This window comes from Quercus robur, chromosome 2 (assembly GCF_932294415.1).
Source record: "Quercus robur chromosome 2, dhQueRobu3.1, whole genome shotgun sequence".
NCBI classification, from domain to species: Eukaryota; Viridiplantae; Streptophyta; class Magnoliopsida; order Fagales; family Fagaceae; genus Quercus; species Quercus robur.
Window position 1 is genome coordinate 36,059,145 of NC_065535.1, and position 144,179 is coordinate 36,203,323.

Below are 144,179 nucleotides of genomic sequence, written 5' to 3' on the forward strand. Positions count from 1 at the left end.
AAGGACGCCGAAGCCTATGTCAGGACCTGCGACAAATGCCAACGGTTCAGCAATATCATCAGACAACCAACCGAAGAGCTGACCCCAATGACAGCCCCATGGCCATTCGCACAATGGGGATTAGACATTATGGGACCATTCCCTACAGCTATACGGCAGCTGAAATTCCTGGTTGTAGGCATCGACTATTTCACGAAATGGGTGGAAGCTGAAGCTTTAGCCACGATTACGGAGAAAAACGTTCGGAGCTTCGTCTGGAGATGCATCGTATGCCGGTTTGGCATTCCTAGAGTCTTTGTCTCGGATAACGGGAGACAGTTCGACAACGACCATTTCCGGGATTTTTGTTCACAATTGGGAATAAAAAACCACTACTCCTCCCCCGCCCACCCTCAAGCTAATGGACAGGTCGAAGTCACAAACCGATCCTTGCTCAAGATCATCAAGACTCGGCTCGAGGGGGCAAAGGGTATATGGCCCGAAGAATTTCCAAGTGTACTATGGGCATACAGGACGACGGCAAGAACACCCACAGGAGAGACACCGTTTCGCCTGACGTACGGAAGCGAAGCAGTCATCCCGGCCGAAGTTGGACTCGCAAGCTACAGGGTACACAACCACGATGAGGGCAGGAACGATGAGGCTATACGACTGCAGCTTGACCTAGTGGACGAGATCAGGGCGGCAGCAGAACAGAGGCTCGCTAGGTACCAGGATCGCATGGCCAAATGCTACAACTCTCGGGTCCGACACAGAGACTTCCAAGTCGGAGACCTTGTTCTTAGAAAGGTCATGGGCGCCGCTAGGGACCCTACCCAAGGGAAACTCGGCCCCAATTGGGAAGGTCCTTACCGAGTTTTGTCGTGGCAGAGAAAAGGTACTTACCACCTTGAAACATTGGAGGGACAGAAACTACCACATCCATGGAACACCGAGCACCTACGGAAGTACTACCAATAGGAGCAGCAGCATGAAGACCAACCCCTTTTATATTTTTTCAGCAAATTATAGTTTAACTCCTCAGATTTATCGTTTATTTTAGTTTTTTCGCAACAACTTTTTTAGCCCAAGGGGCAGGATTTGGTTTTAATTACTTTTATGCATGGCAATAAGAGGAGTTTTATTCAGAAATTGCTGAAGTGTATTTTCCTTCCGACGGTCCACTGAGTTTGCAGCCCAAAAAACGACTAAGTCCATTACACACGGACTAAAGAAAAAGCCGACGGTCCAATAAGATGGAGTAACCATCACGGGGCCCAGGCCTTAATAGTTGACGGACTAATGAAAGATGTCAAGGCATCAAGGCTAAAAAAGCCAAGAAAACAGTGGTCCGAAAAGGCTAAAAAGCCGACGGATCGACAAAGATGTCAAAAGACATCAACACCTAAAAAGCCGACGGACTAATGAAAGATGTCAAGGCATCAAGGCTAAAAAAGCCAAGAAAACAGTGATCCGAAAAGGCTAAAAAGCCGGCGGATCGAAAAAGATGTCAAAAGACATCAACACCTAAAAAGCCGACGGATCAAAAAAGATGTCAAAAGACATCAACACCTAAAAAGCTGACGGGCTAAAACGATGTCAAATGACGTCAGGGCCAAGGCCAAGAAGGTGACGGCCCAAAAAGACTAACAGCCTAAGGGCTGACGGTCCAATAAGGTGGAATAACCATCTTAGAGGCAAGGTCCTCAAAACTGACGGACCAACAAAGATGTCAAAAGACAACTTGTAAACCAACGGTCGCAAAGCTGACGGGATATTCAAACAGTTTAAAAAGCCGATGTATTAAAAACGGACGGGAATTTCCAACGTTTGTCTGAGAGATAAAAGCGACGGAAATGAAATACGTGCAACTATGCATAAACGTCAAGGGCACTTAAACATTACAATTGTTTAAAACTACAATTGTTTAAAACTGTTTAAAACTAAAACTGTCTAAAAATTACAACTGTTTTCCAGAAGAGATGAAAAAAGAAAAAAGAAGCAAACTACAAAGCCATAATTAGGCAGCAGGAACGTCAGCAGGATTGCCGTCAGCAAGACGGTCTTCAACGTCCACTATAACAGCAGGAGAATCGGAAGCCGTAGGATTAGCGGCAGGCTGAGCCAGGACGACGCTGCCGTCATGCTCCGGTGTGGGTTCGGGCTGAAGAGAGACGTCATCTCCATCATCCATTGTAATCCCAGACAAGTCCAGATCCGGGAAGGCCGACGCAACCTGACGAAGGCAATCATCAAACCCAGTGCCATAATACTGGCCACATGAGTCGATGAAAGACTGCGACGTTTTGAAGTCCCTGATCGCGTCAGCCCCCGCCGTCTGTAGCCTCCCCTCCAGAGCCGTCACCTCTCCTTGGAGCTTGACGTTCTCGCCATTGGCCGCCGTCAGTTTAGTATTAACATCCTGCAGCTCCTGGTTCAGGATACGGACGGCTTCCTTATACTGAGCCTGCTGATTCAGCAAGTTCTTGTTATGGCTGCGGACTCGACTGACGACCCCCTCCTTCGCCACGCAACGGTCACGGAGGGCTTTGACACGAACCAAGGCCTGAAAGAGCATATCCGTCAGATAAAAAGTACGCCCAGACAAGATACGGCATGTTCAACCCAAAAAATGTGAGAAACTTACCCTGGAGAGATCAAAGAGGGCCGACGCCCCTAAATCCTCCGTCCCTACTTGATCACAGGGCTCCATGTCCGTTGGTTTTATCAGGGACTCAACCTCCCCGACGGCATATTCTTTGTGGGTTAGGAGACGGCACGGACCCTCAGTGACGGGACCAGCGGAAGTCATCACCCCCTTTCCCGCACCATGGCCAGACGTCGGAGGGGACTTTTCCTTCAATGGTTCGACTGACGGAGTAACGGCAGGCTTTTTTGAGGGTCGGCCGTCACTCCCGTCAGGTTTCCTCTTCGCCACTTTGGCGACGGCCGTGGGGGTTGACGAGGCTTCCCCCCCTGCTTCCTTGGCCTTCCTCTCCTCCTTCTGACGAGCTGCGGCAGCCCGTATCCTTTGCTTCGCAGAATCCATCTCTACAACACAAAGAAAACACTTTAGGAAAAGTGACGGAAATAATGAAACTGACGGAAAAATAAAAGTCTACTTACGACGTCGCGCAAACTCCTCCAACCTGCGAGCTTCCGCTGACGGATTTGGGCCCCCACAGTATAGATGGAGGGTGTCAAGGGTAATCAAATCCCTGCACTTACGGTCCTCCAAAGGAATTTCTAGAACCCGATGGATGAACTCCTCCTGCTCGTCAGTTATATGCGGACGGGTATAAGCTGAAAAAAATAATAATAATAATAACAAGTGTTAGCACCGTCACTTCAAAAAAACGCACGAGCCTCGTGGGTGACGGGATTAACCTGAATCCTTGACAAAGGCCCAGGTATTGTCAAAGTAACCACTGGGCATCGTCACCCACTCCTCCTGACGGCACACCCAGTCTGTCCCTTCAACGAAAAAATACCTACTCTTCCAGTTCCTATTTGAGTCAGGCATATCTGACACTAACCGTAGCCCTTTCTCTCGGGCATTAAAATGATAAGTCCCCTTAGACGAGGCAATGTGATGAGGCCTATAACAATAAAAAAATTCTCCAAGTGTAAGCTGACGGTGCCCTCCACTAAAGCTGCCCCACAGGATTTCAGCTCCTATAAAGGTCCTCCAGGCGTTTGGGGCAATCTGGGTGACGGATATTCCTAGGAAATCAGCTAGCTGACGGTGCAGAGCCGTCAATGGTAACCTCAGGCCCGCAGCAAACATGGCGTCATACATACCGACGTCAGCTGTCCGCCCGGAGTAACACCTCTCACCCTCTCTAGGGAGACGGATGGGAATGTGGTCTGGGATCTGATAGCGAACCCGTAACTCCCTAAAGACCTTACCACTCATCCCGGGCAAAAATTTGTTGACGGCCCAATCCTCAGGAAGAATGAAGGGACGGTTATCTCCGGAACCCTCCGAACTCCCTTCACTGGACCTCTCAGCCCCGTCACTATCATCCCCGTCAACATTTATACCATCCCCGTCAACATTTAGGCCATCCCCGTCAACATCCAATCCAACCCCATCATTTTCATCCCCTCTTCTCTCATCCCCCTCTCCCTCAGCAAAACTCTCTTCACTGTCAGGAGATTGGGCTGACGACTCTCTCTCTGACGGGAGGGAGAACTCTGACTCATTTCCAGAACCAAAGGCCTCGTCGTAGCCCGCTCCCTCGCGGACTGACGACTCGTCACAAGACGCGTCACTCGACATCTGACTACCTACAAGTGACGGGTTCAAACTAAGTACCTAGGATGACGACCTCACTTATGAGCCAGAAGATAAAAAGAAAAAGGAGAAAGGATGAAAACTCACCGGTATGGAAGCCTTCTGGATGGCTCTAGAGACAGCAACGGTAAAGTGACGGTGGTGAAGCTGACGAAAGATGAGCGACGGTCTGTCTCTCCACAAATTCAGCAGGGTTGAAATAGTGAAAAATGACTGAAAACGCTGTTTATATACATGGAAAAAATGGCGCGGAAGACGAAGCGACATCTCGTCAGGAGTGAGGCCAATGGGAACGAGCCACCTGTCCAGGGCATTAAATGCTCAGATCTACGCGATGTTTCTGCCTCTTTTGAAAACAAACTCCATAACCCGTCAGTGCAGAGGGTGACGGAGATATGGAGTAGGGGGCAAATGATGAGGATAAAAACACTGGCAAGGGTGACGGCACGTGCCTGACAAGGGTGACGGCACGTACCTGACAAAGGCGACGGTGCAGACCTGGTAAGTGAAGATGCCGACTTAACAAGGATGACGAGATGGTCTTGCCGTCAGCATGCCTTCTAGGCTGACGGTGATTTAAGGCAGAAGAACTCCACATAGGGCCGAACTTCCTGAAGCTTACGGAGTGAGCATAGACTGACGGGATAACATAAACTGACGGTGTCAGTCTATGAAGTTTCCATCTTGCACGTATAAGTAAATAACTTGCTCCCCACGTTTCATGGAACCTAAAGATTCCTATATGGAAAGAATCCCGTAAAATACGCCCAAGGAGACTCCTACAAGGAAAAGACTTCTACTCCAAGGAAAAGAGGGTCAGCCATCTCTACTATAAAAACCCAAGCACACTCACAAACCGAGGTACGCGTAATTTACCCTCTCTAGCACTCTAGAGCAGTGAGAATAATTCTAATTTGACCTTCGGAGGGTACTTGGCCGGTACCACACCGGTACTCCCCGCTAGGTTATTCTTTTTCATTGTGCAGGTGCCATTAGTAATCGTACGAGGAACGTGTGACTCATTGGTGGTATTGTTTTCGGTATCATCAATATACAAGAATATTCTCCTTAGACTTAGCCGAGAAAGGATTTCCATGCTTTAAACCTGTCTTCTTTGCTTTCTTAATATCTTTGATCTATTGTGTGCGTGGCCTGATCCATTGAGGCCTAGTTTTTAAGCACACTCTCTACAAATTTATTGTGTTGGGCTCTTTGGGCCTGAATGCTTCTATCCTTTGGGCTCAGGAACTAAAAGCACGCCCTTACAATTGGCGCTGCCTGTGGGAAAGCTTGAGCTTTAGTGAGTTCAACGTCCAGCCATGGTAGGATCAGGGTAAGAACGAGAGGAGTCTATCGGTTCCTAATGTTAGGATCAGTTCCTCAACCTTAAGCGAAGGAGGGACCATGAGGTTAGTATGCACACCACGCATACTAGCAAGAGCCAGTCTCGAGGAAGGAGTCACATCTCTCACAAGGAGAATACCAGGAGCTTGCAGTTGGAGATTAACCGTCTTCGCCGAAGGCTATGTTGCAAGCAGCGAAGAAGGACTCCCTCGGACTCTGACCCTTTCTCTGATGATGAGGGAGATGGATGTTACAGGCCCAGGTCTAGGACTCCTCCCAATGAGTCTTTTTCATATGATGAAGACCATCATTACAAACAGAGGAGTAAGAGTCCACCCCGCAAAAGTCTGGGCAATGATGCTATGAGTAAGGCTTTTAGCCAGATCTCTAAATCACCGCTTACGCGTAGAATTGAAGGGGGAAAGCTTCCCTGGCGTTTTACTCAGCCAACGTTCACCATGTACAATGGAAAAATGGATCCCGTGGAGCATGTAAGCTACTTCAACCAAAGAATGGCTATACATTCCAAGAGCGAAACCCTGATGTGCAAGGTGTTTCCATCCAGCTTGGGGGCCTGTGATGATGAGGTGGTTTGACGGCCTGAAAGAAGGCTCTATCAACTCCTTTAAGGAGCTTACTCGGGCGTTTGGGGCCCGTTTTGTGGCTTGCAGTAAGGTTCCTCAACCTTTGGACTCTTTGCTATCCATGGCAATGCAGGAGGGGGAGACCTTGAAAATGTACTTCAACAGGTATTGGGAGATGTTCAATGAGATAGATGGAGATTTTGATGACGTAGCTATAAGGACCTTCAAGGTCGGCTTGCCCGCCGAGCACAACCTGAGAAAATCTTTGACCAGGTAACCAGTTAGGAGTATGCATTGGCTCATGGACCGCATTGATGAGTATAAGTAGGCTGAGGAGGACCAGTAACAAGGAAAGGGGAAAGCTAAGGTGGTCCCTCAGGATAAAAGGGATTTCAGGCCGGATAGGTACAATAACAACCGATCTCAGAGAGATTATGAGGGGCATTCAGGATTTACTACTACTCAAGTTGTCAGTACTATGTTTCGAAAGCCTGTGCACCAAATCTTGGAGAAAATTATGCACGAGCCATACTTTCAATGACCAAATAAGATGGGAGGAAACCCCACGAAGTGCAACCAAAGTCTCCATTGCCAATACCACTAAGTGCGGAGGCACACTACTGAAGATTACAGGACGTTGTGAAGTCAATTGGAGTAGTTGGTCAAAATTGGAAAGTTGAAGCAATTCTTGTATCAACCTAGTGGGCAGGGTGGTCAAGTGGGGTTGGGAGATCAGAGAAACACTTCTACGAGACCGCCTTTAGGTATAATTAATGTCATTCTTGTTTCTTTAGGAAGGACTGGTTCTCGGCCATCTAGGGTGCTGTCTATAACTCAACCATTTATCGAAGACTCACCCTCTGATTCAAAAAGGAGTAGAGCGGGGGTCCAACCAACTTTGAGCTTTTCCGATGAGGACAAAGTTAGGACCTTGCAGCCACATGATGATGCCCTACCATGATTCCCCTCTAATAGGGTTTGACGACAAGATTGTCTTTCCAAAAGGTCAAATCCGACTACCCGTTTAGATAGGGATAGAGGTCGTGCAAGTGAACTTCATTGTGGTAGATGCCTACTCCCCCTACACTACTATTATGGCAAGGCCTTGGCTTCACGCCATAGGGGTCATACCTTCCACCCTACACCTGAAGGTGAAGTATCCGTCTAGGGGTCGAGTTAAGGAACTGGTAGGGAGCCAGTCAATGGCTAGGTAGTGCTTGGTGGTTACAATTAGATATCAGGCTGGGGGTGAATCCTCGGCTTCTATTGAGCAGGACTTATAGCAATCAAAGGTGCCAGTGTTGTTTACAGAGGCAGTGGCAGAAGGGGCTAAGTGCAAGCAACTGGAAAGAATTGTCATTGGTGACGATGAGGAGAAATTCTTCCAAGTCGGAGTACTGCTGCCTCCTCGAGAGAAGGAAGAGCTAATAAATTTCCTCAAAAAAAATATCGATGTATTTGCATGGAGCGCCTACGAGGCCCTTAGGGTGGATCCGAAATTCATTTGTCACCATTTAAACGTCAATCCATTTGTCATCCCCAAAAGGCAACCACCTCGGCACTCCTCTAAGGAACATTTCGACGTTGTCAAGGATGAAGTACTCAAACTTAAGCACGCTAGTGCCATAAAAGAGGTGTTTTATCACGAGTGGTTGGCCAATACAGTGGTGGTGAAGAAGAAAAGTGGGAAATGGCGGGTATGTGTGGACTTCACGGAATTAAACAAGGCTTGCCCAAAGGATCATTTTCCCCTACCTCGGATAGATTAGTTGGTGGATGCAACCGTGGGCCACCCTTGGATGAGCTTGTTGGATGCTTTCTAGGGATATCACTAGATACCATTGGCTCTGGGTGATCAGGAGAAGACTTCTTTCGTTACGCCCACAGGGAATTATCATTACAAAATGATGACCTTTAGGCCGAAGAATGCAAGGTCTACTTATCAGAGAATGATGGCCAGGATGTTCGAACCACAACTGGGCAAAAATATTGAGGTTTACGTAGATGATATGGTGGTAAAAAGTAAGGTGGAGTCCAAGCACATAAATGATCTCGAAGACATTTTCGAGATACCGAGGAGATACAAACTGCGCCTCAAAGCTGCTAAGTGTTCTTTTGAGGTAGGCTCTGGCAAGTTTTTAGGTTATATGGTTATCCACCACGGAATTGAATTCGACCCAGATCAGATTAGAGCAATCAATGACCTGCAACCTCCTTGGAATCCCAAAGAGGTCCAGAAGTTGACATGAATGACTGCCGCTTTGAATCGATTCATTTCTCGGTCATGAGATAGGTGTAGGCCCTTCTTCCAATTGTTGCATAAGTGGAAGGGATTTGAATGGATGAAGGAGTGTGCCTCGGCTTTCCAACAGCTGAAGGAATATCTCTCTCGGCCACCTATTATGTCCAAACCCGAGAAGGATGAGGTTTTGTTCGCTTACATTGCTGTAGCCTCACATACGGTGAGTCTGGTACTGGTACGAGATGATAATGGCGTGCAGAGACCAGTATATTATGTGAGTAAATCATTGCAAGTGGCAGAGGTTCGCTACTTACCACTAGAGAGGGCCATCCTGGTAGTAGTGCATGCTACGTGGAAGCTCCCACATTATTTCCAAGCTCATACTGTTGTGGTTCTAACTTAACTCCCTCTTCGATCACTACTTCAGAAAGCTGATTACACAAGGAGGGTTGCAAAATGGGTAATGATCCTAGAAGTTTTCGATATTAAATTCATACACATTGCACCTTTATAAAGGGCCAGGTCCTCGCCAATTTAGTGGCTGAGTTTGCTGAGCCTTCGTTTGAAGAAAACGATGGAAGGTCCAGCATGGATGGAAAATCAATTAGGATAGTCTCCTCGTAAGAGCCTCTATCTTGGAAGGTGTATGTTGATGGGGCAGCAAACCAAAGAGGATCAGGAGTGGGGCTGGTTGTAGTATCTCCTGAAAGGATCATCATTGAGAACTCCTTAAGGTTGGGCTTCTTGGCTACAAACAATGAAACTGAGTATGAGGCTTTGCTGGTGTGAATGGCTATGGTTTAGAAAATGTGAGGAAGAGCAGTGGAGATGTTTACAGATTCAAGGTTGGTTGTAGGCCAAATAAAGGGAGAATTGGAAGCTAGGGATGTGAGAATGCAAGAGTACCTGAACCAGGCTAGGTGCTTGCAATCAAGATTTGACACTTTTTCCTTACACCAATTCCTAATACGCATGCTAATTCCCGTGCCACTCTTGCAACCTCCTCGGCACAGAGTCTACCTCGGGTCATCCTGGTCGAGGATCTATGCAACCCTATTGGGATGGAGAGGGAGAAGGTCCAGATTCATCAACTTAGGGTGGGACCTAGTTGGATGGATCATATTGTCCTATTCCTTAGGGATGACATCTTGCCTAAGGAGAAGGGGGAGGCTAACAAAGTGCGAAGAAAGGCTCCTCAATTTTAGTTGTCCGAGAACCAAAAGTTATACAAGTGCTCTTTTTCGGGGCCATATTTGTTGTGCATCCATCCCGAAGTAGTGGAGCTACTCTTAGAAGAGCTGCACAAAGGGATTTGTGGGAGCCATACAAGAGGTAGGTCCTTATCTCACTGGGCCCTTACTCAGGAATATTGGTGGCCTAATATGCAAAGAGAAGCACAAGAATATGCGAAGAAATGTGACCAATGTCAGAGATTTGCTCCTAACATTCATCAGCCAAGAGGCGTTCTTAATTCTCTATCTAGCTTATGGCCTTTTGCTCAGTAAGGGTTGGACATTGTGGGGCCCTTCCCCAAAGCAACAGGAAACAGGAGATGGTTATTGGTCGGTATTGATTACTTTACCAAATGGGTTGAAGTTGAGCCACTGGCAAACATTAAAGATATAAATGCCAAAAGGTTTGTGTGGAAGAACATTGCCACTCGGTTTGGGATCCCTCATACCCTCATCTTGGACAGCCGATAGCAAGGATTTCAGAAGGTACTATTGTGAACTGGGTATCAAGAATAGGTATTCCACTCCAGTTTACCCCCAGGGGAATAGGCAGGCCGAGGCTATCAATAAGGTTATAGTGAATGGACTCAAGATAAGGTTGGATGATGCAAAGGGCAAATGGATGGATGAGCTTCCACATGTTCTGTGGACATATCAGACTACCTCTCATAGGTCGACGAGGGAGACCCCTTTTTCAATGACATACGGGGTCGAGGCTGTGATCCCTCTGGAGATCGGATTCCCAAAGCTAAGGACTAGCTTGTTTGCTCCAGACAACAACGACCACCTATTAGAAAAGAGCCTAGATCTAATCGAGAAGCGGAGAGAAAATGACATGATTCAATTAGCATACTATTAGTAGAGGCTTAAACAAGGGTATGATTCAAATGTAAAATTAAGACTATTGGCCCCTGGGGACTTGGTATTAAGAAAAATTGTGGGTACAGCATAAAACCCAGCATAAGGGAAGTCAAGGCCCAATTGGGAAGGGCTATACCGTATCACCTCGGTAGTAGGCATAGGAGCATACTTCCTAGAAGATCTAGACGAAAAAGTTGTACCGCAACCTCGGAATATAAATAACCTGCGAATGTACTATTATTAATGAAAGGCAACTCTGCCATGTTTTTATTTAGGACATTATGTGTTGCGTTAATTACTTGTGCGAATATTACAGAACCATGGTTATGCTTGGCTTTTAGGACCACATACCTTGGGTAAATTAATATTTTTGGTTATTTGCTTAAGTGTTAAACAGAACCTTGGTTATGCTTGACTCCTCAGACCACATGCCTTGGGTAAATTAATACTCTCTATTACTTGTGTGAGTATTAAACAGAACATTGGTTATGCCTGGCTCCTCAGACCACATACCTTGGGTAAATTAATACTCTTGGTAATTTGCTTAAGTGTTAAATAGAACCTTAGTTATGCTTGACTCCTCAGACCACATGCCTTAGGTAAATTAACACTCTCTATTACTCGTGTGAATATTAAACAAAGCCTTGATTATGCCTGGCTCCTTGGACCACATACCTTGGATAAATTAATATTCTTGGTTATTTGCTTAAGTATTAAATAGAACATTGGCTATGCTTGACTCCTCAAACAACATGTCTTGGGTGAATTAACACTCTCTATTACTTGTGTGAATATTAAATAGAACCTTAGTTATGCTTGACTTCTCGGATCACATACCTTAGGCAAATTAATATTCTTGGTTATTTGCTTAAGTGTTAAACAGAACATAGGTTATGCCTATCTCCTCGGATCACATGCCTTGGGTAAATTAACACTCTCTATTACTTATGTGAATATTAAACAGAACATTGGTTATGCCTGGCTCCTTGAACCAAATACCTTGGGTAAATTAATATTCTTAGTTATTTGTTTAAGTGTTGAGTAGAACCGAGGCTATGTCTAGTTCCTCAGATCACACGCCTTGGATGAATTAACACTTGTTTATCCGTTTTCTTATTAAGTGTTTTGTTTATCTCTAAAGACTTAGACCTCCCTGTTGATTACACAGTTTTCAGTACAAACACATAGTCATTTTTTCTCACCGTTTACATAGATCTTATTTATTTAAGCTAACAACATATTATTACTACTCGCTTTTGTTAAAGCGTAGGTGTTCACCCTTGGAAGTACCCTTAATCTAAAAGTCTCAGCAAAGGGAAAAACAATGATTATAGCCAACTAGAGACAAACATTGCAAGAAAAACAAAGGTCCACAAAGGCAAAAAGTAATATCTTTTCATTCAACAAAAGGAAAGGTACATCATGGATTGGGGCAAATTGCCCTAACCAAAGGAAAAAAGCACAAAGAAAGAAAGAAAGATCCTAAGCTTAAAGTACAAAGAAAGAAAGAAAAATCCAAAGATAAGCCTTCGCCGGGGGAGGGTCTTCTTTACTGACCAGCAAAGGAACGGGAGGATCAGCGGCCTCTCCTAGGCCATAGCCTGAGGCTTGGCCGGCTCAGACTCCTTCGCCTTGAGAGTGGCTTCCTTGCCTTTGCCTTTGTCCTCTGTCCAGGCTTTGCTCTGGCCAGCCTCCTTACCCTTGGCCACCTCCACCCCCCTACCTTGGTTGCCAGCCTTGCCAGGCTCTTTGGTGGCCTCGAGAGGGGGAAGAAAGGCCTAGGTGTGAGGAGGCTGCTCAGCTGCAGTTAGAGCAAGGATGACTTCCTCGGGGGCTCTCTCAAGGGCTTCTAGGAGGTCCTTGAGATAGTAGACGTTCTCGACTTTCCTCAACTTTAAGTCCACAGGAGCTCCAGCCACATTCAGGGCTTCAGTCCAAACCTTGAGACAGTACTCCCTACAGACCCTAGCCAACTCTTCAGTCAACCGGGCCTCGGTTTCCTGCAATCTGAGGTCATAAAACTTTTGCCCTGTAGTGTCAGCAGCTACCTGGGCCACCTGGGCAGCCTCCTTGGCCTTGGATAGCTTCGCTTTCAGCTCCAACACCTGCTGCTTAGCCATGGCCAGCTCTATCTTGATGTAGTGGAGCCTTTAGCGCTACTCCTCCATTTGCACCTCGGCATTCCTAAGGCTATCCTCCACGCTCCTTCGGTCCCTATCCACGGTGGTCTGATTCAAAGCCAGCTCCTTGTTCCTACCCTCGGTGATGTTGAGGGACTCCCTAGCCTCCGCGAGGAGGTTATCCGCCAACCTCGCCTTGTCACGAGTGTCCTTCACCCCTCCTCAGCGGTGAAAACCTCCTGGATAGCTTGCGCAAAGGCAACAAAAACACTCAGTGAGAGAAGTAAACAAAAAGACTAGCACATGATCAATGGGACCAAGTTGAGAAGCTCACCAAGGCTAAGTCCCTCTTCTGGGACATAAAGAGATCATGTTACCTCATGTTCTTCAAGGCGTCCATATCCTTGGGCAGTAGGCGAGGCCGCTTTAGAGCCTCAACCATGTGATGGGTGTGACCTCTCTGGAACTCCTTGATGGAAGAGCTCCAGGGTACCATTGCGCCATCCAACCCCAATTGGGGGTTTCAAGTTAGGTGGTGCACGTCAGTAAAGTGTTCGGCCTCCTTACTTTCAATTGAGGAGGCCCTCCCCTGGCCCTTGGCCATCTTCTGCTGCTTGGGCTCCTTTTGGGGGACCAACTCCCCTTCCTCGGGCATCTCCTTCTCCTTCCTTTTCTTCTTCAGGTTGGCCACAGCGAACGGGTTAACCGCTGAAGGAGGGGGGAGGGGAGAGCAGGAAGGGGCTGGGACCCTGGGGTGTCCTTGGATGCCAACCCTTATTCCTTTCTGCAAGGAGCTCCTTTAGGACTTTCTTCCTGTTCAAATCCATTCCTTCTTCCTCCTCTGAACTGTTGTCCACCCGGGCAACAATGAACTAGGGGGAATGAACGACGGAGGGCCTATCAAGCTCACCCTCTGAGTCTGAGACCTAAATCACATGCTCTTCTTACTTCTCTCCTTCTTCCTCGAGACAAAATTGGTCTATCTTCGCCATAAGTGACAACTGTAATGAAGCTATCTTTTCTCTTAAAACTGCCTTTTCATGAGGAGAGTGATGGGGGGTAACTCAACTAGCAAGATATCTTCTCTAACTAAAAAAACCGAGCACCGAGATGTCTATCTGGGCTAGCCGAGGATTGCCTGCTCTTATCGCGTGGCCCACATCCTGAAACTTGTCGGACAAGGGCTAGAAATCGAGGATGAGATGGACAGCTCTCAACCGTCTGTCCTTGCTCACAAACACCTTGGACCTTAGAACTTTGTTGAGGTCTGCGAGGTTGACGAAGTTGATGTTGGGGCCACGTATCTTCTATATGCAAAGATAGCTTGGAAACAAAACCACAGTCAGAACAGTGAAGCCCTCCATCAAAAGGAAAGGAAATACTAAAGAAAGGGAAAGAGCAGCAAAACTAAGGAACTAGTGCCCAGGTTAAAAGACCTAAACCTAGGGTACCCCACCTAGCTCTCCCTCTCGGGTTAGGTAGTGAAGACCGTCGTGCCATTCACTAAAGGCGATCAGGTAGTCATCCTTCATGCTCTTGTTGGACTTGGGAAGACATGAGACTAGCCTAACCACTGAAGACCTAGACTTAAGATAATAGTTGGTATCAATAAAATAAATAAAGTTTCATTTTAATTTTTATTCTAATTATTCTAATTATATATTTTTATTATAATTACCCATCTATGAAAAAAAAATTGAAAATTGAAATTATTTGTTTGTTTATGCAATTATGCCATATACTTAAAGGATTAACAATATTATCTTCTTTTTTTTAACTCATGGAATATGTTTGAAAATTATTTAAATTTTAGTGACTACTTTTGTAATCAAGGTTACTAAATTTTTGCAAATTTATTCCTTCATTTTTGTATTTAGTTGATAATAAACTCTTTTTTTTTTTTTTTTTTGCTGAATAATATTAAACTTGATTTCACCACAAAACTTTGAATATATCTATTTTACTGTTCTTCAAACGAGCTATTTTTTAATAACCCTTCTTGCGATTATCATTTACAACAAATAGAGTTATCTTAAATCATATAAGAATATAAAACTAACTCAACTTTTCTTTTCCCTCTTAAACTTCAAAGACAGAAATCACTATCTATACAGGAAATCCAATAAAAATTATAAGAAGAAAAAGAAAAAAAAGAATGAACTACTTAAAGAACTTTTGAAAGTTCATGGACTAAAAGTGAACTTTTACGATAATTTAGGGACAAAAATAATATTTTACCCAACAAACTTTGCATAGTACATATATAGCCTATAACCTCTTATTTAAGCAGTATTTAGCTAAAAGACTGCAAATTTGTTTGTGAATTTTCAATTTTTAGTTTTTTCAACAGAGACATGTTCCAAGTTTGAATCCCCTCCAAATTAAAATCTTGGATTTAAAAATTAATTATTTAAAGAATTAAAAAAGGAAGTTCAAGGTTTTGAGGTCAATGTTCAACTAAAAGTCATGATGTCATATATAATTTAATAACTAATTGAAATATAAATAAATGGATTAAAACTATAAAAAAAAAAAACTAGAGAAATTGACTAAATTAATATCTTAAAAAATAAATAACTTTCAAATGTATTTTTGCAACTTTTGTAAGACAAATAAAAAATCTTAAAGTATAAATAAATGATTTTTTTTTTCTGTTGCAAAATAAATTATTTATTAATCCTTCAAGTATAAAAGTTTTTTTTTTTTTTTAAGAGAGTTTCAACCTCTAACGTCCATTCCTAATGATTGTTTTTTATTATCATACAAAGAAACCAAAATAAAACCCTTTGCCATATAAGTATTTCTGTTTATTTGGATGGAAGTGTTAAATAAGACATGAAAATGCCAATGATTAAGGGGTGGTAGGAAGTGGGATAAGGTTTCTCTCTGTAAGGTTGAATTTAATCAAACATTTTATTAGCTTTATTCCGTGCCAAATTTGCTTGTATTTCAGCATTTAGTAACCTTGTATTTAGGTGGGTTTGTTGTAAGGGTAGTGAGTGAGATAGAGTGTTGATTGCTCAAGAGTGTGCAAGAAAACAGAGACTCGCGGCTTGTTCTCGCGGATGGCTCGCAGCTTCAAGCCGCCAGACGCAGCACAAGTGCCAAGCGTGCCAGAAGGTGAACAGTCATGCTAGCTGGAGCACTACAGGACAAAACAGGACAACTGGCCATACGGTTATCTCGCGACTGGATCTCGCGACTCAGTCAAGTCGCGAGGTCAAGCCGCGAGCCACCCCTGTTTTGTAAATCCTGACGTTTCACATTCCTCTCTCTCTCCAGTATAAATACCCCTTATACCCACAAATGTAAGAGAGCTTCCAGAGAGAATTTTGAGAGGGAAACCCTAAAGAAAAACAAGATTGATTCACCCACAATCTATACATTAGAGTCTCTTCAAATTCCTCAACTCTCTTCCTCTCCATTGTCAAATCCATGAGAGGCATTTTACCAAACCTTGTTCTCACCATATTCATCACTGTGAGAGGGCTGTTTGGATTTCTGGGAAGCAGTTAGGAAGGAATCAATCTACATTGGTTAATGCTACGGTCTAGTAGCAAAATCCGGGAAGCTAGAAAAGAAAAAGGTTCGGCACAACTTCGTTGGAGTAAGAAGCTTGGAGGGCTTAGGTGCACTGGGTAGATTAGGCTTGGAGGGTCTATTGCTGTCCATGTATCCCAACTACATTTTCTAGTGGATTGTTTACCGCTTGGAGGGAGGCGGAGAGGTTTTTCGCCGAAGGCTTCGGTTTCCTCTTCGATAACACATCGCGTGTTGTCTTTGTGTTTGCATCTTCCTTCCCTTTTATCTTTGTCTTTTATTATCTGCTGTGGGTTGTGATTTTAATTTGTCTTAGATAGTTTTTCCAATTCTATATTATAGCTTATGTTAATTTTCCGCACATTAGTTGTTTGACATAATGCTTGAATTGGTTAAGTTGTAAATTGGGGGTCTAAACGTTCAAGGGTATTTATACACACATTTGAACTTTCAATTGGTATCAGAGCAGGTACACTTCTAGTGGTTTCATTACCATTGTGTGATCCTTGACTCCCTTTTGAGATGGATCGGTCTTAATCCCTAAATGCACCTCCATATTTTGATGGTAGTAATTATGCGTTTTGGAAGGTTCACATGAGAGCTTTTCTGTGTTCTATTGATGAATCTGTTTGGGATACTGTTGAGATAGGTTGGACCAGGCCTGAGGAAGCTAAATCTACATGGGATAAGGCAGCACTTGCTGCATCTAATGCTAACAGTAAAGCACTCAATGCTATTTTCTGTGGTGTGTCTCCAGATGAATTTCACAGGATTTCTCACATTACCGTTGCTAAAGAGGCATGGGAGATATTAGAGACCACTTACGAAGGCACGAAGAAGGTAAAAGACACCAAGCTACAGATGCTAACCACTCGATTTGAGGAATTAAAAATGAGTGAGGATGAGTCCTTTGACTCTTTCTATAGCAAGCTGAATAAGGTGATTGTCAGCAAGTTCAATTTGGGAGAGAAAACGGAGGACTCAAAAATTGTAAGGAAGATCCTTCGATCTTTGCCGGAAATTTTTCGTGCTAAAGTGACAGCGATTGAAGAGAGCAAGGACCTTGATGACATCAAAGTCCAGGAGCTAGTTGGTTCTCTTCAGACTTATGAGATGTCGCTGCCCAATCAACGGAAGAGTAAATCTCTTGTCTTAAGACCATTAATGAGAAGGTGGAAGATCATGACTCATCGGGAGAAGATGTGGTTGACAAAGATGTTGCATACCTTGTTAAAAATTTCAGAAAATTCTTGAAATTCAAAAATAGTGGCAAATTTGGTGATAAAGGAAAATTCCAAAGTTCAGGAAGGGAGAAAAGGGAGTTTAAAAAGAAAGATGGAAAAGAATCCCAACCTACACAAGGTGTCACTTGTTTCGAATGTAACGGGCATGGACACTTTAAGAAAGAATGTCCGAATTATTTGAAATCGAAAGGCAAAGTGTATGCCATAACATTGAGTGACTCGGATTCATCCGACTCAGAATCTGAAGAAAGCTGTGATGGAGAGGGGAACTACTTAGCTTTTATGACTATTGCTCATGTTGAGTCTTCAAACGAGTTGAATCTGCTTGTACGAGACCTTAGAGAACATAGTGATGAAGAATCACTGGGAATTGTTGAAGAATCAGATGCTGAAGAAGATGAAAGCACAACCAATCTTCAAGAGAATTGTACGGCACCGAGCTCCCAAAGCTCATACTGGCCTTGGGCCCAGACCCATCTAGGCCCCGGGCCCAAGCCCATACCGGCCTTGGGCGCAGGCCCAGCAGAAAGTTCCAGTTACCTTATGCCCTTCTTGAAACTGCCTTAGAGCCAAAAACAAGTTTTGGGTATTAAGTTCCCGGGGTTGACCGGTTAATATTTCCCGGTAGAGCGCATGAGTCAATACCCGGGAAGGTCATGATATGCACGGGAACGTGAGTTGCCGAACACAATCGGTGAAAATGGAGCCAAGTTCCAAGATCATAAATGCTGCACCGCCCTTTCACCTAAACAACCACTTTAACCAGATAATACTGGACCTTCAATAGCACTAACGGTGAATGTAATCATGATCTCCCCACTAACCTTGGCTATAAATAGAGGAAAGTTGGGAGAAGAAGGGGTTCAGAAAAATTGAGAGAAAATAGTCAAGGAGAGAGTATTTCAACTGAGTGTTGCTTTGAGTCTCTCTGCCGAGAACGACCCATTGTAGGAAATCCTTAAACCCACTACAAATAAATTGTGAGCCCAAGGGATCTAAGGCCCAGAATTCTTGTACTTGGTTCTTACAATTGGCGCCCACTGTGGGGCCATCCTACGAAGCTGTGGTTCGAGTGAGACTCAAGCAAAGAAGATGTCTGAGGAGCGTTCAAGAGGGCACGTTCCGAGCAATTCCGCAGGATCTTCTCGGGGATCGACGTGGAGGGAGAGAAGGCAGAAGCGGCTGGAGGATAGGGAGCATTCAAGAGGAGAGGAAAGGTCCGGATTGGGAGAAGGATCGGCCCAACCGCACCGGACGATTTCAAACGTCTCAGCACATCGGCAACATGATGATAGAGACCGGGAGCTGGAGCGGTTGCGCAGATTGGTAATGGACTTGGAGCTGGAGGCAAGGGGTCGGCGCCACGAAAGGAACCACAACCCCCAACCCAGGAGGAACCGTGGCGAGGAAGGTTCCAGCCGATCTGTTACACAACAACACCGAGACCGATCCCATTCTCAAGAGTCATGTCGTCACTCCCGGGATATTCGTCGTAGACGGGACCGTTCCCGGTCTCATGGATATGATAACCAAGGGTCAGAGTCGCCAGAGGAGCGGCAGCACCACAACGCCGCGATGGACGCCATGAGCAGGGCCTTGCGGATGGCGGCCCGGTCTCCATTCTCTGATGAGATTGAACGGGCACCCATGTCGAGCAGATTCACGCGTCCACCATTCAATTCCTATGAGGGGAGGACAGACCCCGTGGAGCATGTTAGTCATTACATCCACATGATGTCGTTGCATGCGCACAACGATGCATTGATGTGTAAAGTATTCCCCTCTAGTCTCGGCTCTACCGCACTGAGATGGTTCAATGGGTTGCGGAAAGGTTCTATACACAGCTTCGCCGAGCTGATTCAGGAGTTCGGCAGCAGGTTCGTAACATGCAGCCGAGTGCAACAACCGGTCGACGCGTTGCTTTCCATGAAAATGAGGGTCGGGGAAACCCTTCGGAGTTATGCCAGCCGATACTGGGAACTCTACAATGAGATTGGTGGGGGAAACGAGAAAATTGCGGCTAGCACCTTCAGGATGGGGCTCCCCGAGGATTCTGAACTACGGGAGTCGCTGACAAGAAGACCCCCGCAGGACATGAGGCAACTGATGAGACGCATAGAGGAGTACAAACGCCTGGAGGATGACCGGCTGCAAAGCAGGGGGAAAGCCCTTTTTACGGGGAGATCTCGGCAAAGCATCTTGCCGCCAAAGCCGAAAAGGGACTTCAGAATGCAGAAACCAGAGGTACAGATCGAAGGGGTTAATGTGTTGTTTAAAGAGCCCGTGCACAAGATACTGGAACGGATAAGGAACGAACCATTCTTCAGATGGCCGAACAAAATGGGGGGCGACCCATCTCGGAGGAACCAAAGCCTATACTGCACTTATCACAGAGACAAGGGGCACACCACCGAGCAGTGTAGGGTATTGAAAGATCATCTCGGGCAGTTAGTGAAGGCAGGGCACCTGAAAGAGTTTGTAGCAGATTCCACTGACCGGGAGACTGAGCAGGGCGCCCCACAGAGAAGGAATCCCCTTCCACCACCCCGGGGGGTAATCAACGTCATTCATGCCGCACCGAGAGGGGCAGCAGCGGCAAGGATGGTAATGACAGTGGCTTGCGCGGAGGGAGAATCATCCAAGAAGCAAAAGAGAGTTGGACGGCTAGACATCTCGTTCGGAGAAGATGATTTCGAAGGAACCATCCAACCTCACGACGACGCTTTGGTGGTGACCGCCCGGATAGGCGGATTCCTGGTGAAGAGGGTGATGATTGATCAGGGTAGCGGGGCTGACGTCATGTACCCGAACCTCTTCGAAGGGCTCGGGTTAAAAACTCAGGATTTGGCGAAGTATAACACGCCATTGGTCTCGTTTGACGGGAGAATTGTGATTCCCGAGGGGCAAATCTCACTCCCAGTGGACATGGAGGGCAAGGAAGTTGTAGTTACGTTCATAGTAGTCCGATCGTTCGCACCTTACACCGCAATCCTGGGGAGGCCGTGGATTCACGCCATGGGGGCTGTTCCGTCCACCCTTCACGTGAAAGTAAAATTTCCTACTGAGTACGGAGTTGTAGAGGTAAGGGGGAATCAGCAGGTGGCGAAGCAATGCCTCGTAGCTGCGGTCCAGTGGGAAAAGGAACAGCTCGGCCAAGCTGAGCACGCCGAGAAAGAGACTGCATAGCAATTACAGATACCCCAAGAAAAGGGGGCGGACGTTGCCGAGGAGGTGCTGAAGGTAAGAATTCTCCCAGATAGTGACAAATACTTCCAGATAGGTACCAGCATGAATGACCGGGAAAGGGTAGAGATGTTGTTGTTCCTGTTGCAGAACATAGATGTCTTCGCGTGGAACCCGTATGAAGTGCCCGGCGTAGACCCCGAGTTCATTGTTCACAAACTCAATGTGAACCCATCATTTCCTCTGAAAAAGCAGAAGCCGAGAAGAGCATCAAAGGAGCACGTCGATGCAGTAAACCTGGAGGTCCAGCGACTGAAGGAAGCCGGGGTCATAAAAGAAATATTCTTCCCGAGATGGCTAGCAAACACTGTCGTAGTAAAGAAGAAGAGCGGTAAAAGGAGAGTTTGCGTGGACTTCACCGATTTAAACAGAGCGTGTCCCAAGGATCCGTTCCCGATGCCCAAGATTGATCAGTTGGTGGATGCCACGTACGGGCACCCGAGAATGAGTTTCCTGGACGCCTTCCAAGGCTACCACCAGATTGCCTTAGCACCCGAGGACCGAGAGAAGACAGCATTTATATCCCCGAACGCAAACTATCACTACGAGGTCATGCCGTTTGGATTGAAGAATGCCGGGGCCACCTACCAGCGCATGATGACAAGGATGTTCCGGGAGAAAATTGGTTGCACGGTTGAAGTTTATATCGACGACATGGTAGTAAAGAGCAGAAAAGAGTCGCTGCATACTGAAGACCTTCGGGGAGTATTCGAGATACTACGACGACACAGGCTGCGCCTCAATGCCGAAAAGTGCACTTTCGGAGTGGGGGCTGGCAAGTTCCTAGGTTATCTGATCTCCACTCGGGGAATAGAGGCTAACCCCGACCAAATAGAGGCAATCAATCGCCTAAAACCACCGAGCAACCCTAAGGAGGTGCAGGTGCTCACCGGGATGTTGGCCGCCCTGAACCGATTCATCTCCAAGTTTGCCGATCGCTGCCGGCCATTCTATCAACTTCTGAAGAAGTGGAAGGGGTTCCAGTGGGACGAGAGCTGCGATGAAGCTTTTCGAGAACTAAAGGAGTATTTGGCAAAGGCGCCGAGGTTGACGGCCCCGGAGCCCGGGGAGGATCTGTTTATGTACCTTGCAGTCACCAATCATGCCGTAAGTGCTATATTACTAAGGGACAGGGGAGTGCAAATACCGGTGTATTACATAAGCAAGACCTTGGTCGATGCCGAGACAAGGTACCTGCCTCTTGAAAAGTTGGTTTTGGCCTTGGTACACGCCACGAGGAAGTTACCACACTACTTCCAGGCACACACAGTGTTCGTCCTCACCGAGTATCCATTGCAATCACTGTTGAAGAGATCCGATTTCACAGGACGGATTGCTAAATGGGGGACTCGGTTGGGATCGTTTGACATAAGATACCGACCTAGAAGCTCGGTGAAAGGGCAGATTCTCGCTGATTTCATCGCGGAATTTACACCTAAGAATGAAGGCCAGGTAATCTGTAGTGCGGAGATTCGCCCGTGGAGGTTATTTGTGGATGGCGCATCAAACGCTATGGGGGCCGGGGCTGGTATTGTCATAATCACCCCTGAAGGTATGCGACTGGAACATTCCTTCAGATTGGGGTTCAAAGCCTCGAACAACGAAGCCGAATATGAGGCCCTGTTGGCCGGACTAAGGGCAGTATTGCATCTGGGCGCCAGGGACGTGGAAATCTACTCAGACTCTCGGCTGGTTATTTATCAGATCACTGGGGACTTCGAGGCTCGGGATCCCCGAATGAAAGCTTATCTGAGTACGGCAAAGCAGATTATCGGTCAGTTTGGAACGGTAAAGATATCCCAGGTAGCCCGGTCGCAAAACAAGCATGCTGACTCTCTTGCCACGTTAGCCTCATCGGCTACCGAGGACACCCCGAGGCTTATCATGATTGAACTTGTAAGGGAACCAAGCATCTGTGTGAAGACTGCCCTCGACCGGGCCGGAGTAGAGGTTGCGCAGGTGGCGGTGGCCGGACCATGCTGGATGAACCCGATCATAGACTTTCTTTCCGAAGATAAAGTTCCAGAGGATGAGGCCGAGGCCAATAAGATTCGACGAATGGCTCCCAGGTACTGGTTGTCTTCGGACCGAAAGTTGTACAGAAGGTCCTTCGCTGGCCCTTACCTCTTGTGCCTGCATCCTGAAAAAGTCAAGGAGCTTCTAACCGAGCTGCATGAAGGAGTATGCGGCGGGCATGCCGGGGGGCGATCTTTAGTACACAGAGCAATGACGCAAGGGTTTTGGTGGCCACAGATGCAGAAGGACGCCGCCGAATACGTTCGGAGTTGCGAACAATGTCAAAGGCACGCCCCAATGATCCATCAGCCGGCCGGACATCTAAACCCTGTCAGCAGCCCGTGGCCATTTGCACAATGCGGGCTCGACATCCTCGGGCCATTCCCCCGAGCAACGGGGAACCGCCGTTTTGTACTGGTGGCCGTGGATTACTTCACAAAGTGGGCTGAAGCTGAAGCCTTGGCCAATATCCGGGATACCGACGTGAAAAAGTTTGTGTGGAAAAACATAGTTACAAGGTTTGGGGTGCCGAATTCACTAGTGACAGACAACGGGCTACAGTTCGACAGCAACGCTTTTCGGACCTTTTGCAGCGAGCTCGGCATCAAGAACAAGTATTCAACCCCGGCATACCCCCAGAGCAACGGCCAAGCTGAAGCAGTAAACAAGACTATTTTGAACGGGCTCAAGAGAAGGTTGGATGGAGCGAAAGGAAGGTGGGCAGAAGAACTACCCAGTGTTTTGTGGGCCTACCGCACGACCCCCAGGAGATCCACGAGGGAAACCCCATTTTCTCTGGCATACGGAGCAGAAGCAGTGATACCAACCGAGGTGAGCTTATGCAGTGCGCGGGTCATCGGGTTTGACCCCGTATAGAACGCCGACCTTATGATGGAGCAGTTGGATTGGCTAGAAGAATGCAGGGAGGCCGCGACCGTACGTCTTGCCGAGTATCAGCAGAAGCTGGCGCAAAGGTACAACCGAAATGTAAGGACCAGGGAATTCAGTGCCGGGGAATTGGTGTTAAGAAGGGTAGTGGGGAACATGCGGGACGTGGCTGCAGGGAAGCTTGCTCAGAGTTGGGAGGGACCATACAGAGTCACAGCCGTCGCAGGGGCAGGGGCTTACTACTTGGAGGACCTGGACGAGAGGCCGCTCCCCCGACCATGGAACGCCAACAACCTGAAGAAATTCTACGCGTAACCATCGATGTAAGCCGAAACTTGTATTCTATGAAGATTAAGAGTATGATGAACTTTTTTGTCTTTGTTGTTTTTGACCCTGTAGCCGCGCACCAAGAGAATCGCCAGCAGAACCTAAGGACAGAAACCTGACTCTCGGCTCGATCAATATCGCCGAGCAGGTGAAAACCTCACGAATAAATCCTAAGGACAGAAACCTGACTCTCGGCTCAATCAATATCGCCGAGCAGGTGAAAACCTTACAAACAAAATCCTAAGGACGGAAACCTGACTCTCGGCTCGATCAATATCGCCGAGCAGGTGAAAACCTTACAAACAAAATCCTAAGGACAGAAACCTGACTCTCGGCTCGATCAATATCGCCGAGCAGGTGAAAACCTTACAAAATCCTAAGGATAGAAACCTGACCCTCGGCTCGATCAATATCGCCGAGCAGGTGAAAACCTTACAAACAAAATCCTAAGTTCAGAAACCTGACTCTCGACTCGATCAATATCGCCGAGCAGGTGAAAACCTGACGAATAAATCTTAAGGGCAGGAACCTGACCCTCGGCTCGGTCAAAATCACCGAGCATGTGTGAACCTTGCAATTAAATCTATGAAGACAAAAACTTGATTCTCGGTTAAAATCGAATATCCGGACAAACGGAAACTTTGCAAACAAATGCTCGAAGGACGGAAACTCAATTCTCGGTCAAACCAAAACCTGATAAAAACCTAACCCTTTTTACAAAAACTAAGTCCAAATAGCGCTCTCAAAACTACCCACAGCTCCGCACAACAGGTTCTCGGGGGTACCATTCTATTAAGCGGCCATAGCACTGGTATAATTCAAGCAAAGCACAAACGGATATAATTTCATTCAACAAATTGAAACAGGAAAAGAAAACGGACTACCAATTAAACAAGTAAAAGCAATTGTTCAATCACCACATCCCGGTGACATGGGCAAATAAAACCAATAAATTAAAACAACGGTTCAATCACCACATCCCGGTGACATAGGCAAATAAAGATGAAATAAAAATAAGCTAAAATAAAATCAACTAGGAGGTTGAGTCGGTGGTGGCACTTCCTGTTGGACGATCAGGGAGAAAGGCTGGGCCTCGTCAAGAAGTTCCTGCACAGTAGGTATGCTCGTGGCCTCCAGTTCCTCGAGCTCGGCATGAGAGTCGATTTGCTCAACCAACTCCCTCATGCTGGCCGTCTCCTCCTCGTCTAGAGCAGCCGGGGCGTTCTGGACGGCAGGTACAGGGTTCGGAAATGGAATCTGGCCGGGGTCTCTCAGCGACGAGTCTTCAGGAACTCCCATTGCCTGAAGAGCAGCAAACCACCCGGCCTCGAAACCCATATGCCGAGCCCGAGCCACCACCGGCTCTGCGGAGTTCTCGGCATCGGCGAAGCCTACGTCGTACCACTTTTGATCCGCGGCCGCCAAGCCTGCCCTGAGATCAGCTATCTCTTCGGCATGAGAAGTGTTGAGGCTGAGGGCTTCGGCCAGTTTGAGTTCCGTCTCATTTTGCCTGGCCAGGAGGTCAGTACACCTCTGTTCGGCCGATGCTCAGAACTTCTCCGCGGCAGCAGCCTTCTTCTCGGCAGCCTCAGCAATCTTGGCCTTTTCCTTAGCCGTTTTTACTGCTGCCTCCCGCGCCCCCTTCTCGCGCTCATTTTCCTCATCAAGCTCCCGTGCCCGGGCAGCCACAATGTGAGCTAGTTGAGCGGCCTAGCAAGCGCGAAGGTTAGCAAAGTGACAAAAGGAAATCTACAGGTGATAAAAGGAAATCTACATGGAGCAAATAGACAAAAGAATTACCGCAATGGCGTGCCACTCTAACCGGCGCCCCACGGACTCCTCGGACCCATCATCAAAGGCGTGCACGTCCTCGGGAAGTTGGAGAGCTCCGGCCAAGGTTTGGGCAATACGGCCACCCTCGCCCTTATCCCACATCCGAACAGAGGCCGTCGATGGCAATGGCTTGCCGTCCAGAAGGAACTTTGGCTCCCATGCTGGAGCCACTTGGGAGGAGGACGCGCCCCCCGTGCCGGCTTCGGTCGGCGGCTCGCGGATGACAATCCCCCCTGTTGGTCGGGGAGGAGTCTTGGCAGCGGCGTCCCCCGGGGCCGTGGAATGTTGCTCGGTTACTTTCTGTTTCTTCCGGGCACGTCCGGACTACGAGGGGGGAGGAGGTTGAGAAGCTGGACCCCGACCCTGAGTAGGCGGGGGCTGGTTGGTCGGCCGGGCACCAGGCACGAACCTGTCAAAGGTCATTACTCTCCTTGCCACCATTCTTGCACCGGGCTGGATCGCTTTAGCTAGCAGGTTAGCCGCGTCTGTCACTTGGTGTTGATGCTCGGCGGGTGGATCCTCGGGATGGGGTTGCTCTTGGGCTTGGTCCCCTTGTTGTATAGCTTCGTGAGCTCTCTCTCTCTAAGGCGCCGGGATACCTGTTCCGCGGAATCGTCTCGAAGGGGAATTAGTTCTTCCGCGGCAGTGAACTGCCGACCAAATTCCCTCGCTTCCCCGGTTGTAAGCTTCGGCGGCAAGAAATTCACGTACCGGACGTCTATGTACGAGAGCAGGGGGCTGTCAACTATCAACGCCTGCTTGAAAGGTTGCCAAGTAGAGTAAACCGGTTCCACGCCGAGGATCAGGTGTGAGGCCCGGAGTTGCCCGTCCCAATGCACGTAGATCTCGGAACGAAGGACGAAGTTTAGGTCCCTGACGTGGACAGCTCTGAGGTCCTGAGCAAACACTTTGCCGTCTGCAAAAGAACAGATAACGCGTTAGCTTTTAACAATAAAAGATTTTCTTTTACTCAAACAACTATAAGAAGGGGAGGGTACGAACCCACTTCACGCCGTGTGAGGGGGCAAGGGATCTCCCCGGCAAACCAATTGCCGCGCACCCTGACAAACTCCCTGGCGGAGTTCCTGTTCGAATCGGGTAGGCACGATATCAGCCGTACCCGAGCATCCCTTGTCTTTAAGTAGTAATTTGTGGATTTGCTCCCACAGAGGCTGTACATTTGGTTAATATCATGGTGGTCTAGTTGTAAGTTAAAGGTATGGTTCAACTGGCCGACACAACTAACTACCCGGTAAAAATTGGGGGGAAGCTGGTCGGGGCACAGCCCATAGTAGGTGAGTGTGCTTATCAGGAGGGGATCTACCAGGAACCTAACCCCACCTTCTAAGATGGACATCAAAGGAAAGAAGGCTGTACCCTGCCCTCGGTGGAGTTCCATATCACTCTCATGGCAGTAAGCCACGTCCACGTCACTGGGGATACTAAATTTACTCCTAAAGGTGGCCAAAGCAGCCGGGGTATCTAGAAGGTAAGAATAACCCATCTATAAAGCCTAAAACTACAAGAATAAACTCAAAGAAACAAAGCTGAAGGAACAGGAAGGGGAAGAAAGACTTACTTTGGGTTCTAAAGAGGAAAAGAACGCTGAGCAAGCAAGCACACAGAAATGTGGTCGGCAGAGAGTAGGCACTAAAGATCAGAGGCGAAGGAAAAATGGAGTGACGTTTGGAGAAGAACTATTTATAGAGCCAGAAGAAATGGGGAAAGAAGAAACGCTTGATCAAGCAATAAATGGGCACAGCGAACGAGCGACCCAGCAAATGCCAAGCGTAACCGATTTGCGCGCCGCTTCGGTTCACGAACCGTCAGGCAATAATGACGACTACGCCTGGCGCCGCAAAACGGCGCGTCTTTTGAGATGACTATTAATGAGAAATGACAGCCAGAAGTCCCAGACTAAAAGATTCCCGAGATCAAAAGGCCCAGGCAGCTCCTTGATTCTCCTCGGCGACCGAGTATGAATCAAGGGGGGGCTATTGTACGGCACCGAGCTCCCAAAGCTCATACTGGCCTTGGGCCCAGACCCATCTAAGCCCCGGGCCCAAGCCCATACCGGCCTTGGGCGCAGGCCCAGCAGAAAGTTCCAGTTACCTTATGCCCTTCTTGAAACTGCCTTAGAGCCAAAAACAAGTTTTGGGTATTAAGTTCCCGGGGTTGACCGGTTAATATTTCCCGGTAGAGCGCATGAGTCAATACCCGGGAAGGTCATGATATGCACGGGAACGTGAGTTGCCGAACACAATCGGTGAAAATGGAGCCAAGTTCCAAGATCATAAATGCTGCACCGCCCTTTCACCTAAACAACCACTTTAACCAGATAATACTGGACCTTCAATAGCACTAACGGTGAATGTAATCATGATCTCCCCACTAACCTTGGCTATAAATAGAGGAAAGTTGGGAGAAGAAGGGGTTCAGAAAAATTGAGAGAAAATAGTCAAGGAGAGAGTATTTCAACTGAGTGTTGCTTTAAGTCTCTCTGCCGAGAACGACCCATTGTAGGAAATCCTTAAACCCACTACAAATAAATTGTGAGCCCAAGGGATCTAAGGCCCAGAATTCTTGTACTTGGTTCTTACAAGAATCATAACTCACTCCTAGAGAAGTCGGGTGAGTACACAAGGGTGGCCAAGGCTGTTGTGAGAAAAATGAAGAAGGTAGAGGAGGACTATAAAAGTCTCCTAATCTGATATAGGGAGGCCAAATGTGAGATAGAGACACTAAATGGTGAGCTGTCAGAAACTTACACAAAAGTGAGATTTCTTGAGCAAGAGGTTGTGCAAGCAAATGCTAAAATAGAGAGGGTCACCACCAAGAAGCTAGATGATGTTATTTCATCTCAAAAGAGTTTTTCAGACAAATCCGGATTGGGATATACCGGAGGAAGTAGCTCATCTGGAAATGTCACTAAAAAAGTGAAGTTTATAAAGGCCAAAGAATCAGCTGATGTTGGTCCTACTACTGAGAAGCCCAAGATTGAGGAGAAGAGAAATGTGGGGAACGAACGGTTGTTGAATTCCAGTAATCAATCTGTGGACAGGTCTGAATCTCGTGCCAAGTCTCGTCCACGACCACAAAGAGGTCCTAGATCAACTTATGTGTGTCATCATTGCGGACTTCAAGGGTATACTCGACCAAATTGCCAAAAGCTGAGAGCAAAGAATAGTACAACTTCTCAAAGGTCACGAGGACCTAGAAATGATAGAAGAAATTGGGCAGGTGAACAATCTAGAGATCAAAATGGTGATCCCGGAATGATGAACGTGATGAAGATGATTGGTGCATTCACCAACTGCTTGGAAAGCTTCTCACGAAGGTTTGAAAGCCCTAACTCCCGTACCCAATCCTATAAGGAAATCACCCCAAACGCAAGTGACGTGTGGGTGAAAATGGGTACTCATGCATAAGCATTACAACATGTCCATGCATTAATACTTCCTATGCTTTGCGACGATGTTTGTTTGTTTGCTTGTTGTTTTTGCTGATGGTTGTTTGCTTGTCTACTTGTGCATACTTTTGATTTTGTTTTTGTTTTTTATTAATCTTTTTCTTCTAGTGTCAAAAATCCAAAAATCACATAAAAATTAGAAAATCAAAAAGTTTAATTGACATTGTTGAGCTTTTGTCTCAAAACCTGTTTTGCCTTGTACCTTTGTGCTAATGACTTTGTGCATTTTCGAGCATTACTTGTTTCTTTGCACTCATATCATTGTGGGAGAAATCTTGAAATCTATGTGATTGTTGTAAATAGATCTTCAAACTTGTCATGAATGATTAGTGAATGGTTATGATGATCTTGAGACATGCATAGACTTGTGTCTATATATCTTCTCACTCTTTATTTTTGTTTTTGCTAAAAAGAGCTCACCAAATGTAAATCTCCAAATGAAAAGAGATATTGAGCTGCAAAATCCTGTCGCACATTCTAGTATTCGACTAGGAAAAAGGGTAAGCGACCTTATATTAAAGTGAATGTTTATTCAAAAAGCAAAAGGCTAGTTCTTTAAAGTGAAATATCAAATATCACTCTCACAATGAGAGGTAATTGTCTCAAAGGATCAAAAAGATCAAATGTTATGATTAAAAGTGGAGTCAAATGTAAAGCTCCAAGATATGTTATCAAGTTTTGTGGGAGGTCATATATACATATTTCTATAATTGAGATAGTTCACATGATCTAGTGCTAATTGTGTATGCCTTGGTTGAATTGATCATCGAAATTTCATATTAGACTAAGGACTATCTCATTGTTGATATCCACACACAACACACAAGTTTATGTTCAATAAATGCCATAATCATTTGTATAATTGTACTTGATGAAATGTGTTTTCACATACTCAATCTTTGTTAATTCAAACACAAAATGATTTTTGAGTGTTTTAGGTGTTTTTGGAAAGTATTTTGTTTAAAAAATCTGAAAAATTTCAAAAATCCATTTTTGCCCTGTTTTGGCGACTCAGTCGCGGGTAAGTCAAGTCGCGAGCCTCAGTCGCTTGCTCGCGGGTCTTTTTTGGCGACTTGTTCGTGAGTGGAAGGTCCAGTTGTGAGGGTTACTTAGAGATTTTCGCGACTCAGCTCGCGACTCTCTCGCGGGTAGACCTTTCAATCGCGAAAAACACTTAGAAAATTTTTTCAAACTTTTGTCTTTGAGTGTTTTGGCGGCTTGAACTGGCGACTTGGTGGCGACTCACTTCAGTCGTGAAAAACGCGTGTTTGGCAAAAATAGGGGCAGTTTTTAAATCTTTTTCAGTTTTTCCCTCGAACTTTTGTGACTATTCATCTTCTTTCTCAACTGTCTCCTTCCCAAACACTCCGTGCTCCCATTTCCAAACTCCATTGTTGCGTATTTTCTGCTTAAAATTTTCAAGTAACAAGTATGGGTTTTCATTCTTGAACTCCTTTCTACTTGATTTTCTGTTTTTCCCCCTTGATTATTCGCATTTGTTTATGTTTTTGAGATGGGTTTGTGTTTCGGCTATTGCTCTATGTTCATGCTTAGCTTGTGGATGCTGTTGCTTGAGTTTGAAATTATTTTAGTTGTTGTTTTTTGGTCTTCATCATGTGCTTAGCTAAGTTTTTTTTTGGTTACTCATTTTATCTGAACTTGTGCTAATGAGTTGATTTAAAATGTTCCTATTGTGGTTGTGAAGTTTACTGTGCTGAATGTGCATGTTCTATTGTGTGAATCTATTGGGAGCATCTGTGAGTTTTACTATGCTGATTATGAGTCATGTCATTCTCATCACATTGTATGTCTCATTGACATATATTTGTCTTTAGGATGTTTTCTATCTCTGCTGCTTTAATACTCCCCTGCATTCTCCCTGTTGTTCTTGTGTTTTCTCTTTTAGGCTTGTTCATCCATGTGGCTGATTTAAGTAGCATAAGGTTTAAGTGTTTAAGTTCATCTGTGTGGTTCCTTTTTTTTTTTTTGTTAATGACATAGTACTGATTAGTTCTGCACATGTATTGCTCTATGTTGTTGTGGCCTCTTCTGATTGTTCACAGATGGCACCTTCATCCCCAAAGAAGAAAACACCTGCAAAGAATGCAGATAAGAGAATGAAAATGGACCCCAATTTGTTCAAATCTGTTTCTCACTTTGAGAGATACAAGGACTTCTTCTTGAAAGCAGGAATTATTCAAGAAAGATTTGTGGATTTGGAGGATTTAAGGAACACTTTTATCCCCAGCTGTTTTGAAGGGAGAGGATGGGAAAAGCTTCTGAGTGATCTCCCTGTAGTGTGTGAACCCCTGATTAGGGAGTTTTATTCAAATGCTGTGATAAGAGAGAATGATCTAAGCTGCTGGGTTAGAGGTAAAGAGTTCACTTTGGATGCACATGACATTGATGATGTGCTAGGTCTTGAAGGATTAGAAGATCAGGAGTTTGTCAATTACAAAGATAGGATTGTGTCTATTGAAACTGTTCAACAGAGGATAGGTGGACAGAGGGAAGGGAAATGTCTGAATACCATAGCTTTTCCAGTAGACATGAGGTGTCTCAAAATAATCATGATGTTTAACCTCTATCCTATAAGGAAGTTGGCTACAATCAACTGTGCAAGAGCAATTTTTCTGATGGATCTCAAAGAAAAGACATTCATTGACATCAGTTCCCACATATATGACACCATTGTAGATGAGACTAGAACCACTTCTAGGCCAAAACTGATCTTTCCTAGTCTGCTCATGAGGATTTTCAAAAAGAAGGGTGTTCCAATCCCTAGAGACATCAGTTCCATGTCCACACCTTTTACAATTAACAAACTGACCTTCAAAAGGATAAGTGTTCGGCTTCCAGGTGAAGAAGATGAAGGTGATGAAGGAGAAGGTGTCCCTATGGAGACTGAGGCCGAGGCAGCAGGGCATGCATCAACCTCAACACCCAGGAGGACTAGCAAAAGGACTAGAGTATCAACTTCTTCAGATACACCTCCAGATGCATTTCAAGTCATTCTAGAACGACTTGATGGGATCAGAGGAGTCCAGACCGAGCACTCTGAGAGGATGAGAGCTATGCAGGACCAGATTGATATTTTGTCTGCAAAACTTGACAGCTTCACCACCCAGCATGGACAGTGACCCTTTGGCCATTCCTGTCAAAAAGGGGGAGATATTATTTTTGTTGTTGATGAGATTGTTGATGAGAAGCAGATAAGCAGCTCGAAAGGGAGAGTAATGTGTTGAGGGGGAGTTGTCAAAATCAGACTTTGTTTATATGTGTTTATGTTTTGGGTATTTAGTGTTTTCATGGGTTTGATACACTATGGTTTTTGGTGTATTTTTGTTTCTAACTCTTATCTCATATACTTGGTTTAATCTTTTATATATATTTTTGATGCTATATTGTGATTTGTACCTATGTGCTTATGTAAGATTTTAGGGTTAATGTTTTTATGCATATTCTGTAGGCTTTATTGTTTGTACCTTGCTTAATGCAGCCTTTTATGCTATGTTGAAATCAGTACTTCTATCTAAATGTCTTGCATTTTGATTTATGTACTGTCACTCTTGTGCCCTTGTAGGATTGTTCCTAAATGCATATACTTTGTGTATTATGCATTGGTTGAGTGTTTATCATAGAAGTGTCTTGCTTTATTCTTGTTAACTTGTATATTCAAGTGTTCATTCCAAGTGTGAATGAGCACTGTGATCACTACCTTGTGGTGATTACTTGGCTGATCAAGCCATAATTTGAATCTTCACTTCATCTTTACTTGATCACCTTAAGCTTGTTTCATATGCATTTCATGCTTTTCTGCATACAATGATCATGGTGTATTATTATGTTTCAGGAGTTTCATGATCCTATGATTCAAGTGCTTCACAGCTTCTAGAATTAGGTGTGAGTGAGTTTTGTTCAACTGTTCCTAACTCACATGTTAAGTCTAGAGTTTGTTTTAGGGTTTTGTCATGGAATAGCCAAAGGGGGAGATTGTAAAGTTGAATTTAATCAACCATTTTATTGGCTTTATTCCGTGCCAAATTTGCTTGTATTTTAGCATTTAATAACCCTGTATTTAGGTGAGTTTGTTGTAAGGGTAGTGAGTGAGATAGAGTATTGATTGCTCAAGAGTGTGCAAGAAAACAGAGACTCGTGGCTTGTTCTCGCGGATGGCTTGCGGCTTCAAGCCGGTAGACGCAGCACACGTGCCAAGCGTGCCAGAAGGTGAACAGTCATGCTAGCTGGAGCACTACAGGACAAAACAGGACAACTGGCCATACGGTTATCTCGCGACTGGATCTCGCGACTCAGTCAAGTCGCGAGGTCAAGCCACGAGCCACCCCTGTTTTGTAAATCCTGACGTTTCACATTCCTCTCTCTCTCCAGTATAAATACCCTTTATACCCACAAATGTAAGAGAGCTTCCAGAGAGAATTTTGAGAGAGAAACCCTAAAGAAAAACAAGATTGATTCACCCACAATCTATACATTAGAGTCTCTTCAAATTCCTCAACTCTCTTCCTCTCCATTGTCAAATCCTTGAGAGGCATTTTACCAAACCTTGTTCTCACCATATTCATCACTGTGAGAGGGCTGTTTGGATTTCTGGGAAGCAGTTAGGAAGGAACTAATCTACATTGGTTGATGCTACGGTCTAGTAGCGGAATCCGGGAAGCTAGAAAAGAAAAAGGTTCGGCGCAACCTCGTTGGAGCAAGAAGTTTGGAGGGCTTAGGTGCATTGGGTAGATTAGGCTTGGAGGGTCTATTGCTGTCCATGTATCCCAACTACATTTTCTAGTGGATTATTTACCGCTTGGAGGGCGGCGGAGAGGTTTTTCGCCGAGGGCTTCGGTTTCCTCTTCGATAACACATCGCGTGTTGTCTTTGTGTTTGCACCTTCCTTCCCTTTTATCTTTGTCTTTTATTATCTGCTGTGGATTGTGATTTTAATTTGTCTTAGATAGTTTTTCCAATTCTATGTTATAGCTTATGTTAATTTTCTGCACACTAGTTGTTTGACATAATGCTTGAATTGGTTAAGTTGTAAATTGGGAGTCTAAACATTCAAGGGTGTTTATACACACATTTGAACTTTCACTCTCCAAATTAGTTTGGAAAGAAATCCTTCAAACTCCTCATATATCTTGTTAATTTGGAGAGAAATCCTTCAAACTCCTTATATATCTTGTTATTGGATGTGAATTTTGAAAATCTAATTGTTGTATTGCATGTTCTTTATGTTCTAAACATACATGTCAAATTTCATTCAAATCAGATATTATTTACTATTCAATCAATAAAATTATTTTCAATGCATAATTTTGGATAAAAAAAAAACTTGAAATTTAAATATTTGATTAATGATATAGCTATGGATCTTTTATCTTATTGAAATTTTGCAAATTTATCTTATTGAAATATTGCAAGTATAGAGGATATCATAAGAATGTGAAATCCAATAGTTAGATTTTCAAAATTCACATTCAATAAAAAAAATATAAGAAGAGTTTGAAGAATTTCACTTCAAACTAAATTTGGAGAGAAACATTTTCTTGGAAGGTGTGAGAGAATAATTAAACTTAAAGTAAATATAATTCTTTTCATTCAGTAACAGGAATATCATATCCTAGTGATTGGTGGGTTTAGCTAAATGTTGTACAATTGCAAAGTTGATTTCCCACTGGAAAGTGCGAACACGTCATTTAGGCTGTCGTGTCCGTGACCAACGCGTATGGGACATGGGACACACGCATGTTAGACATGGCTACACACATGTCCTAGAAACTTTTTTTAAAATTTTTTTGAAAAATAAATGACACAATAGTGACATGGCGAGATGTCATGATTCCGACTTGGCCAGTGCCACAAAAAAAGGATCATAATAAAACACACCGTTTTGAGTACTGACTTTTAGTCTCTCATGCTGATCTTCTCCTTCAGCCTAGCTTCTTAGATCTATTTCTCTTTTCTCTTCCTCTTCTGCTCTAGTAAGTAGCAACCCTGCACCACCCATCAAGCTACTGCCACGGAGTTAAGCTTGAAACTTTTTACAATCCTTTTTTTCATTATCTTGGTAGACAATAGACACATGTACATATTATTAGTGGTTAGGCTTTAATATACTTCTAAAATAATTTTTTACAATTATTTAAAAATAAATAATATTTTTTTTATAAAAAAAATTTTATTAGCTTTGAAATATGTATATATAAAATTAATTAATTAATTAATATATGTATCCTTACTATACCCATGTCCAAATTTTTAATAATTTTGATGTCACCGTGTCATATTCCTACCCTTATTTGTTTCCGTGCTTTTAGATCTCATCCTGGAGGAAAGCTTTGCCCTGAATTTTCACCTATAAAAGGCCACATTGGCACTCTTTTCCAGACGCAAGCAAGTATTCCCTAAAATATTGCTTCAAAAAAAAAAAGTATTCCCTAAAATATGCATTATAATTATTGAAAAGTGATTCTAAAGTAATTAAAAAAAATGTTTTTATTTAAATTTCTATTAGGTTCGTTTTGTTTTTGTTTGGCCAAGGTCTTCTTAACGTCTTTAACCATTTAGTTAAAAGTTTACTAACTTTTTCTTGTTTGCATGGTAGAGTTATTGCACAATTGATTGAGGAAAATAGTCAAAACCATTTGCTTCTAACCTCAAGGTAGGTTTACTTCAAGGTACAATAACTTGACTAAATCGTCATATGTTTTATGTTAGTGCCACAACTTTGTGAAGCCACTACTTTGTGCACAACTCACCACGTTGGCGAGTTGTGCACAAAGTTACGCACAGAGTAGTGACACCAGAATTTTCCTTTATGCTAATACTGTTGTAATAGCTCAACCCAAAGCTCTATTATAGAAATATTTTTCTTTGTCCAAACATCCCCAAATATTGTGTTATTTATGACTTGGCATGTTTGTTCATAATTATTACTATTTTATATTATTGAGGAATGGGGTAATGGGCTTATTTATAGACTTTTAAAGCATATTTAAGAGTTAAAAGTCTTGTAAATCAAGTAGAATATTTTGATGTTTACAATAGGGACATTCAGGATTTAAATTCCCTCTCCCCAATTATATTTATCAAAAGGGATTTACTCAAGACTAATGTAACTTATAAGTTATAACCCATTTTTTCACATAAAATATCATTCTTTTAAGTGTGGCAGTTATTTTCCTTTCTCCAAAGCATTGCCAAATATTGTGTTATTTATGACTTGGTGACTCTACTTCTCCTGAATCATGTGTTCTCTCTAGGAAATCGCCAAATCGGTCCAAAAATTGGTATCAACAATTCCTACAAATATTTTATAAATAGTGTATATATTTTGAGCAAAATGTCCATTAAATCCGATGTAGTACTAACAGTGACAAGATTTATACATCGGTGAGTCACATAAAGCATAAATGTAGTACATATATTGTACATTTGTACTTCACCTTTTGTACTACAATAATATGGTATGCTTTAAAAGATCATAGAAGTTCCACCATTCAAACTCCATCAATCCTCCGCTCCCCCTTCTTCTCCCAAAAAAAAAAAATATCATCAATTCTTTAGTTCCATTTTGAGAAATTTTAGAACACAATTTTTGTTACAACTCTAACATTGATTATAAGTGATAGAAAAAAAAGTGTATGAGTTCTTTGTGAAAGTGATTGTCTATTACTTATAATAGACCACTACACCAAGCTGTGGTAAATAGTATAATATTAGAAGAAACGTGACTTCCAAAATCCCTCATTTTATCTCGAGTACCGTTCAGACTTCAAAGAGCCAAATACTCCTTTGAGTAAATTGAACACGGTTCCTAGAAGGCTAGAACTGATTCCGCATATGTCAAGGCCTGGGTAAGATTCTTGTCCCATAAAAAGTTCTTATCTGATTTCATTATATGGAAGTGCATTTAGGCAAACACGAGCAAAATCAAATACAATGAATTTTTTAGATTTTTTTTTTTTTTTTTTTTTTATGACACCAAAGATAAATGAGAAAAAATATTTTCTTTTTCTATGTTTGGGGTAGTTTACAATTTGAGCAAGATTTAGGTATAGTACTTAGGTACTGTTCCATAAATTCCATTCTTAAGATTTTGCCATATTGATTTTTTCTCAAGGGATAGAAGTATATTTCTTAGTTAAATAGTCACATGATTGAATTTTAAGAGGAGAATCTAAGGAACAACACCTAAGATACTGTACCTAAGTTTTGTCCTTACAATTTCACACTTATCTTTAAAATCAACTAATTTCTCCATTTATGTTTAGAAGAAAAAAAAAAAAAAAAAAAAACCAAAATCCATTACATTTTCATTTAAATATTCCAACGAAATCATAGTGATTAAAGATGTAATCTAAGAAAATAACAACCCAATCCTCAATTTTTCTCTTCCTTCTAGTGTAAACCTAATAATTTCTTGAAAAGATTTTGTTGAATTTAACTAAGTAACGATATGAAGGCATTTACTTATTTTCTAAACATAGATGAGAATATTGATTAATTTCAAAAATAAAATAAAAAATTGTGAACTACTCCAAATATAAAGAGAGAAAAAATGCTTTTTATTGAACAAATAATTGATTAACAAAATGCAAAATGGATTCAAAGTTACTCTTTAATGAAAGATTGATATTTTTTGAAACTAGCTAAGTACTATCATCATGTATATACTATTTACACTTATAAAAAAAAGTATATACTATTTACATGGACCTTTTTTTTTTTAATGGGCTATTTACGTGTCCTTTTTTTTTTTTTTTTTTTTTTTTTTTTTTTTTTTTTTTTTTTTTTTTTTTTTATGTGAAATACGTTACTTTCAATTAAACTATTAAAAAACAACTACAAGACATCTTGGGCCACTAGCCCTTTAATACAATCTGGTACTTCCTCAACCCACGCAAATTGGTCTGGCACGCTTTTAGCAAATTGGGCTAGCGTGTGTGCAACCTTATTTCCTGACCGGCCCACATGGCCAAAGTTTACTTCTCTAAACCCATACAGCTGGAGCAAAGATCCATTAATAATATTGACAATAGAAGCTGGGGCCTCTGTACGTCGCTGCATGGCATTCACTACTGTTAGGGAATCACTTTCAAACACGCAATCTCGGATCCCCATATCCCATGCGAATCGGACTCCTTCCTCCATTGCTTTAGCCTCTATCTCAATAGCACCCAGTGGAGCCTTTATCCGCCTGCTAAGAGCTGCCACAACCTCTCCGTGATGGTCCCTGATCACCACTCCAATCCCAGCTTCCCGTTGTTGAGTAAAAACGGCACCGTCCATGTTGGCTTTGTACCACGGAGGCTTGGGAGGTTGCCATATTGCTTCCACAGAATCTTTGAAAGGCCGTGAAGAATAGTTGGCCATCACAAAGTTCTCCAAGAGCTCTTTTGTCCACCCAACGAGAACGGACGCTGGTTTTCTGCTCTTTCCGTGGCGCACTTCATTCCGGTTCGTCCAGATGCCCCATGCCGTCGTTACCATCAATCCCACATCCTCCATTGGCCACTGCTTCACGTTTTGGGCATACCACAATAAGTCCAAGAATTCCGGGCAGTTGTCCATCACCTTATCTGTATTCATCCCTGCTTCCTTCCATACTTCCTTCGCACGGTGACAGTGCCAAAGTGCATGCCCGGTTGTTTCTTCAAAGCTTCCACATACCTCACATGTATTATCCGCCGTTATCCTTCGCCGAAAGAGATTATCCTTTGTGGGTAAGATATTCCGGCAAGCACGCCACGTGAAGTTTCGAATCTTATTAGGGACATTCAATCGCCATATGAACCTCCAAAACTCCTTCATACGTGATGAGTTTGAACTCTCCTCAGCGTTGTTGCCAGCTCTCTCTTCAAGTGCCAATCTATACGCTGACTTCACCGTGAATTTCCCTGAAGGAGTCAGCGCCCAAATAATGCTATCCTCAGGCAACGATGGGCTCAGTGCAATGGTAAGAGTTGATTCCACATCCTTGGCCATGAGAGTCCGCTGTAGGGCTTCCAAGTTCCATTCTCCTCTTTGGTGATCGATTAACGAAGCCACTAATAATTCTTCCCCACCACTCGGGCATGGTGTGACAGCTTTAAACGTGGAGGATAAAGGAAGCCAGCGGTCTCTTCAAATCCGGACTTTGGCCCCATTTCCTATTCTCCAACGGCTCCCTTTTCGGACTACCTGTTGTGCAGCAATTATACTCCTCCAAGCATATGAAGGTCTTGTCCCCACAGTGGCTGAGAGAAAGTCTCCATGTGGAAAGTATCTAGCATGGAATACACGGTAGAAAAGAGAGTTTGTAGAGGTTTGAAGGCGCCATCCCTGTTTGGCTAATAAGGCCAGGTTGAACGCTTTGAGGTCTCTAAAACCCATACCGCCTGTTTCCTTAGGGGTGCACATCTTCTCCCAACTAAGCCAAGCCATTTTGTCAACCCCATTCTTCTGTCCCCACCAAAATTTGCGGACCATACTAGCAAGTTCATCACATAAGGAATCTGGAAGTTTGAAGCAACTCATAGTATAAGAAGGAACTGCTTGGCCCACTGCTTTTATTAAAATTTCTTTGCCCGCATTCGATAGGAGTTTTTCCTTCCACCCCGAAAGTTTCTTACCCAGTTTGTCTTTTAGATCATGGAAGGTGTTCTTTTTGGATCGCCCAACCAACGAAGGTAGCCCTAGATACTTTTCATGCTGGCGTATGACTTGAGCTCCAAATCTAGACTTAATTTCCTCCTGTATTGCCCGCGGAGTATTTTTACTGAAAAATAGGGCAGTTTTGGCTTTATTGAGTTGCTGTCCTGAAGTAGCTTCATAGACACTGAAAATGCGCTGTAGCTCATCACATTCTTCCAAAGATGCTCGACAAAAAATCAAGCTATCGTCGGCGAAGAATAGGTGGGAAATTCTTGGGGCTCTCCGACACACAGCTACACCATTGATAGTTTGCCTTTCTGTTGCACGACGAAGTAGTGCTGAAAGACCCTCTGCACAAAATAGAAACAGATAAGGAGATAATGGGTCCCCTTGGCGAAGGCCCCTGGAAGGGACTATTCGACCTCGGGTTTGCCCATTAATACGGATAGAATATGTGACAGTAGTTATACATCTCATAATCACTCCAATCATTTTCTGATGGACACCCATTTTCCTCATAATATTCTCTAAGCAAGTCCATTCTACCCTATCATAGGCTTTGCTCATGTCCAGTTTTAGAGCCATCTCCCCTACCCTCCCAGATTTCTTCTGGCTAATATGGTGCATGGTTTCGAAAGCAACTAACACATTATCAGTTATAAAGCGCCCTTTGGTAAAAGCACTCTGGTTTTCACTGACAATAGTTGATAAAACACTTTTCAATCTATTAACAACAGCTTTAGAGGCTATCTTGTAGGCTACATTACATAAGCTAATAGGCCTGTATTCAGTAATTTTTCTAGGGTTTTGGACTTTGGGAATAAGAACAATCTGTGTGTCATTATAGTTAGGAGGAACAATACCATGATTCAGGAAGTCCAGTGCAGCTTGAGTGACGCATGTGCCTGTGAGTGACTAGAATTTCTGATAGAAAAGGGGTGGCAAGCCGTCCAGTCCTGGCGCAGTATTGGGGTGCATTTGCTTCAATGCTAGGGCAACTTCTGAGGCCTGGAACTCTCTGATTAACATCAGGTTCATTGCATCCGTGACTGTAGGTGTGATGGCATTCAAAAGCTCTGTCATATCTCCCGGCTGAGTGGAAGTAAATAGTGTGGAGAAATACTTTGTAGCAACATCCTCGATATCATCCATACCCTCCTGCCATAGCCCATTCCCATCCTCCAGCCCCTGAATCCAATTCCGTTGCTTCCTGTTGGATGCTTTGGTGTGGAAGAAGCTAGTGTTACGATCCCCTTCCTTCAGATAAATATTCCGAGAGCGTTGTTTCCACATGACCTCTTCTATATCCAACCAAGAGTTTAGAGACTGCCTGACCTGCCGGATGATTTCCAGATTGTGCTTCGGGTCGGTTTGCAGTGCTTGGAGCCTATTCCGAAGTGATTTAATCCGGTTGCCAACATGGCCAAATTCCTTCTTATTCCACTGAGTGAGACGAGCATTACATGAGGAAATGCAGTTCTGCAACGGATGACCTGTAGAGACACCAAGGCCAGACTCCCACGCTTCACTTACAACCTCCGCACACCTTGGATCACGAAGCCACATTGCTTCAAACCTAAATGGCTTCTCACCTTTATGTCGCCTTTCCCCTCCTTGGTTCCACCGAAGAGCTAAAATACAGTGATCCGACGCAGTGGTCGACAGATGGTATAACTTCGCATTTGCAAATTTTAAAAACCATTCCGGCGTGGCCAACGCCCGGTCTAGTCGAATCCACCAACTATCTCCATTTGCAAAAATTTTGTTCCAGGTAAAACGTGGGCCCACATAACCCAAGTCTCTGAATCGGCATCTGTTTATTGCATCCCGAAATCTTTCCATCTGTTTAGGTGACCTCAGATTGCCCCCAAGTTTTTCAGCATCACTAACGATCTCATTAAAGTCTCCCATACACAGCCAGGGGAGATGGTTTGAGCTTCCAAGTCTTTCTAGGATACGCCAAGTCTCCTCTCTCCTACTTGTTTCTGGTTGCCCATAAAACCCCGTGAACCTCCACTTCCCTGTTCCGTCAACCCCCCCCACCTCTGCATCTATATGCCACGGTCCGAATGTTTGAACATCCACCATTATTTCCTTCTTCCAAAGTAAGGCCAATCCCCCTTTACTCCCATTGCTAGCTACTACCAACCCTTCTGTAAATCCGAGAGTACGCTTCTTTTTAGTCATCTCTTCCTTGGATAGCTTAGTTTCCATTAGGAACACTAAACTGGGATCTTCAGTGGCTATAACCTCTTGGAGTTGTCGAACTGTTCGGAGGTTCCCAAGCCCCCGACAGTTCCAACTTAAGGCATTCATTGATCTCGGCGGTGCTGCCTCGCAGCCACCGCCGTTTCAGGAAACTCCATAGCCAACATCCTACTTACTTCAATCACCTCTGCTTCCAGTTTTTTCTTCTTTGACGTAGTCACCGTGTTTGTGCAGAGAGCGACCAAATACTTGTCAAAACTCCACGGTGCTCCGAGAAGAATTCTCTCAGCATCCAACTCGTCTTCAAACGTGAATAGGACGAGATGGTTTCCCAGATCTTTGATGCGAAACTCTTGTTTTGTTCTCCACAGTGGTCGGAGAGTCCGAGCCACAACTTCTATATTGAGGCCTCTCTTCGTGAAGAACTTCGCCGCTAGCATGCTTCCTGGCTTGACACTTTTGTTTTCAAAGTCAAACATGTCTCCCTCTTGTTCAGAAAGAGTTAAGCGGTTCCAATCTCTAGTCAAAGAATCCATACTGCTCACTGTTTCCCTGGTCCCACGAAGGAAAACCCACAAGCCCTATACACAACGTTGTTGCGCAAGGGAACTAATCCTAAGAAAGGAACAAAATTCTACTGCCTAGAGGTTTGGCGTCGCCAAGACTCTAGGTCAGAGAAACCAATAGTTTTAGGACTGTAATGTCGTAGTTATTTTCAATGAAATGTATATTTCATTCATATTTACGTGTCCTTATTATTTGATAAACTAACTTACATAGTTACATGCTTTGAATTATTATTTTCTGTAGCCAGAAATTTTTTTTTTTTGTCGTTTTTGTAAAATGCCATCTACATTTTGTTTTTTTAAACTAGTTCGCATGTGCTTTTGAATTATAATTGTTTTTGTCGTTTTTACTAAATGCCATCCACATTTTGTTTTTTTGTTTATTTGTTATTGATACACTAACGTACATGCTTTGAATTATAGTCTCTGTCGTTTTTATCAAATTCAGTCCACTTTCTCTTTTCCTTTTTAAAAAAAAAAAATCATTAACTTTTTTTTTTTATGAGACCTACTAACTCCAAATTTTGCAGAAATAATACCCTTATTAGTTTATCCTTTATTAGGTGCACAAGAGTAACATTAAAACGCAATTTTATTCTAGAAAGTATATTGAAGCCGAAGGATTTTATTTGGACAGAGTTAATTTATTTCTCCAAATTAATTTGGATAAAAATTCTTCTAATTAGAGATTCATAAAACCAGTCATGTATATTTTTAATCATATAATATATTTAATGAGTAATGTAATTTTTTTTTTTTTTGAGAATTTTATTGTTTTGAAAATTTTCTACTAAACAATTAAGTACAAGATTTAGATGGTTTCAATCATATTTGTTTTAACTCATAAGGTAATTTATTTTTACTACAAGTTTATGTATAATTTTTTAAAGTTTTTTGGTTTTTTTTTTCCACATACAATTGTTCTTTTTCATTTTTTTCTTTTTTGCTTTTGACCAACCTATCCATATGCTCCAGCATCTACACCAACATACTAATTTATAATATTTTACATCATATCCAAGATCACAATGACAAAAACAATGGAAGAAAAGAAGGATGGGAAAATAAGAGGAAGAGTGTTGAGGCCGAAGACACATAACAGATTGACAGAGAAGATAACAATGGTGGCTGTGACTTCTGAGACAATTGAGAAGCAGATCAGTTTTAATAAGAAGGGCCATCCAATAAATAAATAAATAGATATATATAGACACACACATATATAATATTTGAAACTTTGGTGGCATCTGTGTGTATATGTGTTACATTTCTGAATTGTCCAAATTTAGAATAAGTCAATGTTGATAATTAAGGGCTGTCAACCACAAACAGATCTGAGGGTGAGACGTGGCTCCTTGCTGACTATGTTCTGGCTGTCCTTGCTCCTTATGCAATGATACAATAATATACAACAATTTTTTTTTTTTTTTTTTGAGATGATATTCAACAAATTTTGATGCTAATATGTACCACAAATTTATTATGGTGATGATGTCAACTCCCATCATTGCATTGGTCTCCACTCAAATAAGAAACATCTAGGACCATAGGAGTTTGTGCGTGCGCGCCACTGTTTTCCCCAATTTGAATATGATCGACACGGTTGATATAATATAGTAAATTATGAGAAAGTCACAATCAATCTTTTTTTTTTTTTTTTTTTTTAGAGAGAGAGTTTTAATTTATAGTGTCTGCTTCTAATAATAACTCTTTATCATCAGACCAAGACACCAATCAGTTTTTTGTGTAAACAGGAATTGAACTCTTTATCTTTTATATAACTATCAGAGACTTTACCAATTGAGCTAACCGAAACCTACTATCAATCCTAATACGTCGTATAAGATAATTTTTCAAAAAAAGAAAAAAAAGTGATAAATGGTGTCCATCTTAGAATTACTATACTAAAATATTATTCTTGATTTTGAATCAATTTTAAAAAGTACGCTTTAAAAGAAATAGTAGTTTTACCCTATAAATGGGGGAAGGAAAATGTGATTTTCTATTATTTGGTTGGAGTGAAATTGGAGAGGAAAGACAATTGGATGGATAGTGAAAATGTAATTTATACTTCATTCTTTCACTTTTCTAGTCTTTATCAATTATACATGATGAATAAAATACATATTTCCTATCCTCCCAGCCAAACAAAGCATCAGTATGCAATATATTTCCATAGTAAACTTTTTAACACATAATACAAAGATGTCTATAGAGATTTCACAAAATAGATTACAACTGGTATGATATTATATATAATGTACGATATAGTTGTGCTTTCTCATTTCCTGAGTAAGTAGTTGACGAGGTTTCATTTCCTGACTACTAAAAGGCAAGCATGGTTTCTAAGTTTTTTTCCAATGTTATTATAAATGAACTAGCCTCATCACACGTGATGATGCTTTTTTTTTTTTTTTTTTTTTTTATCTAGTGTCATTATTATTATTATTTTCTTTTTAATTTTGGATAAGTTTGTTTTAAATATATGGATTAATAAGAAAATGTCATATTTTGTAGATATTTTAAATGGAGTTGGAAATATATTTTTATCGAGTTGTCCTCAAGTTTTTTCTTTGTTAAACTTAAAATTTGGGACTATTTTTGAACCACATAAAAGTCCAGTTTAAAAAGGAAAATCTACTTATAGATTGTATAGATATATAAGTTTAAATTGACACATATTTTAATTTAAAACTTCTAAAAAAATAGAGCTAACTCGAATTCACCTATAAAAATTAAGGTGTAAAATATTATTTTTATATATCAAAATTATTTATGCTAATTTTTATTAATTATATTTTTAAAAATATGTACATTCTTTTGGTATTTTTTAGTCTTGTAAAATAGTTATATATAAAACTAACCAATATTTTGGAGGAGAGGAGATATTCCTTCTTTTTTTTTTTTTTTTTTTCTTTCTCTTTTTAATCCACTTGGCTACGGGCAGGTGTAGAGGGCCCCTCTTACGTACACTCGAACGAAGAGAAGGCTAATGCACGGCTGAAAGACAAAATGCCGACACATGGAAAGTCCCACACGGTTTCTACCACACAAAAAAATGAAGAAGAAAGAATATCCCACGCGGTTCACGTGTTTCCGATTTTCTCTCTTCTTCTTCTTCTTCTTCTTCTTCTTCTTCTTTTCTTCTTTTTTTTTTTTTTTAATTTATTTATTTATTTTTATATTTTCAATATTAAATTGTAATTAATTTTTTTAAGCGTGACTTAATTTAAAATTTTCTTTTAAAATTTTAAATTTTGAATCCATACCCTTAGTTTAGATGTATTTTGGATTTAAGTAATTAGATATTTGTTAAATGTCACATTAACTTAAAACACAGTTTTATGAATATAATTTTTAGAACTATAAGAGGTATAGTCAAAATGAGAAATGTCATATTCATAATATTTTTACAACAAATCATATGTGACAAATAGTTATTGTTCTAATTTGAATCCACCACTTAAATTACTTTTTTGCCCACCCATAACAACCGATAACAACTTACAACTTAAAATTTGTTGTGAAAGAGTTGTGACAATGTTATGGATATAGCATTTCTCATCAAAATTACCTCAAATTTTAAAGATATAAAATTAAATTTTAGTCAAAATAACATCTTACATGTTTTTAATAGAGTTTAAAATGACGATATTTTGAAGTTAATTGACACTTAACAAACACATAATCGCAACATATTTATGAACCTACTTAAATATGAACTATAAGTAACTCATAATTCATGGGGTACATATTAGAATTTTGAAACTTTGGGAGAAAAAAAAAATAAAATTACTCAAAATTAATAGAGTGTTTCAACAATTTTCAGTTTTTAAATAACATTATATGTATTTACACACACTTTTTCACCTACACATATTTCTACATATTTTCAAACAACAATTTTCAGTTTTTAATTGTTTGTACCAAACACTAAAATTACAATCTTGAGCATTATCAATTTGTACATGCATCTGTTTCTTTCCGTGCATTTATACTTCTATAAATAGATCCTAAAACCTAGGTCGAAAGAATCCAAACCGAAAGAGAAAGAGATTGTGAGTGAGACTGAGAGTAGTGTATTTTATGTGTGGTAAGAGTTGTTTGCACAAATGGGAGTGAAGATGGTAGTATTGATCTTAGCTTTTCTGGGGCTCTTGTATCTGGATGGACTGCCGCTTTGCACGGCCTCAGTAGTCCATAATTACACCTACGTAGTAAGTGTCACTTACCACCTACTATGGTACGCATAAAAAAAGAAACTTATCCAAACATACCTTAGACAAGATCCAACTTTCCCTTCTATCATAAAACCAGATGCCTTTGAAAAACATGCGGTGACCAGTGTAAAGGGAAAGAGAAGCACACTAGTTTCATTTATGTTGAAATATGTTGTTTAAGTTACTCAATATATATATATCTTCAAATTTGAAAGTTTGTGTTTCTCATATCAATGTCCATTTCTGGTTGCAGCTGAAGGAGACGAATTTTACCAGGCTATGTAGCACCAAGAGCATGCTGACTGTAGATGGTCAATTCCCAGGGCCAGTCCTTCGTGTTCAAAAAGGTGACACAGCATTTGTCACTGTTCAAAATAACGGAAAGTATGGCGTGACTATTCACTGGTAAATGATCAATCTCTCTCTCTCTCTCTCTCTCTCTCTCTCTCTCATGGTTGACTACTGTGTCATTTCACTCACAGTATGTCTTATTTACCTCTGCGTGTTATAAGCGTGATGTCGCATAATATCATCTCTTTATTAGAACTTTTAGTTTACATTTTACCATATGCATAATTTCAAGATGGTGGCTAAAAGTGGACAAATATCATAACTCTAATGGATCTGGTACACAGGATCTTTGCCCTAATTTCATGGGTCGCTTTGTCCAATAAATCAAAAGGTTTTAATTAGTTTTAGAGTTTAGATTAATATAATTTGGTATCGTTTGTAACTTTAAAGTTTAAAAACTATATTTAAACAATAGTAAAATAGAGCTAACACCGTTGAAGTTTAGGCTAATACCAATTAAGTCCAAAACTTTATAAAATTGACCAACTTATTTCCTGACTACTGTAAGAAAAAGGAGAAAAATGAGTAACAAACCTAAAGGTTTAGGAACCAAATTAGTCAGTTTTGAAAAATTTTAGATCTAGTTGGCATTAGACCAAATCTTAGGGTGTAAACTATATTTTACCCTAAAAAGAAAAAAAATATTAAAAATAGTGAGGTGGGAAAATGTGATTTAAAAAAACAACATTTTAAAGGTAAACAAAAAGTCAAAATTCATTCATTTTATAAAGATTTAAATGTATAAAAAATAGTGAATAACCTCATGCATGATGTCCAAAATGAAATTGAGCTGGAGATTAAGGTCTGTTTGGTTCACAACTCACTTATATCTCAGCTTTCATATCTCAGTTCTCATCACTCAATCCTCTATCTCATATCTCATATTCTAATTCTCAATTTTCTATTAACTAAGTTCCCATTGTGTTTGGCATCAAAACTTGGCTTAAGTTTTTAGATAAAAAAAAGCAACCTTATCTCAAAACTGTGGAGCCAACTGGTCTTACGAACCTGTGTGAAAGTAAGAAGAAAAGACCCAGGCATTGAAGAAAGAGAAAGAAAGATAAAAGAAATAAAAGAAATAAAGAAAGAGAGTTGTTGGGTGGAGTGTGATTGAGACTAGACATTGAAGCGGGTCCCATATAGATGCAAAGAATTACAATAATGCCATCATAACTCATTTTTCATTGCTTGAAAACAGGAAAAACTTGTTTTCAATTTTCATTACTCTAATTCAATTTTTTGAATTTTGGGATATAAAAATTGAAAACAAAAATTTAACCAACCAAACAAGTAAGTCAGGTGTGGGACTCATGAAAAATAAGTAATGAGTGATGAGTAATGAAAACTCCTTAAACAAAAACATGGCCTAATATTTTTATTTTTGGGAACTATAGTAACTAACACTTGAGATCCTACTGCTTTATCCGTTAGATCTTTAAAGAATTTATTGAATGATACGATTATATGAAATAAAACTCATAAAGCTAATGAACACTTCTTTTTTATTTTTAAAAATAGGCACGGAGTTAAGCAACCAAGAAATCCATGGTCAGATGGTCCTGAAAATATTACCCAGTGTCCAATTAAACCAGGAAAAAAATTCACTTATGAGGTTGTATTTTCTGATGAAGAAGGAACGCTTTGGTGGCATGCCCATAGTGACTGGTCGCGTGCAACAGTTCACGGCGCAATTGTTATCTCTCCTAAAAATGGAACCTCTTATCCATTTCCAAAGCCCTATGCTGAAGAAGTAATTATATTGGGTATAATTTAGCAATGGCTAGTGGCCATAACTTACTTTCAGAGAGGATATAATGGCATATATATACCATATAACTAGGAAGATTGCAAAAGATTAACTGGAAATTAAATGTATGCTAAGTTTGTACTTATACATCTAAATCTTCCTTTTTATACATTGCAGCGGAATGGTTTAAGGGAGATGTGATGGAAATAATCGATGAAGCTACAGCAACCGGTGCTGATCCAGAGGTATCAGATGCCTACACTCTTAATGGCCAACCAGGATATCCAAACAATTGCTCTATTGGTATGAATTTCTTTCCAAATTTATCATGGGAAAAAAAAATTCTAAAAAATAAAAATTGTTTTATAAAAGAGCTTTGATTGTTTCGCATCCAATTGTATCCACATTAGTGCGTTGGGGAACAACTTATTTGCGGTAACTTATTTGCATAGCGTATTTAGTTTTTGGTAACTTTTTATATTAAATGTGTGACAAAAAACTAAAACTTAGATAATTTGCAAAAGAAACTGAGATAAAAAGTGAAAACAAATAAGTAGGGGCCAATCGCACACTCACTCCATGTCCATACTCCTTCATATCATGTATGAAATATGGATAACTAGCATGAAAGTGTAAACATTGTGTGAAATACTTTACATCCAGGTGTTAGCAACAATAATTTCTCTTATAAAAAAAAAAATAAATAAATGCTCTTGTAAATGATTTTTCTTCCATTATTTGGGGGGAAAGCAAAAACGATACTTACCACTGATAGTTGGAAAACATTGGATATGATTTTAAGAGTTGGGTTCAAATTACATTACTCAAATTATTTTATTGGATAACAATTTTGACAAAGCTATTGTTGAATTACATTTTATTTCGTATACCTTACATGTTTGCTAAAATTTTAAAGAAATGGAAATCACTAACTATGTCATATATCAAATATTTTAATATTTAGATTTTTATATTTTAAAATTAAGTGTAAAAGATAGGTTCCTTAATCAAATAGTCAATAAAATTTGATTTATATGAAATTTGATATGCAATGTGTTAAGAATATTGGGATGGGAATATATAATGTCAAGGTCGGATCTTAAAAATTTTGTTCCAATAAAAAGTTATTATGTTGTCTAACATTACTTAAAAGTTACATCAGTTATAACTCCATCTTAACCCCTTCTTTAATTAAACTACAATTAATTGATCATATTTTCATGCTTCAGCAACAACATATCGTCTACGAGTTATTCAAGGAAAGACCTATCTTCTCCGCCTCATCAACGCCGGCATGAATGAAGAAATGTTCTTCGCCATTGCACATCACAAGCTCACAGTTGTTGCACAAGATGCTTCATACTTAAAACCCATAAACACTAGCTACGTCATGATAACTCCAGGACAAACAATGGACATTTTGGTCACAGCAAACCAGTCTCCAAGCCATTATTACATGGCTGCTCGTCCTTTCTTTGACTCTCAAGCTCCATACGACGAGACCAACACTACAGCAATTTTTCAGTACGTAGGCAATTATACTCCTCCATCCTCTCCTTCCTTTCCAACCCTTCCTAATATTACTGCCAAGTCTGCTGCTGACAACTTCACAGCTCGCTTAAGAGCTTTGGCGAGCAAAGATCACCCAATTAGTGTCCCAACTGGAGTTGATGAACGGATATTTATCACAGTTTCTGTAAATCAATTAACTTGTGATAAAGCTTCGTGTGGGGGTCCAAATAATTCCACTTTAGCAGCTAGCTTAAACAACATAAGCTTTTCGACCCCAAAAATTGATATACTGCAAGCATACTACAGGTTGGTACTGCTATACTTATGTTGTTAGTGTTAATTTGTGGGTAAAACTTAAAAGACAATATATATATCTTAGGTGTACGTAGTATCTGTATATTAGATTTTTCAAGTATTGAAATGAATTGTTTTTGGAAATGATTACATTTTTTGTGTTTTAATGATCAATGCAACTAGGTATTTGAATTTAATTGGAAAACTTAATATAATGTACTTGAGTTTTCCCCTTAATTTGGTAGCTGTGCTTATAACTAGAAACAATGTTTACAAAAAATTTAGGCATATATTCTTTTAAAGAAAAATTCACAATTATTAACATTGTCTAATGTGATTGATACATAATATTAAATTAATAAATAAATAAATAAATAAAAAACATGTGTGTCAATGGTGGACGAAGTGAAAGTAAATTATGTAAACAATTGTGAAAAATGTTATGCTCAAATATTGCTCCAATTTTATTGTATCTTCAAAATCATTTTACAGGAATCTGTCCAACGTTTATGAAAGTAGTTTCCCAAATCGGCCACCTTCTCTTTTTAACTTCACGGGAGATTCAAACGATGGCTTACTACTCCCAAGCATAGGAACAAAGGCAAAGATCATAGAGTATGGTAAAAGGGTGGAGATAGTGTTCCAAGGAACTAGTATTGGGAATCCAGAGAATCATCCTATGCATTTGCATGGTTTTAGCTTCTATTTGCTTGGGACAGGTTATGGGAACTTCAACAAAACCACTTCCCCCAAGACTTATAACTTGATTGATCCACCAGAAGTCAATACCTTTGGAGTTCCTAAGAGTGGATGGGCTACTATTAGATTTGTTGCTAATAATCCCGGTACTCTCTCTCTCTCTCTCTCTTATTAGTCACGATGATTGACAAATGTATGTGCATATGATGATAATACATCAATGTGCTTATGACCACATCATTTTTGAAAAAAATTTCCACAACTTGTTAAAGTGGTTGACTATGAGTAATTAGACAATCACTTCCACATAAATTTACTCATTTTTTTTTATCCATTAGTCACGATCAACTACTTTAAAATTGTGACAGTTTTATTGTAGCACAAAACCCGTGTCCCTAAAGTTTCTCTTATTACTGACATTTATAATATTTTTCAGGAGTATGGTTTATGCATTGTCATTTGGAAAGGCATGCAAGCTGGGGTATGAACACTGTCATCATAGTGAAGAATGGGACCACCAGCGCAACAAGCATTCGGCCACCCCCGGCTAATTTGCCTACTTGTTCCTAATGCGGGAAAATTTACTGTTTTAATGTCAAAGGACTTAAACAGTAGAACCTGATTTCAATGAAGTCTTTGAAGAATTATAGTAAATAAAATTATGCAATGTTAGGATATGTGCCCTTTAAATCCTATTGTATGATGCTATATATGACATTATGTTGTGATTAATAAACTTGTTTTATTATTATTTAAAATAATGGTAACATGAATATTTGGACATTATTATATAGTCCATGAGATGTATAGTATGTGATTTATGTGATTTAGTCACAGAAAATATAAATCACAAGTTCTTTGTAAACTTAGAATTTTAGTTCGTAATCAGTGATGAAATTAGGCATTTCATCTGCGAAGACTACAACATATTAACTAAGATGATTTGTCTTCATCATGAAAATGGAGACTTCTAGTTGATATGTTTTAAGTGTTAAAACATATTGAATTAGACCGTTATGAGAATTATTATTCTACAAACAACTGTCAAATGAATAATAAATCTTACGATTTCTATTTACATCAACTCTTAATCCTAAGAGAATAATGAACCTAATCATGAAGTGTAAGTTGCTTTGATATATCAAGAGTGAGATCTAAAATCACAATCAAAACTTCAATATGTTGGGTAGCCACATTTAGTATTGAAGAAACATATATTCTCTAGATGGAATTCATAATCTCTTAACAGAGATATAATATATTCCCTTGAGATAAGTTTAATGAATTTGGTTATTCAGAGTGTTAGGCCTAACTACTTTAGTAAGAAGTTACTAAAGTATAAATTTATGAAATTGGATTTCATAAATATATAATGAATAACTTAAATGATTAAACCGGGTACTCAAGGATTAAGATGTAGTAATCTTCAAAGTGGCAATTAACATTCATGACATTGTATTACTATGAATATTTTAATGAAAGAGTTGAATGTATAATAAAATCTTGGGATATAATTTATTAATAAGGCCTAGAGTGCAATTATATTTATATAGTAGTATTAAATATAATTAATGGTAATTTTTAGTTTATCAAGAGTTGATAGAAAGACCTAAAATCCATTAGAGCTAGTGTCTTAGTTGTCCCTTTTGGTCCCACTCCAAGCCACATACTAAAACTCAATTGGAATGGCTCAAAAAGCTAGCCCAATTAGATAATCAGTTATATATAAAAAGTGAAACATACAGAATTTTATTATTAGAATGAAATGGTGTGTATGTGAGTGTAAGCCACTCTCTTATTCTCCCCTAAACACATACATATAAACTGATTGAGAGATCACACTTCTTGGGCATAAGTAGGATTGGAGTGAAGATTAAAAATGTTCCCAAGTACTTTTAATCTTTGTTTTTGAATTTCACTGTACCAGGGTATGCTCTTTTATTCTTAAATTCTGAAATTTACATAGTACATGTTATCAATTGCAAAGGAAGTAGATCCATTGAGTTTCTGTTGCGTATGTTTTGTATGCGATACAAACCATATTTTTCCGACATGCAATTAAGGTGGTTTGAACAGTACTTCTAGAAAAATATTGGGAAACCCTGTATGATTGTATGAAAATCTGTCTTCTTGATATGTTTGCTTATATTAATATCAAATTTCGATAACATATTTTGTCTAACTTCGATATTAGTGTCAAAATACCAATATGAATACTAAAATGTCAAAATTTGCATTATCAGCCTAGAAAAATAAGGAATTACTTTGTAGAAGGGAAATTTTTTTTACCAATCACAAATTACAATGTTTTACCATCAAGTCCACATAATACATTCAAAGCGGCCAATTACAAGATGCCACATGGACTTAGTGGGTTTTATTGTCACCATTCAAAGACCAATGGAAATAGTCCAAGTGTCATTTAATAGAAATTATAAACAATATTTAAAAGCCAATCACACTTCAACATGTGTTGATATTTAATGGAAAATGATATGAATAGTTTAATTAAATATTGTCATGTGTTATTTTAAATAAAGACACTTTTGCTAATCAAATAATGTCATATGTTCCTTGGAGAACAAGACATAAAAGTCCATCTATTTAAATTATGATATGTGTCAACAGTTAGAGTTAATCATGTGTCATCACACCACCCCAAGACTCCTATAAATTGAGGTTTTCTTAAGTCACGTGGAAACATATTTAGAAGTCTCAAAACTTTGCTGGAATCAAACTCCAAAATCTCTAAGAACTTCAACATTTGTATACGAAGAGCATTTAAAGAGAAATCATTCAAATAATTTTTTAAGATCTCAAAGTTCACTTGAATCAAGCTCAAAGCCTTTGGAAACTCCAAGATACTACAAAATAGTGAAACTTTACAGATTCAAGCCTCTAAAGTCCCGAAATACTTCCACCACAAATCTAAATATGATGAACATTCATCCAAATCATCATTCCAAGTTTCAAACTTTTATTCAAATCAAGCTTCAAAACCTCTAGAAACTTCCAAGACTTTGATCCATCAAAAATTCATCGGATTCAAGCTTTAAAACCCCAAAGAACGTTCACCATAAATCTTTGAAAAAAAAAATAATAACATTGGAAGAACACACAAAGAACGCGAAAAACAAGAAGAAAGAGAAATCTTTAACAAGCACATAACTAGAGATTGGGGGGATTAAGAATGAGATTGTGGGTTTTGTTGGTGGTATTGCTATTGTTGATCTTCTTGGGACTGAGATTGAGGTTTTTTTTTTAATAATTATGATTTTTCCTTCAAAAGTAAGATATTATCATTATTATTGTACATTTTAGACCCCTTAAAACACAAGAAGTTTAACCTAGTTATTTAGTCAAGCGATTACTTAGATAAATTATTCAAATCTAAGTTAACACATTCAAATCATATCATGTAAATAATGCGGAAAAGTAAATAATACAACGATATGATAACCCAGGAAAACCAAACCAATAAAAAATCTGGGGAGGATTGAACCTAGCTATCCTTAAGGTAAAACAGATCTACTATAAAAGAATTGAAATTTGTATAATAAGACTTAGACCACTAACATTCTATTGCTACCTTGAGTAGAAAACTTACTACCACGACCACGTGATAGCTCCAAGTCCACGAATTACTTCTTTTCTTGATCCACTGCAACCACAAGTACTCCTACTTGTATTTTTCTTTAAGCTCTTGAAACAACAACTGAAGAGATCACCAAGTTCTTGACATTAATCTTGATCTTGATAACCCTAAGTGTATATGAAGGTAAACACCACCATAAATCTATGAAAACGCAAAAAGAACATTGGAAGAACACACAAAGAATGTGAGAAACAAGAAGAAAAAGAAGCCTTCAACAAGCACATAATTAGAGATTGGGGGGATTAAGAATGAGATTGTGGGTTTTGTTGGTGGTATTGCTATTGTTGATCTTCTTGGGAATGAGATTGAGTTTTTTTTTTTTTTTTTTTTTTTTTTTAATTATGATTTTTCCTTCAAAATTAAGATATTATCATTACTATTATTATACGTTTTTAGACACCTTAAAATACAAGAAGTTTAACCTGTTTATTTAGCCAAGTGATTACTTAGATAATTAATTCAAATCTAGGTTAACACATTCAAATCATATCATGTAAATTATATGGAAAAGTAAATAACACAACAATATGATAATCCAGGAAAACCAAACCGGTAAAAAATCTGGGGAGGATTGAACTTAGCTAGCTATACTCAAGGTAAAATAAATCCACTATGAAAGAATTGAAGTTTGTATAATAAGACTTAGACTACTAACATTCTATTGCTACCTTGAGTAGAAAACTTAGTACCACCACGACGTGACAGCTCTGGGTCCATGGACTACTTCTTTCCTTGATCCACTGCAACCACAAGTACTCCTACTTGCGTTTTTCTTTAAGCTCTTGAAACAACAACTGAAGAGATCACCAAGTTCTTGACATCAATCTTGATCTTGATAACCCTAAGTGTATATGAAGGTAAACACTACCATAAATATTTGAAATAACAAAAAGAACATTGGAAGAACACACAAAGAACGAGAAAAACAAGAAGAAAAAGAAGTCTTTAACAAGCACATAACTAAAAATTGGGGGGATTAAGAATGAGACTTTGGGTTTTGTTGGTGGTATTGCTATTATTGTTCTTCTTGGGACTGTGATTGAGGGTTTTTTTTTTTTTTTTTTTTTTTAAATTATGATTTTTCATTCAAAATTAAGATATTATCATTATTATTATTGTACGTTTTTAGACCCCTTAAAATACAAGAAGTTTAACCTAATTATTTAGCTAAGTGATTACTTAGATAAATTATTCAGATCTAAGTTAACACATTCAAATCATATCATGTAAATAATGCAGAAAAGTAAATAACACAACAATATGATAACCAAGGAAAACCAAATCGGTAAAAAACCTGAGCAGGATTGAACCTAGCTATTCTCAAGGTAAAACAGATCCACTATGAAAAAAATGAAGTTTGTATAATAAGACTTAGACTACTAACATCCTATTGCTACCTTGAGTAGAAAACTTACTACCACGACTACATGACAGCTTGGGGTCCATAGATTACTTCTTTCCTTGATCCACTGCAACCACAAGTACTCCTATTTGTGTTTTTCTTTAAGCTCTTGAAACAGCAACTGAAGAGATCACCAAGTTCTTGACATCAATCTTGATCTTGATAATTCTAAGTGTGTATGAAGATAAACACCTCTAGATCTCACAAGAGATTCAACACACAGCATATCAATAACCTCCAAAACTTAGATAAGGTTTTTCTTTTTATACTTGAAGCAAAATATAAAATCTTACACGTCATATGGGCTTGGGCTGAGTTAGAAATTCTACAGGAAAAAAAAAAAAAAAAAAAAAAAAAAAAACTATACGAGGTTCTATCGATTGAGTCTAATTTTTGATTGATAGAGCCTTGCAGATTTAGTCTAATAAATCCTGCAATCATTTGATTCCAACTTCACATATAAACACACTTTGAGCAGCCTAAATCTAGACTCTAAGTTTTGATCATGGTTTGCCAACACATTACACATTAAAGTTTTAATACATTTAATTCCTAAAGTCTTAGAACCTAACAATTATTATTCATTTAGATGCATGTCAGCATAAGTGCTTGTTTGTGGGTTTCCCTTTTTTCTGCGCATCACATTGCATATTTTAGGGAATACACCTCAACCAAGTGGACAAGAGATAGGGGGTTTAGTCGGAGCCACCACTAGTTTAGGTCTATGAACTAAATGTTAGGCCCCTTGTGGAGGGCTTTATATATCTAGATTCTAGGTTTGCAGTTAAGGTACACAGGAATGGGAAGGTGTTAGGCATAAAATCTTGCCTAGCCCGTGGGCCGGCCTCTACTCATTTTGTTCCGTATACTAATTATATGAAAGAACCCTCTAAGAGGCTACCCTAAACATGCACGTCCGTACACATTCTAGTTCTATGACATACAACACCCAAGCATACATCTACACATATATCCACATACATCCACATCATATCACATCTCATCCTTATCATCATGTAGCATACATCAAAATATGGCAACACGCACACTTCAGCCCATCATATGGCAGCAACATGGATCTCATCAGTACATGTTCATCATCCTATCAAAGCATTTACATCACACATCAAACAAGTTCATCATATTCATACAATATTCATTATGTTCATATATGCATGTTGATATTCATATGCTTGTACTTACCTCATTGCTTCACAACACATCCATACATAAATGCATGTTCATGTTCATATGCATGTTCATGTTGACATTCAAGTATTCAAACCATAATTAAAACAAACTAAGCATGTAAGACATGTTGTTAAAGGCCTAGGCATGTGATACTAAACAAACATAGAAGTTAAAACATGGAATAAAACTAATTAAAATGCATCAAAACTGAAAAATAGACAAATATGGGTATTTTAGGTTAAGCCTGTGTGCGCATGCGTACATAAAGATGAACTTGCATACATAACCCAACCTAGAACCCAGCATACAACACTCAGCCTAAATTACATCTAAACTTAACCAAGAATGCTTGTAACCAATAAGCAAATAAACCTAAGTTACAAAGCAGTAAATTAAAAAAATAAAACAGAATAAAAACTAGAGGAAAGACAAGAAAATTACCTCAAATAAAATGCTCCTACAGCTTGATTTTGATAGCTTCCCTTAGCCAATCTATAAAACAGAGACTTAAAAAGGGCCGGTAAATGTTTTACTAAGGGGCTTAGACCAATAAATAGTCTCAGCCAATAAAACTTTAGTTTAGAAGTGTTTTAAAGAAAAACTTCCTCTTGAATTACTATTTTTAAAATGATTTCTGTGTGTTTTGGGAAAAACGTCTAAGATGCCATTTATAGTGTCAAGAAGTGTTGTAAAGCTCTTCCCAAGCGATGTGGGATTAGCTCTGCATACATTTTTGTCATAAACATTCCTTACATAACTCTGCCAATTTCAACAATGTACACAGGCTCGATAAGCTGCATATGCGGGTTGTGTTCATGTATACATAAGGCTAGGGTTTTACAAGGTTTTTAAATCACCAAAACTTCCTTCAACTTAAAGAGTTTCTTTAGCTAGGCCCTTGACCATTCATGGACCCTTTAGTGATATTGTCCTTGGAAAACGAGGGCTCGAGTTGTAAGGGATGTAAAATGAGGTGTTTACAATATTGATGTAACATTTTTTTAAATGTCAAATCTAAATTTTTATTATTATTTTAGTAGCCACATAATCTTCAAGTGTGCTAACAGTGCAAGTCATGTGCCACATAGACATTTTTCGTTGTGACTTGATGGTAAGGACTAACTTGACAGCAAGTTAGAAATAACATTGACCAAATTAATTTAATTGTTAAGAAGAAGTAAAACCCAAATTGAAAGTGACCCAAGATGTAAAGATCAAATGGTGATTTCTCCTCAAATTACCAATATCGGCACTTAGATTGCCAATATCGGCACTCTGCACTCTGAATCTAACAAGAGTGCCAAACATGTGTAGAAGCTCAATTCACGGGCTTCTTAAAAAAACAAAAAAAAAAAATGAAGAAGAAGCTCAATTCACAGGAATAAATCATTAGGGGAAAAAGATGTTACACATATGCTATTACACACACATTTATATAAATACAAAAAAAAAATTAATAATAATAATTGAACTCGTAATTTAAAGTCATAATTTCCAAATGATCGAATTTAGATGTCTTTTTACGTGTTTGTAAATATGTACAATAAATACTGCTCAACCATTAACTTTGTGACTACGCCAGTAACAATAATGTCTAAAGGCAGATCAGTAGCTATTAAAACTCCTCATGTGATGGGGAGGTGGGTTTTGTCAAATCCTTTCGGAGGTTTCTATGATATGTAGCTGATAGCTGTTGTTAATGTTTCCCGCTTGAAAGTATAGAGCCCTGAATGGTGATTGTTGTATTTTGGCTCCTTTTGTTTTGAATAAATTTACATTAGTTTCAAAAAAATGTTTTGAATGTTTTATGACCGTGTAGTGATAGGTGATAGGCCTATAATAAAGTTATGTACTTTAAGTTTGCTTCAACTCTCTTTCCCTTTCATTTTTAGTATTAGAAAAGGAACTTATGCTATTTTTCTTTTATTTTTATTGTTTATTTTAATGTTCAATTTTAATGATACTAATGAAATACTTTCATTAATCTATAAATATATATATATATATATATATACATATATAAAACCGAAGCCTCTGCTCTCTCCACAATTTTCCACATCAGCATTTTTTATTTTTATTATAAAAAAAAACTAATTAATAAACTATTAATTATTAATTATCTAATAGTGAGCCGTAGACTAAAGAACTTCTCTGCATAAACTAATTAAAAAACCTCTCTGCATAATTTTTTTTTTTTTTTTAAAAGTCTCTTTCTTCCCCCAAAAGCAAACCCGATAAAACTCCTGAAACAAACCTATTTTGCTAGCAGACTAAAGAACAATGAAGAAACAACAAATCAAGAAAAAGATTGTTATCTATCCTCTCTCAAACGCTGACCCAAGCACAACCATGGGTGCTCCTCTCTCAAACGCAGACCCAAGCTCGACCATGGGTGCCAACGTTTTCAATCTTCGACCCGGCCGCCATATCAAATCATTCTCTTTGGGTATTTCTCAATTAGTCTATAACTAATCTCTTTTCCTACTGTCTTCAATTAGGTTTTCTGTCAATTTAGGGATTTCAATTCCTAACCCTTTTTTCCTCTCTTTTTTTTTTGTTGAAGTCAGGGAAACACTAATAAAAAATCAAATTCTACAAGTTTTGTAAGAAAATATTGTGGATATGAATGGGTTTCGTAGTGGAGATAGTATTGAAGAGCCTCCCAACCCTTAAAATCTGACAACAATCCTACAGGTTTTGCTTTATCTTCAAGTTCTGCTTTATTTGCTATTTAGATTTTTATAGCATATCCGATTTACCTTAGCTTAATTGCTGTTTGGTTGAATAATTATTTGGCTACCTAAAATGCTAGCCTTTTCCCTCTTCATTATAGAGAAATAGGGAATTAAAAATGTGTTGATGAAATTTTTATTTGTTGCTTTATAATTTTGAATTTGGTTTGTATTCTAGAGTTGATTGTATTTTGTAGTTTTATAATTTTGAATTTGGTTGGAAATTATTATTATTATTTGTGAATTTGAAATTTAAAGCTGTTGTGTATGAGGATATTTGTAAACCCGTAGTTTGGCTTTGCGTGTGGTTCTAATATATATCAAATTCAGGAAGGGTTACTAAATACATGGTTTAACCTAAAAAACTTCAATGCTACCCCATGATGGTTGAGATGGTGTGACAATCAATGAGTATATATACCATATCCTCCTCCTCCTCAGGTTCTCACATTTTCTTATTTTGTATTTTAATTCCTTTTTCTATTTGGTTGGAGATTTGTACTTTTCTTTATTTTTTGTTATTATTAGTAGCCTTTTTTTTTTTTGAGAAAGGCTAATTTATTAGTAGCCTTGGTTGGAGTTTCTTAATTTGTATAATATATTGTTTGAAATACAAAGTATTTTTGCTGAATTATTATGTAAAGTTCTCAGAAAACTATCCTTATTATCTGAATCAGATCAGATACTGTGTTAGTCTTGATTGTTTCACTTAACTTGAATTGTCTATTGCGTTGCTTTAAATACAAATTTTTGTTTTTAAATGGTTTATCACATTCTGTTTGCAACTAAACTATGTATTGTTGTTTTTTGGTTTTACAATTTTTGATATATTCAATGAGTGTTAAGGGATGTCTCAATGAGTGTGAGATTCCCCCCTTCTAATCCATTCTTCTGCTTTCTAAAAAAAAAATTTAGAGAAACTTCTGCTTTCTAGAATGGTAGACAACAATGCTGGTAAATTGTGTATAGTGAAGAAGTTTTTTGAAGACAATAATGGAAAAGGGACAATTGAAATATATTGGAAACATTATCTAATTTAAAAGGGAAGAAAAATAAAAGCAGCACTACCTAGCAAGCCGGGATACTAAAAGATGTTAATCTACCCTCAAATTACATGGCAGATATATACAACATCATCTGAATGTGTAAAATTTGTCTTATAAAAAAGGAGTCAAAACCACGATCTAAAAAATTTCATAGCAAACATCAACTGCCAATTAAAACAGCTGATAAATATTCAATACGATCTTAACCATATAGGCATTTTTCAAAACTATGTATCAAACTTACAATCTGCAGATTCTCTTAACCACTTTTTAAACTTGAGTTACCTTTGAAACTTTGATTTTTTTATTTTTTTTTCTTAAGTTTTCAAAACTTCCAACTTTTTTATTAAGGTGAAACTGTGGAAACTTCAAAGTTGAACCATCCATCCTACAGAGCTATCTGATAGTAAATATGCTTCTTTTGGGGGTTAATAAAAGAGCTTTCTTGTTACCTGCATTGTTTAGACAAGAAACTAATAAGCCCAAGCAAGCCTGATAAGAACTGAAAAAATAATTCTTTACTATCAGTTATGTTGGTTGTGTGTTAAGGGATGTGTCAATGAGTGTCAAGGTTAGAATTTTTGATATATTCATTAGGTTTTGTAGAGATAGTTGACCTTCAAGTGAGGGATAGACTCACTAAGAAGCTGGAATAACCTACTGTAGATGGGTGGGATGTCATTTCAAATTCTGAGGCATTTTGATTTTTCTTCCCAATTACTTTATTGCTTTTTTTCCTTGCTTTGAGAGACCCCATTCCTTCCCTTTCCTTTACTCAAATGTCATTATCTTTACCATCTATATCTAGCACAGCAAAGTTGGATTATTTACCTCTATATTGTACATGTCTACAAGATACTATGCCCTCTGATGTAGACCTCTCTCTGTTACTGTGATGATTCCATTGAAACTTCAATATTCAATAGTGTACAAATAATGGGTCTGAATGGAATGGCCTTTTTACCACAAATATAAGTTTATATATAGATAATTGTACTTTTTTTTTCTAAGGAATCATGTGCATTGCAGGAGAGTATAACTTATCGTCAACAAGTGGAACAAGAGTTTATATTGATTTGGACATTCCTGAGACTGCTAAATTCAAAGATCAGTAAGTGCTTTGTTTTGGATTCACATTTTTAATTTATTTACAGTCTCTAGAATACTGCTTAAAGCAACAATGCAAGCCGAATTGTGAAAATTGATGCATGGTATATGTTGTAATACATTCCTCAACCTGTTTTATTGCCAGACTTACATCAGTGATATTTCAAATGAATGTAGCAACAACTTATCAACTGAAGAAGATGGTGATTGTACAAAATTTCAAAAACTTGATGTTCAAAGCAATGTGCAACTCACACCAACATCTGTATTCAAGGAAAACAAAATTGCAAATTCAAGGACTGCTACAAAGCAACAAAGGAAGAAGATACAAAAAACACTTTAAAGTTGTCTTTTAGTCTCTAAGATTTTCTATACACAATTTGGTTTTAATGGATTTGTGATTTTGGTGCTAAAGATGTATTGGAACAAAGGAGAATTTTTTTGCTTTTATGCATAATTTGGTTTTAAATTTAAACAGAGAGGAATTAAATTCTTATATTTAGTTATTTGAGGATACAGCTTTACTTCAAGGTTTTTTTTAAATATAATGAATACATGTATATTTAGTGGAAGACATGAAATAAATGAAATTGAAAAATAAAATAAAAAAGCCGTAGCAAAAAGACATGTATTGGGACATTTGCCCAATATGTGCAAATAAAAAATTGTTGGGAGGAGCTTCAGCCTAAAACAATTGCGGCTTTGAGAGATGATAAACTATTTGGTTATGTATTAAAAAGACCAGTGTACCCAATTTGTCTAATAGTAACACAATTAGGTAACTCATCCAAGAATGGCTTGCTGTTTGATTGGCTAAACAAGCAACCAAATGATTCTGTGGTGTATGTGTCATTTGGGAGTGGTACAACAGTGTCACACAAGCAAATGGCTGAGCTATTTGTGTTATTTTTTTAATCTAGAAAAATGTATATTTTGTTATTATTTGATGGCTGTTGCAATTCTAATGTCACATCCTTTGAAGGTTCATCTTAATTTTTATTTATTTTTAATTAAAAAAATTGCTAGCATTCCCGTGCATAGCACGAGTTAGATTTTACACACACTCTTTTGTGATCCTAACACATTATGCCATTAAGGGAAAAAAAAAAGTTTAAGATGTTATAAAACTATAGATTTATTATTCAAAATGATGTTATACCCTTTTTTTTTTTAGTTTCAATAAAAAGTTAATCTATTACGTCTGTTACACGATGATTGCTTTTTATCATTAGACCTAAACTCTTATTTAAAAAAATAAAAGAAAGATTATATTAAATTTAATAGAACAAAAAGACGGATTAAATTTATTTTTCAATAGTTTTTTCGTGCATCGCACGGGTTAGCGACTAGTATATATATATATATATATATATACACACGTGCCATTTTTATTCATTCTATACATCTTATAGTATACTGCCAGTTTATGAGGATAAAATTTACTAATTTAGCAAGGTATTAACTGAGACAATACAAGATTTAAAATGCTATGGTTTGGTGAAACAAAGGAATATTAACTATTGGAAGTCCCGTAAATGATGCAGTACATCTTTTGTACTTCGCATTTAGTACTACAAAATTATGACATCCTATAAAAATCTTGCAAGCCCCATGACCTGCCTTCAAATTGTTCAAACCACTTCACTAGATTTCCACCTTCAAGTGCTTCTGATCTATAAAATTTCTCATTATTTGTGAGTTCTATTTCTCATCAAATTCATGCCATATAGTATGGTGTCCCAAATTCTATTTTTCCCCCTTATAGAAGTCCAGTGCCTATTCAGCCTAGAAAAAAAAAAAAAAAAAAAAAAAAAAAAAAAAAAAAAAAAAACAATGCTCGAGTAATAGTTTTGCTTACATTAATGGAGCACTTGTGTCAACTGGAATCAATGTGAGAATATTGCAGGCAAATCTGATTTATAAGGTAACTTCATAGGTCATTACATTTGTAAGTTTCTTGGGCCCGACAAATTAAATCGTATGTATTTTCTCTATATATGAAAGAAATGATTGTCATTTTTTTTTAACTCAAAAAAATGATGGTAATATGATATTGTAGTTAGCATGCACATAAAATTTCCATGTACTGGACATGAAGACAGTTTAAAATATTGATTAAAAACTCTTCCTTGGAAAGCACATGTCCTTTATTCCTTTCTATAGTTCTTATATGCTTCAATTATGACTATTTCAATTTTGATCAAAACTATATATGAAATTAATATTACTAACAAGCTGTCAAGTGACCCACTAATTAATCTTTGTTGTGCAATTCAAAACTCTCTTTCTCTCTCTTTGCTGCTAGGTGACCAAGCTGTCAAATCAAATGGCCTAATTTTCTTTGTCATTATTTCGTTGTCTAGGTAATCGTCATCATATGCTCCTTTTGCCACACATTTGTCTAATTCCCATATGCTAAAATAAAAAATAAAAATAAATAAAAACCAATGCTCTCTGCGTTGAGAGAGCCAAACGGCTGAAGCTGTCAATCACTTAGGCTGTGTTTATTTCAGCAGTAAATAGTTTCTGGAAAATATTTTACACCACTAAGCGTATTGGGATTGTCCCAGAAAATTCAGTCAAACAGAAAATGATTTCCGTTGACTGTAAATCATGCCCCAAAACCCTGTAAAATATTTTACGCTTTCATTTTCCCTACAATTGATTTCCATCCTAGGAAAATAGAAGAGAGAGAGAGAAACAGCAAAATTGGCGAGAGATTCAATCACCACTTCCAAGCACTGACGAGAGCTCCGATCGCACATCCAAGCACCGACAAGTTGCATCCCAGCACTGGCAAGATCGTCGCACCCCAGCACTACCTAGATTGTCACCATCCAAGACCGATCCACCCAAAACCGATCTCGTTCTCGACCCAAAGCTCATCGGCGCCGCCGTTCTCGCCATCGTTCCCACTTTCCCTCAATTTGTCACTCTTTCTCCCTCAATTTGTCACTGATCTACCATTTTTCTCTCTACCCATATCAAGCAAACCACTGCAAGACGAACGACCCATAGTGCGATCTTGCCTCCACCGCACGATCTTGCCTCCACCACGCCGAGATCGAACCCAGTTGCCTCTCTTTCTCTTCCTTATTCTCTCAATTTGACCGGATTTGATGAATTTTTTTTTGTTGGGTTTTGTTTGTTTTGTGTTTATCTATTGAAAAAAAAAAAGTGATAAATGGCGTGCATCTTAAAATTACTCCACTAAAATATATAGTTTTCTTGATTTTGAATAAATTTTGAAAAGTACGCTTTAAAAGAAATAGGAGTTTTACACTATAAATTGGGGAAGGAAAACGTGATTTTCTATTATTTGGTTGGAGTGAAATTGGAGAGGAAAGACAATTGGATGGATAATGAAAATGTAATTTATACTTCATTCATTCACTTTTCTAGTTTTTATCGAATATACATGATGAATAAAATACATATTTCCTATCCTCCCAACCAAACAAAGCATCAGTATGCAATATATTTTCACAATAAAATTTTTAACACATAATACAAAGATGTCTATAGAGATTTCACAAAATAGATTACAATTGGTATGATATTATATGTAATAAACGATGCTGCATGGTTTCTATTTTTTTTTTTCCAATGTTATTGTAAATGAACTAGCCTCATCACACGCAATGAGGCTTTTTTTGGGGGGGGGGGGTCTTTAGTCATTTTTAAAATTTTGGATAAGTTTGTTTTAAAGATATAGATTAATAAGAAAGTGTCATATTTTGTAAACATTTTAAGTGAAGTTGGAAATATATTTTTACGGAGTTGTCCTTAAGTTTTTTTCTTTGTTAAATATAAGGTTTAAGATTATTTCTAAACCACATAAAAGTCCAGTTCAAAAATAAAAATCTACTTATAGATAGAATAGATATATAAGTTTAAATTGAAACATTTTTTTTTAAAATGTAAGATTTAATTTAAAACTTCTAAAAAATAGAGCTAACTCGAATCAACCTATAAAAATCAAGGTGTAAAATATTATTTTCATATATCAAAATTACTTATGCTAATTTTTATTGATTATATTTTTAAAAATATGTACATTCTTTTGGTATTTTTTAGTCTTGTAAAATAGTTATATATAAAACTAACCAATATTTTGGAGGAGAGGAGATATTCCTTCTTCCTTTTTTCTTTCTCTTTTTCTTTTTCTTTTTAATCCACTTGGCTACGGACAGGTGTAGAGGCCCCTCTTACGTACACTCAGAAGGAAGAGAAGGCTAATGCTCGGCTGAAACTCTTACGTACACTCAAAGGAAGAGAAGGCTACTGGACGGCTGAAAGACAAAATGCCGACACATGGAAAGTCCCACGCGGTTTCTCCCACACAAAATAATAATAATAATAATAATAATAATAATAATATATATATATCCCACGCGGTTCATGTGTTTCCGATTTTCTCTTTTTATTTTTATTTTTTTTATATTTTCAATATTAAATTGTATTTTTTTTTTTAAGCGTGTAATTTAAAATTTTCTTTTAAAATTTTAAATTTTGAATCCATACCCTAAGTTTAGATGTATTTTGGATTTAAGTAATTAGATATTTGTTAAATGTCACATAAACTTAAAACATAATTTTATGAGTATAATTTTTAGAACTATAAGAGGTATAGTCAAAATAAGAGGTGTTATATCTACAATATTTTTACAATAAATCATATATAATAAATAGTTATTGTTCTAATTTGAATCCATAACTTAAACATATTAAAATTTTGAAACATTGGGAGAAAAAAAAAATCAAAATTACTCAAAATTAATAGGGTATTTGGTATATGTTTTCTAATAATAATTTTTAGTTTTTAAATAATATTACACGTATTTACACACATTTTTTCATCTATACATATTTCTATACATATTTTTAAACAATAATTTTCAGTTTTTAAGTGTTGGTACCAAACACTAAAATTACAATCTTGTGCATTATCAATTTGTACATGCATCTGTTTCTTTCCGTGCGTTTATACTTCTATAAATAGATCCTAAAACCTTGGTCGAAAGACTCCAAACCGAAAGAGAAAAGAGATTGTGAGTGAGACTGAGAGTAGTGTATTTTATGTGTGGTAAGAGTAGCTTGCACAAATGGGAGTGAAGAAGGTATTATTGATCTTAGCTTTTCTGGGGTTCTTGTATCTGGATGGACTGCCGCTTTGCACGGCCTCGGTAGTCCATAATTACACCTACATAGTAAGTGTCACTTACCACCTACTATGGTACGCATAAAAAAAAAAAAAAAAAAAAAATTATCCAAACATACCTTTTAGACAAGATCCAACTTTCCCTTCTATCATAAAAGCAGATGCTTTTGAAAAACATGCGGTGACCAGTGTAAAGGGAAAGAGAATTACACTATTTTCATTTATGTTGAAACATGTTGTTTAAGTTACTTAATATATATATGTTCAAATTTGAAAGTTTGTGTTTCTCATATCAATGTCCATTTCTGGTCGTTTCTCAAAAAAAAAAAAAAAAATGTCCATTTCTGGTTGCAGCTGAAGGAGACGAATTTTACCAGGCTATGTAGCACCAAGAGCATGCTGACTGTAGATGGTCAATTCCCAGGGCCAGTCCTTCGTGTTCAAAAAGGTGACACAGCATTTGTCACTGTTCAAAATAACGGAAAGTATGGCGTGACTATTCACTGGTAAATGATCAATCTCTCTCTCTCTCTCTCTCTCTCTCTCATGGTTGACTACTGTGTCATTACACTCACAGTATGTCTTATTTACCTCTGCGTGTTATAAGCATGATGTCGCATAATATCATCTCTTTATTAGAACTTTTAGTTTACATTTTACCATATGCATAATTTCAAGATGGTGGCTAAAAGTGGACAAATATCAAAACTCTAATGGATTTGGTACACAGGATCTTTGCCCTAATTTCATGGGTTGCTTTGTCCAATAAATCAAAAGGTTTTAATTAGTTTTAGAGTTTAGATTAATATAATTCGGTATTGTTTGTAACTTTAAAGTTTAAAAACTATATTTAAACAATGGTAAAATATAATTAACACCGTTGAAGCTTAGGCTAATGCCAATTAAGTTCAAAACTTTACAAAATTGACCAACTTATTCCCTAACTACTGTAAAAAAAAGGAGAAAAATGAGTAACAAACCTAAAGGTTTAGGAACCAAATTAGTTAGTTTTAAAAAAAATTTAAATCTAGCTGGCATTAGACCAAATCTTTGGGTGTAAACTATATTTTACCCTAAAAAGAAAAAAAGTATTAAAAATAGTGAGCTAGGAAAATGTGATTTTAAAAAATAACATTTTAAAGGTAAACAAAAAGTTAAAATACATTCATTTTATAAAGATTTAAACGTATAAAAAATAGTGAATAACCTCATGCATGATGTCCAAAATGAAATTGGGCCAGAGACTAAGGCCTAATTTGGTTTACTATTCACTTATATCTCAATTCTCATCACTCAATCTTCTATCTCATATCTCATATTCTAATTCTCAATTTTCTATTAAAAGCACTCACAATAGTGGAGCTGAATGGCTATATAGCTAATTTAGTTCCACCAAAACACAAAAAATCATCATTCAATAATGGAGCTATATCTATTTTTTTTTACCTTCATTGCTACAGTGGCTGAGAGCTAAAAATATATATATATATATATATATATTTTATTAAATTTCTCTCTCCTCTTTCATTTAAAAAATATTTTCTCTTTCTTTCTTTTTCTCTCTCTGGCTTCTCTTCTTTCATCCATTTTCCTCCTCATTTTTTTTCTCTCCCTCATCTACTCTCTGCTTCGCTGATCTGCTTCACCGCTACCAACCCACTCCCACGCTGCCGACCCATGCCACCGGCACGCTGCAGACCCACGCTACCGATCCACGCCGCCAACCCATTGGGCCTTTACTTGGTTGCCATTTTTTTTTTCCTACTGTGGGCTGTGGTGTGGTGGTGGTTGTAGTTGTGTGGGTAAATCGACGTTAGTGGGTGGCTAGGTTCGTCGGCATCAGTGGATATATTACCTAGTGAGGAATAGAGTAGATCAGCGTCAGTGGTTGTGGTTGTGTGGGTAGATCAGCGTCGGTGGATGATTGGACTATGGGTGGATTTGTGGGTAGATCGGTGTGTTCGTGGTGGTGGCTCGGGTGGGTTTCGTAGTGATAGGTGTGAGTGTTGCCTAGTGGGTCTGGTGGGTATAGGCTTGGTTGATTTTTTTTCTTAGTCGTGGTGGTGGTGATGGTTGTGGTTGTGGTTATGTGTGTGATTATTGTGATGGTTGTATGTAGTAAATATATTATTTTATTATAATAAAATGAATTATTTTATTATAATAGATATATTATTTTATTGTGATATTTATATTATTTTATTATATTAAAAATTAAAATAAATTTACTATTGTAATATATATATAATTAAAATAGATAAAATAATTTTTAATGAAGTTAAATAACTAAATTTTTAATTCAACTGTGATGCTCCCAGTCAGATCCCATTGTGGCTGGCATCAAAACTTGGCTTAAGTTTTTAGATAAAAAAGCAACCTTATCTCAAAACTGTGGAGCCCACTGGTCTTAGGAACCCGTGTGTAAGTAAAAAAAATTACCCAGGCATTGAAGAAAGAGAAAAAAAGATAAAATAAATAAAAGAAATAAAGAAAGAGAGTTGTTGGGTGGAGTGTGATTGAGACTAGACATTGCAGCGGTCCCACATAGATGCAAAGAATTACAATGATACCACCGTAGCACATTTCTCATCTCTTAAAAACAACTTTGTTTTCAATTTTAACTATTCAAAGAGTTCGTGTTTGGATATAATTTATTTTTGTTAAAATTGAAAATATTGTAATAAAATAATTTTTAAATGTGTGAATAATATCATAAAACAACTTTGTTTTCAATTTTAACTGTTCAAAGAGTTCGTTCGGATATAATTTATTTTTGTTAAAATTGAAAATACTGTAATAAAATAATTTTTAAAGGTGTGAATAATATCATAAAACCCATTTTTAATAATTTTAAATGTGTAAACAGTATTCTAAACAATGATAAATAGTGAGTAAACAGTAATTCTTATCTCCTAACAAAGTTCAAACCTGTGAGGAAATTTAAAAAAAAAAAAAAAAAAAAACGCAGAACACAAAACGCAGACGCAATAATTTCTATCCAAACCACACCTGACTCAATTTTTTGAGATTTGAGTTATGAAAATTAAAAAAAAAAAAAAAAATTAACCAAACAAGTAAGTCGGGTGTGGGACCTATGAAAAGTAAATAATGAGTGATAAAAATTAAGTGATAAGTGATAAAAATTGAAACTATAGTAACTAACACTTGAGATCCTACTGCTTTATCCGTTAATCTTTAAAGAATTTATTGAATGATACAATTATATGGAATAAAACTTATAAAGCTGATGAACACTTCTTTTTTATTTTTAAAACAGGCACGGAGTTAAGCAACCAAGAAATCCATGGTCAGATGGTCCTGAAAATATTACCCAGTGTCCAATTAAACCAGGAAAAAAATTCACTTATGAGGTTGTATTTTCTAATGAAGAAGGAACGCTTTGGTGGCATGCCCATAGTGACTGGTCGCGTGCAACAGTTCATGGCGCAATTGTTATCTCTCCTAAAAATGGAACCTCTTATCCATTTCCAAAGCCCTATGCTGAAGAAGTAATTATATTGGGTATAATTTAGTAATGGCTAGTGGCCATAACTTATTTTCAGAGAGGATATAATGGCATATATATACCATATAACTGGGAGGATTGCAAAAGATTAACTGGAAATTAAATGTATGCTAAGTTTGTACTTATACATCTAAATCTTCCTTTTTATACATTGCAGCGGAATGGTATAAGGGAGATGTGAAAGAAATAATCGATGAAGCTACAGCAACCGGTGCTGATCCAAATGTATCAGATGCCTTCACTCTTAATGGCCAACCAGGATATCCAAACAATTGCTCTATTGGTATGAATTTCTTTCCAAATATATCATGGGGAAAATTTTTTTTCTAAAAAATAAAAATTGTTTTATAAAAGAGCTTTGATTTTTTCGCATCCAATTGTATCCACATTAGTGCGTTTGAGAACAACTTATTTGCGGTAGCTTATTTGCATAGCGTATTTAGTTTTTGGTAACTTTTATATTAAATGTATGACAAAAAACTAAAACTTAGATAATTTGCAAAAGAAACTGAGATTAAAAAAGAAAAAAAGAAAAAGAAGAAGTAGGGGCCAATCGCACACTCGCTCCATGTCCATACTCAAAAAAAAAAAAAAAAAAAAAATTGTATAAAATATGGTTTACTAGCATGAAAGTGTAAACATTGTGTGAAATACTTTACATCCGGGTGTTAGCAACAATAATTTCTCTTATAAAAGAAAATGCTCTTGTAAATGATTTTTCTTCCCTTATTTGGGGGGAAAGCAAAAACAATACCTACCACTGATAGTTGGAAAACGTTGGATATGATTTTAAGAGTTGTGTTCAAATTACATTACTCAAAATATTTTATTGGATATCAATTTTGACAAAGCTATTGTTAAATTACATTTTTTTTTCTTATACCTTACATATTTGCTAAAATTTTAAAGAAATGGAAATCACAAACTATGTCATATATCAAATATTTTAATATTTAGATTTTATATTTTAAAATTAAGTGTAAAAGATAGTTTCCTTAATCAAATAGTCAATAAAATTTGATTTATATGAAATTTGATATGCAATGTGTTAAGAATATTGGGATGGGAATATATAATGTCAAGGTCGGATTTTCAAAATTTTATTCCAATAAAGAGTTATTATGTTGTCTAACATTACTTAAAGTTATATCGGTTATAACTCCATCTTAACCCCTTCTTTAATTAAACTACAATTAATTGATCATATTTTCATGCTTCAGCAACAACATATCGTCTACGAGTTATTAAAGGAAAGACCTATCTTCTCCGCCTCATCCACGCCGGCATGAATGAAGAAATGTTCTTCGCCATTGCACATCACAAGCTCACAGTTGTTGCACAAGATGCTTCATACTTAAAACCCATAAACACTAGCTACGTCATGATAACTCCAGGACAAACAATGGACATTTTGGTCACAGCAAACCAGTCTCCAAGCCATTATTACATAGCTGCTCGTCCTTTCTTTGACTCTAATGCTCCATACGACAATTCCACCACTACAGCAATTCTTCAGTACGTAGGCAATTATACTCCTCCATCCTCTCCTTCCTTTCCAACCCTTCCTAATATTACTTCCAAGTCTGCTGCTGACAACTTCACAACTCGCTTAAGAGCTTTGGCGAGCAAAGATCACCCAATTAGTGTCCCAACTGGAGTTGATGAACGGATATTTATCACAGTTTCTGTAAATCAGTTAACTTGTGATAAAGCTGTGTGTGGGGGTCCAAATAATTCCATTTTAGCAGCTAGCTTAAACAACATAAGCTTTTCGACCCCAAAAATTGATATACTACAAGCATACTACAGGTTGGTACTGCCATATACTTATGTTGTTAGTATTAATTTGTGCGTAAAACTTAAAAGACAGTATATATTTTAGGTGTAGTATCTGTATATTAGATTTATAAAATGAATTATCTTTGGAAATGATTACATTGTTTGTGTTTTAATGATCAATGCAACTAGAAATTTGAATTTAATTGAAGAACTTTAATATAATGTACATAAGTTTTCCCCTTAATTTGGTGATTGTGCTTATAACTAGAAACAATGTTTACAAAAAATTTAGGCATATAATATTCTTTTAAAGAAAAATTCACAATTATTAATATTGTCTAATGTGATTGATACATAATATATTATAGAAAAAAAAAAAAAAAAAGTGTCAATGGTGAAAGTAATTATGTAAACAGTTGTGAAAAATGTTCAAATATTGCTCCAATTTTATTGTATCTTCAAAATCATTTTACAGGAATCTGCCCAACGTTTATGAAAGTAATTTCCCAAATCGGCCACCTTTTCTTTTTAACTTCACGGGAGATTCAAACGATAACTTACTACTCCCAAGCACAGGAACAAAGGCAAAGATCATAGAGTATGGTAAAAGGGTGGAGATAGTGTTCCAAGGAACTAGTATTGGGAATCCAGAGAATCATCCTATGCATTTGCATGGTTTTAGCTTCTATTTGCTTGGAACAGGTTATGGGAACTTCAACAAAACCACTTCCCCCAAGACTTATAACTTGATTGATCCACCAGAAGTCAATACCTTTGGAGTTCCTAAGAATGGATGGGCTACTATTAGATTTGTTGCTAATAATCCCGGTACTCTCTCTCTCTCTCTCATATTAGTCACGATGAATGATAAATGTATATGCATATGATGATAATACATCAATGCACTTATGACCAAATCATTTTTGAAATTTTTTTTCACAACATGATAAAGTGGTTGACTATGAGTAATTAGACAATCACATCCATGTAAATTTACTCATTTTTTTAATCCATTAATCACAATCAATCACTTTATAATTGTGATAGCTTTATTGTAGCACAAAACCCGTGTCCCTAAATTTTCTCTTGTTACTGACATTTATAATATTCTTCAGGTGTATGGTATATGCATTGTCATTTGGAAAGGCATGCAACCTGGGGTATGGACACTGTCATCATAGTCAAGAATGGGACCACCAGCGCAACAAGCATTAGGCCACCCCCTGCTAATTTGCCTACTTGTTCCTAATGCGGGAAAATTTACTGTTTTAATGTCAAAAGGACTTAAACAGTAGAACCTGATTTCAATGAGGTCTTTGAAGAATTAAAGTAAGTAAAATTATGCAATGTTAGGATATGTGCCATTTAAATCCTATTGTATGATGTTATATATGACATTATGTTGTGATTAATAAATTTGTTTTATTATTATCTAAAATAATGGTAACATGAATATTTGGATATTATTATATAGTCCATGAGATGCTTAGTATGTGATTTATGTAATTTAGTTACAGAAAATATAAATCATAAGTTCTTTGTAAACTCAGAATTTTAGTTCGTAGTCGGTGATGAAATTGGGCATTTCTTCTGCAAAGACTATAACATATCAACTAAAATGATTTGTCTTGATCATGGAAGTGGAGACTTCTAGTTAATATGTTTTAAGTGTTAAGACATATTGAACTGGACTGCTGTGAGAATTATTATTCTACTAACGACTGTCAAATGAATAATAAATCTCATAGTTTCTATTTACATCAACTCTTAATCTTGAGAGAATAATGAATCTGATTATGAAGTGTAGGTTGATTTAATATATTAGGAGTGAGATCTAAAGTCACGATCAAAACCTCAGTATGTTAGACAACTACATTTAGTGTTGAAGGAACATATATTCTTAAGATTAAATTCATAATTTCTTAATGGAGATATAAAATATTCCCTTAAAATAAGTTTAACGGGTTTGGTTATTCAGAGTGTTAAGCCTAACCACTTTAGTAAGGAATTACTAAAGTATAAATTTATAAAATTGGATTTCATAAATATATGATGAATAACTTAAAGGATTAAACTGGGTACTCGAGGATTAAGATGTAGTAATTTTCAAAGCAGCAGTTAACATTCATGACTTTGTATTACTACGAATATTTTAATGAATGAGTTGAATGTATGATAAAATCTTAGGATATAATTTATTAATAAGGTCTAGAGTGCAATTATATTTATATAGTGGTATTAAATATAATTAATGGTAATTTTGAGCTTGTCAAGAGTTGATAGAAAGACCCGAAACCCATTGGAGCTAGTGTTTTATTTGTCCATTTTGGTCCCACTCCAAGCCACATACTAAAGTCCAATTGGAATAGCTTAAAAGGCTAGTCCAATTAGATAATCAGTTATATATAAAAAGAGGAACATACAAAATTTTATTATTATAATGAAATGGTGTGTATGTGAGTGTAAGCCACTCTTTTATTCTTCCTTGAATACATATATATATAAACTGATTGAGAGACCACACTTCTTGGGCATAAGTGGAATTGGAGTGAAGATTAAAAATGTTCCCAAGTACTTCCAATCTTTGTTTTTGAATTTCACTGTACCAAGGCATGCTCTCTTATTCTTAAATTTTGAAATTTACATACTATATGTTGTCAATTGCGAATGAAATAGATCCGTTGAGTTTCTGCTGCTTATATTTTGTATGCGATACAAACCATGTTTTTCCAACATGCAATTGAGGTGGTTTGAACAGTAATTCTAGAAAAATATTGGGAAGCCTTGTACGATTGTACGAAAATTTTCTTCTTGATATATCTGCTTATATTAATATAAAATTTCGATAACATATTTTATCTAACTTCAATATTAGTGTCAAAATACCAATATGGATACTAAAATGTCAAAATTTGCATTTTTAGCCTAGAAAAATAAGGAATTACTTTGTAGAAAGGAAATTTTTTTGACCAATCACAAATTACAATGTTTTACCATCAAGTCCACGTAATACATTCAAAGCGGCCAATTACAAGATGCCACATGGTACTTAGTGGGTTTCATTGTCACTATTCAAAGACCAATGGAAATAGTCCAAATGTCATTTAATAGAAATTATAAACAATATCTAAAAGCCAATCACACTTCGACATGTGTTGATATTTAATTGAAAATGATATGAGTAGTTTAATTAAATATTGTTATGTGTTATTTTAAATAAAGACACTTTTACTAATCAAATAATGTCATATGTTCCTTAGAGAACAAGACATAAAAGTCCATCCATTTAAATTATGATATGTGTCAACAGTTAGAGTTAATCATGTGTCATCACACCACCCCAAGACTCCTATAAATAGAGGTTTTCTTGAGTCACGAGGAAACATATTCAGAAGTCTCGAAACTTTGCTAGAATCAAACTCTAAAATCTCCAAGAACTTCAACATTTGAATACGAAGAGCATTTAAAGAGAAATCATTCAAATAATTTTTTAAGATCTCAAAGTTCACTTGAATTAAGCTCAAAGCCTTTGGAAACTCCAAGATACTACAAAATAGTGAAACTCTATAGATTCAAGCCTCTAAAGTCCCGAAATACTTCCACCACAAATCTACAAATATGATGAACATTCATCCAAATCATCATTCCAAGTTTCAAAGTTTTATTCAAATCAAGTTTCAAAACCTCTAGAAACTTCCAAGACTTTGATCCATAAAAAATTCATCAGATTCAAGCTTTAAAACCCCAAAGAACTTTCACCATAAATCTTTGGAAAAAAAAAAAAAAAAGGAACATTGGAAGAACACACAAAGAACGCGAAAAACAAGAAGAAAGAGAAGTCTTTAACAAGCACATAACTAGAGATTGGAGGGGATTAAGAATGAGATTGTGGGTTTTGTTGGTGGTATTGCTGTTGTTGATCTTCTTGGGATTGAGATTAAGGTTTTTTTTTTTTTTTTAATTATGATTTTTCCTTCAAAATTAAGATATTATCATTATTATTTTACGTTTTTAGACCTCTTAAAACACAAGAAGTTTAACCTAGTTATTTAGCCAAGTGATTACTTAGATAAATTATTCAGATCTAGGTTAATACATTCAAATCATATCATGTAAATAATGCAAAAAGGTAAATAACACAACGATATAATAACCCAGGAAAACCAAACCGGTAAAAAACCTAGGGAAGATTTAACCTAGCTATCTTCAAGGTAAAACAGATCCACTATGAAAGAATTGAAGTTTGTACAATAAGACTTAAATCACTAACATTCTATTGCTACCTTGAGTAGAAAACTTACTACCACGATCACGTGACAGCTTCGAGTCCATGGACTACTTCTTTCCTTAATCCATTGCAACCACAAGTACTCCTACTTGTGTTTTTCTTTAAGCTCTTGAAACAGCAACTGAAGAGATCATCAAGTTCTTGACATCAATCTTGATCTTAATAATCCTAAGTGTGTATAAAGATAAACACCTCTAGATCTCACAAGAGATTCAACAGACATCATATCAACAACCTCCAAAACGTAGTTAGGGTTTTTCCTTTTATACTTGAAGTAAAACATAAAATCCTACACGTCATATGGGCTTGGGTTGAGTTGGAAATTCTGCAGAAAAAATAATCTGCACGAGATTCGATCGATCAAGTCTAATTTTTGATTGATTGAGCCTTGCAGATTTAGTCCAATAAATCCTGCAATCACTTGATTCCAACTTCACACATAAACACACTTTGAGCAGCCTAAATCTAGACTCTAAGTTTTGATCAAGGTTTGCCAACACATTACACATTGAAGTTCTAATACATTTAGTTCCTAAAGTCTTAGAACCTAACAATTATTATTCATTTAGATGCTTGTCGGCATATGTGCTTGTCCGTGGGTTCCCTTCTTTTTTGCACATGACATTGCATATTCTAGGGAATACACCTCAACCGAGTGGACAAGAGACAAAAGGTTTAGTGGGAGTCACCACCTGGTTTAAATCCAGGAACTAAATGTTAGGTCCCTTGTGGAGGGCTTTATATATCTAGATTCTAGGTCTGGAGTTAAGGTACACAGGAATGGGAAGGTATTAGGCATACAATCTTGCCTAGCCCGTGGGCCGGCCTCTACTTATTTTGTTCCATATACTAATTATATTTAAAGAATCCTCTAACAAGCTACCCTAAACATGCACGCGTGTACACACTCTAGTTCTATGACATACAACACCCAAGCATACATCTATGCATATATCCACATACATCCACATCATATCACATCTCATCCTTATCATCATGTAGCATACATCAAAATATGGCAACAAGCACACTTCATCTCATCATATGGCAGCAACATGGATCTCATCAGTACATGTTCATCATCCTATCAAATCATTTATATCACACATCAAACAAGTTCGTCATATTCATACAATATTCATTATGTTCATATATGCATGTTGATATTCATATGCATGTACTTACCTCACTGCTTCACAACACATCCATACATAAATGCATGTTCATGTTCATATGTGTGTTCATGTTGACATTCAAGTATTCAAACCATAATTAAAACAAACTAAGCATGTAAGACATGTTATTAAAGGCCTAGGCATGTGATACTAAACAAACATAGAAGTTAAAACATGGAATAAAACTAATTAAAATGCATCAAAACTGAAAAATAGACAAATATGGGTATTCTAAGTTAAGCCTGCGTGCACATGCGTACACAAAGATGAACTTGCGTATGTAACCCAACCTAGAACACAGCATACAACACTCAACTTAAATTACATCTAAACTTAACCAAGAATGCTACTAACCAATAAGCAAATAAACCTGAGTTACAAAGCAGTAAATTGAAACAATAAAACAAAATAAAAACTAGAGGAAAGACAAGAAAATTACCTCAAATAAAACGCTCCTAGAGCTTGATTTTGACTGCTTCCCTCGGCCAATCTATAAAACAAAGACTTAAAAAGCTTCAGTAAATGTTTTACTAAGGGGCTTAGACCAATAAATAGTCTCGACCAATAAAACTTTAGTTTAGAAGTGTTTTAAAGAAAAATTCCCTGTGTGTGTTTTGGGAAAAACGTTTAAGATGCCATTTATAGTGTCAAGAAGTGCTATAAAGCTCTTCCCAAGCAATGTGGGATTTGCTCTGCATACATTTTTTTCATAAACACTCCTTACATAACTCTGCCAATTTCACTTATGTACGCAAGCTCGAGAAGCTACGTATGCGGGTTGTGTTCATGCATACATAAGGCCAGGGTTTTACAAGGTTTTTAAAGCACCAAAACTTCCTTCAACTTAAACTTTCTTTAGCTAGGCCCTTGCCCATTCATGGACCTTTTAGTGATATTGTCCTTGGAGAACGAGGACTCGAGTCGTAAGGGGTGTAAAATGAAGTGTCTACAATATTGACGCAACATTTTTTAAATGTCAAATATAAATTTTTATTATTACTTTAGTAGCCACATAAGCTTCAAGTGTGCTAACAGTGCAAGTCATGTGCCACGTAGACATTTTTCATTGTGACTTGATGGTAAGGACTAACTTGATAGCAAGTTAAAAATAACATTGACAAAATTAATTTAATTGTTAAGAAGAAGTAAAAACCAAATTGAAAGTGACCCAAAACGTAAAGATCAAATGGTAATTTCTCCTCAAAGAAAAAAAAAAAAAAAAATAGAGTGTCGATCAGCACTTAGATTGCCAATATCGGCACTCTGAATCTAACAAGAGTGCCAAACATGTGGAAAGAGAGTAAATTAAATCGATATACATAGCACGGTGCTATGTAATATAGATTATTTATAGATAATATAGTCTAATCCAATGACAATATTCTCTGCTCTGGATACCTGGTGGCAATAAAAAAAGTACATGTTTACATGGAGTACTTGAACTGCAAGTCCTAACTTACAAAATCCATGGGTTTACAACACGTCGAAGCCCAAGGATGTAATATATCTCTCTGTAGAAGCTCAATTCACGGGAATAAATCATTAGGGGAAAAAGATGTTACATATATACTATTACACACACATTTAGCAAAAAAATAATTGAACTCGTAACTTAAAGTCATAATTTTCAAATGATCGAATTTAGATGTCTTTTACGTGACGTGTATGTAAATTTGTGTAATAAACACGGCTCAACCATTAACTTTGTGACTACGTCAGTAACAATAATGTCTAAAGGCAGATCAGTAGCTATTAGAACTCCTCATGTGTTGGGGAGGTGGGTTTTGTCAAATCCTTTTGGAGGTTTCTATGATATGTACGCTGATAACTCCTGTTAATGTTTCCCGCTTGAAAGTATAGGGCCCTGGTGATAGGCCTATAATGAAGTTATGTACTTTAAGCTTGTTTCAACTCTCTTTCTCTTTCATTTTTAGTATTAGAAAAGGAACTTACGATATTTTTCTTTTATTTTTATTATTTATTTTAATGTTCAATCTTAATGATACTAATGAAATACTTTCTTTAATATATATATATATATGTACCATTTTTATTCATTCTATACATCGTATAGTATACTGCTAGTTTATGAGGATAAAGTTTACTAATTTAGCAAGGTATTAACTGAGACAATACAAGATTTAAAATGCTATGGTTTGTGAAACAAAGGAATATTAACTATTGGAAAGTCACGTAAATGATGCAGTACATCTTTTGTACTTCACATTTAGTACTACAAAATTATAACATCCTATAAAAATCTTGCAAACCCCATGACCTGCCTTCAAATTGTTCAAACCACTTCACTAGATTTCCACCTTCAAGTGCTTCTGATCTCCAAAATTTCTCATTATTTGTGAGTTCTATTTCTCATCAAATTCATGCCATATAGTATGGTGTCCCAAAATCTATTTTTCCCCCTTTAGAAGTCCAGTGCCTATTCAGACTTAAAAAAAAAAAAAAAAAACAAAAACAAAAAAAAAAAAAAAAAAAAAAAAAAAAAACAACAACAACAACAACAGTGCTCGAGTAATAGTTTTGATTACATTAATGGAGCACTTGTGTCAACTGGAATCAATGTGAGAATATTGCAGGCAAATCTGATTTATAAGGTAACTTCATAGGTCATTACATTTGTAAGTTTCTTTAGCCAGACAAATTAAATTGTATGTATTTTCTCTATGTATGAAATAAATGATTGTCACTTTATTATTATTTTTTTTTAACTCAAAAAATGATGGTAATATGATATTGTAGTTAGCATGCGCATAAAATTTCCATGTACTGGACATGAAGACAGCTTAAAATATTGATTAAAAACTCTTCCTTGGAAAGCACATGTCCTTATTTCCTTTCTATAGTTTTTTTTTTTTTTTTTATGAACTCCTTTCTATAGTTCTTATATGCTTCAATTATGACTATTTCAATTTTGATCAAAACTATATATGAAATTAATATTACTAACAAGCTGTTGTATCAAAAAAAAAAAAAAAAAAAAAAAAAACTGTCAAGTGACCCACTAATTAATCTTTGTTGTGCAATTCAAAACTCTCTTTCTCTCTCTTTGCTACTACGTGATCAAGCTGTCAAATCAAATGGCCTAATTTTCTTTGTCATTATTTCATTGTCTAGCTAATCGTCATCGAATGCTCTTTTTGCTACACATTTGTCTAATTCCCATATGCCAAAAAAAAATTTTAAAAAAAAAAAAAAAATTAAGACCAGTGCTCTCTGTGTTGTGAGAACCAAATGGCCGAAGCTGTCAATCACTTAATCTCATGGGAACTCAATAGAAAATTTGCAGATGATTTAAAATACATATTGTAGGACAATAATGAAACTTTCAACCATACAATACTTCGTCCTTTGTTAGGGATATACAAATAATTAACTGTTCCATTACCATACTATAATATAATCCTCATAGTGATGTACAATATAACCCACTCAAGTAACCTAATACCGCATGCTATCTTTGTCCTCTTTCTTGTAGAGGTACATAGATTTTATATTCTGATAATCTTATGCTAAAAAAATAAAGAACCAAGCATAATAAATTGCCAACCCGGCCAAGAAAAAAAGATTTGCCACTTGATCACATCGATCGAATCATGTCATGTTCGTGTAATTCTAAAATACATATCCAATATTCTAGTGCCCCTTGTGAACGGTAAAGAGATAATAAATGTTTCATGAACTCTATCCATTTAATATAATTATCATCGACAATGCATCTCACTATCATTAATGCCTCCAGTGTGATAAAGACACCTGACAACTCCCCATGTGCCATCTGCAGAAGGTACGCAAAAAAGTAAAGTAACTTTTATTTTTCGATCTGACCCTCTGTAACATGTTTCACACGTTTATTATTCTAAGGCTGTACAAAACATTATTAAGTACGTTGGTAACATTACAGAGGTATGGGCATAAATGCAAGCTGGTATTTTTTATTTACTTTCTTACTCACCATAAAGCTAATCATGGCTTACCATAAAGCTCATCGTGATACTCCTCCACCATTTAAATTTTGAGAATCTTGGGTTTGAAATGCTATGGGCTAGTCCCTTGTGGAGAGAAGATTTCGCTTTGTTTATTACATTTTTTGAAAACAAAAAAGTGTAGATGATAGTTTAGAGATTGTTTGGTAACGATATTTTAGTAACATTATTTACATTTTTCAAAAATACGCGTGATTAAAAAAAATATAAAAATATATATAATATTATTTAAAAACAAAAAATATATCCTAAAATTACTATACCAAACAAGGTCTTAAAACGTGACTTTTATCACGTGCATCGGTGTACAAAACATATAAAAATATGGGCCCGGTGCTCAAAACACTCACTGACCTATATTCTAAAGCTACCGATGGTAGTTTTTACGAAAAGTATGTGGAGTGAAGGTCCGTTCGGATATCACGTTTATTTTATTAGAAATTAAAAATTTATTACTAAAAATATTGTAATAAAATATTTTTTAAATGATAAAATACTATTCACACTGTATCGTGGGTCTACATTTTTCTTCATTTGTTTACATCAATTTCGTGAGTTTCGCGCTTAAAACGCATGAACAGTACTTAACGCTATAAAACGCGTTATTCAAATGAACGCCAGTTTATTGCTTTTGCTATAAAAAAAAAAAAAAAAAAAGTTTGCAATAGAATATCTACTTCAATATTAATGAAAAAGCACGACAAGAAAATCATAATTAAAGATATGAGTAGGTGAGCTACTCTGTTTATACTTTGTCTTGCGAAAAGAAATTCCACGTTCCCCACCTTTGTGTTTTCCATTCATTGATATCATTGGAGATTGGCTGTCATTTTTGTATCGGTCAATTAAACCCTTTTTCTTTTTTCTTTTCTTTTTTATTTAAGAAACGTCAATTAATCATTGGTTGTTTTACACACATACTTCAACGAATAAAAATTTTAACGTTATCCTCGTTTGTCCCATTATTTCTCTTACCAAAACAAAAAAAATAATAATAATATATAATACCTCAAGCGTAACTCATAGGCTAGATTATTCCTTTTATAATTAACTAATAATAATAATAACTATTAACTGTTTACCGGTTCCTAAAAAAAAAAGAAAAAGAATAATAATAATAATAATAATTCATTTTAAGAAAATTTTAATATCATTTTTATGAAAAAAACTTTCAAAACACTAATTATTTTTTATTCTTTTTTCATAAAAAACTTTTATTTAATTAGATTCTTAACAAATGCGGTACAACACTTATTAACATTTCTCTAATAATAAATAACTGTTTACCAAAAAAATAATAATAAAAGTAATATAACCATTAAGCTGGCCCTTTAAAAAAAAATGTCGGTTCTTTTTTTTAATAGAAAAAAAAAAAAAAAAAAAAGGCCTGTTTTTAGCATTGTCGTTTTTGGCTCATGCCAATACCATGACTATATATATATATATATATATATACCCTCATATTTAATTTTAAATTTATTTTTAAAAAAAATAAAAGTAAAAGTAAGAATAATTTTTTTTTTTTTTTTTTGAGAATCAAAAGTAAGAATAATTAATTGTGGGGCTTTACTGTAACGGTTAGTGATCTAATAAACTAAAGAAGTTAATTAAAAAATTTGCTTGTGGACCGACAATTACCTGAATTTTTTATACTGTACACTGGTAATTTAAATCAGAGTATAAACCACCATGCGAGGAATATTCCAAGCATATTAACTATATGTTACAAAGGGATTTTTATAGTATATTTTATTTTATTTTGTGTGTATCTTAAAAAATACAACTCTCCCAACATGATTTATTAGCGTGTTATCTTAAGAAAATTCAAGTAATCTAGCGAAAAAATTCAAATGATCAACTTTTATCATTTCACATTGAAACGCGTAAAATAGCCACGGTGTTCGTCTTTGCTTGCTTCTTTAATCTTCAGCCACCAAACGTATACTATTCACATTTTATCTAAAGCAATTAAAAATTTATTAAAACTCCAGCATCTTATTGTTGAAGCCTTGAATGCAATTTCTATTTGTTATAGAAGAATTTTGAAGGATACCTTGTGTTCTAGGTGCTACACTAATTAAATACAAAGATAGCAATATATTATATATAGTTGGTCATAACTATTTTTGGTAGCTTTAAGTTTTATATGTTTTTTATGGCAAAAAAAAGAAGAAGTTAATATATATATATATATATATATGTATGTGTGTGTTTTGACACAATCGTATTGAGCATAGAGAAATAAAAATAGAAATAAAAAATGGCTCTCATCCATGTTTACGTTTTTATTTTAGATTCCCAATAGTTTTCCTTCATATTTTTTCTTTCCATCTTTTTATATGAATGACAAATATTTGTTTTATATGACTTGCCAAATACAATATTTGATGATCCAAATATTTTCCTTTTCTTTTTGGAGGTTTTCAATCTATAGCGTTTGCTCCTAATGATAGCTCTTTATCATTAGGCCAAGACACTAATCAGTTTTTGATGTAGGCGGGGATTAAACTTCAGATCTCTTATTTCCTTAATTTATATCCATACTATATCATTAAGCATGGGTTTGGATAATTTTAAAATTAAACTTACTTTCATTGTTAGATTATATACATTTAAAAAAACTTTTCCTTTTTTTATTTTATTTATATAACTACAATTTTATTTATTATTTTGTAAAACTACATAAACAAATAAAAATAAGCTATCCACAAAGACATTAACTGTTGAAATATTAATCTTATTTTTCTTCTGCACTGTTTTATTGTTGTATTAAATAAAAGTTGGTATTTAAATAAGGGGTTGTGATCCAGTGAAACAGCTACACAATTATCATCCCTATGTGAATTTTTTTTTTTTTTTTTTTTTTTTTTTGAGAAAGTGAAATGTAAAAATTGATAAGGTAAAAAAGTAAAAAATACAAAGTAAAAAAAATTACACAATCAACTTTTATATCTCACGTGGAATGGTAATTGTACAATACAATTACCCTAACTATTGCACCAATTCAAATCCGTAATTAAGCTATATATCCAACTTATTTTTCTTGTTATAATTCTAATGTTTCATATTTTGTTTTTTGTTTTTTTTTTCTTTTTTTTTTTTTAATCATAAGAGCATTCACATCTTAAAAACTTAATTTTTTTCTATTTTACATACTTACTTTTTAAAATACCCTATATTATATTATATAATTTACACAATATTTTATTAAAATATAAATTTCTCTTGATTTTTTAAAATTTTTTTTCTTTCTTCACACCTAACAACTATTATCCACTCTCTTTTTCATCATCAGAATATGTAAAAAAAAAAAAAAAAATGCAGAATGAATAATGTTAATGTAAATTTACATGATTACTATAGTAACTATATATTTTTACCTAACTTTGCATAGCCTGATATGAGTGAATTTCATATTTGATTGGCTAAAATGTGGTCATTTTTCTATTGATCATGTTAACGAATGCCCTTATAACAATTGTTAACAAACCATTTTAGGAAAGTTTTTATATTATTTTTATGGTAAATTGAAAAAGTTGTCAAAATATTAATTAATTTTCTTCTTTTCCCATAAAAACTTTCTTAAAAAAGTTCATTAACAAATATCCTCAGGCAATTCGTTAACTTTTTTTTTTTTCTATTATACAAGCACTGATGCGAGTGCTATTATACTGTTATACAACTATACAAGTTATTGGAACCTTATATATATAAAAGACAAAATCAAAATAATATTATCACTCAACCATAAAAATCTTTAATCTCCTTAAAATGTAAATAGTCTAAATGGTGAATTTTGTGGGAAGTTATGAGAAAAACAAAAATATTTTCTCAAGAGATTTTTGAGAATCAAGTTATCCCACCAAATTGGGGTGGTACCAACCTTGTTTGGTACCAAAAGTGGCTTATCCAAAAATGATCACTCAATTTTGACTGATTAGTTTGTGCAATTCTCTCTATAAAGTTGTCTCTCGTATTATTCTACAGCGTCTAAAACCATTTATTGCAACAGTTATTGATCCGTGCCAAGCAGGATTTGTGCCAGGTAGCCAAACAAGTGATAATATTATTCTAGCCCAGGAAATTATACGAACACTGGTGCGTAAAAGAGGACAGGTTGGGTATGTAGCACTCAAATTAGATCTTGAGAAAGCATATGATAAGTTAGAGTGGTTTTTTATCTAGGAGTCTCTAGAATTTTTTCAAGTTCTGCCTGGTCTTATTAAATTAATCATGAACATGATAGCATCAACGAGATATCATATTCAGTGGAATGGCGCACCTCTGTCGGAAGTAAGATCGAGTAGGGGAGTGCTTTAGGGGGACCTGCTATCCTTATATCTCTTTATTCTATGTTTGGAATGCCTTTCCAGTCTTTTGGAAGAGGCGGTTTGAGATAAGAAAATCCACCCTATAGGATTCCATGGGCAAATTCATATCTCCCTTTTTTTTTTTTTTTTTTTTTTTTTGTTGATGATAATTTCCTGTTCACCAAAGCTAAAGTAAATGATTGTCAAAACCTTCGAAGTATGTTACAGAAGTTCTGCAATGCTTCAGGCTAAATTATCAGCACCTATAAATCTCGTACTTGGTTTTCACCCACTACCCCTTGGAGACCGAAAACCCTTATTGCTGGCATCTTTGATATACCAACTACAACACAGATCGGTACTTATCTAGGGACCCCTATATTTACCACAAGGCATACAGCTACTGCATACCAATTTTTAGTAGATAAAATCAAGAAGAGAATTGCAGGCTGGCAAGCAAAATATATTACTATGGCTGGTAGGGCCACATTAATCAAATCCTCGGTGGCTTCAATACCTCTTTATGCCATGCAAACAACATTACTTTCCCAGAAAGTGAGTCGAACACTAGATAGATATAACTGCAAGTTCTTATGGGGAGATACGAATTAGCAATGAAAATGTCACATGGTGAGTTAGGAAACTGTTACGACACCTAAGGATGTCGGGGGGAAGGGGGGGGGAGGGGGGGAGGGGGCGAGGGCTACGAACTACTCGTCATATGAATGTGGAAATTCTTGTGAACCAAGCACGTCTTCAACAGAATCCTTGGGCGCAAGCTTTAAAAGCCAAATATTTCCTAACCACGAACCTTTTTGATAGCGTCCACAATCCCTGAAGCTTACATATTTGGACTGCCCTGTATGAAGGCATGCAATGGCTCTGGAGTGGGATGAAATGGATTGTATGTGATGAACAAACCATTCACGTTTGGTAGGATAACTGGCTTCCTGGGGACACCCTCCAAAGTCGCATTGTCGTGCCACTTTCGCTAAGCGAAGAACAACGTCTAGTTACTTCTTTGCACAATAACCATAACTGGACATTCAACTGTCTCCAAGTACCTCTCCCAAAATGTATAGAACAACTCATTCAAGGTATACCTGTAACACAGGTCACTAGCATTCCTGATGCCTTTGTGTGGCTCCATAATAATGGTATTTGTTAGGTAAAGTCAGCCTCGAAATATCTTTTTCAAACCAAGAGAATGCCCAATGAGAAACCTTTGTGGAACTGGATATGGAAGCTTTTATGCCCAAAAAAGATTCAATTCTTCATTTGGAAAGCCATGCGTAACCGAGTTCCTACAAGGCAGTATCTTGCTTTCTCTAGACCATACATAAGTAACCTCTATCCTCGATGTAATTCTCCTGAAACAACGATCCACATTTTAAGAGATTGCCCGTGGACCAAGGAAGTCCAGTGCCATTCACCAGGTGTCCTGCCACTTACATTTTTCCAATTACCGTTACAATCATGGTTGCAAACCAATGCAATTGGGGATGTTATCCTGAACCTACAACTTCCTTGAAAATATACTTCCCCTTTTTATGTTGGCATCTATGGCTAGCCCGCAATGAGCGTATATTCCACAATCAATCGAGTTCCCAGGATAGACTTATTTATAAAACGGTCCAAGCCACTATTGAATTTTTTTATTTGATAGGTCCGGATAAACCTGTCCAACGTAAAATACATCAACTAGTTATATGGACTATTGCAGCTGAACCATTTGTCACGCTTAACACGGATGGTAATTCATTAGGTAATTCAGGAAGGGTAGGGGCAGAAGGCCTTTTGCGAGATAGTTCTGGAGAATGGATATTAGGTTTTTCTTTGAATTTGGGCATTACGTCAAATAATGTGGCAGAACTAGGAGCAGTTCGTCAGTGGCTTCAGTTGGCTTGGGATTTGGGATTTAAATTTATCCACCTTGAAATCAATTCTATGATAGTGTTAGCCTGGTTAAATAATTAGAATTTTACTTTGCCTCCTAATGTGTTTCCTTTATTATGTGATTGCAGGAGACTAATGGCATAGGCATGAGCAGTTCAGATGCACCACATCTACTATGAAGCAAATGAGTGCGTTGATGGTCTCGCACAACGGAGAAATCACAAATAGCAAGTTTTGACTATATATGACAACTACCCTACTTCTATGTATTCATGTTATGTAACGGACATGCTTGGCTTAGGGAGTAATAGAATATGTGTTAGACAGCCCGCTATAGTTGTTGACGTATGAATACTGTTTATAAATAAATAAGATCTCCATTTCTACCCAAAAAAAAAAAATCCCACTTTATTAACATCGATGATTCATCTGTTCTTTGGTGAAAAGCAGGATGTTAAATTGATTAATTCCAGGGCATGTCAGCTGACTATGAAGCAAAATGAATTCGTACTTTTTTGTCTTTTCACGAAGGTATGTCTTTTCTCCGACCATGTGAATGGGGGCCATGGGGCACAAAACAAAATTTGCCGAATGGTAATAAGATATGAGTGTAATTTTCTTTTGCTGAAAAGACATGAGTGTAATTGATTGATGGACGAGCCAATTGTTCATGTGAGATAAACAAAAAGAAAAAAGATGCCATATCAAACAATTCAGCTAGGTGAATTATAATCTGTCTGTCTATAATAGTGCAATCTTTGACACCTCGAATCCCATAGTTTGAAATGAAAGGGAGAAAACGAAGACAAATAAGAAAATTAAATAATAAAAATAAAGCTTCTTTTCAGTTTTCCCATCTCCCTTTCTCTTTCGTCAGAGTTGGTGGGTACCATTGAATTTGAATGGCACCAGTATTGTTCCACATTCAAATTTCTACGAGTATTATTTCCTGCAATAAAAGACACCACGCGCTAGCAAAAAAAAAAAAAAAGACACCAAGCGTGCCCGAATTGAGTTAATTACAATTGTCCACTCCCAGCCGTGCAGCCTGTGCCCATAGCCCCACTCTACCTAAAGCTTGGTGTAAGATTTTTATTTTTTTCTCCCCTTATCAAGTGAGCCTTGGAGTTTTAAGATTCTTCTCTCAATTATTTTCAGTGGGACCAAAGTTAATTTATCCGGTTAAAAGTTGTTTAAAACATGGTCCAGAACAAAATAAATAAAAATTACGTGAAATTTTCTTATGCGTGCAATATTAGAGTTAACATTACAATTCATATAGAAACTTAATTATCATTGAAAATTTTCAACAAAAAAAAAAAAAAAAATTATCACTGAAAATAAATGAGGATCACATTGCACATTTCATAAAAAGAGAGGGCCCTAAAGTTCTACTACTTTAGAATATAAAACAAATAGAATTCGTAAATAGCATCTCACCTTCACCAATTGCACCCTCCCCCTTGCTTCCCCCCCTCCTCCTTGCACTTAAGAGGACACTCGAACTTAAATGTTAATGAGTAGCATTACATTCACTGAACCATCCATTGTTTGGTTGATATTATTTACATGTGATATGATTAGAGATCACTCTTTATTAATGGAAATTTATTAGGTAATCCAGGAGTATATTTACTCTCTCTCACATAAGGATGGGTTTTATGGTGGGTGAGACTAACCCCTATGTGAGAGGGAGGGAGTATACTCCTAGGGAACCCAATAATAACTCTTTATTAATATGGGTCTATGCACTTAAAGTATTTGTTAATGAACTATATTAAAAAAGTTTTTATACAACTTTTATGGATTATATAAAAAACTGTTAAAAAAATTAGTTGCTTTTTTCCTTTTCCTATACAATGTTACTTATGATATTTCTTAAATTAATGTCCTTTGGACATCTGTTAACTTTTTTCCTATTAATATTATACTACTCATTCAATAGCATTTGATTAAATTAATATTTTTTGAAATCTCATCATTGAACTAAACATTCTATTCATTTTTACCTACACACCAAATTTCCCGGAGTACTATAAATGCGTACTCCCTCCTCTCACATAAATGGTGGGTCTCACTAATTAAATTCATGGTGGGACCTACTATTCATGTGAGGGGGAGGAGTATGAATTTATGGTACTCCAGAAATATCTAATAATTTTCCAATTTCATATCACTTGAATGTTATTTACTATTTAATCAATAAACTTATATTCTATAACTATTTATAATTTTAAAATAAAAAATAAAAAATTTTATAAGTAAACAATACAAATCAACAGTATATTTGTTTAAGAAAAACTTAACCAATACAAGGTTATTACACGGTAAAATATATTTATATCTAGTTAACATCACGCACGTGTATGCACACAGATCGAGAGTATATGGAGATAATCTTTTTTATTTATTTTTTATTTTTTATGAATGAATGAAAAATCTTTATTTACAAAGAAGAGCGACAAAAATACAATTAGCTGCCAGTTTCATCCCATACAATAGAGGCAAAATTAGGGGGGCAGCAGCCAATATCAAAAGAACCAAAAAAATTACAAGATAAGGACCACTTTGCTATATTGGCTAATCTAAGAACCCAAGAGACAAAAACATTAGACAGAGCATAAAGCACCTGCAGTGTAAGGAGATAATCTATTACATTGTGTTATAACGCAATGTATTAAATTTGTCAAAAAAAAAAAAAACCCTCATACAATACAAAACTATTATTAGTAATATATAACATTAACAAGAATTACACGAACTGTAATTAAAGGTATAACTCTATGCACACTAAGTGTCTGTTTGGTTAGCTTATTTTTTGCTAACTTATTTTACTATTCAACTTATTTTTGCTACTATTCATGGGTCATAGTGCACTTTTTAGTACTATTCATGAGTCTCGCTGTACTATTTCAACTAACATTTACCTTTATCTACGGCACTTTTAGCAAAAAGTTTTCAATTTTAGCAAAATAAGCGAATCCCAAATAGACTCTAATTTTGACAGATTACAGGTAATGCCAAAACTAATTCAAAACTGTGTTGATTAATTTTTTTGATGGATTTAGACTTTAGAGCCACATATATGAAATAATTGGAACTTGAATATAGTTAGTCGGCAATAACTTTCATGAGAAAGAAGAGTTAAAATCGACCGTTTGGGAATCTAAATAGTGTAAGTTAGAATACAAGACTTCTTCACCAAACAATAATCATTAATTTGAAATTTATTAATTCTTTCTTAAGATAAACTTAGGGTCTGTTTGGATACCGCTTATTGCTGAAAATTAAAAATTGAAAACTAAAAACACTGTAACAAAATAATTTTTAAATGTGTGAATAGTACCATGGGACCTAGTTTTAAAGTTGTTTTTGTTGAAAAAAAATACTCACAGGTCCCGTAAATAGTACACGAGACCCACTAAAAAACACACCCGCTAGAAAACGCGCAAAACGCGCTTGCCAAACTCACACTTATTAAAAAATGAGTCTTATAGTTCACTAATATAATATATTCTTCTTTATTAGGAGAATTAGCTTCATTGTTATATCTATTTGAATTTAAAAAATAAAAAGAAAAGGATTGACACATATGAACATATGTAAATATTATATATCCCATACTTTTCATGTGTACTCTGAACCCAAGTCTCGTCACTTGTTAGCCATTTGTTATTATTTGTTGATTAGTGTTAATACTAATTCTATAGTATGTGGGTAGGCATGTCTTGCAAAAGTTGAGTCTTTAAATACAGATCTTAAACGCCAGCTGAAATTCACAAGCAAGAAGGTGACTTTAAGAAAGAAAATATTTTCTGTCTGGGTGATCAGAGTAAGTTCGAGACATGGGATCAAGGAAGACAAGTTTGATCCTTGGTTTCCTAGGGTTTTTGTTTCTGGATAGCCTGCTGTTTTGCTCGGCTTACAATGTCCACCACTACAGCTTTCTTGTAAGTGTTCACTATGACATTTTATGAGAATCAAGTTATTTTCATTACATATGTATGTTGGACAAGTTCTCTCTGTGTACAGTACTTGTGGTTCATTTCCCACCATAAATGTTCAGATTACGAAGGGATTGATGTGCAAATTTGGCTGTATTAAACTATTAATGTGTGCCTTTTTTTAAAAATCATTGTCCATTTTGTGATTGTAGCTGAGGGAGACGAACTTTACAAGGCTGTGTACGACAAAGAGTATGTTTACGGTAAATGGTCAATGGCCTGGCCCAACCATTCATGTTCGCAAAGGTGATAAGGCATTTGTCAATGTTCACAACAATGGAGACTATGGTGTCACTATTCACTGGTAATGACTCTCTCTCTCTCTCTCTCTCTGGGATGACTGAGACACCGTTTATTTTCCGTGTTGGAAGACTAGGTAGGATAAAAGTACTGTTTTTGTTTTTGCTTTTTAAAAACACTTGCTTTAGAAGACTAGGAAGTTCCTTAATCTAGGAAAGGAAGAGGAAAAAGCAAGCTTCTTTTAGTGTAAATTTCAAAGGGCATGAAATGATGGATTTTGGTCTGGGTTAAAATTACTTTCAAAGTTTTGCTTTGAGTTTGGTTTTTTTTTGTCCCTTTTTTTTTCTTTTCGTGTATATAAGTTATTGATTATTATTATTATTATTATTATTATTATTTTTTGTTATTGATTAATGTTGTACTTATAAAAAAGAAGTTCTTGAATAAAGTTATTTATTCTGAACCATGATAATCAACTAGTTTGAACTGCATAATCTAAAGACATCAATGGTATGGAATAAAAATTCATAAAAACTGAAATTTAAAAAAAAAAAAAAAATCTTGTCTATGTAGGCATGGAGTGAAGCAACCAAAAAATCCATGGTCAGATGGTCCAGAAAATATTACACAATGCCCTATTAAACCTGGAAAGAATTTCACTTATGAAGTCATATTTTCTGATGAGGAAGGAACTCTTTGGTGGCATGCCCATAGTGACTGGTCCCGCGCCACAATCCACGGTGCCATAGTCATCCTGCCTGAAATTGGAAAGACTTACCCTTTTCCCAAGCCCTACGCTGAGCAAGTGCTTATACTTGGTATAAATCCTTGATAGTTAATGGCTATGAACTTTTTACGCTGTTAAGATTATATATACAACTAATTTTTCCCACTACTTCAATACATTGCAGCGGAATGGTTTAATGGAGATGTAAAGGAACTTATTGACGAGGCCACTTCAACCGGTGGTGATCCAACCCCATCAAATGCCTACGCTCTTAATGGCCAACCAGGATTTCCAAATAATTGCTCCAATGGTACGAACATATTTCAACCATGTATAGACAGAATAGACAGAATATGACAAAATGAAAAGCCTGAGTGGCCAAAACCACAAAATCTGTATAGACAGAATATATTTTACAATGTGTTTTGCTAAGTCTATAATTTAAAAAAAAAAAATTTAAAAAAATAAAAAAAAGTCATAACATTTGCATAACACTGCATCCTAGTCTAATTTTTTATTATGAAAAATGCTAGGGTTATAAAAAAAATTATACAAGTTTTTTTCTTAATACAAATTGTTAATGTGTGGTAAACTGGTCAAGAATCGGGAAAACCTAGAACCAAATGTTTTTTTGGATTCATTAGGGTCCGTTTGGTATATGTGTTTAAAAACTGAAAATTATTATTTAAAAATATTTATGAAAATACGTGTAGGTGAAAAAGTGTGTGGAAATATGTGTAATATTATTTAAAAACTGAAAATTGTTGTTTGAAAACACAAACCAAACACCCCTTAATCTTTCCGGTTTTTAAAACTATAGGTAAATGATTTCCGGTAAATAAAACACTGACGTTAACTCTTAGTTATTGTGTTAAATAAACAGTTTTGTAAATTAATTAATGTTTCTAGTATTACTTTTTAATTATTTTATTTTATTATATGATGTCTGACTTTTCAACCATTTAAAAATATTATAACAATTTGTTGTCTGCTTAAAACAACTCATATTTATTCTCAAAAAAAAAAAAAAAAAAAAAAAAAAACTCATATTTTTTCAAAGCGTGTTAGTAAATAGCCATTTACAGCTCGTAAAAAGTGTTATGAACTGTGTTGAACATTGAAACCGTGTGATGGTTTTCTTGTCATTCAGGAAAAAATGGGTTTTCTTGTCGTTTATTGGCAAAGTAAAAAGTGTTTATCTTGTTAATGATTATAAAGAAAGTGTTACTTAATTGGGTGAGAACTTGGATTGGATGTTGCAGAAACATCATTTCGTTTTCCAGTCCAATATGGGAAGACATATCTCCTTCGTCTAGTCAATGCCGGGATGAATGAAGAAATGTTTTTCGGAATTGCAAAACACAATATAACAGTTGTGGCTCAAGATGCTGCATACATAAAGCCCATAACCACAAGTTACATCATGATAACCCCAGGGCAAACAATGGATATATTGGTCACAGCAAATCAAGCACCTAGTTACTATTACATGGCTGCTTCTCCATTCTTTGACTCAAGTGCTCCATACGATACTACCAACACTTCAGCTATTCTCCAATATACAGGCACTTATACAATTCCAACCACCATTCCTTATCCAACCCTTCCTAATGTCACAGACAAGGCTGCTGCAGACAACTTCACAACTCGTATAAGATCCTTGGCTAGTGCTGAGCACCCTGTTTATGTGCCCAAAAATGTCACCACACGAATTTTCATCACAGTTTCTGTGAACCAGATAGTTTGTGCCAATGCCTCGTGCGGGGGTCCAAGTGGTAATAGGCTATCTGCTAGCTTGAACAACATAAGTTTTGTCACCCCATCCACTGATGTCCTGCAAGCATACTATAAGTACGTACTACATCTACAACACCCTGTTTTTATTTTTATTTTCTATTTCTTCATTTCTTTCCTTCTCATTATACGTACATATACACACATATATGTTTTGCTGTCTTTTTGATTTTATTCTTTTTTAATCAACAACTGTTATTGAATGGTTATTTTATGGACACATACTTAGTCACATATTTTAACACAACTTGCACATTTGTCGATATATAATTGATGAAATTATTTACTCACAGGTTTAGTATTGCTGTTTAATAAAAAGTAATCTACTAATCATATATCACTGTACTGTGAACTACTGGTACTATTGATATGACATAAAGTCAAAATTCTATGAGCTAATAAATTTTTGGAGTATCATTTACTCCAGGAAATATTTTTCTATGAGAAATGAACGATATTATATATGGGAAATTTTTTTTTATTGTTATGAGAAGCTAATTATCACATTTAATTCCCCATAAATCTTGCACTTGGTAACATGGGGAAGTAAAGTATCACTAAATAATAAAGTGATTGTATCTCAAGTGTATATATAATATATTATTGAAAATGACCTAATTTTGAGCTTTTATATATGCAGGAGCTTGCCAAATGTTTTTGACAAGGACTTCCCGAATTTGCCACCCTATAAGTTTAATTTCACTGGAGACGTGGGTAATAATACATTATACCCAAGCCTAGGAACAAAGGCAAGGTTGATAAATTATGGGGACGTAGTGGAAATAGTGTACCAAGGGACAAACGTTGGGAATGCAGAGAATCACCCAATGCATCTACATGGTTTTAGCTTCTTTTTGGTTGGGACGGGTTATGGCAATTTTGGCCTTACCAATTCAACAAAGACTTACAATTTGATTGATCCACCAGAAGTTAATACCATTGGAGTTCCTAAGAATGGATGGGCTGCCATTAGATTCGTAGCCAATAATCCTGGTACACTTACTTTCTCTCTCCTTTTTTTTAATTCAATAATATTATGAGCACAATTTTTCTTCATATCAAATTTCACAACTATTAAAGTAATCCACTAAGTGGTGAAGAACAAATAATAGATCCATGAATGTCAATTAAGTCCATTACTCACACCCACCACTTGAATGATCACAAACTAGTTTTTACCGCAACTCTAATGTGGCAAACTGTAAAAAATTATCTATTATTTACATAAAAACCTACTATGTTTTTTTCACTATTCGCTTGTTGCCACATCACAGGTGTAGGAAAGAAGTTATGCAAAAGTCTAAAAATTATTATGAAGAAAGCTGCATTCGTAGCATTATTATTATTATTTATTTTTGAATGAATCTCTCTAACTTTCTTGCTGGCTATATGCATAGAAACTGAGAATGAGAATGACATGGTGATGTTTTTACAGGGGTTTGGTTTATGCACTGTCATTTGGAACGACATGCGAGTTGGGGCATGGACACTGTTCTAATTGTGAAGAATGGCCCCACCAAAGAAACAAGTATTCGGCCACCCCCAGCTAATTTACCTATTTGTTCTTAGATTGGAGAGTGTGAAAATTTAATTTAAAAAAAAAAACAAAAAAAAAAATCTGCTTGGATCTCTCCGCGGAATCAATGCACGGAGCGTTATCTAAATAAGATCTTCCAAGAAAATTGTCGTTTGTGCAAGATGTTCAACGTGAAAGATGATAGTCGTTTAGAATTTTTTGAATTGTTCTCCTGTTTTCTGTATTCTGCTTCTGGTTTTTGGTTTTCGGGTTTTGAATAAAGTATTTATGGAAATTTGATATCTATCTCCGTCTGATATAATATTTTGGTTCAACTTTCAACCTCAAAGATCAAGTTTTTGTGTTTTTTCCTTTCTCCAAAGGGTAGGATTATACTCTCCTATCCATGTTCGGATTAGATTTCAATAGTGTTAGTCTTAAGTCTCTTAGATATGATTTTAACATTTTACCGAACCAAAAAAAAAAAGAAAAAAGAAAAAAGAAAAAAAAGGATATTATGATATTAACATGTTTTAAGTAATGATAATCCCAAAAAATGGTGAAATTTTGAGCATGCCGATGGAATTATAGATTAAATTTTAACTGATTATAACTCAAAATTTTACTTCGTCAATTTTTTTCAGATAGGCCAATATTAACCTATTCATTTTTCTCTCTATTTCAAATTAAATATACTTTTTAATTGAAATAAAGGATGATGTATTAAGGGGTAGAAAATTTTTCACCGCAAGCAGTGAGTTGTCAAAAAAAAATATATAGGTATATAAAAAGAGAAGTTTCAAGCTTTAGTCGATTAGTTGTCAAATAAAATATATGTATATAAAAGAGAAGTTACATGCTTAAACAGTGCGTACGTACATCTATTAACTTCTGAGCAAATGTGCTGAATTCCTGTCATGTGTCGAGGAAGTCATTCAACAGGGCCCTGGAAGTTTTGGCTATGCATGACTATATATATATATATATTGAGTTCCAGTCAAAGCCATTTGATTGAATAACTTCCCTGAATCACACAAATATTATATTAACGTAAAATAATTTGATTGCATTTTAACGTAATTAGATTGAATAATTCAAGCAACCTGTTTTGCCCCCACTGAATGAAATAATGGAAAAACTGAAAAAGCACTTCTTAATTAAGTTCCCACGTGAAGAAATAAAGTAAGAAACTAGCCTCTGGGTGGTAAAAAAAAATAAAAAAAAGTTTTGTTAACGGGTACCTTAACAACAATCGTTTGCAACTTTTTGCTACATTTATTCTACCTTTTCAACTTTTTGGTAATTGTCTAACAATTGTTTATCTTTTTTGGCCATTTTTTTTTAACAATTTTTTATCATTTTTAATAAGTCAGACCCAATTTGAGAAACCTCAACCAGAACCGCACAGTACTGGTTAATATTTCCCAAAAAATAAAAGCTTTCCCCCCAACAACTCTCTGACACACAAAGACTTTTTTCTTTTAGTTTTTATCTTGTTTTCCACCCAAATGCCAAGATTCATGATTCATCACCGCAATTTTATTTTTCTTGTCCCAATTTTTTCTCCTTTTTGTTTTTACCTTTTTCACAAAAATTGCAAGATTCCTGGCAATATATATACATATATATATATATATATATTTTTTTTTTTTTCTTTCTTTCTTTCCTGTAAGTACGGCATTATTCCATTATTGGTTCCCATATTATACACAAAATAACAAATTAAAAAATACTTAAATTATTTTACATGGTACTAAAGCCCCGTCAAGTATCTTTTTATTTATTTATCTCCACCATCTCTTGGCTCTTGCCTCTATCATAATATCAAATTCTAAATTTACTATACCCAAATTTTAAAGGCTTAGAAGAAGAGAGAAAGAAATGTTGAATTCTACCTATGTTTTAAGAACAAGTTAGTGTAATGTGTGTGTATACAACTCTACAAGTATATTGCTATATTTTTAACAATTTTAGATTTGTTTATTTTTATTATTATTTTAATGAATCAAATTATATGTCAAAACTTTAGGTATTTAGATTAATCCCTTACTTTGATTGTTAAAATATACGGAATGAAGAAATCATATAGCGATTTTAAAATATGTAAAAGCATCTATGATTATTAAGTAAATTGACATACGTATGAATAAACAAGTCATAGTTTACCTTCATACTAGAATTTGTACGATAATTACATCTGTTTGTAACTTTTTATTTATTTTGTTATTAATACCAATTAATATTTTTTAAGTTCATTTTAAAATAATTTTTTATCAATCTTGCCCCATAAATGAAAATCCTGGCTTCGCCATTGATTTTAATTTAAGTTATTTTCTTTTATTTTTAACTAAGTATTTTATTCTTTAATTTTAATTATATTGTTAAAATATTTAATTTTATTTATATATGATTATTTTTTTCAAAGTGAGCATCGCAGAAACATATATTATACTAGTGCAAGTGTGTGCATATGTGTATATATAATGGCAAGGTCGGCTCAAGGTATTATGGGGTCTAAGGCAACTACTTCAATTGAGACTTGTTCTTATATTTTGAATATTAATGAAATATTTATTTAAATTTTGGTTTTTTTTATTAAAAAATATATTTTTAGATTCAAAATTACAAATTAAAATGAATCCATCATATTACTAATGACTATACAACTAAAATAAACATTATTTATTGAATGAAACAACCAAATAGTAAAAAAAAAAATTAAAAAAATTATATATTTGATATCTCTAAATAAAATTTGAGTATAAATTTATTTACTAGTGGGAGATTAATGAGTTTTTTTAGTTTTGCTTGAGAAATTAATGAGTTCTACGTTCTTAAATTGAGAAAAACGAACAATTATTACCACACCCAATAAAAAGATTTTTCTTTGATAAAAAAAAAAAAAAAAATCTACTCTTTTTATTTATTAGTGTATATTTGAAGCTTAATTAATATTTATATTAGTACAGGTATATTTCTATTGGTAAAAATTTGGTGGCCTTTTTTCAATTGGAGCCTTAGACGGTTGCCTATTTACCTCACCAATTGAGTCGGCATTGTATTATTGTACTTATCATTGTGTGGTGAAGCCACGCTAGGGCAACGGCCCTTTCAATTGTTTTCAAAAATATCAAAATATGTGAACTTATATATGAGATGAAATTTTAAAACCAAAATCTAAGAATATAAGCTCCTAGCCCCGCTAATCTCTCGATTAATTTTTTTATATATAATTATAAATAGTTATCTGGAATTTTTTTTTTTTTTTTTACCATATCTCATAAAATGAAAAAGACAAAAAAGGTTCAAATTTTTGCTTTTCTTAATTCAAAAGAATTTATTTGCCTTCCTTTGGCATTAACAGCGCAATTTCTCTCTATATGTCGGATTTGCTTTTTCTTCTTCTTTATTTAAAGTTGTTGTGTTTGACTTATATCTACGTATTGCTTAGTCATGTTTTTGAGTAATACTATGTTCATAATATTTTTATAATACTTTTATAATAAATTTTAAGTGATAAGTTGTTATTTAGGGAAAAAAGTATTGTTAGTGGTTAGTCTATATTAGAGCAAATAATAGTTTACCACTAGAATTTATTATAAAAATATTGTAAATGTAACATTTTCGTGTCTTTTACTCTCCAATTCTAAGAGGATGAATACATATATGGTTAAAAAATCATACACTTCCAAAGTAAACCACTTTTTTATATACTCTCAAGTGTATGATGTGCCTCCTCTTCAATTCCTTATTTTAAAAAAATTAAATTATAGATATTATATAACATATAAATCGTAGTCTTTTTGATGAATGGAAAGTTATCGAGTCTTTTGGATGAATGGCAAGTTATCAAGTGAATTGAACAAAGAGAGCAATTTTGGCACTCAAATAGCCAAATTAGAGAGGGGTGTAAGGTTGAATTTAATGAACCATTTTGTTGACTTTATTCCGTGTCAATTTGCTTGTAATTTAGCACTTAGAAACCCTATATTTAGGTGGGAATCATGTAAGGGTAGTGTGTGTGAGAGTATGAAAAAAAGCTCAAGTTTATGCACTTAGCAAGGGACTCGTGATTGGATCTCGCGGCTTGCTCACGATTTGCAAGTCGCCAGAGGATGCACATGAGTGAAGCATGTAAAGAAGCTGAACAATCACGCCAGCTGGAGCACTACAGGACAAGAAGTCCAATCTAGCCATTCAGTTAACTCATGGCTTGGACTCGCGACTCAGTTAAGTTGCGAGGCCAAGTCACCAGTCCACTCTGTTTGGGAAAAACTAACTCTTCGCATTCCATACACACACCAGTATAAATACCCCTTATACCCACGAAATGTAGAGAGCTCCCAAAGAGAACTTTGAAAGAGAAACCCTAGAGAAAAATAAGATTGACTGATCCACAATCTTCATCCTTTGATTTTCCAAAATTCCTCTACTCTCACCCTTTCCATTGTTAAATCTTTGAGAGGTACATTAGCCAAAACCTTTTCTCACCATACCTATATCTGTGAGGAGGCTATTTGGTGCTTGGGAAGCAGTTAGGAAGGGATTAATTGATATTGGTTAATGCTATGGGTTATAGCGGAATCCGGTAAGCCAAAGAAAACAAAGGTTCAGCGTAACCTTGTTGGAGTAAGAAGCTTGGAGGGTTTAGGTACACTAGGTAGATTAGGCTTGGAGGGTCTTTTGCTATTCATGTATCCCAACTTCGTTCTTTAGTAGATTATTGACCGCTTGGAGGGCAGCGGAGAGGTTTTATGCCAAGGTATTCGGTTTCCTCTTCGATAACACATCGCTATGTTGTCCTTGTGTTTGTATCTCTTTTCCCTTAATCTTTGCCATTTAATTTCTGCTGTGGTTGTGATTTTATTTAGTTTAGATTGTTTTATCAATTCTGTTTTAGCTTATGTTCATGTTCCACACATATATTGTTTGATAATAAGTTTGAATTGGTAATTTGTGAATTGGGGGTCTAAACGTTCAAGGTATTTTATACACTAATTGAGCATTCAAGGGGAGAGGAGGTAAATTTTAACACCAAATTTGTCATTCATTTTGCTGAATATGATGCTCAAATTTTCTCTCTTTTGCCTAGCTCAAATCCTACCCCTACCCTACTCGTTCTTCTTGCCCAAGTGGCTAGAGAAAATTGACCAAGTTTGGTTCAATGACAACTGGTTTAGGAGAGAGAATTCAATTCGCAATTTTATGTATTGAAATTAATTTTTTTTTTTTTTTATAATATATGTAATTTAGCCTAGCCTAGTTCATTTTTTTTTGAACCTCTCTCTCTCTCTCTCTCTCTCTCAAAAATTCATTTACTGAATTTAATTTATTTATAAGAAAAAATAGGATTATGGTGTTTATTTTTAACATCCAAATCACCCCCCGCTCTCCCCTAATTTAGAAATTCTTATACCTAATTTGGTTTTTTTTATTTTTTATTTTTTTTTTATTTTTTTTATAATTATGTCGGTGACAAGACTCAATTCATATAACACAAGACAAATGCTTATTTGCATTGTTAAGTTATAAATTGACCCCGGTTAATTAATTCAATTACTTAAATTGATTAATTAAGTTGATGTATAGTTCGTGATTGAGAACTATACTTGATGGGGTCTTAATCTTATAGAACTACTTGTTTTAAGAATGATTTTTTTTTTTGGGGGGGGGGGGGGGGTGGGGAGAGAAAAGTTTATTATATAGGTGTGTCCACTTTTTTAATTATTTAATAGTTTTTTTTAAATATTGTTTTTTAGTAAAAAAATATTATTTAATAGTTATAATAAGTGTCAATTGAGTTATATGACTCTTGATGATGTATCAATTTTTAAATACAAAATAAAATAAAAAATAACTAAAAACTTTATTCATAAAATTAATAATGTGATTATATATATATATATATATATATATTAGAAAAGTTAGAAATTGTAATTATATTCATTGATCAGTAAACTTTTTACAATATAATTTGTAGTACGTATAATATTTTACCAATGAAATACATTTTGCATTGAATTGATACAGAGTGAGAAAACTAGAAAATGTACCTTGTGTTTGTGGAAAGCTTGTAATAGCACTTGCAGCAGTGGTGCTAAAAAGTTATTTTTAGCACCGCTAAAAAGTTATTTTTAGCACCACTAAAAAGCTACTTGGAGATGCAGCAATGGAGGTATAACCAAAAAATTTGACTTCTCAACTATAGTGCATAACTAAAGATAGATGTACAATGTAACTCAAAGGTTAAAAAAAAAAAAAAAAATATTTTATTTTGTGTTCACACTAATGGTTAAAATATTTTTGGTGTTTTTTTTTTTTTTTTTTTTTTTTTTTTGTAGTAGGATGTATTATTTTATTGTAGTAAATATATTATTTTATTATGTTGAAAGTTAAAATAGATCCACTACTGCGGTATGTGAGTAAATAAAATAGATAAAATAACTTTTTATAATATCAAATAACTAAAAATATAGCTTTACTACTGTAAATGTCCTAATGGTCTGGACAATGATTCTAACTTCTAAGCCCAAAAGGTTGTCAATTCCCTTTCAAGAAAAAGCCATTAGAAAATTTCCTTATTTTCTGAATGGACGGTCCAGTCCTAAAGAAACAGACGCAAAATAATTCTTTAGACAATGATTCTAATTGATAATCTTTTAAGAAAAAGGCAATGTAATCCCCCCAAAAAAAAGCCAATAGAAAACTCCCTTTTCTAACGTGCACAAGCATAAAGAAAAAAAAAAAAAGTGGAACTGAGATTTTGATCTCTGCGCCATGTTCTCATTCAATACCAGAAAAGAATAAAAAATTAAAAATGGACACCATTTTCAACTCATAGGATTCCACTGCTTTTTTTTTTTTTTTTTTGAATCATAGGATTCCACTGCTGAAATTCGGAACTATTGCCTTGATATATGCACCTTTTCTTTTAATAAAAAGTTAGAAAGTGGACATTTTTTTTATTTTTTATTTTGAGATAATTATAATATTATAGATACGTATTCAGACCTTTGACATGTTTTCTCCTTCCTTCACTCAGGAAATTATTGTTCCGGCCCCCTGGGTCTGGGACGTCTGCTCGCTTTCTCACGTTTTTTATTTATTTATTTATTTTAATTATTATTTTTTAATTATTTTATTTGTTTAGAGAGTTTCAACTTATGAAGTCCGCTCCTGATAGTAACTTTTTATTATCAGACTAAAACACCAATTAGTTTTTGGTGTAAGAGATTGAATCTCAGATTTTTTATACAATCATCAAAAACTTTATCAACTGAGTTAACTGGAATCCACATTCGCTTTCTCACGATTAAATTTAATTTAAATAAACTGTTTTTGGAATCATATATATAAGAAACAAATGAAGCATCTTATCCTAACCACGTTTAAATTGAAATAAACTATTTTCGGAATCATAAGAAACAAATCATGAAATATATACATATATATATATATATATATACTTTTTTGAATTAGAAACTAATGAAACGTTGTGTGTGTATATATATATATATATACACACACTCCAAAGTCCAACCTCCAAAGCATGGTTTTAGAAGTTGGTTTTAGTTTTCTTAATTGGTATAATTTTTTATCATCTAATAATAGATTTGGTTTCGAACTTTATTAGTACCAAAAAAACTAGTTAGTGTTTTTTAGGCCAAATAAAAAATAATAATTATTATGAAAATAATATTATATGTTGAAACTTTATCGCGCATGTGTATATATATATATATATATATATATATATAAACATAGTTTTAGGAATGGATCAAACCGTTGTGGAGTAGGTGATATAGTGGTAGATAATTTTATTACTTCATTCGTTCTAAATTATTGGTCCTATATTTTATTTTGGTATGTCTCAAAATATAGATCATTTTAAAAAGTCGAAACAAATTTTCTAAGTAAGATTTATTTAAATTTTTTTATAGTACCATCATTTTTATGGTCAAAAGTTAAGTAATTGAACTGAACTAGTTAGCATGTTCTAATATTTTTAACGGACACATATAAGATTTACATTCCCTTTGCTCCAACTATTGACTTAACATTTCTCAAAAAAAAAAAAAAAAAAAAACTATTGACTTAACAAAAGAAATTAGTATTCTTTCTATTTGAAAGAATAAAAAAAAAGAAAGACATTTAATTTTGTGTGGACTCTCAATATTTTTTAGTTTAATATTAATTTAATTTTATGCGGGTCTAACAAAAGGGAACTAAGTGCCCACATGTTTCCTAAGCTAAGCTGTCATCATCAATCACGTTAAGCATGATTTTGCCACTGTGCCCAAAAAGGATTCTAGACGTCTTCAGCATAGTACTATAGACCTAACTTTCCCGTTGTGGGGTTAGATTAGGTGGTTTTTCTTTTGATAAGAAGTTGATTGCACGTTTCCTTTTCTTTTTCTTTTTCTTTTTCTTTTTCTTTTTCTTTTTTTTTTTTTTTTTTTTGGCGAAAAACACATTTTCGTCTTTATATTTTTACGCGATTTTTCATTTTGGTCCCTAAGTTTTTTTTTTTACCGTTTTTAGTCCCTATTTAGAAAAACGCCTTCCGTTTTAGTCCTTTCCGTCAGTGCCGTTAGGGCACTGACCTATGTGGCAAACAGAATTATTAAAATAATAATAAAAAAAATTTATTTTGTTATTAAAAAATGTCAAGTCAGCATTTAAATTTTAAAAAATAATTTATTGATTTTAATTAAATAAAAAAAATAAAAAAAGAAATAAAAATAAAAAATCACATTAATTGAGATTGAAGTGTGTCTTGAGCAAGAACACTAAGAACACAATCCTAGATCCAATAACAAAAACCCAGAAATTAAAAAAAAAAAAAAAAAAAAAATAGAGAACGAACTAGACGTCAAGAGATTGAACCAAGAAGATGAAAGATCTGGGTTTTAATCACAGAACGAGGTCTTGGATTTGAACACACAGCCAAAAGGATAATCAATTTTATTAAAGCTAACAACTAAATAAACAAAAACTGATAGAAAATTCATATTATTTAACCTCCAAAAAAAAAAAAAAAACATTTCCAATCTGAAAGAAATCCATAAAATTACAAAACACACCTCGTCCTCGACATTGCAGTGGTGCTTGTAAATAGCTTGGAGAAAATGGCAGTGGTCGAACAAGGGCTTGATATCGCCACCGGTGGTAGCAAAAGTCACGGCGGCATGGTGTAACCTCTCGAGCTCGGAACATATAGCCTTGTGAAAGAACAAAAAGATTAGGATCGGGGCTTAAGCGACAAGTTCTTCAAACAAGTCTTTGACGGTGTGGGCTCCATAGCTTTCACTGGTCCCGCCATTACCGCCACGCCTCCACCACCGTCTCGGTGTTGCAGGCCCGAAAATGGCGTCCCCATTCCGAATCAGATTTCTCTAGGCTTTGGCTTTTTGTTTTTGTTTTTGTTAAATGGGTTTTTGCACTTTCAACGTGAATCGAAGTTTGGGGCAAAAAGTTTGTTCAAATCCAGGATCTTGCTCTATGATTAAAACACAGATCTTTCATCTTCTTAGTTTAATCTCTTGATGTCTAGTTCATTCTTTTTTTTTTTTTTTTTTTTTTTTTTTTTTTTTTTTAATTTTCTGGGTTTGTGTTCTTGATTTGGGATTGTGTTCTTTGTTGTTTTTGGGTTTGTGCTGGTTTTATTTTAATTTTTTGGGTTTGTGTTTTGTGTTTGTTTTCACGTTTAATTCTTTGTTCGGGTTTAATTTGAAGTTCTTATTTATTGGGTTTGTGATTTTTGGATTTTAATTTTGTGTTCTTAGATCTGAGTTTGTGTTCTTGTTGTTCTTGCTCAAGACACACTTCAATCTCAATTAATGTGATTTTTTATTTTTATTTCTGTTTTTTAGTTTTTTTATTTAATTAAAATCAATAAATTATTTTTTAAAATTTAAATGCTGACTTGGCATTTTTTAATAACAAAATAAAATTTTTTATTATTATTTTAATAATTTCGTTTGCCACATAGGTCAGTGCCCTAACGGCACTGACTGAAAGGACTAAAACGGAAGACGTTTTTCTAAATAGGGACTAAAAGCGGTAAAAAAAAAAACTTAGGGACCAAAATGGAAATCGCGTGAAAATGTAGGGACGAAAATGTGTTTTTCGCCTTTTTTTTTTATTATTGGAAACATATAACATAACTTCATTACTCTGGACAAACGCCCAAGAAACTTACATCAACCAGAATCTGGTGTTCAATTTGGGGAGGAGTATCCTCTACCCATATTACACAATCTTTCACATTCATTGCATTCCTAGCTAGTAAATGCGCTTCTTCGTTAGTGGTTCTCCTAGAATGTACAGCCTTCCAGGAGTTGAACCGCAGCAGAAAAAGTTTCAGCCCTTCAACAATCTTCAGAATGGGCAGGGCCGGTGTGATGCACCCATTTAGAGCTTGTATAACTTGTTGGGAGTCTCCTTCCACTATTATATCTTTCAGTCCCAGGTCCCAAGCTAAATAAATACTCGCTTCCGTAGCTTTTGCTTCTGCTTCAATAGGCCCCAATGGAAACTCAACTTTCTTACACAATGCACCCATCAACTCCCCTTTATCATTTCTAATTACCACGCCGAACCCACAGCAGCCCCAGTTGTTGAATACCGCAGCATCAGTATTGACCTTGTATGTTCCTTTGGGAGGAAGACACCAGCGCTTGAGTCTAGGAGCAGAAGAAACTCCAATAAGGTTGACTGGTCTAGCAGAACACACTTCAAGTTCATACTTCTGAGCTTCCCCTGCAATAGTTTTCCCCCGTTTACAAACTTCCCCATGCCGGACTGCATTTCTGTTATTCCACAAGCCCCATGCCGTGATAGCAAAGGCCTCGCAATTCGTATCCCCAGGTGACTCCAGGAGCAACCAGACCACATCAAGAAATTCCTTCGGTGGGTGGATTAGCTTATCAATCCTGAATTTTGTTTCAGCCCAAGTTTCCTTAGCAATAACACAACCCTACAGAGCATGGCCAGAAGATTCACTTTCACCACAAAAGTCACAAAAGTCCTCTGTGAGTACCTTTCTGTGTAGCAGACATTGCTTCGTGGGGAGCACATTTCTACAAGCTCTCCACATGAAATGTTTTATTTTATTCGGACACTTTAAGTTCCAAACAACCTTCCACACCTCTGTCATTTTGGAATTATCCGAGCTGCCTGGGCTTTCCTCTCTTCCCTTGAGCTCATCAAGGTATTTAGCAGCCACTCGATGTGTGCTCTTAACAGTGAAGATCCCGTTTGGGGACTTAGCCCACACCTGGGAATCCGACGGGTTCATGGGGCTAATAGGAATGCTAAGGATAGCTTCTGCATCGTAAGGGAGGAAAGAGTGACGTATCAAGGCAACATCCCACTCCGCTCGATCCTGCACAATTAGGCTTGCCACTTTCGCCTCACTATCCATAGAGGTTCTTGGGGTTATAATTCTGCCTGAGTCCGAGGAGGGAATCCATTTCTCCCCCCATATCTTAATGCTTCACCCATTCCCAACAATCCATTTGGTCCCCTCCTTAATCACCGGTATAGCAACCACCATGCTTCTCCATATGTAGGATGGCTTTTTCCCTACTTGAGCTTCCATGAAGGAGGAATTCGCAAAATACTTTGCTTTAAGGACTTTGTGGATCAAAGAGTTAGGGTTTTGCTGTATTCTCCAGCCTTGCCTGGCTAGAAGGGCAAGTTTCTAAAAAAGAAGTTGTCGCCATATTCTTTTACACTTTCACAAAAATAAAAATAAAAATTTGAAAGCAAATGTTTAAATTATAGTTGTTACAATTATTTTCATGATAAAAAGTTTAGAGACACAAAAAATTTGACACTCATTGATATGATAAATTGTTAATAATAAGTAAAAAAAGTGTTGTTAATGGTGGGTTTAAATAAAAACTAATAAAAATGACAACTTAATTTGTGTTAAAAATGTTGTCAAATTTTTTATAGAGTAAAATACTATTTTCTACCCTAAACTTTACTAAAAGTTTGTTTTGCATCCCTAAACTTTAAGAAGTTCATTTTTTGTCCTTAAACTATTGAAAAGTTCATATTTCATCTCTAAACTATTAACAATATTTTATTTATGTTCTTAAACTTTACTAAAAGTTTGTTTTTCATCTTTAAACTATTGAAAAAAGCCCTTTTTTTCATCCCAATTGTTGTCTCTAAACTTTTGAAAAAACTCTTTATAAAGTTTAGGAATGAAAAAAGAATTTTTTAAAGTTTAGGAATGAAAAACAAACTTTTATTAAAGTTTAAGAACCAAAATAGTATTTTACTTTATTATATTTTATTTTCATTTGTTGTATTACTCGTGTCTAATGCTTAAAACATTAGTCCCTAAGACAATGGACTAAATAAAAAAGGAGGAAAAATAAATAAAAATACATACTTAGGGGACGTTTCTTACAAAAAGTGAAGATTACAACATGAATTATGTAGGGTCATGTTTTTTAGCCCTGGCCTAAGATGTATGGGACCTTAGACCAGTGAGCACGGTACAATGAGTTTGTAGAGAGTGTGTCAAAGAGCTAGGCTTTAGTATATGGACAACGGTGAACATGGTGTTCTTCACGATCAAGCCGAGATGGACTGAGTTTTCCAGAAGGGATTGGTCCTTGGCATAGACTGAGGAGCTTTTCCTGGTGCCTCTGGTCTGTTGGGGGGGAGGGGGGTTTCAGCCCCCCTTTTTGTCTCCCTCCACTCCCTTTTTATAGTAATTTCCTTCCTTCTGAGTGGGGTTCCTAGGGTAGGTACTTGTCTCATCAGCCCTCCCCTCCAATTGTTGGGAGTCGTTGTAAAGGCAGAAAAGCATGACTATGTAAGACATAAGGCACTCAATGAAATCATGGCAGCCTTTCCCTCTGACATTTCCATTTTCTCCGTTGTCCTTTTCTGCTTTGGTACTTTTTCTGTTCCGTGAAATGACTTGGAGTGTCACTACCAGTGGCAGGTTGCTCCCTTTGTCCTCGGCTACATCCATGCCGAGAAGGGTTCTTCCCATGGCCGAGGAGGGGTTTTTCCTTGGACTGGGCCCTTGGCCCCATGTAGATATTGACATGGACCTCCCGGTCTTTTACCCCTCACAATAGCCCCTCAAAATCCTGCTGTCCGGCTCTTTGAACGGAGATGAGGGTTTTGGTGACATCGGGCTTCTGTCAAGGCTTGCCAAATCTTGTCCTCCATCAATGCCAGAGCCTCTTCGCTTGCTTGAGGCACATTCCTGGCTGTGAGACATTCTTTTAGTTTATCCAAGCCGCGTTCCTGACATTTCGGTACACGAGGCGCGCTTTCATTAGGGTCTCTTCACGAGGTGACGCAAATCCGACAGCTGAAGACTGCTTTGAAAATTGAGTGAGATTTATTTTGCTTGTCCTCCATTTCAGTACACGTTTTTCAGCCCCGGTCCAAGATGTATGAGACCTTAAACCAGTGAGCCCAGTACAATGAATTTGTAGAGAGTGGGCCAAAGAGCTAGGTTTTAGTGTATGGACAACGGTTAACATGGTGTTCTTCACAATCAAGCCGAGATGAACTGAGTTTTCCAGAAGGGATTGGTCTTCAGTATGAATTGAGGAGCTTTTCCTGATGCTTCTGGTCTGTTGGGGGGAGGGGGGTCTCAGCCCCCCTTTCTATCTCCCTGCACTTCCTTTTTATAGTAGTTTCCTTTTTTCTGAGTAGGGTTACTAAGGTAGGTACTTGTCCTATCAGCCCTCCCTTCCAGTTGTTGGGAGTGGTTGTAAAGGCAGAAAAGCATGGCTCTGTCAGGCATAAGGTACTGAATGAAATCATGGCAGCCTTTCCCTTTGACATTTCCATTTTCTCCGTTGTCCTTTTCTGTTTTAGTACTTTTTCTGTTTCGTGGAATGACCTGGGGTGTCACTACTAGTGGCAGGTTGTCCTATTTGTCCTCGGCTACATCCATGCCGAGGAGGGTTCTTCCTATGGCCGAGGAAGGGTTTTTCCTTGGATTGGGCCCTTGGCCCCATGTAGATATTGACATGGACCTCCCGGTCTTTTACCCCCCATAATAGCCCCTCAAAATCCTGCTGTCCGGCTCTTCGAACGGAGATGAGGGTTTTGGTGACATCGGGCTTCTGTCAAGGGTTGCCAAATCTTGTCCTCCATCAATGTCAGAGCCTCTTCGCTTGCCTGAGGCACGTTCTTAGCTGTGAGACATTCTTTTAGTTTATCCAAGTCGCGTTCCTGCCGTTTCGGTACACGAGTTACGCTTTCATTAGGTCTCTTCACGAGGTGACGTAAATTCGACGACTGAAGACTGCTTTGGAAATTGAGTGAGATTTATTTCGCTTGTAATTCCTTCTTGGAGATTTAGGCGAATTGACTGCCACTAGGCTTGCCCCCTATATAAGACACATGGGGGGAGGTCATTCTCCTTTATTCGTTGACCCTCGAGTTTTTCAGGCTTTTAACTCTCCAAATGTTCCCAAAGTCCCACTATGATAGTGATTAAGATTGAGGAAGTGAAATGCTCAAGGATAAGGGTGAGGGTGAAGGAACCAATCCCTCTTCAGAAGCCACAGGTGTCTTTAAGATTCAGAATGACCCAGTCAGGGCAGGGGAGACAGAGGCCAAAGATATTTCTCCCCCTTGACTAGACAAGAAAGAAGTCTTTCTTCCTTCAGCCAAAATCCGAAGAAGGTGTAGGTCGCATCAAATTTTTGGTGTGACAAAATTTGGATTTTCATCCAGCGCCGTATGTCACGCATGTGCTGGTTTGGATTTCTCATCATCGGTACCATTCATACTTGCTCGATTGCTGCTAGAGCAAGTATGGGGATTTGGCGTTCTTGCTTCTTCTTCTCTTCCACTGCCGGTGCCATCCAGACTTTCTTGATTGTTGCTGGAGCAAGATTGTGGATCGGCCGTTTCTGCTTCTTCTTCTCTTCCACCGCCGGTGCCATCCATAGTTGCTTGATTGCTGCTGGAGCAAGATTGAAGATTTATCGTTCCCGTGTACTGCTTTTTATAGTTAGCTTCTGATATAGGCTTGTCTAAGCCCTTTTATGTACATTGTACTTCTTCTTTATCTAATAAAAAGACTATTTTACTTCATTTTGCGTACCTTTTCTTTTTTGCGATAATAATTTTACGAATGGGTGTGCTGGTGTCTTTTCTTTTGAATAGTACTTAGAACTGATGCCATTGATGGTAAAGAGTTGTCACCCTGAACCTATCAAAACTGACGGGCACAATAATGCCAATTTTAAGTAAGTTAACAATATAAGACTAACCAGGGAAACAACTGCATGTTTGGCATTGCGAACAGGGTGACCGCCCAAGGATGTGTAACCTAAAGTAAACTGTCCGAGGGGATCACCGGGTACTAGGGTTCTTTTCCACGTTTCCGATGATATTTATAGTTTTAACTTGCTTTAGGCATCTGGTCCGAGGATTGAGCCATGATCGAACTTAGCTTAAATGCTTAGAAAGGTACCATCGCGTGTTAGTTTCCATAAAGTCGGAGGTCCGAGGACCACGCAAGACCTTTGTTCCATCTAATACTTAGGTTTTTCTTTGAAGTAGCTAGTCTCTCCATAGGTTTGAGTCTGAGGACCATGCAAGACTTTGGTTCTGTCTAGTACTTAGGATTCTGGAGTGTTTCCCCATAGGTTTGAGTCTGAGGACCATGCAAGACCTTGGTTCTGTTTAGCACTCAGGCTTCTAGAGTGACTAGTTTCCTCATTGGTTTGAGCTCGAGGACCATGCAAGACCTTGGTTCTGTTTAGCACTTAGGCTTTTGGAGTGACTAGTTTCCCTATAGGTTTGAGTCTAAGGATCATGCAAGACCTTGGTTCTGTCTAGCATTTAGGCTCTTGGAGTGACTAGTTTCTCCACAGATTTGAGTCTGAGGACCATGCAAGACCTTAGTTCTGTCTAGCACTTAGGCTTCTGGAGTGACTAGTTTCCCCATAGGTTTGAGTCTGAGGACCATGCAAGACCTTGGTTTTGTCTAGCACTTGGGCTCTTGGAGTGACTAGTTTCCTCATAAGTTTGAGTCTGAAGACCATGCAAGACCTTGGTTCTGTCTAGCACTTAGGCCTTTGGAGTGACTAGTTTCCCCATAGGTTTGAGTCTGAGGACCATGCAAGATCTTGGTTCTGTCTAGCACTTAGGCCTTTGGAATGACTATTTTCCCCATAAGTCTGAGTCCGAGGACCATGCAAGGCCTTGGTTCTGTCTAGCAATTAGGCTTCTGGAGTGACTAGTTTCCCCATAGGTTTGAGTTCGAGGACCATGCAAGATCTTGGTTCTGTCTAGCACTTAGACTTCTGGAGTGACTAGTTTCCCCACAGGTTTGAGTCCGAGAACCATGCAAGACCTTGGTTCTATTTAGCACTTAGACTTCTGGAGTGACTAGTTTCCCCATAGATTTGAGTCCGAGGACTATGCAAGACCTTGGTTCTATCTAGCACTTAGGCTTCTGGAGTGACTAGTTTTCTCATAGGTTTGAGTCCGAGAACCATGCAAGATCTTGGTTCTGTCTAGCACTTAGGCCTTTGGTGTGACTAGTTTCCCCATAGGTTTGAGTCCGATGACCATGCAAGACCTTGGTTCTGTCTAGCACTTAGGCCTTTGGAGTGACTAGTTTCCCCATAGGTTTGAGTCTGAGGACCATGCAAGACCTTGGTTCTGTCTAGCACTTAGGCCTTTGGAATGACTATTTTCCCCATAAGTCTGAGTCTGAGGACCATGCAAGACCTTGGTTCTGTCTAGCAATTAGGCTTTTGGAATGACTAGTTTCCCCATAGGTTTGAGTTCGAGGACCATGCAAGACCTTGGTTCTGTCTAGCACTTAGGCTTCTGGAGTGACTAGTTTCCCCATAGGTTTGAGTTCGAGGACCATGCAAGACCTTGGTTCTGTCTAGCACTTAGGCTTTTGGAGTGACTAGTTTACCCATAGGTTTGAGTCCGAGGACCGTACAAGATCTTGGTTCTGTCTAGCACTTAGACTTCTGGAGTGACTAGTTTCCCCATAGGTTTGAGTTCGAGGACTATGCAAGACCTTGGTTCTCTCTAGCACTTAGGCCTTTGGTGTGACTAGTTTCCCTATAGGTTTGAGTCCGAGGATCATGCAAGACCTTGGTTCTATCTAGCACTTAGGCTTCTGGAGTGACTAGTTTTCCCATAGGTTTGAGTCCGAGGACCATGCAAGATCTTGGTTCTGTCTAGCACTTAGGCTTTTGGAGTGACTAGTTTACCCATAGGTTTGAGTTCGAGGACCGTACAAGATCTTGGTTCTGTCTAGCACTTAGACTTCTGGAGTGACTAGTTTCCCTATAGGTTTGAGTTCGAGGACTATGCAAGACCTTGGTTCTCTCTAGCACTTAGGCCTTTGGTGTGACTAGTTTCCTCATAGGTTTGAGTCCGAGGACCATGCAAGACCTTGGTTCTATCTAGCACTTAGGCTTCTGGAGTGACTAGTTTTCCCATAGGTTTGAGTCCGAGGACCATGCAAGATCTTGGTTTTGTCTAGCACTTAGGCCTTTGGTGTGACTAGTTTCCCCATAGGTTTGAGTCCGAGGACCATGCAAGACCTTGGTTCTGTCTAGCACTTAGGCCTTTGGTGTGACTAGTTTCCCCATAGGTTTGAGTCCGAGGACCATGCAAGACCTTAGTTCTGTCTAGCACTTAGGCTTCTGGAATGACTAGTTTTCCCATAGGTTTGAGTCTGAGGACCATGCAAGACCTTGGTTCTGTCTAGCATTTGGTTATTTAGAAAGTCGTCAGTGCACGTCAATTTCCCCAAAGTCGGAGGTTCGAGAACTCGACATAGCTAAGGTTTTGTTTAACTGCTTTAAAAGATTATGGTCTGGCCCTCGGCTTCTTTCTCCGAAGGAAATTCAGTGAATCAGACTATTAGGTCCGTGAAAGTTAGCCCCTCGGCAAGTGCGCAGGGCACACATCTGACGTTAGAAGCCCCTAGAACCGCACTCCGTTTAGCAATCCTTCTCACGTAATCAACGCTTCGAAGTGTAGACCTAAGTGGAAGCTGAGTAACGACAATGACAGTGTGTTCTTGGAAATAATGGGGGGTGGCTTTTGCGTAGCTTGCACCACCGCCAAAGTGGTCCTCTCGAGGGACTCTTGCTGATAGGAACTTGACCGTGATTAACCGTTGCATTCGCCAACGCACAAGCTCTCCCCACATAAGGCGCCAATTGTAGGGTCACGTTTTTCAGCCCCGACCCAAGATGTATGGGACCTTAGACTAGTGAGCGCGGTACAATAAATTTGTAGAAAGTGGGCCAAAGAGCTAGGCTTTAGTGTATGGACAACGGTTAACATGGTGTTCTTCACGATCAAGCCAAGATGGATTAAGTTTTCCAGAAGGGATTGGTCCTCGGCATGGACTAAGGAGCTTTTCCTGGTGCTTCTGGTCTGTTGGGGGGGTCTCATCCCCCCTTTTCTGTCTCCCTCCACTCCTTTTTTATAGTAGTTCCTTCCTTCTGAGTGGGGTTCCTAGGGTAGGTACTTGTCCCATTAGCCTTGCCCTCCAGTTGTTAGGAGTGGTTGTAAAGGTAGAAAAGTATGGCTATGTCAGGCACAAGGCATTGAATGAAATCATGACAGCCTTTCCCTCTGGCATTTCCATTTTCTCCATTGTCCTTTTCTGCTTTAGTACTTTTTTCTGTTCCGTGGAATGACTTGGAGTGTCACTACCAGTGGCAGGTTGCCCCCTTTGTCCTCAGCTACATCCATGCCGAGAAGGGTTCTTCCCATGACTGAGGAGGGGTTTTTCCTTGGACTGGGCTCTTGACCCCATGTAGATATTGACATAGACCTCCCGGTCTTTTACCCCCACAAATTATAATCCTTATTACTAGTAGTAAATTATGCTGTAATGGAATAACCATAGTTTTAAAAACCACTATAGTCAAGTTAAAGAATCGGTTTTGACTGTACCCTGTTCCCGGTTGAATTGAATGCCTTGGTCTGATTTTTAAAACCATGAGAATAACTAAACCTATTCATAAGTATTAACAAAGCAAAATTTGTTGTTATTCAGTTTCAAACACAGATACGCCATGGGCACAGTTACATGTGTATTCATTAAGTGTTTAGTAAAAAAAAAATTATTAGGACATAGCATGAACAAGATTGGCTAATAATTTTTTTTTATTTATTATTATTGTTTTTCAAAAAAAGAACAAAAACTACAAATCTGCACAATCACCACTGTCGATTGAAGGCTAAACAACATAAGATCTTTTCTTTTCTCGACCCTCTCTCTCTCTCTCTGCATCACGGGCCTCGTGGTTTGTTAACCTGAGAGTCAGATTGTGATGATGATATGCACATGAGATTAAATGGGAGTAGCAAAATGGGATGTCTACACACACAATGAAAATCTAGTGGTTAGATCAAATCAAAACAACATTTAGATGCGAACGTTCAAAATTTGGTGGAGTCGACCGAATTTGGTAGGGATCTTGTCAGATTTGGCTGAGATCTTGCAATATCTGACTAAGATCTTTCAAGATCTATAGGATATACAATGATCTTGTTGAATCTCTCAAGTGAAGCCCGAGCAACTTAAAGCTACAACAATGAACAATGATGCTTGTATCATATGCTAGGTCAAATTCCTCGAGATTCCTAACAAGAAACCCGCCACCTGACCCAAGATCATCAAGTTTTGATTGAGAAAACCCGCGTTAATCAACCTAGTAGTTAGACAATCGGGTGCTCTTTAGCTTAGATGGCTCTAGGTCAGAATGATTTGTCGGGTTTAGATGTGGGTTGGAGACCTCTATTAATGGAAGCCCAAGGCAATAGTCTAAGTGGTTATGGCTTAAAGCTAGTTTTGTTCCCTAAATATCATCTTCTATAAAAAGAACAATTTTACTAATGTGACAAGAGTAAATCTATTTACATAATTTACTTCAGTTGTTCAAACTATTGAGCTGCAAGTTGTGATTGGTCGATAAAAAAGTAATGATAATGGTGGATATTATTCCCCATTAGTTTTATTTTATTTTTATTTTATATTTTTTATAATTCGATAGTCAGGGGTAGGGGATTTAAACACTGAACGTCTCTATTAAAAATACTATGAGATGCTAGTTGAGCTATAAAGCTTTTATCTTCACTAATTATAACTTACTAAATCAATAAATTATGAAAAAATTGTTTACAAATTATGAAAATAAAACTTTGTTTTATTTTATTATTTTTTTAATTTACAATAAAATGAGTAGGAAAGGGAGATTTGAACTCAATTTCTCCATATGGAAAAAATTATTTAATATCATTAAGTCACAAGGGTCATGACAATTATGAAAGAATAGTTTTTTTTTTTTTTTTTGAGAAAGATAAAAAAAAATAGTTGATGTGACAAATAGCCATCTCAAATATAAAGTTATAAACCTAATCATTAAATTGTAATGTTAAAGTAGGTAGCAATCCTCTTAAAAGTGAAAAACTCTAATATTCAAAGTGCGAAGTATAAAAACAAAGGATAATTGCAAGATTCTAGCCCGTTTCATTAACGAATAAAGAAATATTAAGTCAACACTACACCGTTTCACTAAAAGAGAAAGAGTTAAGCAACAAGACATCGTTTTGAAAAAGCCTAACAAGATGTGTGTTAAGTTGAGCGACACCGTTTTATTAAAGTTCTTCACATGACGCCATTCATGTTCATCTTTTCTTCCTCATTCAAAATGCTTTTGTAAGTCTTATGACTATTAGTAGCAATTGGGATGATTAGATGACAACTAATTTCAGTTTCTCTAATAAAGTTTGTTATTTAATCTAACTGTTTCTGTTAATCAATTTTAGGCTTGTAATTGTGTATAATTAATAATCTCATTTTAATCATTCATTAAGGTAAGCAATAATATAGAAATCCATTCCCTCCCTCTCTTGCTTATTTCCTATTCCTGCAAATACACTTTGTGTTCACACTCTGGATCTTAGTATTTTTCATAAAGAACGATGAATTATAGAAAGACAGAAGGCTCATTTCCCCGTTTGACAACCCTTTCCCTAAAAGGGTTTTTATTGTTTCTAATCTAACAATATTCAAACTCTTCTACATCATGTGTAAAGTGTGTACATTTTTGAAATGTGGACATTGTATAAAGTAATATACATGAAGGAGTATGAAACAACAACTTTCCTTCCCTAAGAGCACTCCCATCAGACAATGCAAAATAGCATAATGGGTCAATTTTACACATTCCACCCCAAAAATCATCTACATTAGTTAAGTTAAAATTGTGTACAATAACAGTGTTATTGCAACAACTGTGTATTTTTAATTCACCTGCAAATGATTTTTTAATTCATTTTTTTCTCTCTTTCTTTGTACCAAAATTCTCTTCCCCTTCATCTTTCTTCCTCTTCCCCTTCATACCAGACCTCCATCCCAACCTATCCATAAAACCTAGGGGTGTCAAATGGGTGGGTTTGGGGTGAGCATAATTGGATTGGGTATATAAAACTCATTTACCCATTAAAACCCATTTAACTAATTTGCTTCTAACCCAAACCCAACCCAACCCTATTATTATGGGTAAACCCCAACCCACCCAATTACCCAATTATCAAAATTACCAAAATGCCCCTAAAGTGAAAAACTCAAATCTCACTACTCCACCCAGCCTAATGACCTTCTCTGGTTGAAAAAGTGAGTTTGGAAAATTTCATCAAATCTCAAAAAAAAAAATAAATAAAAAAATCACAGTAATCCCAAACTCTAATTTTCATCAAATCTCAAACTCCAATTTTCTCAGCAACCAAACACTCCCCAAGAAATAGAACTGGAAAGTATACTACCAGACTTAATCTCCCACCAAAAAATCTCTACACTCCTCTCCCCATTCTACACCAAAACCCTTCTCACAGTAATCCATGCGCCGGCGCGTGTCAGAGATCTCGGTGATCTGCTCCTCGTCCCTAGGGATCAGCTCGTGCACATTGATCCATGCGCCAGTGTGCTGCCAATTCGACTTGATGATGCTCTCGGACTTCCTGATCACCCCTCCGGCCTTGAAGTCGTGGCATAGAATCCGGAACGATGTCGTCACAGTCAGCGATGGGTTCGGCTGGGGCTTCGCGGCTCAACTCGACCTGCCTCTGTGGCGGTGGTAAGGCGGGCCTGGCGGAGCTGGAGCTGCCGCGTAGTGGTACTTGTACCAGTTTTTTTGCCTTGCTTTGTCCTTTTGTTCTCTGTTTGTTTCTTGGGAAAATGGGATTTTTTTTTAAACTTGGAAACCCTCGAAAATGGAAGAAGAGAAGAGAGGCCGAAAGAGGGGTAGGGCTGAGTTTTTTATTTTTATTTTTATTTTGGATGGAAGGGATGGGTTGAATTTGGGTTAATTGTTTTTGGGTTAATTGGGACTCAATGGGTTTTTAGTTAAAACCCAATAATTATTGGGTTTAATTGGGTTGATACTTATTTAACCCAAATAATAATTGAGTGGGTTTGGGTTCAATTAGAGTGGGTGGGTTTGGGCGGGTAAATGGGTTTGGGCTTATTTTGCCACCCCTAAAACCACTGCCTAACCTGGCCAATAAAATAAAACCCAAACAAATGGATCACAAAGTCAATCAACCACAAAATCAAAATACCAACAATTCGAAGGAACCCATAACTCCTTAATTTGGTAACCTAGCATGCCAAAAAAGTCATAAATTTGTTAACTTAATTTGCAAAAGCATTTGAGAACCACGACCAATTTTAACGGCCCAAATTTGAGCACTAACTCGATGATGATGCAAGGCTTGTTGATGTGTGGGGGAACTTGGACTAGTCAATTAAGGTTGTTGATTGGGCCTATGGATCAGATTGTTTGGGTCATTTCAGAAATGGTTGTAGATGAGGTTTGGGTTGATTTGTGATGGTGGGGTAGGTGGCAATGATTTGTGTGTGTGTGTGTGTGAGAGAGAGAGAGAGAGAGAGAGAGAGAGTTAGTCTTGGGTTTGATGGGTTTGGAAAGGAAGAAGAAAGAGTGATCTCCGTGTGTGTGTGAGAGAGCGGTGGTTTTTGGTCAAGGAAGAGAGAGATATGATTTAGGAGAATAAATAAAAAATTGATAAAGAAATAGTATTGAAAAAATGTAATGTAAAATAGATAATCTGATGTATGGAGTTTTGAAAAATGATTGGGTAAAATAGAAAAAAAGTATGATTTTATGCTAAAATAAATAGAAATATATGCATGAGCTGATATGAATGCTCTAAAAGGGTGATTTGTTGGGAGAAAAGAAAATATGGGGATTTGTGTGTTTGGTTTTGAAAGGGAGGTGAAAGTGATTTTGATAAGGCCTAGTGTTTTCTTTGGAGGCCCAACATTTGGGTGAAATGGTTATATTGGGGGGCGGGGGATTTGATGGGGAATTACCCATCTGCCATCTCCTCCCTCCTTTTACGATACTTCCCCCCCTCCCCCTTTTTTTTCTTTACTTTTCAATCTTTTAATGTTGACTTTGGTTTTTTCCAAAACTTTAGTTTTTTTCCCAGTATAAACAATTAAAATTTTTAATTTATTAGTGGCATGTGAGTAAATTTATATCATCTATACTTTCTATTCTCTCATTTTTCTTCTCAATTAAACAAAAGAGTTTTCATCCCTTCACTTTTTCACTCCAACTAAACACATATGAGAGAAAACTAAATCTTTTCTATCCCTTTACTTTTCCATCATCTCTCCATTTTCCATCCCCCACTTTTTCAATCTCCCCATTTTCCTAAAAGTAAGTGGTTGTGTTGATCACACACATAAAATGCACCAAAATTTCAGTGCATTTTATAGGTGTGTAAACGTATGTGTAACAAAATGTGTGTAGTAGTATTTACCCAAGAGATTGTGATATGGCATGTAACTTTTGATATGTGCACTATTTTTCAAATGTTATATTGGATGTCACCTAATTAAAGGTCCCCACAATTTTATGCGTTATGGGTTGACAAAGGAAAAGAAAACAAAATGGAATTAAGTACTCACTACTCATATTTATCTATAACTTTATCATCATTCATGAATAAGGGTGAATCGCCTACCTAATATCTTTGGCATAGATTTGCCCCCACATTGGTTTTATGCATAATATGATTAATCTCACATGTAACTAGTTATCAAAAGTGGGCTCTCTTGTTTCTCTTACGTTAATCAGAAAACTGTTATCCTATTAGGAAAGTGGCAGTTATTTTCTCTGTAAAATGAAAGGAAGATGTTGTAAAAAAAGTTCAAGCCAAAGCATCTCAAATAATAGTAGTACTACTACCATAAAGTATTGGTCCAATGGTCCACTAGTTTAATATCAAGATGGTGCTACATGCACTTCCTAGTCCCTAGTAGGCTAGTACACACTCTCTCAACAACAACAACAACCAAAAAAAAAAAAATGTTGCAACAATTTTAATATAACAGATAATAAGTGATGATGAAAAAATGGTAGGTTTATATGAAAATGAAAGACAACTAGTCATCATAGTTTGCCATATAAGATAGTTATGGAAAATGATATATCAAATGATGGGACTCTAAAATTATTTGCACATTGCACATGATGATGATTAATTTGCATTTGGAATGTCTTAATTGTCTATATGCTTATATATTGAAAATTTGAAAGTGGATAAACTAAGATTATATCTAAACATAATAATGTTTTTTTGAAAAAGGTAGATAAACAATTAAGTTTTAAAAAGTTGGGAAAAATTAACAAATATTTTAAGGGGAAAATTACACATTACCACCATAAACTATATCCCATATAACATTTTGCACCTTAAACTATTCGAATACATAGTTTGCACCCTAAATTATAACCCTCGTTACACTTTACACTCTATCGTTAGTTTTACTATTAAGTTGGATGAAAATATGAAGCACATGACTCGCATGTTCGTAACTTAAGTGGTATAAGCTTTTTTTGAGATAATATAGACAGAAGATATAGGGAATGGGGAAGGAGGGAGTGGGAAGAAAGACCAAACGCCCCTCTTCCCAAGTAATTAAAAACAAAACTTCTATTCTCTCTCTCTCTCTCTCTCTCTCTCTCTCTCTCTCTCTCTCTCTCTCTCTCTCTCTCTCTCTCTCTCTCTCTCTCTCTCTCTCTCTCTCTCTCTCTCTCGTGTATCAGGTATTGGCCTCTCTCCCCAAATTGGAATTCCTGCAACCCTAAATCCCCAAATCAAAATTATCTCCGGCATCATCATTGCTCCACCACTGCAACACCACCTAAGAACAATTCTTGATAGACTTTGAATGGACAAAAGAATTGCTTTACAATAATAATGAAATAATTGCACGTTAGAGCTAGTAGAACTCAACATAATCATAAAATCTTGCTCAAGTTTCAACTACTTAAACTTTGACTTATCACCCACTTTGAGTCTTTTTTTTTCTTCTTCCCTAAGGTTTCTAGTGCCTTGATAAAACTTGTAACCATCTATAACCTTGTCTATTCTAACTTAACTTTTTGACCCAAAAACCATAATAAAAAAAAACTAACTTGTAAAATCACTCAGGTAATCCATCCCTAGATCTTTTCTTTTGTTTAAGAGTGTAAGTACAAGTGATGGTGGAGTAGTGATATTGCCAAAGATGATTTTGATTTGGAGGAGTGGGGCTGATATTGATACGCACAAGAGAGAGATGGAAAAAAAAAAAATCTTTTTAATTGATTAAGAAGAGGGGGTTTTTGGTCTTTTAAGTTTGTGCTACTTAAGCAACACATGTACAAGTCATGTGCTTCATATTTCCATCTAATTCAATAGTAAAACTAACGGCGAGGTGCAAAAAAGTGTAACAAGGGTCATAATTTAGGGCGCAAACTATGCATTCGAATAGTTTAGGGTGTAAAGTGTAATATGAGGCATAGTTTAGGTTGATAAAATATAATTTTCATTATTTTAAGGGTATTAGTTTAAAAAATATTTTTAAAAACTTTTTTATGTGAAAAAAAGTAACAATTTTTTTTGAGATAATTTTTTTTTAAAAAATAAAACTTTTGAGATAATTTATAATAATAGAATAATGCTAGAGATACAAACTATATATGGTTAACTGCGCAATTACAATAAAGATCTTTTTGAAGAATATCTAATAGACGTGGTATCAAAATTTTCTTAAAATAATCTATTAAAAAAAATGTTCTAAAGACATCCATTAATTGTATTAAAAAAAGTTAACCAAACATACATTAATTATTATGATGATTAATGGATTATAACAAACAACAATAAAATGATATATTTAAGAGAATATCGTGAGTTTAACTGGTAATGATGAGGACTTTTCTATTGTTAACCTCAAAACATTTTTATTTTTTAAATTGAGAATTGAACTTGGTTGAGGGCCTTGAGGCATGTAGTACAAGGTCTGTACTTCAATCTATGTACTACAAAAAAATTGGAACGCTATAAATGAAACTCAAGGAAGCTCGCTTCAATTATCAGTCTTCTTCAATTATCGAAAGTTTCTGTAGATCTTCCTGATATTGTTGCAGTAGATCATCCAGAAAACTTTTTCTTTTCTTTTTTTGTGGATACAATGCAATACCCACGGATTTCAGTCTCCTAGAAAGCCCGTGACTTAAGCAAAGATTATGTTTCTAGTGGGAAGTTTAGGTCAAAATTTATCAAAAGGCGAAATTGAATTGCGAAGGAATCAAGGTTCATTTCATTGGTAAGATTCTTCCTTCCAACACTAAATTTTGAAAATGAAATTTATTGTCAATACTCCACTAAGGAGGATATATAGTATTTTCTTCAGTTTGACTCATGCGAATGATATATTATTGTGCCAAATGCAAAGCATCAATTCTCAACCTTTTTTTTTTTTTTTTTGTCCTTTCTCACATTGATGCTAATTATAATATATATGACTTTATTTGGTACTAATTCGTAAAAAAATTGTTAGATTCGTCTGTTATTTCAGCATTAGAATTGTTTTCTTAATTTGATTTGATTTTGTACCTTGTTTTTGGTTTTTGGCCTAAACCACTAATGGTGGAGGTACCTGGAATCTTCAAAGGCATTGGTTGAATGGCATCTTTGGCACTAAAAAAGTTATTGTCCTTGGAGGCTTAGAAATTACTAGAATTCAACTTGCAAAGATAGACGCTATTCTTTAGTTAGGCCATCATTGCAGGGAAATGATTGTATATATGTATCTGTTTCTTGCAAAAATGTGAGAAAAAGACACAACATTTCTTTGTGGGGGAAATTCTGGTGTCACATCTAATTATACAACTTTTTCATTATTTGCCCATGTGGTGAGTTATAGTTGGTGGAAAGGTGATGGTGAATCCATGTGGGGACACTCCTCCACCAATATGTGACGAGTTGTGAGCAAAGTTGTATAATTGAGTGTAACATAAGAATTTTTCTTCTGTAGGTACAGCAGGCTAGCTCTAGCTGGCTACAAAGCTTATGCTAATCCATTGATGTAAGTGTAACAATTAAAAAAAACCAAAGTGCCGTAACCAACAAAATATAAACACGTTTTTACAGAACTTTCTATTGATCCAAACACGTTTATATTCGAATCTTGAATATTAATAAACCTGTAGGCTGTGTACATGATGCATTGTATTATGATATGATAATGAATCATAAACCCAGAATGATCTTGACCATATGGGGCCAGTCTCTCTCGTCCCGTTCTGGAGTGAGCTGGAGGGCAATCATCATCTTTTGTTTTATTTTTTTTGTATATATTTTGAATTATTTAAGAAATTATGGTTTTAAATATATGGGATTAATAATAATAATAATAATAATAATAATAACAAGAAAAAGTGATTTTGATTCTCAGATTCCTTTATCTTAAACAAACATTTACATATAGTATTAACCTATAACCATGATCCTTGTCTTTGTTGTTCCGTACATGAAACAAACTCTTTGTATTTTATTATATATCAAGTGTCCACAACGTGTTAAAATGAAATACTTCATAAACCTATTTCCTTAAACTTCCTTAAAATTTTAATTAAACATTAAATTAAAATAGCATAGAGTTGGCTTTGATTGGGTATTGTAGACTTGTAGTAGGAAGTAGAGTTTTAATCATAGAATTTTTATGATATGGAGCTTTAACCAACGTTTCTTTATATATATTAGTTTTAGAAATTTTTTTTTTTTTTTTTTAAATATTGTGCTGATGTGGATAATTGTGAGAGTTTCAGAAGTTTCGGTTTTATATATAATAATAATAATAATAATAATAATAATAATATGTGAAAAAAAATACTTAAAAAAAAAGAGTAGGGGTTTATATTTGTTGAAATTTTTGTTATAGAATTTTAGTTAAAGAGAGATTCAGAGGTTTCGGTTATATATATATATATATATATATAGATAATACGTGAAAGTTTCTCAAAATATATATATTTATATATATATATATATATATAATACATGGAAAAAAAATACTTAAATAAAAAGAGTATGGGCTTATATTTGTTGAAATTTTTGTTATAGAATTTTAGTTGAAGTGGAATTTTCAAGTTCTTAAAACATATATCTAATAGAGTTTTACTTAAACTAAATTATTGTAACAATTGATAAGATAATTATACATTAAAGAGAAATAATAAATATATAAGATATAAAACCTAAATTAAAAAGAATCTAAAATAAAAAGAAAAAGAAAATAGTGGTGATGTGGAAAATTGTGGGAGCTCTAAAAACTTCGGTTATATATATATATATATATATATATAGATAATAATGAAAAGAGTGAGGTTAGAAATATTATAAATTTTAGTATATAAAACATACAAACTAAATATGAGTAGTGCAACAGCATCAACACATTTTTACAAAACTTTTTACTAATCCAAACACGTTATGTTCGAATCTTGCATAGTATTTTGATATGATATTGAATCATAAACCTAGAACGATCTTGATCATATGGGCCACTCCCATCCGTTCTAGAGTGAGTTGGGGTACAATCATCATCTTTTATTTAATTTATTTAATAAAGGATTGGATATAAATTTTCGAGTTCCATTTAATGATAATGAAAAGAGTGAGGTTAGTTTTCTCACAAAATTTTTAGTATATAAAACTTATAAACGAAATATGAGTAGTGTAGCAGTAGCAACACATTTTGACAAAACTTGCTACTAATCCAAACACGTTATATTCGAATCTTGCATAGCATTTTGATATGATATTGAATCATAAACCTAGAACGATCTTGATCATATGGGCCACTCCCAACCATTCTAGAGTGAGTTGGGGTACAATCATCATCTTTTATTTAATTTATTTAATAAATGATTGGATTTAAATTTACAAGTTCCATTTAATGATAATGAAAAGAGTGAGGTTAGTTATGTCACAAAAATTTTAGTATATAGAATTTACAAATTAATGTGGTAATGAACATGACTTATGCCACTCCAACAAAATTAATAAATAAGTGTTTGAATTACTTGTTCATTGATAATACATCAGTTTGAAAGACTTATGTTACAAAATTTGTACATTATTCCTATCACCACTCTAACGATATTTGTTTTTATTTTTATTTCATCAGATCAAGATACAAATTGGTATTGATGAAGGTGGAATTTGAACCCAAATCTCTTATTTGACGACAAATAATTTTATTATCAGTTGAGCTAATTGAAATTCATCGTAAATAATTTTATTTTATCAATTGAACTAGCTATAGAAGCTATCGCTTCTGTGGACATCCATGTTCAATGCTCACACAAGGAAAGGATTTGGTCCAAAATTCCAATCAATCAAAAGAGATAAGCATAAGACATCCCCAAATATATATAATAGCTATAAGGTATCTTCATGTTGAACTCTTAGTGTAATACAGATGATCAGATGTTTGCCGTTGCAAGTTGTAATATTTTACCCCAAAAAATATTTTACCCAAAAAAATACTTCATACATATCGTTCTCGAAACAAAAGGGAACGTGGAAAAGCCATATGGCAGGTAAATTTACAGTCATGCTTTCACATATAAAAATGAAGGAAAAAGAAAAATGCAAGATATAGTACCATCACTTTCCACCGTCATCCTAGAAGATCCAAATGGAATGCATATATATACTAACGATCCTTATCTACACAGGAATATCCCAATGAAAACACTTATGTTAAGAAAAATTAGAAGAAAGAAGATAAGCAAAGATAACATAAAATGTCAACTGTTTCAATTTAATAATTCTAATTGGTAAGTTGATTGAACAGGCTAAAGATAGAAGTTTTCTTTTCAATTTCTAGGCGACAAACTGTTATTAGTGACTAAAAAAATAATGTTTGTGATGAGCCTAAATAAAAGAACTAATAACAATTTATTTTCTAGAATTTGTTATGAAATTTTTTTGAAAACGTGGTGAATTGATTCTTTAAAGCCACAGTAGCATTACTCTTCTTTTCTTTAACGCCAAACAATAGAATTACTCTTCTTTTCTTTAAAGCCACAACGACAGCATTAATTAGTGGATAACACTTATTTAAATTATTGTGTTTTCATTGCTGGATGTTCACACATCACATGGTTGAAATTGAATATAGAGTTATTTGACCCCTTTTTTATGCCATAACTTCCGCGATACAGCAGCACCGAAACGCGGGATTATTCTTTTAAATTCCATTTTCCTTTACTTGTAAATTACCACAATGTTCTTTCTTTTTTAAGAATGGATAAATTGCCAATATTTTGATTCAACAACTATGGCTGCTTAGAAATTTTAAAAACTTAAGCAATAACGAAATTAGCAATATTTAAACATTCCCATCATCAAGAATCAAGACACGTGATTCTAGCTTAGTACCATAATAAATTACAGACTACAGAGTGACCTCAGAAACAATAATTAACCTATATGTTTAATTAGTAAATTTAAACAATATTTTAACCTTGTTGTTGAAGACAGTCAAAAAAGTATTCTATATTTGCAAAGACAGCTTCAACACGGAGTTATTCTTATCAATTATTAGCTAGTGCCGGTGGGAACTAATAATAAAGATTAAATCAGTAGCCACTAGCTGGGCATGTCCCACGTCCGCAGACCTTTATTTTTCTACATCATATTGACTTAAAAATAAAAACAGATGCCGCTGCTTAATTTGGGGTAACGTGCAAGTTGTGATTAGAAACAGACTGAAATCGATTGTGTAGTTCACCTTACCTTCCAAAAAAGTAATTATAAAAATAAATAAATCAGATTATTTACTTGTTGTCACCTTTACGATCCAACTAAGAGCAAATCAGCTCAATAGTCAAAACCACGCGATTTTTGTACCAAAAAAAAAGCTTCATGTGAAAGTAACAGTAGAAACTCATTTTTCTAACGCTCTAATCTGAATCATTTAAAAAATTGATTTCTTTTTTAAATGGGGGGGCCATAGGTGTTTGAAAATTTGATATAATTGTGTTAATGGAGTTGCTGCGAAGATGCACTTGTACACGCTACTTACACTATAAATACTTCAAGAAGATCACAAAATAAAGGCACATTTCTCTCATTGTTCTCTAGTGAGTTGAGTTCTAAGTTGGGATTAGAAAAAATGAGTTCTACCTTATGGTTTTCGGGACTTATATTTCTTAACAGTCTGCTTCTTTGCATGGCTGTAGGACAAGTCCATTACTATGACTTTGTTGTAAGTTCAATTCGTTTTGTCCATTATATATATTTCAGTTAACTTGAAAAACGGGTTGATGTTTTTATGCTTTTCATTTCGAACACATATGAGAATCTCATGCTCAAAAAGTCAAAACCATTATGTGACACCTATAAAGGGCTTCAAATAGAGTTTTATTTCTTGACATATATCGATAAGGGTATGTCTCTTATAAACGTTTACTTTGTTTTGATTTCTTCTTGGGGTTTGTGATGGTATACGCAGCTGAAGGAGACAAATTTCACTAAGCTGTGCAGCACGAAGAGCATTTTAACTGTAAATGGAACTTTCCCTGGGCCAACCATTCGGGTTCACAAAGGCGATACTGTCTTTGTTAACGTACATAATCAAGGGAAATATGGAGTCACTATCCACTGGTAATTTCACTCTCCCTTTTTCTCATATGTGTTCGAGAAAAACTCAGTTCAAACTCACTTCAGACAAAAATCTATTTGCAAGTATTGATTGAAGAGTTGTGCTAAAGATAAAGCAACTTCACAATAAAGCCTAGCCACGTCCCAAGCTGTTATCGGTTTTTACTTTTTATAGACCACCACTATTATAATTATTTTACGCACGGTTAATAACTTGTCACATAAGTTTTATTATTAAATTATTGTAAAAATATTATGCTTATAGTATCATTCATTATTGAAAGGTGATGCATTAATGATTGTCTGATATGAGCTTATCTATTAAGCAATGTTACGTACATAAAAATTTTTGATAACAATTAAGTTCATAAGTTTTATATCTTGTTTGAACCTGCTATTTTTTTGAACTCATCATTATTAGCATTATTTTTTTCATCTATCATTAATAATTTGCTACATATTATTATATTAATAGTGTTACTACCTCGCATCTTTGGTGTGGTGGTCATTCCACAAGAATAAATACTTGTGAGGTGTAAGTTAGGGTTGAGATTTAAGTCTCAAAAAAGAATCTCACATATATATACTTAGATTAAGTTAAAGTAGATATTCTATCTTATTAAAAAAAACATAATGTTAAATTTTTTGTTTGCATAAAATTTCTGTGTTTCTTTTTACTGAAACATGGAACATGTATAAAGCGTATTGCCCGACACAACAACCAAAAGCAGGAATTTCCACTTTACCTACGATAGTGAGTGGGACGCGTTAGTAGTTAGAATATAAAACTACACAATTTAGATACGGTTCTTTAGTTACTGTTCTTTAGAATCTTTTCTTAAAATTTAGTCATATGGTTACTTAACTTAAAAATACATTAAGTTCTTATAAGAAAAAATCTACATAACAGAATTTTAAAATGGAAACTTTAGGTACTTTTTTTTAGGTTATTTTCTTAAAATTTAGTCATATGACTATTTAACTTAAAAATACACTAAATTTTTATGATTAAAATCTACATAACAAAATTTTAAAAGAGTACCTTAAAGAATAGTACCTAATTTATCCTGATCTAAAACTAATCTGTCCATTTGGCACCATTATTGACCAATGAATGACAATACTTGTCTTTCAACCCTTGTCCCTAACTATAGTCTACTCTGACAAAGTACACATCCTTTTCCCACACGTTACGACCATGCCATTAATTGCTTTTAACTTGTTGCAGTCGATAATCAGATCGAATTGAATAGGTTTCACCTAAAATGTTAGACTTTCTTTACGTAGTGGGTCGATGCCAAGAAAAAGTTATATTCGCCTGCGTTGAACTTAAAATTTTATTTTTCTTATCTTTGAATTATCAAAAAAAAAAGTTATTTTTTCTTTTCTAAACTTTAATAATGGATAGTTCGATTTACTTCTTATCCTTTTTGTTTATTTATTTCGGTATCTTTGTAACTTTGTTCAAATTCGATTTTTTTTTTTTTTTTTTGGTGTGAATAATATTGGAAAATGACAGTAAAAATTTAAATTCTAACCTTTGGTCATAGAGACTATAATTATGGGGAAAAAAAAAAATTGAAACAAGAAGTGAAAATATAAGACAATACATACATGAACAAAACTAGATAAACCTTTGGTTTTCCAATGAAATTAATTAAACTATATATGCGACTGCATTGGCTAATATATCACAGAATTAATTCTCTTAATTTTATTTTTGCTAATGTGGGTGCAGAACTCTTTAAGTTCCTAATTATTCATTGTATATGTGTACATAGTTCTAGTTCTTCCGTCCTATACATACTATGTAATTACATGGAGAAATCACTTGGAGACGATAATATAATTTTTGTCATATTGATGATGCAATTGCATCATTAAGTTTAATCCAAAAGTCTAAGATTTTAAGTAATAGCACATAAATTTGTTCCTAGTGACAGATTTTATGTATGCATCACAATATAAATAATCCTATAATGTATTTCTTACCACATTGTATGAGATCATCAATTGATTGGAGCTTTATATGAAATAGACTTCTTTGGTAATTGCACAGGCATGGAGTTAGGCAACCGAGAAATCCATGGTCAGATGGTCCAGAGAACATTACACAGTGCCCCATTCCTCCTAACACAAGCTTCACTCAGGAGGTAATATTTTCCACAGAAGAAGGAACTCTTTGGTGGCATGCCCACAGTGACTGGACTCGTGCTACAGTGCATGGTGCCATTATTATTTTACCTAAACCTGGAACCACTTATCCATTTCCTGAGCCATATGCAGAAGAAACACTTATTCTTGGTATGCATTTTTTAATTTTAGATACTCTTATTGGTATTATTATTATTTTTTTTTGGGGGGGGGGGGGGGGGGTGATATTCGGTGATTACTTATTTCTCTGTTAGTTCACAGTGTAACAATAAGAAACTTCCACAATGACACTAGCACCAAGTATTAAAATTTTTTTTTAAAGTATGGATTAAGAATCTTAATAATTGTGTTTTAATGTAATTGTAGGGGAATGGTATAAGGGAGATGTGATGGCAATAATTGATGAAGCTCTTGCAACTGGTGGCGATCCAAACATCTCAGATGCTTTCACTATTAATGGCCAGCCAGGAGATCTCTATAATTGTTCTAATGGTATGTGAAGGACCAAATTAGTAATTTAATCTAAATTCAATCATAGCACTTTAGGAGCTAGAACTATACATTAGCCAATAAGCTAATAAACCACAAGATTTTGTTGAATTGGCTAGACAAAACGCATAATTAAATTTCATTGAAAAATCTAAGATACACATAAGTTTTTCTATTTTACCTTTTTTCTTTCCCTGTTTATCAAATCAATTTGACTAATGATGGTCATCATTACTTTACCTTGCAGGAACTACATACCGTCTACCAGTTTACTCTGGCAAGACCTATCTTCTGCGCATAATCAATTCCATAATGAATGAAGAACAATTTTTTGGAATTGCAAAGCACAACCTCACAGTTGTTGGGAGTGATGGTGCATACCTCAAACCTATAAACACAAATTATATCATGATATCACCAGGACAAACAATGGACGTTTTGGTCACAGCAAATCAGTCTCCTAGTCTATATTACATTGCATCAACACCATTTGCAGACACCGCTGCTCCCTATGACAACACCACCACTACAGCAATTCTGGAATATAAAGGCAATTATACTGTCCCATCAACTATTCCCTTCCCAACACTTCCTGCTTACAACGACAAAGACGCTGCCGGAAACTATACAATACGGTTAAGGAGCTTAGCAAGCAAAGAACATCCTGTCAATGTGCCAAAAACGATCACTAGAAGTATCTTTATGACAGTTTCTGTGAATCAGATATATTGCCCAAATGCATCATGTGCAGGTCCGAGTGGTAATAGATTATCAGCAAGCTTGACTAATATAAGCTTTGTGACACCCCAAATTGATATACTCCAAGCTTATTACAGGTATTGCTTTAATTTCTTCCAACTTCTTTTTAATAGTACATGTAATTTTTTTTTAGGTAAACAGTGGGGGAAAGAGATGGGGTGTTTGAATCATAAACATTAGGACACCATAAAAGATTGTATTACTACTGAGTTATCACTTAAACCTCTTAATAGTGTATGTTTAAATTAAAGGAATTTGACATATTTTTGGATTAAGTTTGGTGGGGGATAAAACAATCTAATTCACTTACTTCCAACAAAATTTGATATATGAAGGGGGTAATTATATATATCATAAAAATATAGCTACTGTTTTTTGAAAGTAAATAATCATATAAATTTTAGGTTAAATTACTAATTTGATACTCCAACCATTAAATAAAGTTGACTTTGGTATCTCGATTATTAAATGTATCAATTTAGTTCCCAATCTTTTAAAATTGAGTCAATTTTATTCTTGAAATACCTTTCTATTTAAATTTAATTAAATTAATTGACATGAAAATGTGACATATTTTAAAAGGTTATTATGAAAAAAAAAAAAATTCGAAATTAATAGTTCAAAATCATGTCAATTTGAACTATTTAATTTTGTAAAAATTTAAATGGATAGGATACCCAATAATAAAATATATTTGATTTTAAAAGTTGAGATATGAAATTGACATAATTAATAGTTATGAGACAAAATTAGACTTTAATCGATAGTTAGAGGACCAAATTAGTAATCTAACTTAATTTTAAGTGAAAATTATGACAAAAAATTTAGTCTTATTATAGCCAAGTTCTTGCCATTGAATAGAAAGCTTAAAACAGGATAATTCATGCTTCCTCTTTTCACAGGAGACTGCCCAGAGTATTTGCAAGCAATTTCCCCGATCAACCTCTTTATTATTTCAACTTCACTGGAGATGTGGGCAACAATACAGAGTACCCAGCCCTAGCGACAAAAGCCTTGACAGTAAATTACAACGATGCAGTTGAGATGGTACTTCAAGGAACTAATATTGGGGCTGCAGAGAATCATCCTATGCATCTTCACGGTTTTAGCTTCTACGTGGTTGGAATGGGTTCTGGAAATTTCAACAATGAGACTGACCCTAAGTCTTATAATTTGATCGATCCACCAGAAGTCAACACTGTTGGAGTTCCTAAAAATGGATGGGTTACAATTAGATTCATTGCTGATAATCCTGGTATGTTTTCGAATAAATTTTATTATTATTTATTTTTACATAAAATATTTTTATTTTTTCTATGCCGTCATACTCACCCATATTCGAGTTATGTAAAAAATAGTAGTAATTAAAGTCACAGTTACTTTTTAGGATGTGTATAAAACTGTGTAACATAGTTTGTGTAAAACAAGTTTAACCCTACTAAAAATTACTTGTGATTTATTATCCACAATGATATAAAAAATTAAAAAAAGAAAAAGAGAAAAGACAATCATGATGGCTAACTTGAATGATGGTTTAATTTCAGGGGTATGGTTCATGCACTGTCATTTGGAAAGGCACGCTAGCTGGGGCATGGACACTGTGCTTATTGTGAAGAATGGGGGAACCAGTGCAACAAGCATTCGCCCTCCTCCTAAATATATGCCTCCCTGTTCCAAGTCATAGTTCTGAGAAAGTTTTACTTCAATTGTAATACATCAAAAATAATAATTCTAATTCTAATAATAATGCATGAGTTAATGGTCTAAATTTTTATGCTTATATCCTATAGTTGACGATGGGCTGATGGGCTGAGTCCAATCTGCTAATGGTGTTAGATTGGGCTACCTTTAGCCCTTGCGTAACATTTATTGAAATTTCTTCCCAAACGAGAAATCTTCTGATTAAATTTATAAACACACATCTTTGAGAATCAATCAAGTATTAAATTTGAGAACCAATCAAGTATTAAATTTATAATTAAAAAATGTGATTTGAACCGTGAATGTCTTCGTTAAAAACACACATCTACCTTTTGTATATTATTTTTTGTTTTTAGAAGAACTGAAGAAGTAAGAATGGGCCTTTATTGATAAATAAATTTTTTTTGGAATATAGTATCTAAATCATTTGGTAGTTCTTATACCCATATATCCAAATCTGCAAATAAAATTACTTGCCTAGCAATTGAATGAACAAGCTGATTGTGCTCCCTTTTTCACATGATTAAAACTACAACTATGTAACGTTGACAAAAAAACGTTGAATCTCCTCAATAACATAGGCGCCATACATGGTTCTCGCAGGACCCTGGTTGTTGATAGCCGATGTTACCAAGTTGCAATTGCCCTCCACTTCAACTAGAAAAATTACAAAGCTCCTTAACAAAAGACGGTGCTCTACTAGTTGCCAAAGCTTCTGCTAGATCTACCGAATGAGGCAGGGGCACTTTTCGGCAAAGGGCAGCAATGATAAGCCCAGCAGTCTCGGATTACCACCCCTAAACCTTCCAAAAAAATTGCGGCATCAAAGTTCACTTTATATATAAGCCCAGCTAATTAGTTAAGTAATTAAGCACTGCCAATTATATGAATTTAAATTCTATTCAATTTTTAAACCATGCACTAAAATTCCATATGTAAACACAATCATAATAAAAATCTAATACTAGAATAAGTCCACTTAATGGGTGCTTTTTGGGTATTTGCTAATGAACAATCTTTTTAAAATTTTAATACCGCTTATATGGGAAATATAAGAAGTTGTGGAAAAAGTTAATTACTTTTATCTTTTCTCATAAAAACTTTCTAAAAATATTTCATAAACCAATGCTTCAAGGGTTAGGACATTCATTAACTTTTTCCTACTAGAATATATAGTTCCATTTACAGATATAATCAAAATAAATATTTATTATTAACTAACATAATGATCAAAATTCATATTTAGACATACATCTGTGTGTGTGTGTGTGAAACTTTCTGACGTATTGCATGGATTACCTTCTAGTCTATAATCTATAATCTATATAAAACCGAAAATGTTTGACTTTTGCTTAACATTACAATGTCACATAAAATTTTGAGAGCTCACAATTTTATACATCATTATTATAAAATATTTTATATTCCCACACACACACACACAGATTTTTTTTTTTTTTTTTTTGCTTATGCGCTAAGATATATTTCCCTTGAATCTGGTCTGGTAATTGGTATGATGGTATCACATTTGATGCCTGAAAAAATTACAAGGCCAAAATGGACAAATACCATCTTTAATGGAAATATTTGGTGATCTACCACTGTTTACAAAATAATTAGGAATCTATCACTTTTTTGAAACTCAAGTTCTATGAAAATTAGGCATCAATTTTTCACCTATTTTTCATGTAACTCAAGTTTCATAAAAAATAGCATAGCAAACTTGAAATTTATTTTTTCAAAGAACTCAAGTTTATGGAGCTTGAGTTACATAGAAAACTCTAGTTTCACAAACTCAAGTTCCAAAAGAGTGGTACATTTATATATATTTCTAAAATAGTGATAGATTGCCAAATATTTTGGTCAACAGTGGTATTTAGCCATTTTGACCCATACCACAAACTAGAAACTTACCAAGCTTCTTGTGGTGGTCCCATTACAATGAAATTATTCTAATTTATAGTCAACTTTGTTAATGGTCTGAAAAAATTTATCGTTCAAACTTCAAACTTACCAAATTGCGGTGGTTCCATTACATTGAAATTCTTCTAATTTATAGTCAACTTTGTTAATGGTCAATTGCGTGTGTTGGTGCCCAAGAATTTAAAAAACGAGAAGGCAGGACGTTAATTTATAGTATAATTGAACATAATAATTTGAAAAATTAAGTTGCAAATGAATGTTTTTGGTTTATTACGTTTAAAAATAAATGATATTAATCCACTCGTTAATTTTTATTCGTTTTCTTACCTACATATCTAAAAGAACAATGATATGACATTTTTTTTCTTCTTAATTATGTGTCGAAGTCTTCTTACCTATATGATTTTTTTTCTTAATTTCAGACAATAATGCTTGACTTAACGGTCTTAATTTGTTTATTATATTCATGTCCGGTTGTTGACCATGGATTGATGGGCTGAGTCCACCCCCCTAATGGTGTTAGATTGGGGCTACCTCCTTGTTCCAGTTCATAGTTCTAAGAAAGTGGTCTTAAGGTCCGTTTGGATATAGTTGAAAACTGAAAACTGAAATTGAAAATTTAAAAATACTGTAGCAAAATAATTTTTAAATGTGTAAATAGTACCGTGGGATCCATTTTTAATGAAAAATTACTGAAAAGTGAAATTTGTGGGTTTGTAAACAATACACGATGTGCACTGATTGGCTGAAAAAAGTTTGAAAAGTCTAACTTTACGGCTACTATTCATTGAACAGTACATGAACAGTAGCCGCAAGTCTCAAAAACGCGTGAAAAAGAAAAAACACAGATACAAACATTTCAGCCGAATCCAAACGTAGCCTTAATGGCATTTTAGGATATCTAACCAAAGATCATGGGTTATTGGGCCAAGCTCAACCCGCCTATAGTGGTGAAAATATAATAAGCGGGTCACCTCCAAACCGTATATAATAAGTGGGTCCTGCCCGAGGATTGGTTACTACTAGTTCAACAGTGTCCTTGGGCTGGGCCACGAAGATGCTGCTTCACATTCATTGGGTATGAATCAAGATATTGAGGTTGTTTCTGTTTTTTTTTTTTTTTTTGATGTGAGGTTGTTTCTGTTTAGTCACGAGAATGTTATATTTCAATGTACTGTTTCAGTATTCCTACTAATATATAAATAGTTAACATTTAAAATATATGAATTTAGCAGTCTTCTAATAATTAAAAGATTAGTATTTTTTCAAGAAATAATATTATAGATAAACTATTTTATAATATTTTTACAAATTGATAATGTGACTTAAGTATTTTCAAAATAATTATTGGTAAGTAAAAATCTGATTTTAGTGGTGGTCTAGATTAGAACTAATAAAAATTTGCTACATCAATAATTTATAAAAATGTTATAAAATAGTTTGTAATTATAATATTACTATTTTTTAAATAATTATACTATTTAAGCTTATAAGTTACACATAAAAAAATAAATCAAAATAATGAGAAGTCGTTGGCAAATAAACATGTACGTGGTAATGAGAAGTCTTTTTACCTTTCATTTGATGTAGTGACAGTGTCGGTGGTAAAGAAACATTTTTCTTTAATGCCAATGGTATAAAAGAAATTAAAAAAAAAAAAAAAAAAAAAAAGCTGATGAAATGAAGGATTCAAAGAAATAATTAATAAACCAGCTGTCTTTCACTCTTCCCAACTTTTCACCCATTGGTATAGCTCCTTCTGTCTCAGAATTGTTTTTAGGGAAAAGAACATTGGTGGAGCATCCTGAACCTATTGTTTTTCAGGATGCTCTATCCGTTTAGTAATAAAATACACATATTTCTCATCAAAAAAAAAAAAAAAAAAAAAAAAAGACATTGGTTAAGGATATGTTTAGACACAACTTGTATATTGTAGTAAAATAATTTTTAAATATGTAAATGAGTTCTAGTTTTAAAGTTATTTTTACTGAAAAAAAATTCTTACAAATCTTATAAACAATACACAGGACCCATTAAAAAAATGCACCCGTTGAGAAATGACTAAAGGGCGTGAAGAGGAGTCTCTGAAGCTGCCTGGCAGCGGTCACAGATGGGACTATCCAGCACTATGCGTCCAACCAAATTCTGCTTCGTTGGTAAAGAATTGTGGCTGGCTCTCTACATAAAATGTTTTACTTTATTTGTAGAATCGAGGGACCACACTCCTTTCCATAGAGATTTATCTTGGGGGTTAGCTTTAGTCTGAGTAGGGAGGGCTTCTTCTTCCTTCAAAAATCTGTAGCCCGCTTTGCACGTCTACTTTACAGACGAAGAAAAAAGGCCAATACATAAGAGTCTTCATAGTCAGCACGGGCAAGGGGGATATCCTTCTGTCCCAAATTAGTGGTCATGTTTAGAAAATCCAACCTAGAATATCATTTAATTCATTGTTGGTCAAATAAAAATGTACAAATTTTCAAAATTGCACTCATTAATTTAAACTAGGGTAAACTATGTTTTTGGTTCCTATTCTATATATTATATTTCAATTTGATTCCTAACTTTCAGTTGGATTCCTAACTTTTCAATTGTGTCAATTTGGTTCCTAACCTTTCAATATTGTGTCAATTTAATCTCTGCTGTTATCTTTTGGATGAAAATTGATGACCTGTCTAATGACTAAAATAAAAAATTAGCTTCCGTTGATGTGAGAATAAACTTAAATTTTATTTTGGTCATTTGCCATGTCAGCAATTTTCATCCAAAATATAATGACAGAGACTAAATTAACATGATACTAAAAGGTTAGAGATCAAATTGAAATATGGTGTAAAGGATAGGAACCAAATATATAATTTATCCTTTAAACTGGAGGAAAAAATTAACATTGACTTTTTAAATAATGTAAAGAATAAGAAAATAATTTTATTTATTAATTTTGAAAGAGTTTTATTTTAAGACATCTCAAAATGGAATAGATGACCACATGTTTAGTTTGAACACAGGAATAGATGACCACCAACCATTTGAAATAAGAGAGTATCTGTTTAGTTTTCTACCACAGGTTTCTGTGGTTTCAGACATTTGTACGGTGAATTCCCCCATCAGAGTATAAACTCAACAACAGTCCGAAAGTTGGTTGATTCAAAGGTTAACGGTCGTAACACATGACTTTATAACACGCCAGACAAGTAAGCTAGATATGTTATGAACCCACGTGGTACCTTACAAAATCAATATTCAACATGAAACTCTCTTTCTCTCTCTCTCTCTCTCTCTCTCACACACACACACACACACACATATATATATATATATATATATATATTTGGATGGAAAACTCACATATTTATTTGATATTCTATAAATAATAATAGTAAAAATAATAATAATAATCTCAAAACCTTCATATTCATATATATAGTATATATACTCACTCGTTCAAATATATAAATATTTCAAAAAAATATAGTATACACTATACAGTATACTCACAAATTAAGATGAAGAATTAAATCTTAATTCAAACTAATGCCGAGAAGTAAGTTACAAATTTGTGGGGTCAGTGGTAGTATGAATATTCTGTGACAACTATTCAATTTGATAGGATATAATAAGATGATGTAGTATATTGGGATTGAAGGGGTAAAACATAGGTTTTATACCACGTTCTTATAGACCTTAATCTGTAATATTATATAGAAAATCTTGCAATAAAAAAATTATTTATTGAAAAAATAACATCTATAAACCTTAAGAGTCTTTAATAAAATCCAATCGTTTCAAAAATTAAAAAACAAATACTAAAATTTTTCAAAGACTAACAAATTAAATTATGTAATTTCAAATGTAACAAATTAAGGTTTGAGATAACAAGTAATACATTAAAATATCGGTTGTTCTATTTAATTGGATTGAGTTTTATTTTTTTTATTTTTTTATTCTTTACGTATCATGATTTAATTTTTTGCTTAAAATTTATAGGGATAATTGGTTACTTTTTAAAGTATTAAGGTTCAATTGTTACTTTTGAGACTATAGCATTTAAATTTGTTACAATTATATATATTATAGAGTAACTAGCATGTAACCCGTGTTTATACACGGGAATGTTCAATTATAGTGGTACTATTAATGTCAAGCTTGGATTATTAAATATATAGAACATTAGTTCGACCAAGACTTTTATATTTTGGAGTAATTATGTTCTATAATACAAGTCAAATAAATAACAAAAACTGTACATTTGTGAAAGTTTTAATGATCATTTGATTTTGTTATCTCAAATAATAATAGTAATAATAATAATAATAATAATACATTTGAAGGTATTAAAATGGTTTTTGTTGCAATTTTGATAATATTGTTTTCGTTATTGTGATACATATTTAAAACACCACTCGCTAATTAGTTAAAAATGAACATTTAACAAATATCATATAAACATAAAAGTAAGGAACTTCTTAACCTACTGCACAATATATATTAAATGTTACTGAAAAAATTCTTTTTTATTCTATTTCATTAATCGGTTGTACAAATTTCTACAAACTATATTTAATTGGTGAAATATTATTGAAACTAAATATAAATTACCCTTAAAAACCAAATCTTTTTGAACTTTCAACAAATATTATTATCCCCCCTTCTCCTCCTCAACAATTGCCATTTTTTTTAATTTCTTTTTTTTAAAGAAGGATTGCCCTTAAAATAAATTTCATTAGTCAATCATTAATGAAATTCAAACTATGTAATTCAAAATCAACCAAATATTAGCAAAAGAAAAGAAAAAGAAAAACATTTTAGTGATCACCCTCATTCCTTGATATCACAATTTACAACATCATTAACAACATAAGATCCCCCTATCAACAATATATACTCAATCGATCAATAAAATTAATTTGGGGCCTATTTGGTTATCTGAAAAAAGCACCGTTTTTTTTTTTCATTTTCAGTTTTTAGTGGGTCCCACTACTAAAAAATTGGTTTGATTTTATGGCCTGTTTGGAAGTTTAGAGAGGGAGGAGAATAGAGGGGAGTAGAGGGGAGGAGAGTAGAGGGGAATGATTCCCCTTCACCTTGTTTGGATGTTTTTAAAATTAGTAAGGGGGAAGAGAGTAATTATCCCTTATTTGGATGTTTTAAAAAATAGGATGGAGAGGAGAGGAAATAATTAAAATAGACAAATTTACCCCTATTTGAAATGGACTTGTAATATTGGTTTATGATTAATTTATCAGTTTTGTAAAGTTTTGAACTTGAATATCATGTCCAAATCTTAGAATATGTTAGTGATTTTTTTTTTGAGAAGAATAAATAAATAAAAAATGTTTCAAAAAAAAAAAATTATATACCTAAAAACTAAAAAAAAAAAGAGTAAAAATCAGTCAAAATTGAACTGTTCTTTGAATATTTGAAAACAAAGCGTTTATATCAGTATTAATAAATACTAAACATTGCCAAATTTAGTAGGTTTTTTAAAACTCTAACCAAAATCCAAATTCCCATTTCTTTTCCACATTTTCTGAGCAACCAAACACAGGCACAAGTAGAGGAAGAAAAAAAAAAAAAAAAAAAAAATTTCACAGAAACACAAACCAAATCCCCCAAAACGCACACAACCAAAAAAAAAAAAAAGCGAGATCCTGGAGAACGAAGAGCAAGCAAAGCGAGATCCTCGTCGTCGTTGGGATAGTTCTTCGGAATCAGAAGGGAAGAGTCTCCGTCGTGCTTCATCGGTGACGAAGTGGCTCGAGGCTCAATCGAGCTTGAGGGCTTAAGCTCAATCCTGATTGCCGCAAGTGTCGTGGACCTTTGGACGTCGTCGCCGCCGAGTCGTGAGCATCATGAACCTTTGGACGTTGTCGCCACCGAGTCGTGAGCGTCATGGTCCTTTGGACGTCGTCGGCGACGACCCACGACTTGGTGGCGTCTGATTTCTTGTGCTTTTTTCAGGTTACAGCTGTGAGATTCTGAGAAAAATTTTGTGGCTTTAATTTTTGTTTGGATGCTCTGAAAATGGAGGAAAAGGGAAAGGAATTGAAATTTGAGTATTGTGTATTTTGTTTGTTTGAAAAATAAAACTCATAGTTACACTTTTTGAAACAAAAAAATGTTTGTTTTTGGTGGCTTTTCCGGTTATGAATTTCTAAAATTTTGGCATTAAATTATTTATTTTCTCATAAAACAAACCAAGATTATATGTTTGTAATTTTGTTAACTAAGAAAGGGTAAATTAGGGAATTCATTTGGTCAATAATTTATCTACCCTACTCTCCCTCCAAATCTCTCCAATTTGGGGGAATTAAAAATGAGGGGTTAGAGGTAGTTGAAACCCCTCCACCTCCTTCCTTAAAAAACTCCCAAACAAGGTAATTGAACTACTTCCCCACCCTTTACTCTACTCCCCCTACATTTTTTAACTTCCAAACAGGCCATTAGTATTTGTATTCAGTTTTCATTTTCAATATCCTAAAAAATTGATTTGAATACAAAAAATGAATACAACTTTTTAGCGTTTTTGTTTTCAATGAATACAAATACTATGGCATATTCGTAAATATTATGAAAACATAATTTTTATTTTTATTTTTTTTATAGTAATGTGATGTGTGTGAATGAGAAAAGTTATTCTCAAACGATGTAGTCTATTTTTTTTTTCTTTACATTATTGACCAAAAATCATTTTCTATGGTTATTTGTAAAAAAAAAAAAAAAAAAAAAAAAATGCAGGTGATGGCTGAGAATATAAAGTAGTTCAACAACACTCCCGTTAAAAAAATCAAGACTTATCATCTGTCATCTTCCAAAGCCGATGGTTGGCCAATATTTGGCATAAAAAGTAATCATTACCACAAAAAATACAAAACTCATCTCCAGGCATAGTATCAAACAGTTGTTGCGCAAACATTACATCCCCACTATTGCGTAAACATCATCGAGACCATGAAGTAATCCGACTCGAACCTGAACTCGATCGAATGGGAATGAAGTACTTTTTCGGGTTCAAGCGGTAGTCCACACTCTGCTCTTTTTCCCTCAGTAAACCCTCCCAACTGTAAACCCTCCACTAATTAGTTACCAAATCGTTCCCATCATGCACATCAGCTTATATTCTCAGTTTCGTTTTTCGTTTTTTTAATTATTTTATCATTTTTAAAATAATTATTTTCAGTGATTTATTTTTCGAAGAAGTATTTCAGTAGTTTAATGTAAAGAAAATTCACTAAAATAAATAAATTGAAGTTACTTTGTTTTAATTGGAAGTTAGAGAACTAAATTGATCGAAAGTGATATTAGAAAACTGTATTGATATTTAGACAAAGTTAGAGGGTGCAATTTCAAATTTAACCTAAAAATTGAAATACTCCAACTTATTCTAGTCAAGATATTGGTTGATAATTGGTTAAAATTATAATATTATCTTATTTTTTTAGGTAATATCATATCCAAATTATGTTTAATTACACATAAATATGTAAGTTAGAATTAAAAAAAAAAAAATATATATATATATATATATACTCATTACTAGAGCTAGAAAAAAAAATTGACAAACCAAATGATCTGACTGAAACTGCTCGAATTGAATCCAATTTTTTAGTCTTCTCCAGGCACCATATAGTTTCGGTTTGGATTTTTGAAAAACTAAAATTGGTCGGTTTGGTCCCGATTTTAGTGAAAATTGTACTGTACCGAACCAAAACCGACTAATATATATTAGTATAGGTAAAACATATAATGTAGCTGTATATTGCCTTAGTGGTTAACACGTGTGCCTTCCAAATGCTTGTCCTAGGTTTGAACCTTCTTAATAGCATTTTTCATTATTTTAAGTTCCTATTATCAAGACGATGTCGTTTGGGCTTGTGAGTTTTATTTAAAACTAAACCCTAGTTTCTTTTCTAAGTTCCTATTCTCAAGACAGTGTCGTTTGGGCTTGTGAGTTTTATTTAAAACTAAACCCTAGTACCCGTTTGGATTCAACTTAAAATGGCGTTTGCGTTTTGTAAAGTGCGTTTTTCTCTTTCTCTTTTTCTTTTTCTTTTCTTTTTTTTTTTTTTTTTTTTTTTTTTTTTTTTTTGTACAGCCCGCAATTGTTGACAAGTCAACTGT

General features: G+C 35.8%; 5 protein-coding genes and 4 long non-coding RNA genes across 13 annotated transcripts; 4 read left to right on the forward strand and 5 right to left on the reverse strand.

Moving 5' to 3' along the window:
* Positions 1-1,886: 1,886 nt before the first annotated feature.
* Positions 1,887-3,964, reverse strand: LOC126713528 (uncharacterized). 2 transcript variants are annotated; one of them, XM_050413285.1, is made up of 3 exons: positions 3,106-3,964; positions 2,627-3,030; positions 1,887-2,545 (listed from the first exon to the last, which is right to left on the reverse strand). In XM_050413285.1, exons 2-3 carry the CDS (start codon positions 3,026-3,028, stop codon positions 2,000-2,002), a joined length of 948 nt encoding a protein of 315 aa, XP_050269242.1. In that variant the 5' UTR covers positions 3,029-3,030; positions 3,106-3,964; the 3' UTR covers positions 1,887-1,999. The 2 variants fall into 2 exon arrangements, with proteins under 2 accessions (XP_050269242.1, XP_050269243.1); XM_050413286.1 differs by having other exon boundaries at positions 2,627-3,964.
* A 32,776-nt stretch (positions 3,965-36,740) lies between these two features.
* On the forward strand, positions 36,741-74,525 carry LOC126713529 (laccase-14-like). Of its 4 annotated transcripts, none has more exons than XM_050413290.1 (7): positions 36,741-37,084; positions 68,109-68,260; positions 71,032-71,276; positions 71,438-71,563; positions 72,501-73,089; positions 73,535-73,887; positions 74,175-74,525. In XM_050413290.1, exons 2-7 carry the CDS (start codon positions 68,151-68,153, stop codon positions 74,306-74,308), a joined length of 1,557 nt encoding a protein of 518 aa, XP_050269247.1. In that variant the 5' UTR covers positions 36,741-37,084; positions 68,109-68,150; the 3' UTR covers positions 74,309-74,525. The 4 variants fall into 4 exon arrangements, with proteins under 4 accessions (XP_050269247.1, XP_050269246.1, XP_050269244.1 ...); XM_050413289.1 differs by lacking the exon at positions 36,741-37,084 and adding an exon at positions 46,629-46,854; XM_050413287.1 differs by lacking the exons at positions 36,741-37,084; positions 68,109-68,260; positions 71,032-71,276; ... (2 more) ...; positions 73,535-73,887; positions 74,175-74,525 and adding exons at positions 46,663-46,854; positions 47,111-47,262; positions 48,727-48,971; ... (2 more) ...; positions 51,254-51,606; positions 51,897-52,246.
* On the reverse strand, positions 47,214-68,451 carry LOC126713532 (uncharacterized). Its single transcript, XR_007651367.1, has 2 exons — positions 68,346-68,451; positions 47,214-47,353 (listed from the first exon to the last, which is right to left on the reverse strand). It is a non-coding gene; the product is annotated as an uncharacterized LOC126713532 (long non-coding RNA).
* On the reverse strand, positions 53,141-58,334 carry LOC126713530 (uncharacterized). Its single transcript, XR_007651365.1, has 2 exons — positions 58,150-58,334; positions 53,141-55,956 (listed from the first exon to the last, which is right to left on the reverse strand). It is a non-coding gene; the product is annotated as an uncharacterized LOC126713530 (long non-coding RNA).
* An 881-nt stretch (positions 74,526-75,406) lies between the features above and the next one.
* Positions 75,407-79,155, reverse strand: LOC126713534 (uncharacterized). Its single transcript, XR_007651368.1, has 2 exons — positions 78,962-79,155; positions 75,407-77,468 (listed from the first exon to the last, which is right to left on the reverse strand). It is a non-coding gene; the product is annotated as an uncharacterized LOC126713534 (long non-coding RNA).
* A 1,657-nt stretch (positions 79,156-80,812) lies between these two features.
* LOC126713531 (uncharacterized) lies at positions 80,813-82,520 on the forward strand. The gene is made up of 2 exons (XR_007651366.1): positions 80,813-81,134; positions 82,280-82,520. It is a non-coding gene; the product is annotated as an uncharacterized LOC126713531 (long non-coding RNA).
* Positions 82,521-92,266: 9,746 nt separating this feature from the next.
* Positions 92,267-97,314, forward strand: LOC126713535 (putative laccase-9). The gene is made up of 7 exons (XM_050413292.1): positions 92,267-92,679; positions 92,886-93,037; positions 93,547-93,791; positions 93,885-94,010; positions 94,963-95,551; positions 96,135-96,487; positions 96,930-97,314. Exons 1-7 carry the CDS (start codon positions 92,575-92,577, stop codon positions 97,061-97,063), a joined length of 1,704 nt encoding a protein of 567 aa, XP_050269249.1. The 5' UTR covers positions 92,267-92,574; the 3' UTR covers positions 97,064-97,314.
* A 9,867-nt stretch (positions 97,315-107,181) lies between these two features.
* On the reverse strand, positions 107,182-108,435 carry LOC126698394 (uncharacterized). The gene is made up of 2 exons (XM_050395575.1): positions 108,151-108,435; positions 107,182-107,988 (listed from the first exon to the last, which is right to left on the reverse strand). Exons 1-2 carry the CDS (start codon positions 108,433-108,435, stop codon positions 107,182-107,184), a joined length of 1,092 nt encoding a protein of 363 aa, XP_050251532.1.
* A 20,024-nt stretch (positions 108,436-128,459) lies between these two features.
* On the forward strand, positions 128,460-134,205 carry LOC126713536 (laccase-14-like). Its single transcript, XM_050413293.1, has 7 exons — positions 128,460-128,640; positions 128,887-129,038; positions 131,095-131,339; positions 131,556-131,681; positions 131,926-132,514; positions 133,340-133,692; positions 133,982-134,205. The coding sequence occupies exons 1-7, from the start codon at positions 128,548-128,550 to the stop codon at positions 134,119-134,121; spliced, it is 1,698 nt and encodes a 565-aa protein (XP_050269250.1). The 5' UTR covers positions 128,460-128,547; the 3' UTR covers positions 134,122-134,205.
* Positions 134,206-144,179: the final 9,974 nt, after the last annotated feature.

Coding starts and splice junctions, on each gene's coding strand:
- LOC126713536 (XM_050413293.1), top strand. CDS start 128,548: ATGAGTTCTACCTTATGGTTTTCGGGACTTATATTTCTTAACAGTCTG. Junction 131,682..131,925: donor TCTCTATAATTGTTCTAATG/GTATGTGAAGGA, acceptor TTTACCTTGCAG/GAACTACATACCGTCTACCA. Junction 132,515..133,339: donor ATACTCCAAGCTTATTACAG/GTATTGCTTTAA, acceptor CTCTTTTCACAG/GAGACTGCCCAGAGTATTTG.
- LOC126698394 (XM_050395575.1), bottom strand. CDS start 108,435: ATGGATAGTGAGGCGAAAGTGGCAAGCCTAATTGTGCAGGATCGAGCG. Junction 107,989..108,150: donor AAATGACAGAGGTGTGGAAG/GTTGTTTGGAAC, acceptor CATGCTCTGTAG/GGTTGTGTTATTGCTAAGGA.
- LOC126713528 (XM_050413285.1), bottom strand. CDS start 3,028: ATGGATTCTGCGAAGCAAAGGATACGGGCTGCCGCAGCTCGTCAGAAG. Junction 2,546..2,626: donor CCCTCTTTGATCTCTCCAGG/GTAAGTTTCTCA, acceptor ATGCTCTTTCAG/GCCTTGGTTCGTGTCAAAGC.
- LOC126713535 (XM_050413292.1), top strand. CDS start 92,575: ATGGGATCAAGGAAGACAAGTTTGATCCTTGGTTTCCTAGGGTTTTTG. Junction 92,680..92,885: donor TCCACCACTACAGCTTTCTT/GTAAGTGTTCAC, acceptor TTGTGATTGTAG/CTGAGGGAGACGAACTTTAC. Junction 95,552..96,134: donor GTCCTGCAAGCATACTATAA/GTACGTACTACA, acceptor TTATATATGCAG/GAGCTTGCCAAATGTTTTTG.
- LOC126713529 (XM_050413289.1), top strand. CDS start 46,750: ATGGGAGTGAAGATGGTAGTATTGATCTTAGCTTTTCTGGGGCTCTTG. Junction 71,277..71,437: donor TGAAGAAGTAATTATATTGG/GTATAATTTAGT, acceptor TATACATTGCAG/CGGAATGGTATAAGGGAGAT. Junction 73,888..74,174: donor ATTTGTTGCTAATAATCCCG/GTACTCTCTCTC, acceptor AATATTCTTCAG/GTGTATGGTATATGCATTGT.